The sequence below is a fragment of the Mesoplodon mirus genome (assembly GCF_964341445.2).
Source record: "Mesoplodon mirus genome assembly, chromosome: 7".
Classification (NCBI taxonomy): Eukaryota; Metazoa; Chordata; class Mammalia; order Artiodactyla; family Ziphiidae; genus Mesoplodon; species Mesoplodon mirus.
Genome location: NC_138983.1, coordinates 71265363 through 71409541, shown reverse-complemented (window position 1 = coordinate 71409541; position 144179 = coordinate 71265363). Strand labels below are relative to the sequence as shown.

The 144179-nt window shown below is 42.2% G+C and overlaps 3 protein-coding genes and 1 long non-coding RNA gene across 12 annotated transcripts; 2 read left to right on the top strand and 2 right to left on the bottom strand.

Moving 5' to 3' along the window:
* The first annotated feature begins 24168 nt into the window (after positions 1 to 24168).
* E2F8 (E2F transcription factor 8) lies at positions 24169 to 41870 on the top strand. Of its 7 annotated transcripts, none has more exons than XM_082627936.1 (13): positions 24169 to 24331; positions 26154 to 26281; positions 28443 to 28721; positions 29068 to 29224; positions 30932 to 31246; positions 31466 to 31627; positions 33288 to 33425; positions 34942 to 35145; positions 35450 to 35537; positions 36026 to 36557; positions 40167 to 40299; positions 40417 to 40811; positions 41180 to 41870. In XM_082627936.1, the coding sequence occupies exons 2-13, from the start codon at positions 26267 to 26269 to the stop codon at positions 41360 to 41362; spliced, it is 2601 nt and encodes an 866-aa protein (XP_082484062.1). In that variant the 5' UTR covers positions 24169 to 24331; positions 26154 to 26266; the 3' UTR covers positions 41363 to 41870. The 7 variants fall into 7 exon arrangements, with proteins under 7 accessions (XP_082484062.1, XP_082484061.1, XP_082484060.1 ...); XM_082627935.1 differs by having other exon boundaries at positions 24323 to 24399; XM_082627934.1 differs by lacking the exon at positions 24169 to 24331 and adding an exon at positions 24680 to 24950.
* LOC309807924 lies at positions 41356 to 82576 on the bottom strand. 3 transcript variants are annotated; one of them, XR_014294698.1, is made up of 4 exons: positions 82547 to 82576; positions 76135 to 76513; positions 71315 to 71377; positions 55765 to 55843 (listed from the first exon to the last, which is right to left on the bottom strand). It is a non-coding gene; the product is annotated as an uncharacterized lncRNA (long non-coding RNA). The 3 variants fall into 3 exon arrangements; XR_014294699.1 differs by lacking the exons at positions 55765 to 55843; positions 82547 to 82576 and adding an exon at positions 41356 to 41452 and having other exon boundaries at positions 76135 to 76519; XR_014294700.1 differs by lacking the exon at positions 82547 to 82576 and having other exon boundaries at positions 76135 to 76519.
* On the top strand, positions 74580 to 84832 carry CSRP3 (cysteine and glycine rich protein 3; the record flags this gene model as incomplete). The annotated part of the gene is made up of 5 exons (XM_082627939.1): positions 74580 to 74706; positions 78957 to 79125; positions 80847 to 80979; positions 83080 to 83173; positions 84756 to 84832. Exons 1-5 carry the CDS (start codon positions 74595 to 74597, stop codon positions 84830 to 84832), a joined length of 585 nt encoding a protein of 194 aa, XP_082484065.1. The 5' UTR covers positions 74580 to 74594.
* Positions 84833 to 93747: 8915 nt separating this feature from the next.
* ZDHHC13 (zDHHC palmitoyltransferase 13) lies at positions 93748 to 143797 on the bottom strand. Its single transcript, XM_082626472.1, has 17 exons — positions 143702 to 143797; positions 128531 to 128676; positions 125552 to 125674; positions 123138 to 123215; positions 121749 to 121893; positions 119977 to 120041; positions 118383 to 118545; positions 118011 to 118136; positions 115289 to 115422; positions 112084 to 112184; positions 106734 to 106858; positions 105968 to 106030; positions 105176 to 105269; positions 103448 to 103531; positions 99277 to 99434; positions 96907 to 97004; positions 93748 to 94370 (listed from the first exon to the last, which is right to left on the bottom strand). The coding sequence occupies exons 1-17, from the start codon at positions 143726 to 143728 to the stop codon at positions 94232 to 94234; spliced, it is 1869 nt and encodes a 622-aa protein (XP_082482598.1). The 5' UTR covers positions 143729 to 143797; the 3' UTR covers positions 93748 to 94231.
* Positions 143798 to 144179: the final 382 nt, after the last annotated feature.

The window sequence follows — 144179 nt, the reverse complement described above, 5'->3', positions numbered from 1 at the left end:
AGTCACAGGAAAGGCAGCAGAAGCCAAGTTTTCTTAAACCTTCAGTTGTCCTGGAACCATCCTCATGAGCTTTGCCCCATATAACCCTTCCACCTTCAATTCACTTATTTTTATTTAACAGTTACTTATACAGTGTTTAGTATGAGCTGGTAAATGTTCTAAGCGCTTTATAAGTATTAACTCATGTAACCATCCAAACACCCTTATGAAATGGCTCCTATTTTACAGATAAGGAAGCTGTCGCAGAGTGAAGTCTCCGCCCATTGCTCCACAGCCAATAAGGGTGGAACCGGGAATCCCACCCAGGAAATCTGGCTTCAGAGTTCACGCTCTTAACTATTATAGTATGCTGCTTCTCTAAATAGTTTTTTAAACCAATTCATCTTTATGTCAACCTTCTTTTTTAAAAACTTTGTATCGTGGCCATCAACTGAAAACCTATATGACTTGCCATAAATAGAAGAGACACATTAAACTGCATGGCTAGGGCTTCTCTGGTGGCGCAGTGGTTGAGAGTCCGCCTGCCAATGCAGGGGACACGGGTTCGTGCCCCAGTCCGGGAAGATCCCACATGCCACGAAGCGGCTAGGCCCGTGAGCCATGGCCGCTGAGCCTGCGCGTCCGGAGCCTGTGCTCCGCAACGGGAGAGGCCACAACAGTGAGAGGCCCGCGTACCGCAAAAAAAAAAAAAAAAAAAGCATGGCTATTACATTTAAAACTCAGTATTTCCCCCAATGAGGTATCACCTCACAGCAGTCAGAATGCCCATCATTAAAAAGTCTACAACTAATAAATGCTGGAGAGGGTGTGGAGAAAACGGAACCCTCTTGCACTGTTGGTGGGAAGGTAAATTGATACAGCCACTTTACAGACAGTATGGAGGTTCCTTAAAAAACTAAAAATAGAGCTACCATATGATCCTGCAATCCCACTGCTGGGCATATATCCAGAGAAAACTCTAACTCAAAAAGACACATGCACCCCAATGTTCATTGCAGCACTATTTATAATAGCCAAGACATGGAAGCGACGTAAACGTCCACTGACAGATGAATGGATAAAGAAGAATGTGGTATATAAATCTATATATATGTACATACAATGGAATGTTGCTCAACCATAAAAAAGAATGAAATAATGCCATGTGTAGCGACATGGATGGACCTAGAAATTATCATTCTAAGTGAAGTAAGTCAAACAGAGAAAGAAAAATATCATATGATATCACTTATATATGGAATCTAAAATATGATACAAATGAACTTATTTACAAAACAGAAACAAACTCACAGACATAGAAAACCAACTTATGGTTACCAAGGGGGAAAGTGGGAGGTGTGATGGGAGGGATAAATTAGGAGTTCGGGATTGGCAGACACAGTATACAAGCTACTGTGTATAAAATAAACAACAAGGGCCTACTGTGTAGAACAGGGAACTATATTCAATATCTTGTAATAAACTATAATGGAAAAGAATATGAAAAATAATATATATACATGTATATATATGTGTATAACTGAATCACTTTGCTGTACACCAGAAACTAACACAACATTGTAAATTAACTCTATTTAAATTTTTTAAAACTCAATATTTCTCCATGTGACTCCTAAGATCATCTCACAGACCACCAGAGGACACCCAGGGACTCCTAGGGGGGATGTGCTAACGGCCTCTCCAGCGCCATTACACAGTGATCTTCTGTCACTTCCAGGCACCTGCAGGCTTCCTGGGGAGAAGCTTAGAGGCAGATGGCCCTTCCTCTCTGGCCCCCCTCTCCCGCCCACAGGATGCCACTCAGCCACGCACACTCTGAGGACTTCCAGGGGATTCGAGGCTTTGATGACTCACCTGCCTCCTCCCCCGCGCGTGAAGCACCCACTCAGGGGCTGGTGATGCCCCAGCCCGAGGCTCCCTTTGCATGCTGCTTTCTCAAAAGACAACCCACTGGAGGTGTGTCCAACCTCCTGCCAGAGTAATGGACAATTCGCCATTGTCCACGCTCCACGGAGACTCTTCAGGAAATGCCAGCCCCAAGTGCAGGTGCAGGGGTAGGCGAGGGTGGGTCCTGCCATTGCTACCTGGGCCCCTGCCAGAGAGGAATTCTCAGGATAATGGGCGTTAACCACACTTCTGCAGCTGCACCAATTTGCAGACCGGCGTTTGTCCCACCACTCATCCCCCTGCCCTGTGCCAGGCTCTTTATTATAAAACAAGGATGTCTTGTACTGACAGTGGAAGGGAAGAAAAGTGGGGAATGGCATGGGACGAAACTGTCCCCCATTGAACAGTTTTCTTTAACTTGGAGTACAAATTCATGCGGGGAAGATATAAAGGTTTGGGGAACCAAATTCTGTGAATGCCAGTGAGCCGGGGGCTAGCAGCTTGTGGTGCCCCACTGCTCCTTGATCACAGGATGTGGCTGAATCACAGAGGTGAGAGAAGCTGACCTGAAGCCCCCAAAATTAAGTGAGTGTGTGAACTTGGGCAAGGCATTTATTCTCTTTTGGCCTCCGTTTCTTCATCTTCAAAACAGGGATCGTATCTCGGGCCTGCCCAGCTCAAGGGGCCATTGTTGGGACTGAATGAAATGGTGGCTCAGCACGTGTCCCGGGAGAAACAACACTCCGTGTGGATGTGGGAGGCTGAAAGGACGAGGCGCTAACCACCAGCACCAGCTGACATCTGGTGTCAGGGGCAAAGATGGTCGGTTTCAGGTTCACCTTCTGAATATGAAGGCATGGTCCTGCCCACCTCAGTCTGTAATAATTTGTCAAATGGGGCATCGTTTGACCTCTAAGATAACCAGACTTCTCAGGAGGGCAGGATGCCAATGAAATGAAGTCTTGACTTAAGCAGAGTTGAAAATAGTTTCCAACTCCTTGTTTTGTTCTGGAATGAAAGAGAGGTTTGATTCCCATTATAACTAGTTTATCAAGTGAGATTTGACTTGTCAGGGAAGATGGGGGCATGGAGACAACTTTAAATCAGTTCAGATTCCAATAAATGGCAGACACTTGGGTTAAGTTAAGCTTCCAAGCAGGAGGATTGTTTGCCCTGGTTTAGGTTTAGGGTGTGTTACATTTGGGGTTCCCTGGCCTTTTGTAATGGGGTTTGGCTGAGCAAGTGACATTCGTCACACTGTGCTTTTCCAGTATGTTTGCAAGTCAGTATCCATTTGGTAGATGACATTCAGATTTGGCTATGACTACTAAGGGAATAAGCTACAGAACTACTTACCCAGACACACAGAGGGAGCACCCACCCACTGCTTCATTCATTCACTCACCCATTCATTCATTCACAAACATTTATTAAGCTCCCACTGTGCCAGCATTCTCCTTAATGCTAGGAAAATGAAAATAAGACTTAGTATCTGATCTCAAGAATCTCATGGTCAGGTGAGAAACAAGCCTGTAGAGAAATATGTTGCAATGTAGCATGTCAAGAGTGATGCTCAGAGACTTCCCTGGTGGCCCAGTGGTAAAGAATCCACCTTGCAGGGCTTCCCTGGTGGCGCAGTGGTTGGGAGTCCGCCTGCCGATGCAGGGGACGCGGGTTCATGCCCCAGTCCGGGAGGATCCCACATGCCGCGGAGCGGCTGGGCCCGTGAGCCATGGCCGCTGAGCCTGCGTGTCCGGAGCCTGTGCTCTGCAATGGGAGGGACCACGGCGGTGAGGGACCCGCGTACCGCAAAAAAAAAAAAAAAAAAAAAAAAAAGTTAAAAAAAAAAAAAAGAATCCGCCTTGCAATTCAGAGGACATGGGTTCGATCCCTGGCCAGGGAACTAAGATCCCACATGCCGTGGGGCAACTAAACCCACGTGCCACAACTACTGAGCTTGCGTGCCTCAACGAGAGAGCCCACATGCCGCAAACTGCAGAGCCCACACGCTCTGGAACCCACACGCCACAACTACACAGCCCACGCGCCCTGGAGCCTGTGCGCCACAACTAGAGAGAAGCCGGCGCACCACAACAAAGAGTCCGCACGACACAATGAAAGCTCCCACATGCTTCAACAAAGATCCCACATGCTGCAACTAAGACCCAATGCAGCCAAAAATAAAATAAATAAATAAATAAATAATAAATCTTAAAAAAAAAAAAGAGTGATGTCTAGGCCTATGCATGGAGCAGGACAAAGAATCTTAGCAGCGGTGCAGTCCAGAAAGTCTTCATGGAGGAGGTGGCCTCTCGTCTGTACTTTGAAAGATGAGTAGAGGTTCACCAGCTAAAGACACTTACTGCATTCTGATTCTTACATATTTACCAGTGGAAGTGTTTATTTCTACACAAGCATGTGTGTGCGAGTAAGCACACATGCAGCACTAGAATATCCACACAATGAAGTGGGACTTGGTCCGTTCACTGCTACATCCCCAGAACCTAGAATGATGAATGGCAGGTATTTGTCAAATGAATGATAGAAGGACATATTCCAGTCAAAGAGCACAGCATGTTCAAAGTGCGGAATCAAGTTAAAAAGGACAAAGAAGACGGTTTCCATTGATGGTGGAAGAGAAATCCTGTAGGCTGGCTCAGGAATGGGTAGCGCTCAAACCAGCAGGCAGAAGGTTTACAAAGGAAGAAGTTACCTGACAAGGAATGTAGGGGACGTAGCTGAGGCTTTCAAAGGGCCATATTTTTAAGAAGGGTTCAGATACCTCACCCCACCCTACCCCCACACATACTCGATTTTTGCACTAAATTTGCCTGGAAATTGGCAGGCAGAGAAGGCTGGCACCAGCCATAGGGCAAGTGCATTAACCAGACAGTGAGGAAAACAAAGCAGAAAAAGGACTGTTGATACCACACATAATCCTTCCCCCCGACAAGCCAAGGCCCACGGACGGACTAAGGTGACAGCTACAGAGCCGAGGAGGCCATTCTCACAGAGCTGCCACTTGGAAGGTAGCGATATGAGCAAATAACGTTCATTTCAGATTCTAGGGACTTAAGATGGGGAGTCTTGAGACAGCCAAACAGCCATGACTTGAAAGTAAGACATCTACACCTTAATACCACATTTATCAATTATTCCTGAGCCAGAGGGGTAATCAGGGCATTTGGTCTGCAAGTATCAAACAGCAAAGTAATGTCTGACCTTGCCAAAGGGTACGGACTATGTCATGAGAATGTGTTAGCCGTGGTGAGCCTGGCTTGCAAAGGATCAGAGTGGGAGCCAAGGAGGGAACTTAATTCTCCAAGGGAAGAGAGGCTAGTGCAGGCAGCATGCTCAGCAGTCAGTCGCCCATGTGGCTGCAAATAAAAAGATGGGACTTGCCTAAGTGTTCAAAGTATAGAACAACTCCTGAGGAAGACGCATTTATCACAGCTTCAGGAAAGATGCCAGAAAGAGGAGCAGACAGAAGAGGGAAGCTCATTGATTCTGCTCACAAAGTCAGGCTGAAGAGCCTCCAACTGGAGAACAATCTTGTGCAGAGATAGTGGCTGCAAGTCACTTACTGGGTGGAAACAAAGAGAGAGGTGACATTTAGAAGAGGTAAAGCATTAAGCGACAGCATCATCAAGATGAATTTGTAGGTTTAACAGACGGTGAAGATGCACCTATTAAGTAAAGTAGGTCCCCTAACCCACACCTCTTCCTTTTAAATGGTCACCGACTTCTAGCTGGCAGGGGCTGGACAGCACTCCAAACAAAACCCAACCCCCATCTTCCACAAGAAACACGGTGATGTGGCAGGATGAGTGCTGGGCTGGGAGTCACAAGTTCTTCCTCTCACTAACTACTAGTCCCCTCAGCCTCTAAGCTGCAATTTCCTCATCAGTGATATGGGAACAGTGAGGCTGATGTCACGTGACTGTCGCAAAGATTCAATCAGAGACGTGAAACTGCATTGGAAAGGTTAGGCGTTTGCCTATTTTTTTTTAACAGGTGAGGTCACTGAGGTTCTGAGAAGTGAAGTGATTTAAGCCCAAGAAATCAGCAAAAGGGAAACAGAATCGGAATTCCCGACCCCTCCCTCAGTGCTGTCTCAGTGCCCACAAACATGTAAAGAGCTTGGATTTTTCCCTGGGCGCACATCTTATCTCTTCAGCAAGTTTCTCTGGGACAAGGATTACGTGCTCTCCACTGTTCTGAATATTTAACAACAAAGCCAACATGTGTGGAGCTGTTACAGGGTGCTGGGTTTTGTCCTAAGTGATTTTCCTGCACTGACTCATTTGTCCACCTGTGAAATCTATGAGGTAAAGTGTTATTATTATCATCTCCATTACTACCGATGAGGCAGCTGAGGCACAAGTTAAGAAACCGGCCCAAGGTCACCCAGCCAATAGGTTGGTGGTATTTCTTTATTGAGGCATCTGAATGGAAATCTCTGTTCTAGCCACCTGAGCAGAAGTGCTGTGTCACACACAGCTGGCTGTGTTACCCCAGGGAAGTTTGGCACAAGGCTTGTTCATGCCAGGGACACAATCGACTGTGGTTTCCCTTGACCTGAAGAAAATCCTGTGATAAAAAAAATTCACCATGAAATAATGCCATTTGCAGCAACATGGAGGGACCTAGAGATTGTCATCCTGAGTGAAGTCAGACAAAGACAAATATATGATATTGCTTATATGTGGAATCTAAAAAAAGGAAACAAATGAACTTCTTTACAAAACAGAAATAGAGTCATAGATGTAGAAAACAAACTTATGGTTACCAGGGGGTAAGGGAGGGGGAGGGATAAATTGGGAGATTGGGATTGACATATACACGCTACTATATATAAAATAGATAATAAGGACCTACTGTATAGCATAGGGAACTCTACCCAATACCCTGTAATGGCCTATATGGGAAAAGAATCCAAAAAAGAGTGGATATATGTATATGTATAACTGATTCACTTTGCTGTACACCCAAAATTAACACAACATTGTAAATCAACTATACTCCAATAAAAATTAAAAACAAAAAAATAAATTTTAAAAAATTAAAAAATAATTTTCTTTTCTCTGCCAAAGGAAATATGAGGAAAAAGAAAATTCACCACCTGCAGCCCTGGTCTGGCTTCCTGCTCTTGGGAAGCACTTCCATCCTTCCCTCCTCTCACAAAAGACTCAAGGAAATGTGTCCTAAAATGTGATGAACAGTCACAAAGGGACGTTAACAAACTAGGAGAAATTTTCACCCTTGCCGGGAGTTGAAAAGCACAAATTAGAATTAGATAGTCTTTTCACCTGTCAAATTAGAAAAGATTTTTTTTTAATGATAATATCTAATGCTGGCAGGTATGGAGTAAAACAGGCATTTTTACATCCTGCTGGTAACAGTGCACATTGATTGTACTTCTCTGGAAAACAGTTTGGCCATATCCAGTCAATTCTTGTTATTCCCTGCAGTTACGTTTTATAAAGTCACCACGAACACAGAATTACAGTGAATACTGAACCATAGTTTCTAGGGGAATACAGGGTTAGGTTACTGGGAGCCAGCCTCTGGTCACAACACTTTTGTCAACCAGTCAATACGTACCTTGTTTTACATGTGTCTCTATTTAAAGACACCACTTCAATATACTATATATTGTTGATTCGTTAATATTGAACTCACAGCCAACAGCACTATAAGCCAGGCCTGAATGAGGCTCACCAAACACACGTATTCTCTGTGTAAAGCACATCACAGCCTTCCTGTGCTTACAAACACTAGACAGCACTCTAGCACAACACGTGGGGGACATTTTAAACAGCAAAATCACCAACAGAAAGCACAGAAAATGCAAAGAGCATGGCCCTGAGTAGACCACGTGAAGGACACTATAGTGTAAGGGAAATGAGGAGGCAGAATGTCTCAGCTGGAAACGTGCATGACGGAGACTCAAATTTTTCCACTCTGCGCATGTCAGCAAATGACTGTAAAAGCCCAGCGAGCATTGATTTCGAAGTTACAAATCAATCTTAGCAAGTAGGTGAATTTGCAAATCCGTGAAAAATAAGTATCCACAGTATCTGTTAAGAACCTAAAAAGCTCAGCTACCTTGAAAGGGACAGGTGACACAAATACAGACTTGATTTCACAAGTGCCTTCTGACCTGATCCTATTTCAGCTGAAAAAGATCCCCCTGAAACAGACTCGGGGCCTGACTGGTAAGAACTACTGTGCATTTCAGGCTGAGAACTGCAGTAAGGAGAATTAAAGGCCCCCCACTTGGATTTGGGGATGGGGAGCATCACAAAGCCAGGCACAGGCTCCTCTGCCTCCTCACAGACTCTAGGCTCTGTCCTCAGGAAAAAGTTCCCACTAAGGACCAAGCCCTTCTCAAGTCTGTGCCAAACCCATGGTCCTTGTAATGGCCTGGAGGTCAAGGCCCTTTCTCCCATTCTGACTTATCTCCTGCCCCCTCTCGCTTTGACTTGTTTCTGTCCCACTGGTCTCCTTGCTGTTCACTTGAACGCACCAGGCAGGGTATGGTCCCACCTCAGGGCCTTTGCACTTGCTGTCTGCCCCACCTAGAACTCTTCCTCCCGAGAGTCAATTGGGTCTTTCCCTCACCTCTTTCCTCTCTGCTCGGTGGGGCTTTCTCCGCCTGCCCCCACCCATCTCTCCACTCTCTCTCCCCTGTTTTATTTGTCTTCATAGCTGTTATCATCTGACTTATTCATTTCACTTGTTCATTTATTGTTATCTCTCCCCACAAAAGCTGAGAAAAGGGGGTTTTTATCTTTATTTTTAACCCCATATTCCTAAAAGAAGGCCTAGCACATACTAGGCACTCAATAAATATTTGTTGATCAAATGAATGAAATGAATGTCAGATACCAGTAGTATAGTAATAAGAATTAACATTTTTGCACCACTCACTGTACTTGGGTGCTTTACACGTTTCTTCATTGGTGTCTCAAAGCTTTAACAGGTGAGCACTCTTTTGCCCATTTTATAAGTGGAAGCACCAAGGCACAGGGAGATAATACACTTTAATTAAGATCAACCAGTTATTGAGATTGGGCTGCAATAAAGGCCAGATTTTTCTAATTCTACAGCTTCTACACCAATGTTTTTCAAACTATCTGTGGTGAAGGACCAGTTGGGTGTTTTTTTTCCTCAGCCCATCCCAGACTGATAATAGAAAAATAAAGTGGAAAAAAGAATAAGATACCCTCTGCACTTGGATGTCACAGCAATATTAAAGTTTTAAACACTTGCAGTGTTTGTACTTATCTCACCACAGACTGGTAGAAACAGTTCCACCCAGACGGTACTGAGCAGCTCTGCACGTACACCTAAAGAACCAAATAGTCCTGAGTTTCCAGGTGGCCTGGGGACTGGGGCTGAGACTCCATGAGAAAAGTTCGTAATCCCTTTCCCATGTAGGGAACCTGAAAATTTCACAAATCAACCTTCCTTCATTTGACCCCTGCAGTTCTGTGAGGTGGGAAGTAGCTTTTCTCATCCTCAAGATTCAGGTAAGAAAATCTGCTTTTCTCTCTGCCCAGAAGGCCCCTTCCCTGGGCTCTTCCCTCATCAGCCTTGGGGTCTCGGCTCAGCATCACTTCCTTAGAGCGCCCCCTGCCCAGCCACACCCCCCCCAAAACCACCTCTGACCCGCTCTGTTAACACACCCTATTTATTTCCAGTACGGCACTCATCACTACCAGAAATTGTCTTTCTTTTTCCTACGTGTTTACTTGTCTACTTTCCCTCTTCCCTCTTCATGAAACAAACTCCAGGAGGGCAGAAACCTCCTCGGTTCATCGGTCTCTCCCTAGTACCTGGCACAGAGTCAGGCTCCCTGAAACATGTGTTGAAGGAACGCAGTTAAAAAAAAAAAAAAAAAAGAGTGGTTAACTAGCTTACCTAAGGTCAAAATCAAGCAAGTGCAGGAGCTGGAAAGCAAATCCATTCAGTCGTTCAACAGATAACGCTTCCGTGTTTCCTCCTGAGTCAGCCATCGGGCTGGGCGCTGGGGTCGCGGTGGTGGGCAAGAGACGCAAGGTCTCTGTCCTACGGGGGCTCACAGGGCTCAATTACCAAACGCGGTGCTCCTCCTGCCCGCCTTTCTGGCCCTCTCTAGTTTCTTTCACCTGTACGTGCTTTTCTGCCTGCAAACACTTCATCACAAACAATTGTGTTATCGTGTAAGCTGGGAACTTTTTACACCTGTTTTTGCCAGAAAAAATACATTTGAATTGGAAATAAACAGTGATTAATTCTTTAGGATAGTATGCCCCATGCAAGAAAGGCATACTTATTCTAAGAAATTATTCATTGTTTATCTGATATTCAAATGTAACCGGATGTTCTGGGGTTTTCCTTCTTTTCTTCCTCTAAATCTGGTAACATGACACATTTTACAGATGAGGAAACTGAGGCTCGGTGAGAACAACTGACGTAAGTGGCCACAAGGGCACACAGCCAGTGGGAGAACCAGAACTCGCCTTATCTGCTGTCCAACAATTAGCTACGTCCTCACCCTCTCTCAGAGACCCTGTGCTTCTGCGCCCAAGCCAATCCCTGCATAGCTGTCTAAACCCACGCACTGTGAAGGTGATCTTGCAGTTGAGATGTCTCCTTGGCCTCCAGCAAGTTTCTATGTCTATATGTAATCATTTTTAGTAAATCTTTTTCTGATTATAAAAATACAGACAGGCAACATATTCACACAATACTGCACACCAATGAAAAAGAACTGACTTCTGCTACACAAAACAACAGAACAGATTGGTGAGTTTTTATGTATTTATACACATCAGCTTAAAGAAATAATATTGAACAAGAATCCAGACACAGAAGACATCCTGTATGATTCCATATATATATAAAGTAAAAAATTAGGCAAAACTAATCCATGGTGATAGAAGAGTCGTTCCTAGCAGGAGAGGGGTTACTGGGAAGGGACCCAAAGGAATGTGGGGGGCTTGGGTAATGTATATCTTGATCTGGGTGGAGATTACTTATGTATATAAATAGGTAAATCCAAGCTGTTTGCTTAAAATTTACATATTTTCCCTTTGTAGGTTATACTTCAATGAAAAACTAAATACAAACAAGAAAGTTAAAAGATGCCCATTGTAAAAAAAGAATAAAGTACAAACAAGTATGAAAAAAACAAAACAAAACCATCTGTATTCCCACCACTGGGAGAGATCACCACTAACATCTTAGAGCGTATCCTACCAGATCTTTTCCCAGTAGCATTTCCTAAGAAAGGAATTTGAGACCTAAAACCAGTCACTGGAGGCGCTAATTTATTTAGGAGTCTGAATTTCCTGGACATGTCTTTCACTTACCCAGAAAGCCGTGAAACGAGTAGATCTAATTTGACCATTTTAGAAGAGCGTGGAACAATTAACAGCAAATAAATGGAATTAAAATCAAATTGAATACAGCCTTTCAATGATATGACTTAGAATCTGATTTTAAGTACAGTAATGAATATAAAATGAAAGCTTAGCGTGTGGAAGGCTAAAGGGCTCTTGAGCGTCCTGTGACCCAGAATGTCACCTACTGGTCACAGTCTGTAATAACATCCCGCCACCCCATTATCTGAATGTATGGCCTTCCTACTGAGAAGCCTCAAAATAATACCTCTTTTTTTTTTGTATGAGTTTATATATCTCTCCCAAGAGCTTCCCAGACACCTTTGCTTCCATAGTGAATTGCACAGTTCCTAGCACATAACAGTTTGTTGAATGAATGAATGAAAGGATGGATAGACGGTTGGATGGACAGATGGATAAACAAACAGATGGACATTATTGTGTGTTGTGAAATGAGGAAATAATCTCTGCCCTACCCAGCTCACAGGATTTTTTTGGTTTATTTTGTTTTTAATAAAAATGATGATTTGATACACATAGTGAAACGATTACCATAGTCAAGCTAATTAACATATCATCTCCTCACAGTTACCTGTTTGTGATGAGAACACCTGAATTCTATTCTCAGCATATTTCCAGTATTCAACATAGCACTGTTAGACTAGCCATTGTGGTCTCTAGATTTATTCATCCCACGTAACTGCAACCTTGTACCCTTTGACCAGTGTCTCCCGATTCCCCCCACGTCCGCACCCCCAGTAACCACCGTTCTACTCTCTCTGTGTTCAACTCTTTAGATTCCACATATAAGTAAGAGAATGCAATTTGTTTCTTTCCTCAGAGGCTTTTTTGGGAGAGTGAATAAGACAGCCCTTGGGGGAGGCCAGATGAATGTGAGGGATTTTTATGACAACCCAACGCCAGGGGGTGGAGGAGTCCAGTGGTGACCAGAGTGAGCAGTGAGGCTGCAGAGATAGGTACTGCGTGAAAAACAGGAAGCTCAAAGAAATGTCTCGAACCAGATACTCCATAGGCACCTGACAGCTGTTAGCTATTTTCCCTTTCCTCCTCCTCCTTGCAGCCCAGTTCACAAATCCCTGCACAGGACCTGAGGAGCTAAGAGCAGAGATTTGCTCTTTTTTGGGCTCACTCAGAGGGTAGGTAATGTTCAATGTTTGTCTGCTGTCAGTTTTTGAAACAGACCAGGGTCACTGTGCTTGCGGGTGTGAGCTGGCCCGTCAAAGCCCTTCCTGAGTTAAGAAAAGTGGTTTCTGAGCCATCACTGTCAGGCTGCCTGATGGCAAGGTGCCCATCTGAGCGTGTCCCCTGTGACAGCGCTTGACAAGCATCACGCCGGCCTTGCTTTTAGATGCCGCCCAGCAGGGGCTCTGGTCTGCAGAAAGGCAGCCTGATGCAATTGAAAGAGTACGGACAAGAGGTCAGAAGACTGGGCTCAGCCACCTACTAGCTAGGTGACCTTGAGCAACTCTGCTTGCCCTTGCTGGTATATAAAAAGTCTCATTAGGACAGTGTAACAAGATAATGCCTGGGAAAACACTGTAATCTAAAGCACTGGACCCAGGTTAAGGTGTGGCTATTAATAAAACCCTAGATGAACACCATGCCTGAGTGACCTGCATGAGCTCAAACTACAGGGAGTGTCACCTGCATTGATCTGGGCCTGGCTGCTTCTTATGGAATCCAATCCTGTTTCAGCGGCTACATCACAATTATGGCCCACTAACACCTACCCCCTATTGGCTTTTTTTATATGGGCTGCACCCCTTGGAGCACCATCCACTCCTTATATGGGTGATTTTTTGAAACTAAGTGTAAACTTTGTGTTACACATACACTAGGTAAATTTAATCTTATTGCTCTGGTCTATCTATATAAGCTATTAAAATATTTTTAATACTACTTTGGCTATCTCCCTCCCTGCTGACTTGGTGAGAGCCATTCATTTCAACAGTGTACAATCCATGCATTTGTTCATTCAATATACATTTACTGAGCACCTACTATTCTCTAGACACTGTGTTAGGAACCAGGAGATTCAGAGGGTATATCTGATGGAGGGTAGCAAATGCCATAGTAGAGGCTAAGAGAGTAGGGCATTCCTATTGCTGTCAGCAGCATGGGAAGTTTTCTCAGTTCAGGAGATGTGGCGGAGACCGCTAGCCACTCGCCTCTTCTTTCTGAGCAAACCACTGGACTATATTTTCCAGCCCTGACAATTTGTGGTGCTTCTGCATTAATGACCATATCTTCCTAGGCAGATGAAGAGATGAAGTCCACTGTGACAGGCTTCTAATGGTTTCTTAGAAACTGCAGGTGGCAACAGCTAGCCTGCTTTTATCTGTCTAACCTCTTCACCCCATCCTCATCCCCTCGTCACACACACATTCATTCCACAAATATCGGTAGAGTTGCTACAATGGGCCAGCACTGCGTTGGGCACTGCTGCATTCTCTTAAATCCTCTCTGAGTTCAAAAATCTCCACTTTGGGGAGCAGGTGCCTTCTCCATGTGGGTGGGTCCCCTTCCTTAGCCCTTTCATCCCAGCCAAAATCAAGGTCTGAGCCTCTGCATCCTCACACCCCCAGCTTGGTACGGCCAGGCTCTGTGTAAATGTGCCAAGAAAGGAAGGAAGGAAGGGAGGGAGGGAGGAAGGGAGGGGAGTCAAGGCACATCTTGTCTTCTTGGTCTCTTCATTAGCAGAGCACTGTAGTGAGTAAAACTTGGATGCAGATCCAGATCCAGACTTGAGTCCCAGATCTGCGACCAACAAACTTTGTGACTTTAGCAATGGCCTGTAAAACAAGCTGAATAACCCAGAAGACCTTTGAGTTCCCACTCAACTCTAATATTCTGATTCTTTCTATGCTAATCCCGAATTCCTGGATGAACGCTCCTCTCTCTTCTAATCTAGCTTTACAGAGGAATAAAAAAATTCCCCCAAAGAGGCAGAAGGGAGGGAAGAGTTTCGCCAACTTTCCTTATAATGAAACATCTGCTGGCAATAAGCAGTCCGAAGCTAAAAAACAAATGCTAAGTATTATAACTTCAGAATATCCTAAAATTCTTCCTTGCCCGTAACCTGATTTCTTTTAGGCTCAGCCTAATTTTGTCCAGACTCAGGCTCCATGTTAATTATCAAGACCGGCTTGAATTATTCATGGAATTTCTACACGGGAATGGTTTGGGAGATGTTCTTTGCAGATGTGTTCATCCTTTCACGGCTGCAGGAACTCAATAATGAGCTGTTTGGATTGGGGAGTCCCTTCACTCTCTTGGGCCTCTGTTTCTTCACCTGTAAACTAGGGAGGCAGTTCCCCCCAGCTCGAGAACGTCTTTGGTTCTGTGGTTGCAGGTGCCTCGGCCAGAGATTCCACATGCAGCTCACAAGCAGCAGTAAACCACGGAGACAGAAAAAAAAAAAAGAAGGTTGCCATCTGACGATTAAATGCAAAAGGATTATGCAATTAGCAAAGGACATTGATCACACAACATGGGAGTCTAATTGCAGCACATGCAAATGTTTGCTAAGTTCGATAAATATGGGTTTGCAGTCACTCTGGTGCACAGATTGAGTAGTAAAGTTAAGGAAAATATAAAAGTTAATTATGAGATGGGAGTGATAAACATAGTGTATGTGCACTAGGCCGATTAGGATTATTAACCAAGTAATCATAGCACACGAAAAGTGTTATAGGAGGGCCTCCCTGGTGGTGCAGTGGTTGAGAGTCCGCCTGCCGATGCAGCGGACACGGGTTGGTGCCCCGGTCCGGGAAGATCCCACATGCCACGGAGCGGCTGGGCCCGTGAGCCATGGCCGCTGAGCCTGCGTGTCCGGAGCCTGTGCTCCGCACCGGGAGAGGCCACAACAGTGAGAGGCCCGCGTACCGCAAAAAAAAAAAAAAAAAAAAAAAAAAAAAAAAAAAAGTTATAGGAGTCCCAGGCCCATAGTTGGACTACCATGTACTGGTTACCACGTGTCACAGGACATGGAAAACACGATTCATTTTTACATAGCACCTGTCACCTAGGGAACCCCAGCACTCAGGGCTCGTTCCATTGGCTTGTCAATATGCCCAATGCACATTGCCAAGGTGGGCCAGGCTTCGTGTGCTGGCTCAAAGAAAAGCTGCATCCTAATGGTTCTCAGACTCTCCTGAACCTGCTGTCAAGTCATAAATCTATAAGCCCATGAAGTAGCTCTCACAAGATGTGCCTATCAGCCTGCTGGGACCTTTCAGGGATGGGTAAAGAGTCCTGAAGAGGCAGCCACAGTGAGAGCCCAGGTTCTAGAGGCAGACAGCTTGGCTTTGAATCCTGGGTCCCTCACTAATTCTTCGACAAGCTGGCTCAGTTCGCTGTGTCCTGGTTTCCTCATGTCTGTCATGGGGACAATAATATCACCTACCTCTTGGGGTAGCTGCAAGGATTAGAGGAGTTATGACCGATAACAGAACGCTGTCTGGCACATAATAGACACTCAATAAGTGCCTTGTTTCTTACCCTCTGGTTTCCCCTAATCATTAGATCATTCATTCAACCAAGTAAGGGCCCTGTGGGTGAGGCAGTATGCTAATGATAATGACCATGGGGGTGGAGGTGGGGTGGGGGACATACACACACGGGCTCCACCCTCACATCGGGATTAGGGAAGAAATGTTGGCACACAGATAACTACAATGAAGCCACACGTGAGGTGCACTGCTGAAGTGTTATGAAATGCTCGAGGGTGCATCATTCCTGCAAGGCAGCTGGAGAAAGCTTCACTGAAGACAGGCCACTTTGAGGTAGGCTGTGATGAGATTTTAACAGCTGGTAGGCTGGGTGGAAAAATGTGTAACATTCTAGGCAGAGGATACGTCATGGGCAAAGATGCCGAAGTCAGGAAGCTCAAGGCAACATCAAGTCATTGCAGGAAGTGATGGGTAAGGCTGCGAAGGAGCTCTGAGGTCAATCGTGGCGGGGTGGGGTGGGGTGGGGAGGTCTTGATATCAAGCCCTGAGTATCACCTTCATCCTGTGAGCCATAAAGAGTCCTTGGGACATTTTAAATAAAACATTTTAGGACAAAGCAGTGTTAAAGGAAGATGAACCTGGCAGGGGGAGCAGAAAGGATGGAAAAGGGAAAGGTTGGTGACAATGGGAGCTGGGAGGCTACTGCAATAGTCCAAGTGCACAGTAATGATGATACGTATGAAAAGAAATGCAAGGGAAGGACAAATTGACAGGATTCAGTGACCAAGAGGATGTGCAAAGCACAGATAGAAAGGAGGAGATAAGGGAAGGTTTTGAACTTGGGGAGCATGGACAGAAAAGGAGGCTTGCTAGTCAAGCCAGGATTCTGATTCCTAGTTCCCCAGCATATTATCCCAGTGAAGCTCTACCAGTGGGAAGCAGCATAGAGTAGAAGTTCTGAACATGGTCTTGAGAGCCCACATCCCTGCCCTGCTGCTTGCTAGCTGTGTTACCCTCAGCCAACCTTAACCTCCCAGAGCTTTCCTCACTTGCAAAATAGGGATAAGAGCAACCTACCTCTCAGGTACATGGTGAAGATTAAATGAGATAATGTGCCGATAACATGAAGCACCTAGAAAGTGTCTGCCCCCCTGGGGACCTCTCAGTAAATGCTGAAAAAAACAAAACCAAGGCCTCAAAGTAGAGACTATCCAAAACAAAACAAAAAAAGCCCTAAGTAACTCTGCACTAAAATTCCCCTGAACATGGTTTGTCCACGCTTTGAGGATTCAGAAGCTCTTTACAGATCTTGCAGAAACACCAGTACACTATCACCTTGCTATAGTCCCACAGAAGCACTGGTTGGTACATATTCGGGTCAGAATAAAGATAAACCTAGCTCACTGTACTGATTTGGAGGCGGAAAGAGAGAAAGCAGTGAGCAACAATCCCAGGTCCTGCTGATGGAATCAGACCATGAATTTGGGTAACTTTCTCCCGTTTTCACCAAGGACCTCACCATTTCGTTCTCTTGCCTCTCAGGCAATGCCAGCTTTGACCGCTGTTCCTGATGTCCTGTGACAAAGGTTATGTAGATGATCCCAGGGGCTGCTGACCAGTCAGTGGGTATGTGTGGACTTCCAAAGCCTGCTGAGACACAGCTGCAGGCACACCCCTGGGTGGGGGGCCAGTGGTGGGAGGAAGCCCTGTCTGAAATGCTTGGTCACACCTGGAGAGTCGCAGAACCAAAGGCAAGGGCACCAGTAAACCATCCCAGCTCTTGGGGCACTGGTATTCATTCAACAAAAATTCAACATGCAAAAGCAAACTGGTTCTACCAAATGGGCCGCTGGAGTTTGGAAATTCTAGACCTGAATCTTGGCCTGATCCGTTTCATCACAGAGCTGTGAGCTCTGCTCACAGCTAACGCCTTCATGCAAGCAAAACTGCTCTTCAGCCAAACTGCGGTTCGTTTTCCAAAATACCTGGAACCCTCTGAGACAACCTTTCAGGGTCCAGAAAGACAAAAAGACAGCAAGCTGTGAAGTGGGGGATTGACCCCAGTCTGTCAGACTTCATAGCCTGTGCTTTTTCCAATTTCCAAGGGAAGCCTAACACCAGCATAAAATTATATAATGTTGGGAGATTTAAGTAATTAAGTCTGCTCTCCCTGTATCACAGGGGAGATAACTACAGTTCAGAGGAGTTGAGTGACTTATTGAAGATCACACAGCACATAGCAGTTCCTACTGTGGAAATCAATAAGCTAGCAAGAGATCTGATCATATTAATAAGACTATTTCCTTATAATCAAATCACAATTCATGTTTTCAAACATTATTATTTTTACTTATATTGCTTTGGTTGGTCTCACACAATCAGTGAAATATTTATGCTGCAAATATTACCAACCCCTTTCAGAGAAGGAAACTGAGGCTTGAAGAGGTAAGTGGTCTACGCTAGAGCACAGAGGTAGAAGGCACCCCAGCCAGGGCTAGAGCCGAGTCCTTGTATTCTAAGCCAGTTGGCAAATTCTATGCCCAGGCCTAGGATTAGAGCCTTTAAGGTGTCTGTGTGCTGGGAGCAGAGAGAAGGGAGAACAAAGAGCAGGAGAGGCAATATGTACTAATAGAGCCCATAAACTAGACAGAAAACCTTCAATTATGAGATACTTATTAATTCTAATAAGAGATAAGAGTATGTTATGTTCGAGCATTTTTTTCCTCTTCAAAGTATCTTTCTCAAGCATTTCTGTAAATTATGTCCTCAAAAAAGGCCTCAAGTTGTTATGCTTGCAGGACACTGGACATGTCCCCCTGCAGTTGTGCACTGAGCCAGCTGCACCTCCTGCAGGGGGCGGCAGGAGGAAGGGGAAGGTGGGAAGATGCAGACGCTGTTGGTCAAAAGGCATTTCCTGGCCAAACCACCTGGTTACCGGGAATCTTTTTCCCCAGTGATTAAACCCCACAAAAAAACAAAAACAAAAATGAATATGGCTTTGTCTGGATTCGTGTGGGTTACAATAACATGTAATAATAACTGTTATCGAGTACTTACTGTAACGTGCTAAACACTGTGCTAAGCAGGTTACAGTAAGTACTCGGTAACAGCTATTACCTCATCTAATCCTCACAACAACCCTTCAAGGTGGGTATTTTGATCCCCATTTTAGTGAGGAGGGGAAAGTGAGGCTCACAGAGGTTAAGTAATGTGCCTAAGGTTACACAGCTGTAATGATGAGGTAGGCTTTGAACCAAGCTCTATTTCACTCCAAAGTCCTAACTTGTATCCATATCCTATCCTCTCAAGGAAGACGACTGACTAGAAGATGCCTCTCCATTCTCCAGACCCTGAGTTTCTCTAAGAGGCAGCCACAGATGCTATGACACAGATAGGACATTATTATCACAATGATACCAAGATAACCAGTATCTAAAAATTTTGGTTAGCAAATACCTTTCCCTTTTTTAATAAAAAAGTAATGTTTCATATTATTCAAACTAACCTTAAAACGATTATACATTTTTATTCCAAAGACTGAATTTGTAATAAAGCTTAGCTCTATGTTTGTTTATTTATTTATTTATTTATTTTCTGAAAGAGTTAAACTTTAAAGCTTAGCTCTATTTTAAACGCATATGTAGAACTAACTATCCGTTTTGTGGGCAGATTCATATGCAATTACTCCAACCAATTTCCATACTGAAAAATACTGTGAGCTTTTATTGAGCATTTGCAATTAAAACTGAGAGGACAGTTATGCACTTCTTTCAGAAGACCCTAAGTATTTTGTCAACAAAATTAACTATGTACGTCCTATCCAATCTCTGTACTATATGATGAGGCAGTGTAGTAAGCCATTAAACTCTACCATAATATATCTGGGTATCATGGGTATATTAGATCAAGTCAGATCCTGAAAACCATGACTTGAAGGAGAATTCACATGAGCCAGTGAATTAGAAGAAACGTGTAAGGGGAAGAAGTGGATTCTTAGAGCGCTTGGTGACTGCCTGTAACCCAGTGGGGGAGATGCCCCCAGCCCAACTTGGCTGATTAAGAGCCTGTTCTGTCTTCCTGGCTCCTGTCTCCAAGACTTGGCAACTGAGAGCTGGCAGAGGTTTAACTAACCCACTTAATCTGACTTCAATGATCATTCCAGGAGAAACCGGGTTGCCTCCAGGGACTCTGAAGCAGCAGTCTGAAAGCCTCAGAGAAGCAGACAACCTGTCCAAATGAAGTCCATGTCCCTGGAAAAGAAAAAGAGAGAGAGAGAGAGAGAGAGAGAGAGAGAGAGAGAGGGAGAGAGAGAGAGAAAGAAAGAAGGGTGGTGAGTAAGTGAAAGGTTGGTTTTGTCACTGTGATGCGAGGGCAGCCGCCAGGTCCTATAGCAGGTGCCCAGCACAGTCCCTAGGCTCAGAGCAAGTGACCCATACATATGAGCTGAAAGAAGGAAAGACCAGAACTTGGGTTCCTAAGGAAGAAAAATACCTACAGAAAACTTAAAAAAAAAAAAAGTACTATAGAGGTAGGACATAGAAAAAAAGACATTTGCTAAACTGAGGGGTGGCAGAGAAGTCTCACATTATCAGGAAAAAAATAAGATGACGATAGTAATAATAATAGCAGTTACCACTTTGTGCCAGACACTGTTCTACTCCTTGACTGTAAATTCCAGTAGGGCAAGGTCTTTTCCTCTTTCACTCACCTGTACACACGAAGCACCTAATTCAGGGCTTGGGGCCATAGTAGGCATTCAGGATACTATGTTTTAGTGAATGAATAGATAAAACAGAAGTCATGGATCGGGGAGGGGGGTGGAAATAGTATTTAGCTAAGTTAAAAAAAATTTAAAGGATGGTAATTATGAGCTCATTTTTTCTAACATTATTGAGCACCAAGTATGTGCAAGGCATTGAACTTGGCCCTGAAGATAGAGATTAAACGACAAGGTATATTCTGGGCTTGGTGAGATGGCAATTATTTAATCAACCAATACTTATCAAGCCCCTGCTCTGGGCCAGGCATCCAGTTGAGCACTGCAGGGAGAGAGATATAAGGGAGTTCCTTTCCCTGCCATCCAGGAGCTCACAGTGGTGTGGGTGGGGTGTGTATAACAAGAGATGCATACACAGGATTATGATCAGGACAGGGTGTGAGGAACCTGCCTGAAGGGGCCAGCACTGTTACCCTTCCCTACCAGACTTCAAGCAAAGGGTAGCCATCGCTGATCAGGGAGGTTATGGGATTCCTGAATTGACTGAGACTTTCTCAGGTACTAAATTCCTGCCCCCACTCCCAATCTGTATATATTTTCAGTACTCTAGAACCTGGAAAATGGGCTCTTCCAATCCAAGATAAGCGCTAAGCCTACATGATCCTCAGCTCTATGACAATTCTAAGATCAGGTGATGCGGTAACGCAATGAGGACAGAACTCAGACTCCAATTCTATAAAAAGGGTCCTCAGTATTTTGTGTTCTGTTATTCCCAAAGCATTTTAAAAACTTAGATGCAATAATTGCTCAATAAATGGCAGCAACTGTTGCCGCGGCAGCTGAGTTCAGGGCTGCAAATATCCGCTCAGGGCTCGGAGTCGAGTGGCGTTCCCCACAGGAAGTCACAGGAGAGTTGGAGCAAACCTCACACACAGCCCAGCAGGCTCTGACCAATTCTGGCTCCACTGTCAGCACAAGCCACCTCCAGGCTCTCCTACCCTCCTGCACCCCTTGCCGTATCTACCCTCTTTAAACCTTGTCCAAAGTGGACTCAGCATGCTTCATTTTCAGGAAGAGTAACCAACTAGTTAAAAAGCCCAGGGAGGGCTGAGATCTGGTTGGGAGCAGCTGCAACCTAACCCAGCACTTGGGGATTTGTGCAACTGAAAGCTGTAGACGACTCTTTTGTAGTGGTCGTGCCAATGTGTGCTGCAGAAGAAGCACAAGCCAGCACTGCCCCCACTGGGTCAGGAAGTAGAGCGGGTGATAGAAGCACGTGGTGGGTGGAGGCAGTGAGAGAGCAAGAGGGAAAGGTCTAGGAACCCACTGGCTAGAGCAACTTTTTTCTTAGTTCCTTGACCTGTCCTGGTCAGCAGGGAAGAGCCTGCTTTTTTCACACCCCTGTGTGTGAGGCTCTGGTGATAATGAAAAGGGCCGTGATTCCAAAATCCTGAATGTTACCTTTGAATCTAGATACCTCAGGTGACCCTCATCTTTCCCCATTACCTCTGATATCTTTTTACATTGTTTAATGCTGAACTTGTTACCCAACATCTCACCCTCCAAGTTGTGCTAGCATAAGGGTATCAGCAGAGAGTCGAAAGACTGGCCTACTTCAATGAGACACAGATTATACAACATGGTGAACAAAGGACCAGCAACAAATGCACGAATATTCCCTTGGATTATATAACTGGAAAACATGTCTGATAGCAATACAAGAAAAAAAGATTTCAAATCTGCTCCTTCATCCTTCCTTCTTGGTTGTGCAGTAAACATAAAAGTTTTCAGTAGTCTTGTGTCATTCCTTTCCACTCATGCTGAATTTCAAATCAGACACACCATACAGTGTTGAGTAGAATTGTTTTAGCTTGCTTTCTTTTTTCATTTCCTTTACATGAAAGGGTTGTTAAGACTTTAAAACTATATCATTTCCCTCTTAATAGGGCCACTTTTCATCCCAGTCAGTAAGCTGGATTATAATTTGCATGTTTCAATAAGACATGACAATTGTCATTAAAACAAGAATTACAGATCCCACTTTTTCTATATTTTGTTATGTTGGGGGAGGGGTTATGTAGTTCAGAGTGGTCTGATGTGTCACCAACATTGCTTTTACAGGGACTTTCAGAAGCAGTGGAATGGGATATATGAACTGGGAGCAGGTAGACCTGGATTATAATCCTGACTCTATAGCTAACTTGGCTATCACTTAAACCTTTTTGTGACTCAGTTTTCTTCTCTATAAAATGGGGCACAACTATCCTGTGAAGGAAGTACGGACTGGCCCAAGCACAGTGGAGAACATGGCTTTCAGTGGAAAGCCCTCAGGAGTAAAGAGACTTGGCTTCAAATCCCAGACCAGCCACTTACCCCGAGACCTGGGGTTTGTTAATTAAAAATGTTCTACTTCACTTTCTGGATGGTAACTCACAGTTAACACCTGTGCTGAGTACTGAATGAGATGACATCTGTGCAGCCTCACCAGAGGCGGCTGCTCCTTGCATTATTTGCCTTACAGGTACTTGGCACTCAGACCCCTGGGGCATGAATGCCCCCGTAGACCACAGATGTGAATGCATCATCACCGGTTCTGAATACAGTGGCATCAGACCTTCCCTTTAAAGAGGATTCCCGGGTTGTAAAAACTTAAGGTAGATTGAGCAGAGCTGGACAGGCACACTCCTATAAATGCTGGTGGGAGAGGGGGAACAATCCGTGAAACAGTGGCTAAAGCAGAAGCACCAACTGCCCACCTTTCCTTGATGTATATATAAACACACCTTTCTCCGGAAAAGGTGTACCGGGGCTCAGTAAGAACGAGCTGCTCAGTGCTGTCGGGGGTGGGGCCCTGCCCAGTGACCTCACTTTATTTTAAATCTGAGAGCTCTAGGTGGCCGCTGCCTTCTGCACAGCACCGCGCCCAAGGTCGGCTTTCAGGTGGAAGCGAGTTCTTGAGCGACACTTATCTGAAGCCGGGTAGGACCCGCTCCCCGGGTAGCGGAGAGGGAAGGACTGAGACACCACGGCGCTAACCGTTCGGGGCAGCCACCCTGCGCGCCCTGAGGTCGCGTTCAGCGGCAGAAAGAGCCACCGCTCGCCACCGGGACCCCTGGTCCTTCGGCCTGTCGCTATAGCACGGCGACCTTAGCCTCAGTATCACTGTATCCCCGCCCTTATATCGCGTCCGGGAATATAAGAATATCCCGCGCTGCAAGTCTGCACTGGGTGATTCGTTGACAAATATAAATAAGTTACACGCTAGGGGATTGTGGCCCCGAGCTTTGCTGGAGCTTAAGAGATGAGAAATTACAAAAGAGGAGGAAGAGTTCAAACCAGTCGATAGATGGGCGCCCTGATCTAGGCGCTGTTGGGCAATAAATGCGGTCCCGCAACTCCAGCACAGGGGTCCCCAGAAAAGGGAAACGCTTTAAAGCAGAGAACAGCGGAGCAAGACAACGCGGGCGCAAACAATCCAGGCACAGGCAAAGGCAGCGCTGCAGCCCCGGGCCTCGGTTTCCCCGTCTGCAAAACAGGGCGCTCGACTAGAGTGTCTCCCAAACCTCCTATTAATCTAGAACTCTACAATATTACATGCTGAAGCTGCCCGAGGCTCGGAAACCGGAAAAAGAGGGAAAAGCGAGGGAAGACGACAGGGAGGGGAAAGGGAGGAGCCGGGAGGAGGAGACCTGGAGAGGGAAGACAGGGGACGCCTGGAACAGGCTTGGCGGGTTTTCAACCTTAGTCCTCCTCCTCCCACACCTGCGTTCTCAAGTCTGGGCCGAGACCCCGCGCCCATCAAATCTGATCACCGGTTGGCAAGCTTCTCCCTCCACACCCCAGTTTCTAGTGGCCATGAGCAGATGGTGGGCAACACAATAATGCATGCCATGGGTGGAAGGGGTAATGGTCCAGGCTGGGATCCCCAGGGCAGGTGAGCGGATCTGGGGCTGGGCAGCGGGTGGGATGGACCCAGGCTGGGGATTGCAGAGCGCCCGCGTCCCAACCCGCGTGCCCCGGGCGGACTAAACTTCATTCCCCAACTTTGAGCTAGGGGAGGGGGTGTTTGCCAAAAAAAAAAAAAGTTGCTTAACTTTTCCCCCAACTCTGTCGTGGAGGCAGGACCGGAGGGCGGTGCCTGCACCCTGATTCGCCGCCGGCTCCAGTCTGGAGGCTCGGATTGGCGCGCGAGGTCCGGGGCCGGGAAGAGCGGGCGTGGGGGAGGGGAGCGGCCCTCCCTGCCCGCGGGATCGGCTCGCGCCGGGAGCGGGTTAATTTCAAATCGGGGGCTTGACTGCTCCTGGACGGTCACGTCCCCTCTGCCCGCCCGCCGGCCCGCCAGTCCCGGTCCCGGCGTTTCCCTCCGGCACCCACCTCAGCGCAGCGTAAGGACCGACTGACTGCCCGACACGCGGGCTCCCGGGCCTGAGCGGGGAAGGGGTGCCGAGGAGTCCCCGCTCAGCCCCCGTCGGCTCCAACCGTGAGGTGAACTGACAGGTCAGCGGGGCGCAGAGGGACGCGGCGCTCGGCCAGCCTGGCACCGGGAGAGGGCTCGGGAAGGCAGCGGCGGCCGTTTCCCGCCTCTCGCTCCTCCCGGGGCCGTGGAGGGAGGAGCTGAGCTCCCGCGCAGAGGGGAGGGGGCGAGCGAGGGGGAGGGGCGGGGATGCTGTGGTTCTGGGCGCGGGTTTGCCCGCGCTCAAGCCCCGCGCTGATAAGGGGCGGCGCCGACCACGGTCCGGCTTTCCGCGCCAAATTTTTAAATCGAAGGCGGAAGGTCCGGACCCGCCCCTGGCGCCGCCAACCAATCGCAGGCCCGCGACCAGCACTCTAATTGGTCGGGAATCGTTGCCCTAGAAACCGCGAGGATGCTGTCCAGGAACTGCCTGGCGGGCGGCGCGCGGACTGGGACCGCGTGGGGGAGGGGCAGTTGGCCTGGCGCTAGGGGAAGTGCGCGGGGCGCGGGAGCCGGTGGCGGCAGGGGGACTGTACCTGGTTGCCTTGCTGAGCAAATGCAGCCTTCCATGGTAGGGTCCAGCATTGTGGCGTGAACTAGCCGCCTGAATAGCAAGTACATAGTGCTTTAAGGAAGCCGCATCTGTAAGGAAGTCTCTTTTTAAAAAAGTCTTAATCATAAGGCGCTCTTTAAATGCCCAGACTACGTTTGGAGCTTAAGGACTGAATTTGTAAGTTATCTATCAAGCTATTTCCCAAGACTTTACTGCTGAGCCTATCTATGCACGTGTGTGTCAAGGGAGAAATTCAGACATCTAGATGCAGACTTTTATCCAGATACTTAGGGTTGTGGCTGCTTAGCCGGAACCTGGGCTCATGCTCTGAGTCCCGAGCTCTGATCTGTGAACAGGTGGGTGCTTGTGCTTGCTAGAGTCCATTCGGTGGGGTCTGGAGAATGGTTTGCCTTCTCTAAAGGTGGGAGAGGGCTGTCACTGGAAATTCTGTGGGTTGCTTGAAGTCTCATGACAGCAGATCGGTTAGCTGAAGAAATTTACAGGCGTTTAATGGAGTTCTCTGCCCCGTGGGGCTGTCTGTGCTCGGGAATAAAATGTAAATGTAGTTTGTCAGTTTTCTTTAGCCTTTGTTTCAGTAGCCTGTGGCGTCCATGAAGTTATTTTCAACAGATCTACGGCTTTTATTTTTCTTTAACTTTTTCTATTTCCTTTTTTCTTTAAGGATATTAAAATTTTTAATTGGACTACCTGGACTACTTGAACCATCAGGATATTGGGAGGAAATCCAGATTTTTCATTTTTAAAGAAACTCTAAATGTATGAGAAATTTACAGAATGGAGAACGAAAAGGTACCTTTTTAGCTTCAATACTCATCCTTGCAGTTTTAAATGCAACATCATCCTGATTTAGCTCCATGATTTTTCAATATCCAATATCTTACTAATGCCGCATCCTTTTTTGGTTATCCTTTTTTGGTTAGCCCCTATAAAAACCCAGAAGGAAGGGAAATTTAATTTTTGAAGAGGGGAAAATTACCTAGGATTACTCTTTCTAGTTTTTTATGATTTGGTGGAAATTTCAAAGAGATAAGTAGAGAGAAAAGGTATTTTTAAGAATCATAAAATTTGTTAGTTGCTTTATGATATTTCTGAGAATTCTTGAACAATAGGAATTCAGAAAGGGCATTTGACATGATTTGAGATTGGATTTCCTGTTAAGATCATTTTCTAGGGCTTCCCTGGTGGCGCAGTGGTTGAGAGTCCGCCTGCCGATGCAGGCGACACAGGTTCGTGCCCCGGTCCGGGAAGATCCCACATGCCGTGGAGCGGCTGGGCCCGTGAGCCGTGGCCGCTGAGCCTGTGCGTCCGGAGCCTGTGCTCCGCAACGCGAGAGGCCACAACAGTGAGAAGCCCGCGTATCGGAAAAAAAAAAAAAAAAAAATCATTTTCTACCAAACCACCTGTTTCTTTTAACTATAGGGGACACTGTCAGTGGGGGGTATCTTGATTGATGTCCAAATACTGATAGGTTAAAAAAAACGAAATATGCAAATTTCCTAAAAGTTTTAGATAGTAGTCAAATAAGAGAATTGCTATTGCTTCTGATGGTCAGAGGCAAAGGACAGCAGCCCTGAGAAAAATCCCCTTCTTGGATCAGCACCTCTCAAGTGCACCATCAGGGGAGGGTCCCCCCCTTGGGTCCATCACACTGACTTCCATGTAAGGGCACCATAGTTGGATGGAGGAGATTCAGATTCAAGTCCTGGGTGACCTCGCTCAGCCTGGGTGTCCTCTTCTGTAGAAGAGGACTACAGGATTGGATGGAAAAGCACTTGATAAATCCTAAAGAGTTACAGACATATAAAACAGTCCCATTAATCTCTGTTCCTAAAGTCACTGAAGAATTAGTGAGTCTCTATTTTTTCGCTTATTGCCATCCTAAGCATTTTCTTATAGATATAGATGTATTCTCAGTGTTTCCATTAAAACAGAACAGTTCATGCATAGCAATGCAAGAGCGGGATTGACTGCTCATTGTACATTGTAAATTGTAGACAAACATCTTTTGTTGTTATTAATAAAAACATGATAATAAACATCCTAATCACATTTTTGAAAAATAAAAATAAAATAGATACAGGTGGTAGGAACATGTGAAGTCACCAGTGGCCAAAAGTAGAAGAAACATAGTCTCCATCAGTCTTAAGTATGAACTGCTATTAATGTACCCCCTTGTTTCTCAGTGGCAGTCCAGCCTCTGCCAGGAACCAGCTTTGTGGTCTTGGGTAACTAATTTTACTTCTCTGGGTTCCATTTTCTCCATCTGTAAAGTGAAAAGGTTAAATATTCAAAGAGCAGACTTTTCTGGTCGGAAATGCTGCTCGTAGGCACTCTGGATTTTGCTCCCCAGTGGATTTTGCCAACAAGTCTGACCATATGCCAGCCCTCACCCTTGTTTCCTTGGCTCTCTGACTTTTCTGCATCAGTGGTATTTTATTGAGTAGCCACTGCATGCAGTCATTGTGCTAGATACACAGATGAATGGGACATGGTTTCTGCCGTGGAGATGTTTACTTATTACAGTGTCATAAGTCAAAGTCACTCCGAGGAGTTTGGGATCACTTAAAATAATCAGTCCTATTAAGGGAAGCTAAGTGAAAGGCATATGGGAATGCTCAATCTTTGCAACTCTTCTCTAAATCTAAAGTTATTTCAAAATCAAATTTTTTTAAATTGTAAGTCTTAAAGTTTCCTTTTTAAATTCTTGGAACATAAGATGAAAAGTTTAAGTCCATGCTTTGTTGAAAAGTAAAAAATGGGAAATTTAGCTATTAGAATGGACAAGTGTCAAAGGGATCATTGGAATATAGTCACTAATTTAATCAACTCGACAACCTCACTAGGCATTCTTTCCTTAGCCCTATTCTATTTATACAGATTCTAGAGTCAAAAGCTATCTGATAAATCCTTTTTTTACAATGGATTTAATAATTTACTTGTTTTGAACCAGGAAAATCTCTTTTTCGAGCCACATAAAAGGGGACTGGTGAAAACACCTCTGAAAGAATCCACCGCAGCAAATATAGTGTTGGCGGAGATCCAACCTGACTTTGGCCCTTTAACCACACCCACCAAGCCCAAGGAGATCTCCCAGGGAGAACCGTGGACACCAACAGCCAACCTAAAAATGCTAATCAGTGCCGTGAGCCCAGAGATCCGCTACAGAGATCAGAACAGGGGTTTGTTTGACGACGGAAGTGGATTACCTGAGGCCAGAGATTGTTTACATGTAGGTTTTCAGAGGCCTGGGTGGAGACGGGGGGATTTGGGGAGCGGGGGTCGGGGGAGCAGCGTGAAGCTGTTGCAGAAGTACTAGCAGTGTAAAGCATCACCCCCCTCAGAGCCCTGGAGGGGTTTGGACCCCATCAAATACAGCCCTGGGAATTCTGAACCTGCGACTTACCTATGAACTTCTTCCCTTTCAGATCTGTCAAGCAATTTATCCTGGCTCCACACCTTTTCTTTCCAATTTTGTAGCTATCGAAGCAAACCATGTGTATAAGTGTTAGTCACTGAGCGCAGATGCCCCCAATGAATCTTTACGAATAAGACATTATTTACATCTTTCTTTGTAGGAACACTTATCTGGAGACGAATATGAGAAATCCCAACCCAGTCGAAAAGAGAAAAGTTTAGGACTGTTGTGTCATAAATTCTTAGCTCGATATCCCAACTATCCCAACCCTGCTGTGAATAACGACATCTGTCTTGATGAAGTAGCCGAGGAACTTAGTAAGTATGCAAAGAGCTCACCGAAATGGTTAATCATTAAAGGGACTTCATAGACTTACTCCTTCAGACCCACGCTCATCTAGCCAGTGTTTGTAATGACACAAGGCCACACAGAAGTTATCGATCTGTAAAGCCCTATTAATTTAAGAATAACCGCATACAGTTTCCAGTCTCAGTTAAGTCTTAAAACAGAAGCAGAAAATCACAATGGAGGTTGCTCTGACTGCATTTCGAAAGCTCTGAAGCTTTAAAGGGAGGCACCATTGTTCTATGACTTGTTTCATAAACAGCTACAACTCTGAACTTGGGTCTTGTTTCTCACTGTGGAGCCAGGCTGTGGAATGGTTTCTTCACAGTTTACAATGAGGATCGGCCTCTGGGCATGGGAGCAGGGCTTTAGCCCTCCCTGCCATTCAGCACTACTCTGAGAACCAGTGCATTTTCTGAATGTTTTGTGTTTGCCAAAAGTTACTGTGTTCCCCTGCCCCCTTTCGCTCCTCTCTTCACGGACTCAGATCTAGTTACAGCTAAAAAGGAGTCTGTGGCAAACTTGGTATACCTTTGGAGTCATGAAAATACTATAATCTGGATCTGTGAAGAGATATACAGGATATTTTAATATATAGCTATCACCCCGGGAAGAAAGTTTTGTCCTTCTCATACATGTTTATACATATCAACTTTATTTCATATTTTAAGAATATGCCATTTAGATTCATCTCTTCACATACACTTCATTGTAGCTATGGAGGATGTACCCTTTCATTCAGCAGGTATCTACTGATCACCTATTATGTGCCAGGCAATGTTGTAGCAGCTGGGATGACATTGGTGAACAGAAAGACAAAATCCCTGCTCCTGTGGAACCTGCTTTCTAGTGGGGGCAATAGATAATATGCAAAGGACATAATAAGTAAGTAATTATGATATATGTTAGAAGGTAATATGTGCTGTGGAAAAAAAGAAAATGTAGACCAAGGTAGAGGGGGATCGGAGCGCTAGGGGTGTGCTTTGCAATTTGAAATTTAATTTTAAATGAAGTGGTCGGGTCAGTCCTTGTTAAGAGGGTGACATCTGAGCAAGGACTCAAAAGAATCAAGGTGGGGAGCGATGAGGACGTCTGGGAGAGGGATTCCAGCCAGAAGGAGCAGCCCAGCACAAAGGCCTCAGGCAAGGGCATATCTGCCAAGTTCTAGGAACAGCAAGGAATCTCAGCACCTTGTACCTATCATATGACAGCTGTGTGTGTGTGTGTGTGCGTGTGCATGTGTGTGTGTGTGTGTGTGTTGGGGACTAATATAAGAAATAGAGTGTAGAGTGTGGGATTTAGAGCACTGAAGACTTGATTTTGCCACTTACTGGCTCTGAGCCTTGAGGTGAACAGCTTAGCCAGCCTGAGCCTCTATCTTCTCATCATTAAAGTGTGGATAATAATGCCTACCTCACAAGTTTAGGGTAAAAATGTCCTAAACCTGTATGGCGCAGCGGAAGCCCTCAATAAATGTCACCTTTCTCATTCATATTAACTATTTGTGCCCTTGGAGAGCAGGGACGTGCCTTTCTCATCTTCACACTCTTTGTTGAGCATAAATAAAGTTATATAATCCAGAACCTACTGACTAGTAATCCCTGGAAGGAAAAGGTATTCAATTCTATCCACATTACAAAATCTGATCCTAGTAAGGTACAACTGCCCGTTCTTTGCAGATGTCGAGCGCCGACGCATTTACGATATCGTCAACGTCCTAGAGAGTCTGCACATGGTGAGCCGGCTTGCCAAAAACAGGTACACTTGGCACGGCCGACACAACCTCAACCAAACCCTTGGGACTTTGAAGAGCGTCGGGGAAGAGAACAAGTACGCCGAGCAGATTATGATGATCAAGAAGAAAGAGTATGAACAAGAGTTTGACTTTAGTAAGAGTTACCGTATAGAGGATCCGATCATCAAATCAAACACTGGCCAGAACGGACACCCAGACATGTGTTTTGTCGAACTTCCTGGAGTGGAATTTCGGGCAGGTGAGAGCTGCTGTTGAGAAGCTCAGGCGGCAGAACACCTCTGGGAGGTCTAAAGAAGCGGTCCCTTAGGGAACCATGCTCAAAGCCACTGCTGCTTTTAATGTGACAATGCTGCACATCGACCGTGGGGTCAGGTTGTGGTATTTTTAGCCTGGTTACTTTAGAAAGCACTTGTCCCTTCATAAATTTTAATTCTCTAATCCTCTTCCTTCTCCAAAGCCTCTGTAAACAGCCGCAAAGACAAGTCTTTAAGAGTCATGAGCCAGAAATTTGTGATGTTATTTTTGGTGTCAACGCCTCAGACAGTAAGCCTGGAAACTGCTGCCAAGATTTTAATTGGGGAGGACCATGTGGAAGATTTGGATAAAAGCAAGTTTAAAAGTAAGTGGCACGACTGCCATGGACTTTTGGACCTACTCTTAAATAATAAAATCTCGGTTATTAACTGATTTCCAAATACATTTGTCATATAAGCAGATCATATCTAGTTAGGCTTTTGTATCTTCACTTCTCCCCAGAAGCCATGATGATACTGCTTTAGCTGACTTGTAGGATTCAAAGATACGTATATAATTACTCTCATCTGACACTTTGGCTTATACAGTTCCTTAACTGTTACCTCCTTTGTTACTGTAACGTTGTCTCCATTTTACACATGTAGAATCTGTACTGTCTGAAATCTAAATGAGCAGTAAATTGTAAAGTGGGACTGGAACCCGGGTCTCTGCTCTTTCCACTGACTCATATTTGAGGGTGAAAGTAACTTCTAACACTGTCCCCAGAAGTGACCTGCGGCACAGTTGGTTCGCCATTTTGAAACTGGTTTGAGCCAGAATATCTGCTCTAAGTTGTAAAGAGACCGTAGATTGGGTCCCTAACACAGCTCTACCCTTGCCTCTAGAACAGACTTTGCAGGAACCCCCTCAAAAAGGAGTAGAGAGAGAGTGTGGAAAGGAGTGCTCAGCAGACACCTGAGGGCATTAGCAACCTCCAAGTAGGGCATGAGGCTGGCCTGAACATGGGTCATTCGGGGGACCCAGCTGACTGGTGAGGAAGAGCTGCCCCGAGCCACAGCAGAGGCTGGGGGAATGCCTGCGAGCTACCACGCAGATCCTTTCCCATCCCTGTGAAGCTGTACTGGTGAAGTATATTAAAAGTATATGAAAGTATATTCAGACATCTCCAGTGTCTCTATAAGGACAAAATGAATAGAGATTAAGGCAGTAATGCTGGCAATGGGCTTGGGAGATCTGTCATCTCAAAAAACACATCCTGATACTACCTATGGGCGGCCCGCTTTCTCTGAGCCACCAGATAGTTTTCAGCTCTCCATTTCACTGGTTAGTCACAGCCCTGGAAACTATTCCAGGAACTACAGATGTGTAATTTCCTGAATCCCCAGGGAATTCAGAACCTTCTGGCATGGCTCTGAAGAAGGGGCTCAATTCGTAACTTTGTACTGTCAAGCTGAAGCAAAGGCAGACTTTTTGCAGCAAAACTTTTCAAGATATGTAAGATTTATAGAATTAACAAATCTCTGCTTTTCATATTACATATGGACAGTATGCAAACTTATAAATTTTGATGGGCTATAGAATATTCCATGCTTATGTTACTAAATAAATCTTTTTATAAACTATCACAAGCAGGAAAGCAATACACTTATCATTGATACTGCATTTCTATTTGTTCGTAATCCTGAATCCTCACTAGGAGATGCCCAGCAGTGGTACATTTTTATTAGAAAATATGTAACATGATTCCCAATAAGATGATCTCATTGAGTCACTTTTCCTTTTCCAACATGTACTTTTGTCATTTCAAAATTCAGTATCATCAGTAACTGCGTCTTTCCAATATTTAAAACCATTTTTTGTTGTTTTAATTAAAGCAGTGTCACTAGCATAACTTAAGAGTCACATTTTTCTCTGACACTGATGGTTAGGATAGCTCTTTGAATGTACACGAAGTCCTTATGAAGCAAAGTCCTTTGATCTTTCATTATTCCATTAAGGGATGTATACACTTTCTTTCCCCCCAGCAAAAATTAGGAGGTTGTATGATATAGCTAATGTTCTGAGTAGCCTGGATCTTATCAAGAAAGTTCACGTTACAGAGGAAAGAGGCCGAAAACCAGCTTTTAAATGGACAGGCCCGGAAATCAGTCCAAATCCCAGTGGTATGTATTTGTTTTCTTTCATTCATTGCTTCATTATTTTGAATTAATGCACATTTGGAGTTATTCTCCCTTTCCCTTCCTACCCACGCTCCCACATGTAAAGAACATATATAAGTGACTGAAATGACAATTAAAGATGAGTACCGATATGGAAAATTTAGCTCTTGGCTCCATCAGCAGTCCAAGGTCCATAACAACTGCACGCCCTGTGCAGGAGGTAGAATCTGTATGTGAAAGGATTTGAGAAAGTTGAAAGCATCACGAAGCATAAGATACTACTGCTCTCATTATTATGCTGCTCAGTGACCATAACAGTCTGTGCACATGGAGAATATGAAGCGAGTTCATTCCAGTATCAATATTCGAGTCTCCTTCTCAACTCTGGGATTCTGACATTTTGTGTTCCACCAAGATCCCCACACAGAAGTGCTGGAAAGTGGGAAGAACATGGGCTGTGGAAGCAGAGGGAGGCTTAGGTTCCAGTCCCAGCTCTGATACTTATCAGCCTTGTGGCCTTGGGCAGGTTACTTCTCCAAGACTGTTTCCTCACCCACAAGTGGGAAGAACAGTGGCACCTTCGCGAGGTTATTGTGATTTTGGATATAACTACAGAGAGAGGTCCTTTGGTACAGGGATTCAGAGTGTAGGCTCTGGGCTAGACTGATCAGGTTCATATCCCAGGCCCACATTCTACAAGCTAAGAGACTGTGAGTCAGTTAGTTAATGTATGAAATGTCTCTGAAATGGGGATGCATTTCCTGAGAACTACCTACCCAAGTTGTAGAGAGTGTCTTAGCCTGTTCAGGCTGCCATAGCAGAGTACCATCAACTGGGTGGCTTATAACCAACAGATATTTACTTCTCACAGTTCTAGAGGCTAGGAAGTCCAAAATCAAGGCACCAGCAGATCCAGTGTTTGGTGAGGACCTGCTTTCTAGACAGCCATCTTTTCATTGTAACCTCACATGGTGGAAGGGACTAGGGAGCTCTGTGAGGTCTCTTTTATAAGAGCACTAATCCTATGCAAGAAGGCTCCGCCCTCATGAGCATCTCGCAAAGGCCCCACCGCCCAATACCATCATATTGGGCATTAGGTTTCAGCATGTGAATTTGGTGGGTCGGGGAGTGGGGAGGGACACAAACATTCACTCCATAGCAGTGAGGGTCACCATATTTCATCAGATTAAGTCTCCACTGATTCTGAGATGCACAATGTTTTATATATCAATAAGAAAGAAAAATCAGTAACAGTCACACTATAGCACACCACTGGTTATAAGATACAACGGCTTTCAGAGATGTTAAAGTGTGAAATATTATCTCAGAATTTATGTAATAAGATAAACAAGGTTTTGTAGGTGAAGCCCTTAAAACGGTATCTGGCACATAGTAGGTGCTCTCTTTAAACTGTGGCCAGTTTAATTCCTAAAATCATTTTAGAATCACACTCTGACCACATACCCCAGAAGGAGGCCGAACCAACCGTGTATTAACACACTGCCCTTTCCTGTTTCAGGTCTTGGCCCAGTGCTTCCTTTCGCTCCCTCTGATTTGGAAGGGAGGCGGTCTTCTAAAGAGAACTGTGCCAAAAACCTCTTTTCCACACATGGGAAACCAAACTTCACTCGACACCCATCTCTCATCAAACTGGTAAAGAGCATAGAAAGTGATCGGAGAAAGATAAATTCTGCTCCCACTAGCCCTATCAAAACCAACAAAGGTATGTTTACAATCATGTCAGGGCTCTGCTCGGAAGAATTCCTTTTTATCTGACTTTTTAGCTTACTTGATCCTGCCGGACTTGCTAGAGAATTGTTTCAACTTCCATAGTCCCAAACCCACTTGAAGCCTAACTGTATATGAATTAAAGGATAAAAAGTGATTTGTGGGGTTTATTGTTTAATTGCTGGGTGATTTTGGGGGGCGGTGCATGTTCCTTTGACCTCAGTGATGTTTCATCTGTGTGAACATGTATTCTTTTGCTTTGACCAATCCTCTCCCCCACCTTCTTTTTATTTTACCAGCTGAGAGTTCTCAGAATTCTGTGCCTTTCCCAAGTAAAATGGCTCAGCTCGCAGCTATTTGCAAAATGCAGTTAGAAGAGCAATCAAGGTAGGCAACGCTCTTTAGTATCAGGATGCATTACTTTACTTGCATCGTTAGGATTACTTATTTTACGTAAGAATAGGCAGTAGGGCTTCCCTGGTGGCGCAGTGGTTAAGAGTCCGCCTGCCGATGCAGGGGACATAGGTTCGTTCCCTGGTCTGGGAAGATCCCACATGCCGCAGAGCGGCTGGGCCCGTGAGCCATGGCCGCTGAGCCTGCGCGTCTGGAGCCTGTGCTCCGCAACGGGAGAGGCCACAACAGTGAGAGGCCCGCGTACTGCAAAATAAATAAATAAATTAATTAATTAAAAAAAAAAAAAAAAGAATAGGCAGTAGCCTTGGCAACTGGTGAGAGAATCTTTTCTATACGGAATCATTACAGAAACTATCTGCTAGTTTCATAAAAGCATAGCTTCAATCTGGGGCAATCTGAAGTGGTAGAACATTTTAGAGAACATGTTTCCATTGTATCATGTTTTAAATCTTGTCTTTTAGTGAACCCAGAAAGAAAGTGAAAGTACAACTGGCAAGATCTGGGCACTGCAAACCAGTGGTGCCTCTGGACACTCCAGCAAATGCTGAGCTAGAGATGACAGCACCGTCCCTCATCCAGCCCCTGGGGGTGGTCCCCCTCATCCCTAGCCCACTGCCATCAGCAGTGCCCGTGATCCTACCTCAGGCCCCTTCGGGCCCATCATATGCCATCTACCTGCAGCCTGCCCAGGCCCAAACAATGACGCCGCCCCAAGGCCTGAGCCCCACGGTCTGCCCCACCCCCTCTTCTAATGCTACGAGATCCAAAGGTTCCACCGATACCACCACAGAGAATGCAGCCAATGATGCACCAAAGTCCAGTGCCTCCGCCAGGCCTGGAAGCTTGCTGCCAGGGCTAGAGCGACAAGGTACAAAGAACCGAGACAGGGAGCCTGCTGGAGAAAGAGGCTCAAAGAGGGCAAGCATGCTGGAGGACAGTGGTTCCAAAAAGAAATTTAAAGAAGACCTACAAGGGCTTGAAAATGTCTCCACAGTAAGTACAGCCTTGAACTGTGCAAAGCTTTAGGAGCTCCCCAGTTGATTAGGAGAGAATCTGGTGGCTTGTGAAATTTACCAGAGCAAAGAGCAGTCTCTCAGAAAACAGGGAACTGTTCCTTAGCATCCCATAATCCAAACAGGCCTCAGACAGCTAATCCCCTTACTGGGATGATGGCAGGGACATTTTTAACCTTTGGAGGAAGGGATTATTTGCTCTCTTTTTAAAGCACTGCGGGTGGTTGTCCTTAAGTCCATTTCTCTGGCACACACTGGAATGCAAACACCTGCCATGAAAGTCTTAAATAATTTACAAGCAGCCGTGACCCTAAATGAATGGATGGACACATAGGGTCCCTTTAACTCCTGCTTTCTGAGTCATTACTTGATGTTTGTTTGATGTCATGTAACTGGCATCTGTTGCCTAGAAGAGAGATTGTTCCCCGTTTTTACTTTCTACCTAAAATTTAAACCAAAATTTCTATTTTGTGCAAATAGAAAAATCAAACTTAGCTTGGCTAATTTTAGGTATACTTGATGTATTGGTTTCTAGGGATTTTGATGTTCTAGACAATTTTTTTCCTAGATGGAGTTTTATTCAGGAAGGAAGGAACATTTATTGGATGCCTACCCACATACCATACAGCAGAAGTATTAGGCACTTTTACATACATTATCCTGTTTTCCTCCCTTAGGACAATTATATATGAAAGACAGCATCACCAAATAAACAAACACCACTAAACGTGGAAGCAGAAGTTAATCTCTCATTTTGTCCCTGCTGTTAATTCAAGTTATTTTACTTCCCTTCATCTTGTTTTTTACATCTATAAAGAATTTGTTCTGCCAGTTTTTCCTGATCGTCTATTGGGTGTAAAGAGAATGTGCTGTGGATCAAACCAAACCCAGCACCTGCCTTTGGGGGTGGTTGCTTTTGCGCACTTGCCCCAGGGCCATATTACAGTTTTTGTGAGGTTAAGTGCATTTATTACATGATGTTTTACATAAAGGGGTTTGTGGTCCTTTTAAGGCACCGTAGAAGCTGAAGGGTATTATCTGTAACTGTTGTTATTAAGGAGGCTTTAGAGTTTGTCAAATCTTCCCTGAGGATGGCCTCATGGTAACCATTCAAAACATCCATTATCTTAGCATAGTATCATTTTGCATCTAATGTCCATGCTGGGGGGAAAATCACAAGGCTTCGGCTTGATTCGATTTTCTGGGAGGTCCATAATCTCTTTGAGCCAATGGGTATGATTTAATAATGGTCTCCTGTTGCTCACTTAGTTATTCAGGATTAGGGTTTTCACTGGATAGATTTTTCATGTCCCCTGCTTCTTTTTTCATCTCTGACTTCATTTTGACCATTTCTTTTTAGCACGGACTGAGCAGAACAAAGAAAGTGAGAGATTCGTGTGTTAATTCATTCAACAAACATTTACTGAGAATCTACACTTCTAGGGGTGGAGAGAAGACAGTATACAAATAAACATGAACATATCAGGTAGTGAACGATAAGAAATATGGTGAAAATAAAACAGGATAGTGTCATAGGAGGAGGGGTAAGAGTGGTAATGTAGGCTCAATGAGAAGATGTGCAAGTTGAAATATGTCAAATTCTTTCATCCTGCTATTTTAATAGTTCTTTTTTTTTTTAGAAAAAGGAATTGGCATTATAGGTGAAAAAATTTTGCGATGAATATAGTTTGTAGGAAATGGAAAGATAATTATTATTAGAGTATTATAGGTCTTGCTGGAAATTTGAAAAGAGTTAAACCGGCAACCAGAAAACCTTGTACCATGAGAGAGTACGATTAGAGATAGCAAAGAGCAGCTATTTGTAAAACACCTAAATCTACCCCTTAAAAATTCTTTTTTGCTGCAGTCTTTAAGGAACCTACTAGTAAAGATATTGAACAGAACTAAGCATCCAAGAAATAAAATTGAAAGTCTGTGGTACCCTTTAGCACTGTGGATTCTGACCAGACCTATTAACAGCTAGATCAAAGTATAGACTGTTGTTTTGACAATGGCGAGAAGAAAGATCCGGAGGAAGATAAAAGGAGGGCCCCTAGTTTACAAGACCTGCTTTTTTGCTTTTACCAGTCCTGCTCCTGGTTAAGACTGAGCAGACTTTTCAGGCGGCTCAGCCACCCATGTAGGCTCTCTCTGTTTGGAAAAGTACAATGATCAGCAGGCGTGGTGCAGACACACACAACCCAACGCTCTGGCCATTTTGGTTTGGAATGTAACTTTATTTCCTAAAGCTTTTGCTGCATGACAGTTGGGCATCTAATATGAATTAATTAGTTCTCTTTTTAATCTGTAATTTTTGAACCCTGATGCCCTGCCCTTTCATTTGTATATTATAAGGTGTTTGGTATCATTTGAACCTAAAGTACTAGGGAAAAAAATCTATAGTTGTATAATTCCTTTGTTCTAAATCAGGAGTCAGCAAACTTTTTCTGTAAAGGACCAGATAGTAAATGTTTTTGGCTTTGTGCGCCACATGGCCTCTGTTGCACCTATTCACTCTGCCATTGTTAAAAAAAAAAAAAAAAAAAAAGGAATGCATCTGTAGACAATACATAAATGAATGGGCATGGCTATGTTCCAATACAATTTTATTTACAAAAACAGCCAGGAGGCTGTATTTTTGGCCTATGGTTTGGCGTTCCCTTTCTGTAAATCAACATTTCTTAAAATGTTTTCCTTAAATACCAATAATACCGAAAATTTAGTTGCTGAATAACCTAGGAAATGTTACATGATGCCCCCTTGGAGAACAATGCATGCCATCATAAACGTCCCTTAGAAATTCTGTCATAAAGACCGTTTTCCTTTGTTTAATTCAGAATTTCCCAAACATATCTGACTATGATTCGCAAAGTGCCTGCTTGCATCCCATAGGACTAGAGCCCCTCAGAATATTCTTGGGAAATACCATCCCACACAATTCAAGGACAATCAGATAATAACACAGCAGTGCCTTTACGGTGTCCAGCTGCATTAAACTTGTTCTGACAGTACCACATCATACCAAGAAGTCTGGTAGCAGGACTTAGGGCGTCAGTGGTGGGGGTCAGGGGGGATGTGCTGGGTAAATCCTGCCCTTAAGCAGGTTCAGTGCTAGCTTTAGGACACTTCCTAAGACCACAGATGGCATTTAAGAAACACATGGTTTGGGGCTTCCCTGGTGGCGCAGTGGTGGAGAGTCCGCCTGCCGACGCAGGGAACACGGGTTCGTGCCCTGGTCCGGGAGGATCCCACATGCCGCGGAGCGGCTGGGCCCGTGAGCCATGGCCGCTGAGCCTGCGCGTCCGGAGCCTGTGCTCCACAATGGGAGAGGCCACAACAGTGAGAGGCCCGCGTACCACAAAAAAAAAAAAAGAAACACATGGTTTGTATTATTCAGGACAAGCGTTGGAATGGGAAGGAGGGCTATTGTCTTCAAGGAGCCATTATAGCTGGCCTGCCCGTGGCCCATACCATTGGAGGCTTTAGTCTGATGAGAGAACCACCAAGGGATACTAGTCCCAGAAGAGGCGCTTGGCCATTTTTCTTCCGTATTTGTGTGTAAAATAAACGCTTCCTCCTTGTTTTCTAGACCTTGTTCCCATCAGGATACCTAATCCCTCTCACCCAGTGCTCAACCCTGGGGGCAGAGTCCATTTTGTCTAGTAAAGAAAGCTCAGGTACACTTTCCCCAAACCACAGGATCTACAGCTCCCCGATTGCAGGTGAGTGTACGTAAAACACCGCTCAAATGTGGGTCATTCTCAAGTTCACTCAAGCCTTGTATGCTCCTCGGACAAATGCCTGTGCTTTTAAGATATTCTCCCCCCTTTTCTTTCCAGGTGTTATTCCAGTGACATCATCTGAACTCACTGCTGTTAATTTTCCCTCTTTTCATGTAACACCTTTGAAGCTAATGGTCTCACCAACTTCCGTGGCAGCCGTCCCTGTCGGGAACAGCTCGGCTCTCACTTCGAGCCACCCCGTTCCCATCCAGAACCCGAGCTCAGCCGTTGTAAACTTCACTCTGCAGCACTTGGGCCTCATCTCCCCTGGTATGCAGGTGTCCGCCAGCCCCGGGCCCGGAACCGTTCCTGTGTCTCCAAGAATAGAGGCTGTTAGTGTCACACCAGAAAATGCAGGCACTCATCAAGGAAGGGCCACCAAGTACGACGTATCAGTCCTGGGCCAGAACCAAACAAATGGACAATCAGTTGCAGTGACCGGGGCACAACAGGTATTTCCATTTATTTTTTTTCCTTAGGTTATTAAGTCCCCAAAATCAACATCATGGGAGACTCACATTTGCTTTTCTCCTTTGGGAAAAGGAAAGGATGGGAGAGCGAGGAGATTAAAGGCCTGCCTTCCTTCCAAACCCAGGAAGAGTGCCCAAGGAGTCCATTTTATGGGGTTATCATGAGCTTTTTGTCTCACCTTAGCAAAAATAATTGAGAACACGAAACTCATTCAGGCTCAGCTGGCAGATCTTCAGGGCATGCGAGGTTCCCATCATGTGACGTGTCCCTCCAGTCCAGTTTTCTAAGGTTGCCAGGTGTACCTGTCTGCGTGGGTTTGACTTTCCTCCATTCTTCTCTTTCCAATCAGCCTGTTCCTGTGACACCCAAAGGGTCCCAATTAGTGGCTGAAAGCTTCTTCCGTACCCCAGGTGGACCAACGAAGCCGACAGGCTCCTCCTGCGTGGATTTCGACGGTGCTAATAACACCTCCATAGGAACTCTCTTTGTCCCACAGCGAAAACTGGAAGTCTCAACGGAGGATGTCCATTAATTGACAGATTTGGCCTCGTTTAATCTTCTAGAGTTGTTTAACAGAGATGATGTCCTCAGACTGATATGGAGAACACATTCTCTGAAAATGCTGTAAATACGTTGGGAGTTTACTTAATTTCAAATCAGACACTTGTTTTCATACTTATATATATCCATACACACATATAAATATATATTTGTATTAAGCTAAGTTCAGCCATCAGTCCTACAAAATAAAAGAACTGAGGTATATTAACTTCCAGGGGGAAAGAGTTCGTTGTTCCAGCTGTGCCTATTACTATTATGCCTAGTAACTGTGTTAAAGTTTACTTCCCTTTGAGTGAATCTGTGACAGGCCTAATGCAGTGCTCTCTTCAACTTTGCACAAAGAAAACGCTGTGATGTACAATGTTGTATTTTTAAACAGGAGGGCTGTAGCTATATTTTTTGTAATTTCTTTCAGCTGTTGTTGCAGTATGTCTTTTTGTAAAGTTCGCAACAATCCTTAATCAAATCTATGGAAAAATTATTTATAAAATGTATTTTTAATCATAAATTGTTAAAATTAAAACTTTTCTAAAACATACTTAACTTTTCATTTGGCCTGTTGGAAGAAAAGGAAAATTTCTCGAACCTCTGAGGCAAATTCTTAGTACGGAGAATACATCCTGGGTTTCCTTAGATATGCCAAGTTTATTGCCTACGTTCTTCCCCTCTTTTGATCTTCCATATGGCTCCACTTTTACAGAGTGAAAATGGCTTCAGGGAAGCTGTTGCTTGGCCAAGGACGGCCAGCTTAGTCCCCTGGGCTTTCCACCACACCCTGGGAGGTTGGAAATGAGAGGTGTGAGTTGGGGTGCACCTGCCCTGGCATGGCATGGCATGGCCAGCATCCACCCTCTTCTGTCCCGCTGTCGACAGAAGAGGGGCTGCAGCTACAGTCTTCTTTCCATACTTTCCAAATGGCCCAGCTCCAGGGGTAGGCAAGTAGCAGTAAGGATTCTAATTTCGTCCACACTCAAGGAACTACCACATCAAACCCTCCATGAGCTCCAAGAGAAGGAACGAGCTATAATGTGTTAAGTGTGCATCTCCCTGATCCCCTGGTTATGCAACAAATTGTACCTTAAGAATTAACACATGCCTTCCCTTGTCAGAGTCTTAAAGGATCATTGTAATATCTATTTCCTGCTTGTTTCCTATGTGCCAGGCACTGTTACACATTTTAAAGGCATTATCTCTACAAGCTAGGGCGATGAGGTCACAGGCTCCCAGAAATTCAAGCAGCAAGTCCAGGGTCACACTGCCAGTGTATGCAAGGACTTAACACATGTCTTTATCTCTTTATCTGTTCATTACCCATCTGCCTCCAGATGCATGCCCAGCAGCTCTAGCAGGAACCAAGCATATTGTTTCAGGGTAATCTGAGCATTTACAAGCTCAAAGCTTTCAAATATACATGTTTTGTTTGCACAACCAAGTATAGCTAAGAGGCAGATTTTCACGCTGACCTAGAGACCCCTCTTCCTCAACACCACTAGAGAGCCAATATGAACTATTTCCCCCAAAGTTCCTCTGCCTTGTCTTTTATAAACCTACTTGGAGGGCATGTGGATGGTTCCTGATTTAAGAAATGGCTCCTGCCTTTGCTTATAGTATCATTGAGGAAGACAGTATGTACACACAGATAAATGAAAGAAAGCAAGTCCATTCAATACAGAGAAGGTAAGTTGCCAGTAGTAGATATAGACTAAAGATACAGTTCAGGGCTTCCCTGGTGGCGCAGTGGTTGAGAGTCCGCCTGCCGATGCAGGGGACACAGGTTCGTGCCCCGGTCCAGGAAGATCCCACATGCCGCGGAGTGGCTAGGCCCGTGAGCCATGGCCGCTGAGCCTGTGTGTCCGGAGCCTGTGCTCCGCAATGGGAGAGGCCACAACAGTGAGAGGCCTGCGTACCGCAAAAAAAAAAAAAAAAAGATACAGTTCAGCGGAGGCTACTACATAATTGCACAGAGAACTGAGAGAAACACCAACCCAGACAGACAGTCACTGTAGCTCCAAGGAGGTGAATCTCCTGACATCTGCTCCCCGATAGCCGAGCTAGAGAGACTGCAGGCCAGGTTTTGTTCTGCCCCCCTTCTCAGGTCTACACATGGAGAAGTACCTCCCTAGGACGGAGGTTTGGGGAAATAAGATGCACAGAAAGAAAGGAGATGTGTCAGGTTTTGAGACAGCTCTGGGGTTGTCCTACCCAGCTCTGCCACTGGCAGATTCGTAAAGTTGCCCCATAACCCCCACCTCCTGGTGTTCACACCCTTGTGGATTCCCTTCCCTTGAGTGTGGGTGGGACCTGTGACTTTCTTCTAACCAACAGGACACAGTGAAGGTGATGGGGTGTGTGTGAGTGTGTGTGTACATGATTAAGAGCCTGCCTTTCCCGCTTGGAGGAGTCAGAGTGACCATGTTTGGGGAGCCCAACAAAGGACCTGTGAGCAGCTGCTGCAGCTGAGGGTGGCCTGCCACCAACAGCCAGCAAGAAACTGAAACACTGAATATGGTGCCAACAGTCTGAGTGAGCTTGCAAGCAGATCTTTCCCCACTTGGACCTCAGATGAGCCCGCAGCCATGACACCTTGACTGTAGCCTTATGAGATCCTAAGCAGAAAACCCAACTAAGCCACTCCCAGACTCCTGACCCACAGAAACTGTGACATAATAAATTTGAGTTGTTTGAAGATGCTAAGTTTGTAGTGATATTGCCATGCGGCAGTAGGTAACTAATACAGCTACATAACCCACTAGTGTTCATAAACGTCTTCTTCCAGTTTGTCTTATTATAGGCATTCATAGAAACAAGCATCACTGGCACATGGTAACCCCAAAGGCTTTCATGGGAGAGTGTCCATTTTTAAAGCTGGAAACAACTTTAAAGATGCCAGGTTGTAGCACAGTAGTGGACAAAGTTATCTGCCCAGCACGAAATTTCTTTCCTCAAACTGCCTCCTGAATTTCCTCTTAAGGAATTACTGGGTGAAGCCCAGTGGACTATAACTGGAGGTCCCAACACATATCTATCAAGAGTGGGGTTGACATCCAGTCTAAGCCAACCTCCCTGGAATTTGATGTTCATTTCATCCTCGCAGTGGCCTTCTTACCATTCTGTCCCCACTGCAAGACTGTTGCTGGCGGTCCTGCTTCCCAGCCTCTGGAAAAGCTATGGCACCTGCCCAAGTTCAAGCCTGATTTTTAGTCACCTGATTCTGTGCACCTCTGCTATCCTTCCAAGAAATTTCCTTTGCTTCAAGTTGCCAATCATACCTGTGGCTGGTAACCAAAGGACTCTTTTTTGTTTGTTTGTTTTGTTTTGTTTTTGTTTTTTGTTTTTGGTTTTTGTTTTTGTTTTTGCCAAAGGACTCTTAACAAATCACAGAGTGAAACTCAGAGCCAAGGCTTCCCAGTTCGCAGACCAGTTAATTCCCTGTTCCCTGGACCTGGTGAAATCCAGCCAATGACTGAATAGAAGAGGCCTTAAGAAATGCTTTTCTCACCAGAAAATGCAAGCAACTCACATATGTTCAAGTGAATGCAACATGCCATTTAAAATACCTAAAAGAGTTATAGCATGGAGAAGAGATGCAAGTAACCCACGGAACTAGAGCAATAGAATTTGCTGCAGGAAAAAAAAATTTGTTTAAACCCAGCTTTAAAACAAGTTTCCTCAGCCTTTTCCTTTTCAAGCGATTAGTGTTTCTGCAGATAAAGAGATTTTCAGAATTTAAGCAGATAAGCTGTCTGAGCAATCCTATTAATTATATAGAAGAGTGTGGGTTGACTGCTGATTCTTTACTATATTTACCACCAACTGGTAGTTTTCAAATCTTGAGAGTCTGAAATAAGAGGTAAGCTGGAAAGAAAAGTGTCATTATTTTAGGTTGAAAAAAAAAGTATCAACCTTTTAATCAACTTTACAGAAGTGATTTTATATCTCAATGTTCTATTGAGGGCATTCAGGTCAATTACTTGCTCAGTTGGATCAGTAACTATTTGGACTTGTTGCGATTGTCAACAATTTGTAGAAAAATAGGTAGGGAATATATTATCAATGTCCTTCAACAGTCAAGTAATTAACTACATTTCTGAAAGTTTGCAAGAGAATCTTCCATATTCCATGAGTTAAGCTCAGAGTCTGATTTGCCCTTTATATATTGAATTCTTTTAAAAAAGTATTTATTCTGTAAAATATCTAGGAATAAACCTACCTAAGGAGACAAAAGACCTGTATGCAGAAAATTATAAGACACTGATGAAAGAAATTAAAGATGATACAAATAGATGGAGAGATATACCATGTTCTTGGGTTGGAAGAATCAACATTGTGAAAATGACTCTACTACCCAAAGCAATCTACAGATTCAATGCAATCCCTATCAAACTACCAATGGCATTTTTCACAGAACTAGAACAAAAAATTTCACAATTTGTATGGAAACACAAAAGACCCCGAATAGCCAAAGCAATCTTGAGGAAAAAAACGGAGCTGGAGGAATCAGGCTCCCAGACTTCAGACTATACTACAAAGCTACAGTAATCGAGACAGTATGGTACTGGCACAAAAACAGAAATATAGATCAATGGAACAGGATAGAAAGCCCAGAGATAAACCCACACACATATGGTCACCTTATCTTTGATAAAGGAGGCAAGAATATAAAATGGAGAAAAGACAGCCTCTTCAATAAGTGGTGCTGGGAAAACTGGACAGCTACATGTAAAAGAATGAAATTAGAACACTCTCTAACACCATACACAAAAATAAGCTCAAAATGGATTAAAGACCTAAATGTAAGGCCAGAAACTATCAAACTCTTAGAGGAAAACAGAGGCACAACACTCTATGACATAAATCACAGCAACATCCTTTTTGACCCACCTCCTGGAGAAATGGAAATAAAAACAAAAATAAACAAATGGGACCTAATGAAACCTAAAAGCTTTTGCACAGCAAAGGAAACCATAAACAAGACCAAAAGACAACCCTCAGAATGGGAGAAAATATTTGCAAATGAAGCAACTAACAAAGGATTAATCTCCAAAATTTACAAGCAGCTCATGCAGCTCAATAACAAAAAAACAAACAACCCAATCCAAAAATGGGCAGAAGACCTAAACAGACATTTCTCCAAAGAAGATATACAGATTGCCAACAGACACATGAAAGAATGCTCAACATCACTAATCATTAGAGAAATGCAAATCAAAACTACAATGAGATATCATCTCACACCAGTCAGAACGGCCATCATCAAAAAATGCACAAACAATAAGTGCTGGAGAGGGTGTGGAGAAAAGGGAACACTTTTGCACTGTTGGTGGGAGTGTAAATTCATACGGCCACTATGGAAAACAGTATGGAGGTTCCTTAAAAAACTAAAAATAAAATTACCATATGATCCAGCAATTGCACTACTGGGCATATACCCAGAGAAAACCATAATTCAAAAAGAGTCATGTACCAAAATGTTCATTGCAGCTCTATTTACAATAGTCAGGACATGGAAGCAACCGAAGTGTCCATGAACAGATGAATGGATAAAGAAGATGTGGCACATATATACAATGGAATATTACTCAGCCATAAAAAGAACGAAACTGAGCTATTTGTAGTGAGGTGGATGGACCTAGGGACTGTCTTACAGAGTGAAGTAAGTCAGAAAGAGAAAAACAAATACCATATGCTAACACATATATATGGAATCTAAAAAAAAAAATGGTCATGAAGAACCTAGGGGCAAGATGGGAATAAAGATGCAGACTTACTAGAGAATGGACTTGAGGATATGGGGAGGAGGAAGGGTAAGCTGGGACGAAGTGAGAGAGTGGCACGGATATATATACACTACCAAATGTAAAATAGATAGCTAGTGGGAAGCAGCCACATAGCACAGGCAGATCAGCTCAGTGCTTTGTGACCACCTAGAGGGGTGGGATAGGGAGGGTTGGAGGGAGGGAGATGCAAGAGGGAAGAGATATGGGGACATATGTATATGTATAACTGATTCACTTTGTCATAAAGCAGAAACTAACACACCGTTGTAAAGCAATTATACTCCAATAAACATGTTAAAAAAAGTATTTATTCTGGTTCAATCCCAGGTTTTGTCACCAAAAAAAAAAGTATTTATTCAATTTTTACTATATGCTTAGAACTGTTATGCAAAACAATGCCACTTTTGATAATAAAATATCCTGTGTATGAATCTTCTAAAAGTTTATCCTGAATAAAATTTTTTTCTTTTAGTTACTACTAATTAAAAGCTTTCTAAAATGATAATATATCCTTCCAGTTCCTAAACAGAGTACTCTGAATATAATTTAAACTTTTCTTCATATTTCAGAAACTCATGAGCACTATTTTATTAAATTCAAATTCAACAAACAATTTAGACCATCTATGATACAGTAACGCCCTCAAGGGCTATTAAATATGTAGGTCTGTATCCTCCTAAAATTACTGGCTCCAGAATATTATGCTTTTCAAGTTCTGTTTTTAATGGTTTTCTGTCTCCAACTTTTTTTTTTTTTTTTAATAATTTATTTTATTTTTGCTGTGTTGGGTCTTCGCTTCTGTGCGAGGGCTTCCCCTAGTTGTGGCAAGCGGGGACCACTCTTCATCGCGGTGCGCGGACCTCTCACTATCGCGGCCTCTCTTGTTGCGGAGCACAAGCTCCAGACGCGCAGGCTCAGCAGTTGTGGCTCACGGGCCTAGTTGCTCCGCGGCATGTGGGATCCTCCCAGACCAGGGCTCGAACCCGTGTCCCCTGCATTGGCAGGCAGATTCTCAACCACTGTGCCACCAGGGAAGCCCTGTCTCCAACTTTGATATCAGCTTCAACTTGCTTCTTCCCTCTAACCTCATGATGAATCTCTCTTCTAACCCAGGAAAACTGAAGGATTCCAGGGGAGCTGATGTCACCACACTCACTTTTATGAACCATTCAACAAATTTCTAATTATTTAAAGGGGGCTCTGTTTCTCTCTTGGGGGATAAAGGCCATGAGCTTCACCTCAGGTGTTCCCCTTGCCAAACAGTGGTCTTTCTCACTGTCCCCACAAATCCAAAATTGTTGATACTGGAAATCTGGGGCATGACAGAGTGCCAGGAATGATGCATTTAAATTATAGCTCTAGGGCTTCCTTGGTGGCGCAGTGGTTGAGAGTCCACCTGCCGATGCAGGGGACATGGGTTTGTGCCCCGGTCCGGGAAGATCCCACATGCCGCGGAGTGGCTGGGCCCGTGAGCCGTGGCCGCTGAGCCTGTGCGTCCGGAACCTGTGCTCCGCAACGGGAGAGGCCACAACAGTGAGAGACCCGCGTACCGCAAAAAAAAAAAAAAAAATTATAGCTCTATATTCATGATCAAAATCCAACTTAGCCAATAAGGGCATTTCTACACGGAGACATTTTGAGAAATACTACACGTCCTAGATATACTAGGGGGAAGGGTGGGACTGGAGAGATAAAAGGAGTCATTTTTATTGAGCATCTACTACTATACCTACTCTAAAACAGTATTATGAGGTGGTTACTATTGGTGCCACTTACAAAAGAGGAAGCAAATATGTAGCTTTTCGGAAAGTGTAAGGAGCATGTCCCAATCCCACAGTATGTGTGCAAAGGCAGCACACACGTGTGGATCAGCCTGGTGACAAAGCTGTTCTGATTCCAGGGCACCACGCCCCACTGCTGCATCACACTAAAGCTATCACACGTTTTCAGACCATGGTGAAACAGGTTGATTCCAGATTGTTCATGACAGATGAGAACAGAGCTTCAGGAACATTACTCTCAAGGTATGACAGCTGTTTCTATTTAAGGCTCTCTACCTACAGTGATTAACGCTGTATCAAGTTGCCTAAGCCAGAACACCATTTCACAAAAACCCCTTCGTGTTATGGTTGTGCTTTTGAGATTGCCAAAAGAGGAATGCTTGGCTCCTTGAATTGACTGGTTGGTGCCAGCTCTGGTTCTCCACCTCACCCTTTCAAACCTTCACTATTCCAGCTCCTCCTACAATGGTGTGAGGTCTAATTCCTGTAAAAAAAAATCCCTGACTTCATAACTCATCGCAGTTCTGCTTCCCTGATTTAACACTGACTATACAATACCGTGCAGCACATTTGAAAGTAAATGGGGCTTGGGGAGCTCCAGAGGTGGCCAGGGGCTGTCTAGTTCCCAGTGCACAGGGAATAGGATGTGCCAGTAAACTGTGGGTCACTTTATAAGCTGTGGGTCATTCTGGTTGCCAATATTTTAGTAACTGCAAATCCAGGAGCTAAAGCATGTTTAGGTCAAAATGCCCTTTACAAATGCACTGCATGGAACTCAGCCACGGCCCACTCACTGCAGCATCTGACCCAGCTCAGTTACTGAGTTACTCAGTTACTGGAGACTCCCAGGGGCTCCAGGAGACTCCGCATCCAAGATCTCACCTGCCTCAGCTCAGTCAGATAGAAAATGTGTTTCTTAGGAGCCAATATCTGGCTTCTGGCCCCGGCTCTGATGCCCTAAATAAGGCACATAACCTCTCAGGCCTGGTTTCCTCTTCTATCATTAGAGAAGTGAGCTCAAGGAAATGATTTCTGAAGTCCCTTAGAAATAAATTTTTATGAAAAGCAAATTTAAAGTCACTAGCGATTCCTAGCACATAAGCAGAAACTGCACTCAACCAAAAGAAGTCTGTCAAATATATGGGAAAGGGATAATTCTAGGGAGAAAAGGAGATGCTTAATGAAACCACTAATCCTCAGACCTGAGCATACATGGTCTCCCTTCTGGCTGACACCACATAAAGCAGATTTAGAATTTATTGCTGCTTTTAGTGCAAAAATTTGTCAATTCCATGAAACTAATCTTATAGGTTAGGAGTCCATTCGTTCTTCTGTTGGCTTTAATATCTTGACTTTGCCTATCAGTTCTATATATTTTTTGGTCAGCTCTGTGGCAGCTATGTGGCATCACATAGATGACCTATGTGATCTAGAGCTTCAGTTAAACATTTGAGGGAAGTGGCTAGGCACCTCACTTAACAAGCAGCTTTCTGAACGGGATATTCTGAATAATATAGAGCCTGAGGATCTCAGGGTTGGAAAGGACCTTGGAGATCATCTCATCCAGGGCTTCTCACACTTCCAGCTTGGACCCTATCTCCGGGCCCCCCCAAAACCGGTGCCAGGTTGGCTATATCAGAAACTCAGAAACATCTTCTATAGATTCTTGGGTTCCCATCCTCAGAAATCAGTCTAGGGTAGGGTCCTGGAATTTATGTTTTTTTAAGTTTCCCAGTTCATTCAAATTTGTTGCTAGGTTTGAGAATAATGATCTGCAAGAGTGGACATCCAGTATTTAAATTGTCATTACAAAACTTCTGGTGCTAATCAAGACAGAGTGAACCCATGATAGCCTATCTCTCCCATCGATTATAACTAAAACCTCCAGAGAGAATACAAAAGCTACTAGCTGAGGACTCTGAAAAGTAAACGGTAGCAAATAGACAGAAGGGAAGTCAAAACCTGAAGCACAACTGGTATAGCAGTGAGATTACTCAGTTTTTCTTACCTTTATCTCTTGGCTTTGATCCAAGGGTGGGCTGAGTCCTGGAACTGTGCTACAGGTAGAGACAGCAAAAAATCTGAAAGAAACCCCCTTTTCTAGCCAGAGGATTGGGAAAGGGGGCCCTTAAAGCTGAAGAGTATGGGGAGAATCCCTTTAATTTTTCTTTCTTTTTTTTTTTTCCCTCCCAGGCCTCAATGCCAGTCCTAGTCCTAAAGCTTCACTGTCACAATGGCAGCAGCAGTGGTGTGCGTACCTAAAACTCAAACAACCATCTCTCGGTTTGCACAGATTGGGAAAAAGAGTCCCAATGGCCTGAAGAGAATGGGAGGGATTCCTATTATTTTTCTCTCTTCTTTCTCTTCATGTTGCCTAGAAGGCACCCCATGTTCTAAGAAAGTGCATGGGTTAAAATTCTGGGAGAAACAATAGCTTTCTAGCCAGAAGACTGCGAAAAAGGACCCCTGGGAGCCACAGAGAGTCAGGGCAAGTCTAAGGATGAGAAAGCTGGAGAAGCAAATCCCTTAATTCTTTTTATTTTCCTTTTTTTTTGGAAATCCCTTCATTCTGACTATGAACAAGCACCAATCTCACTCACTCCTGAGTTATGCATGTACAACACAGACCCAAAGAAGAAGAGAAAAAGTTTTGAGAACTAAACTATGATATAAATCAGATAAACAACTGAATGGCGTGTGTGTTGGGCAGATACACAGAGCACGGCAAAAGCTTTGAACTGACATTGCACCCACCACTCTCAGAAGGTAAGACACAACTTGGAATATGAACATAACCAGGCATATTGCCTGCTAAAATAAGCAAGCAAATAAAAATTAATGCTCTCCAGAAGATTTTAATAAGGCCCAGAGCCTCACAGCATAATATTCAAAATTCCAGAATACAATTCAAAATTATTTGACTTACAAAAAAGCAAAAAACGCAGAAAAGATAAAATCTGCCCAATTCTCAAAGGAAAAGAGCACCAACAGATGCCAAACCCAAGACAATCCACATGTTGGAATTAGAGAGTGGCATGGACATATATACCTACCAAATGTAAAATAGATAGCTAGTGGGAAGCAGCCACATAGCCCAGGGAGATCAGCTCGGTGCTTTGTGACCACCTAGAGGGGTGGGATAGGGAGGGTGGGAGGGAGGGAGACGCAAGAGGAAGGGGATATGGGGATATATGTATATGTATAGCTGATTCACTTTGTTATAAAGCAGAAACTAACACACAACTGTAAAGCAATTATACTCCAATAAAGATGTTTTAAAAAAAAAAGTGACTATTATAACCATGATCCATGAAGTAAAGGTGGACACTCTTGAAATGAATGGAAATATAGATGTTCTCACCAGAAAAATAGAAACTATAAAGAACAAAGTGGAAATTTTAGACCCGAAAAATACAGTTTCTGAAATAAAGAAAATTCACTGGACTGGCTTAATAGCACAAACAAAAATTAACATTCTCCAGAGATTTTAGTAGTGCCCAGAATCAATAGAGAGACCAGAAATAGACCCATGTAAATATGGTCAATTGATCTGATACAATTTTTTGACAAACGTGCAAAAGAACTTTAATGGAGAAAGAATAGTCATTTCAGCAAGTAGTGACAGAACAGTTAGACAACCATATACACAAAAGAGTGAACCTCAACATACACCTTATGGCTTATACAAAAATAAACTCAATGTGGATAATATGCCTAAATATAAAACGTAAACCTATCAAACATTTATTTTAAAGGAACCATAGGAGAAAATCTTTGTTACTTTGGGTTAGGAAAAGTTTTTAAATACAACCCCAAAAGCTTGCATAATCCGTGGAAGACATAATTATTAACTTGGACTCCATCAAAATGAAAATCGTGGAGTCATAAAAGGCTTGAAAAATGTTTAAAAAATGAAAAGAACATCAAAGACTGGGCAAAAATATTTGAAAAATCACATAACTGATAAAGAACTTGTATCCAGAATATATAAAGAACTCTCAAAATTCAACAATAAGAAAAAAATCTAATTTTTAATAGGCAAAAGATTTGAACAGTCAGTTTACTAAAGAAGATATACTGATGGCACATGAAAAGATTCTCAACATCATTATTCACTGAGGGAATGCAAATTTAAAACACTTATTAGAACTAATTAAAATACCATTATTAGAATGACTAAAATTTTTAAATCAAGAGATTGACTATACCAAATGCTGGTAGATATAGAATCTGGAATTCTCATTTACTGCTGATGAGAATGCAAAATGGTACAGATACTTTGGAAAACAATTTGGCAGTTTCTTAAAAAATTAAACATGAACTTACTCTATGACCCAGAAATTCTCCTCTGGTGTATTTACTTCAAAAAATGAAGAGTTATGTTCACACAAAAACCTGTATGCTACTGTTTGTAGAATTAGTAGTTTATTCCTATTCACTCCAAACTGGAAACAACCCAAATATTCTTGGAATTTATCCTTCTTGGTGTTCTCTAAGATTCCTAGATCTGTGGTTTGCTGTCTGACATTAATTTTGGGAAGTTCTCAGTCATTATTGCTTCAAAAATTTTTTTTGTTGCTCCTTTCTCTCTTCTGGTATGTTATACCTTTCATAGTTGTCACACAGTTCTTGGATATTCTGTTCCATTTTTTTTTTTTTTTTTTAATACTTTTTATTGATTTTTTTTTGCCATTCATTTTTTTTTTTAAATTTATTTATTTATTTATTTTTGGCTGTGTTGGGTCTTCGTTTCCGTGCGAGGGCTTTCTCTAGTTGTGGCAAGTGGGGGCCACTCTTCATCGCGATGCGCGGGCCTCTCACTGTCGTGGCCTCTCTTGTTGCAGAGCACAGGCTCTGGATGCACAGGCTCTGGATGCGCAGGCTCAGTAGTTGTGGCTCACGGGCCCAGTTGCTCCGTGGCATGTGGGATCTTCCCAGACCAGGGCTCGAACCCGTATCCCCTGCATTGGCAGGCAGATTCTCAACCACTGCGCCACCAGGGAAGCCCCTCTGTTCCATTTTTTAAGTCTGTTTTCTCTTTGCTTTAGTTTTGGAAATTTCTGTTAATATGCCCTCATGCTCACTGATTCTTTCCTCAGTTGCGTCCAGTCTACTAATGATACCATCAAAGGCATTCTTCATTTCTATTTTGGTATCTTTGATTCCTAGCATTTCTTCTTGATTTTTTCTTGGGATTTCCATCTCTCTGCTTACATTACCTGTCTGTTCTTCCATGTTGTTTACTTTTTTCATTAAAACTCTTAGCATATTAACCATAGTTGTTTTAAATTCCTGGACTGACAATTCCAACATTCTTGTCATATCTAAATCTGGCTCTGTCTCTTCAAACTCTGTTTTTTGCCTAATAATATGCCTTGTAATTTTTTGTTGAAAGCTAGATATGAGGTACTGAGTAAAAGAAACCCAGTAATTGTTCCCTTGAAGGTCTCTACTTGTGGGTTTCTGCTCCAGTAAATTGTGATTCTCTGTATCCACCTATCTGTCTCTCCAATTTGGGGGGCAGTAGTTTTTCCTGTGACCTCAATTCTCTGATGGGTATAAGAAGAGTTGTTAATTTTCAGTTTGTTCAGCTTTTAACTTGTTGTTAGAATGGAGTCGTGACTTCCAACTCCTAACATGCCATACTGGAAACCAGAAGTCACTTATATATTCTTCCACTGGTTGACGGATGGACATTGTGGTAGATCTATACAATGGAATACTACTCAGCAATAAAAAGAAACAAACCTTGGATGAGTCAACAATATGGATGAATTTCAAATACACTATGCTGAGTGAAACAAACATGATTCAAAAGGCTGGATACTGTATGATTTCATTTATATGACATTCTGGAAAAGGCAAAACTTTAGGGGTAGAGAACAGGTCAGCAATTACCAGTGGTTAGGGATGGTGGTGGATTTGACTACAAAGGGGAAGTACAAAATAATTTTGGAGGATGGTAATTATTGTGTATCTTTTTTTTTTTTTTTTTTTTGCTGTACGCGGGCCTCTCACTGCTGTGGCCTCTCCCGTTGCGGAGCACAGGCTCCGGACACACAGGCTCCGCGGCCATGGCCCGCGGGCCCAGCCGCTCCGCGGCATGTGGGATCTTCCGGGATCGGGGCATGAACCTGTGTCCCCTGCATCGGCAGGCGGACTCTCAACCACTGCGCCACCAGGGAAGCCCCATATTGTGTATCTTGATTGTTGTGGTAGTTATGTGAGACTACGTATTTGTCAGAATTCATAAAACTATACAATAAAAAGTTCATAAATTTTAAAGAATTTTTAAAAATTGCCATTATAGCACCTCATCTGGGTTGTTTCTAAACTCTGCTTGAAAATTCCCTATGATGGGGAATTTATTCTTTTCAGAGACCACTGATCCTATTATTACAGAGCCTCCCTATCACTGTGCTGTGAATGGATTACAGGTTGCCAAGATATTAAACATCTCAGCCCTCAGGCAGGTGGGAGTCATTGGACTACTCTTTTCCACAGTGGGCTGTAAAAATTCTTTCATTTTCTATAATTATCATAAAGTGAAAAAGGATGCACTGTGTTATTAGATGGATTAAAGTTTTTTAATACATTGAAACAATATCAGCCTATCTACAATGTCTATTCTTATTGGTCCTTGTTTTTTCTTGAAACACATTTATTCCCTCCTTATATATATGGCAGTTCATCAGGTATTTGAAGATTTGTTATATGTTTTCCTACTCCCACCATCACCAGTTCTTCTCTGAGTAAATGTGTCTGGTTCCTTGGGCTGTTCCTCACATGGCATATTTTTAAGATTCTTTACTGCTCCCTGGAACATGGTCTTTATTTGCAGTATTTCTTCCCAATCTCCAGAACATGATATTCAATTTTCAGGTAGCATAGGATCTACAAGGAAAACATTTTTATTGAAGCTGGTCTATGATATCTGCCTTCACACATCCAGCAGAGAATGAATAATACAATCTTTTTTTTGCAGACTGAAACTATTACAGGGTCTCATGATCTTCAAGTTTTGTCATCTAACCGTACTGGCTCTAAAGCCTCTAAGAGTTCGTGGAGCACTTTCAAATTCTAGCATTTGGAGACGGCTCACTAGAAGGAATTTACAGAATCAAAATATCACCAAGCAAGTCACCAATAACTATAACACAACCACCAGCACCATATCTCAGCGTCTATAAAAGGCTCCACATCTATAAAACAGATCCACAGTTGTCACCCCGTATACTTGGCCTCCCTCCAGTACTATGTCGTTCTGTAACTAGAGCTCCTATTGCCCTGACCCTCTTCTTTCCAATACTCATGAGGCAAAATCTTCCTATCTTCCAGGAAATGGGAGACCTTTCTTAGGTTCCAGCTAATCTCAGGAAATTGTTCCTCACTCACAAAACATCTCACCATCTACTTAGCCCACATTCCAGCTGACAGACATTGCCATAACAATATGTATACTCAGCGAGAAATAAATTTTATCTCCTGTGGGTTTATGGAAACTTAGTTGAAATCCCTTGGTCTATGACTTCAGATATAGCAAAGTGGATTTAAGAAATTGGGTTGAAATCTCCCAACCCCAAGATAGCCCCTCAATGGATATTTGAAACACACATTGCAAGTTATAACTCAAATTTGATGACAGATGATTTTTCTAACTTCTGTTTATAACTCCTAAATCAAGGGAATACAAATAAAACAAAGCCTATTTCTATAGGCTAGAAAGAAATTTCTGGATAAGTGAGATTTCTGCTAAACAATTTAAAAGTAGAATTTTGCTTGAATGTATCTATTAAAAATGAGAACAGCTCTGCAGAAGATGCTGAAAAGAGAATAAGGATACAAGCCGCATTTGCAAAAGACATATCTGATAAAGGACTGTTATCCAAAATATACAAAGAACTCTTAAAACTCAACAATAAGAAAATGAACAACCCAAGTAAAAGATGGGCAAAAGACCTCAACAGACACCTCACCACCAAAGATACAAAGATGGCAAATAAACATATGAAAAGATGCTCAACATCTTATGTCGTTAGGGAACTGAAAATCAGAACAATAAGATATCACTATACACCTTTTAGAATGGCCAAAATCCAGAAGACTGACAACACCAAATGCTGACAAGGATGTGGAGCAACAAGAACTCTCATTCATTGCTGGTGGGACTATAATACAGCCAATTTGGAAGATGGTTTGGCAGTTTCTTATAAAATTAAACATATTCTTACCATATGCTCCAGCAACTGCACTCCTTAGTATCTACCCAAGGGAACTGATAACTTTTAAAACCTGCACATGGATGTTTATAGCAGTTTTATTCATAATTGATAAAACTTGGAAGCAACTGAGATGTCCTTCAGTAGATGAATGGCTAAATAAACTGTGGTCCATCCATATTCAGCACTAAAAAGAAATGAGCTATCAAGCCATGAAAAAATATGGAGGAAGCTTAAATGCATATTACAAAGTGAAAGAAGCCAATCAGAAAAAGCTATGTGCTATGTGATTCCAACCATATGACATTCCAGGAAAGGCAAAACTATGGAGGAAATAAAAAGTTTCAGAGGTTAGCGGGGAAAGAGGTTAGCACAGAGGATTTATAGGGCACTGAAACTACTCTGTATGATAATATGATGATGGGCACATGTCATTATACATTTGTCAAAACTCATAGAATGTAAAACACCTAGAGTGAACCCTAATGTAAACTATGGAATTTGGATGATAATGATGTGTAGTGTAGGTTCATCGATTCCAAAAACTGTACCACTCTATGCAGGACACTGACATTGGAAGAGGCTGTGCGTGTATATGGAAATTCTCTGTACCTTCCGCTCAACTCTACTGTGAACCTAAAATTGCTCTAAAAAATAAAGCCTAGTTTTTAAAAAAAATGGGTAGAATAGCATTTCAGAATATTGGAGGGCTTTCAAGTTTCCTGTTACACAAAAGGAAATTGTCACAGCATCTAACAGGTGCCAGGGATACAGCTGCACTCACAACATTGAGGATTTCCGATTCCCTTTGTACCTGTGACATATTGTAGAATGCCTTCCCTAAAGACCTGAATTTAAAACTCCACCTCCAAGCATCTTCTCCTTCCTCTCCAAACCATCTTCATGTATGACCTGACCACTTTATTCTCTCCTCCATCTTTGTGAACCCATCAGATCAACTAATCTTTCTGAGGTCTTTTTCTTAGCTTTATGCGTGGCCTTTCAACTTTAAAGGGCCAGACACCTAATGTTTTGGCAGTAAGGAATTTTTTGTTAGTTGTTTTGCTTTTGTTTTTGTTTTTTACTCTGTATCAGGAACTCTCACTTCATAAAATATTTAGTGCTTTCTCTAATACCTAAATTTTTTTTTTTTTTTTTTTTTTGTGGTACGCAGGCCTCTCACTGTTGTGGCACGCAGGCCTCTCACTGTTGTGGCCTCTTCCGTTGCGGAGCACAGGCTCTGGACACGCAGGCTCAGCGGCCATGGCTCACGGGCCTAGCCGCTCCGCGGCATGTGGGATCTTCCCGGACCGGGGCACGAACCCATGTCCCCTGCATCGGCAGGTGGACTCTGAACCGCTGCGCCACCAGGGAAGCCCTCTAATACCTAAATTTTATGTAATGGGGCCACAGTAGGAGAAAGTGTTTTTATGACAATGTGGAATGTCTGCTCTTGTTACTAAGGGACCATCACACTCAAAGGGAAATAAAGACTTAGTCTTCCTAACTAGAAAATAAGAACCTGCAAATTTTAGAGTTAGAAGGCACCTTTAAAGTCATTTTGTCAAGCATTTTTGTAAAGAAAAAAATCAAAAAGGGGGACCGACTTGCCAAAGGGCACACAGCTCAGTCCATTGCAGAGGAAGGACGAGAAACCCAATCTGTTTGTTCCAACCTGGTGCTATTTCCATTTTAGGCATGGCATGAACTTTTTGGTAAAGCCAGTAAAAGGCTTCCAACTATTCAAAAAGTACACCCAATCCTTATTTTAACATTTTAGATGGAGTATGCTTAAATAAGTAATTTCTTCATGCTGATATTGTGCTTTCTCTTTTGCTCCTTATCTCAGATCTGGTAGGAATTTAGCCCTTTCAAGACCTCTCAAAACCACTCAGTTAGGGACTTCTCTGGTGGTCCAGTGGGTGAGACTCCAGGCTCCCAGTGCAGGGTGCCCCGGTTCCATACCTGGTTGGGGAACTAGATCCTGCATGCATGCCACAACTAAGAAGCCTGCATGCCACAACAAAGATCCTGTGTGCCGCAACTAAGACCCAATGCAGCCAAATAAATAAATATGATTATTAAAAAGACCCCACTCAGTTAGATGAATAAATTCAACCAAAAAATTTCAAATGCCTATAGGTACCATCACAGAGGACACAAAGATGAAAAAGATGCTCTCTGTTCCCCTAAGGAGTTCACCATCTCATGAGCCAAAATGACATGTGAAAAACCAGCCAAAATTCCTTAAAATGAGGAGTGTGAAAGGAGTGTTTGGGGGCCGGGCAGAGAGTGGTGAGTCCCACCTGGAAAGGGGTGGGTGAGGAGGCCTGCACTGAAGAGGCAGCATCTGAGCAGCTAATGGAAGGCCAAGGAAGATTCCATCGAGGGGGTAGGTTAAGGAGGGGGAGGACATTCCAGGCAGAGGATGGAGCATGAGCAAAGCAGAGAGGCATGAGAGGGCTGGCTATTTTTAGAGAACAGTGATTAGACTGGAGAGACTGGAAGATAGAATAAAGGAAAGTGGGCCGGTGGGAGGAAAAGTTGGAAAGTTAATTTGGGGTAAGAAGAAGAAACTTGAATGCCATGTCAAAAGTTTTTAGTAAGATCACATAGTAAGGGGGCGCTAATGGGGGTCTTTAAGCTGGAAGCTGCCATCATAAGATCTGTGTTTCGAAAGACGGCTCTGGTAGCAGTGTGAGAGATGGAAGACAGGTGGGGAAAACTCAGTGGGAAGCTTCTGAAAAAGTCTAGGCAAGACATCTGAGCCAGGGCAATCAGAGGAGCAGGGATAAAAAGGACTGATTCAAAAGAATTTCTGTTGTTGACACAGGTGAACAGTGATAGATGCTAGTCAACCCATGGAAACAGCTCCTAAGATGATCGCATTGATCCACTTTAGAACCTCCGTGAGTGGATTTGCATTTGTCAATTTGCTGGCCCTGTGATACCGGCTTAAGGGGTTTGCACTGCTTCAGGCTCCTCCTAGAGGCTTTGTCTTGGCTGAATAGCGAATGTAGAAACAGCCTCTACTGAACCCAAGGGACCATTGATGTAAATAAAGCCCTGCTAATCTCTCAGGGCAAGATGAAGTTGAGTTGGTACTTTGGCTGCAGAGGCACTCTGACCTGTAGTGATTCTCAGACCTAGTGTCCTCTCTCCCAACTACATAATGCCGACCAGATCAGTTGAAACCTCCCTCAGGGCATTGGCTCTGGAGCAAAGAACCTGGTTCAAGTTCTGACTTCACCATTTACTGGCTGTGTGACCTCAACTCTCAAGCCAGGTTCTTCATCTGTAAAAAGGGAATAACACCTATATCCCCCCACTGCTTGACAGAAACAGAGAGAAAGGGACAGAGAGAGGAGAGAGATCACATCTGAGAGAGAATCAAACACTTGGTAATGCTTTTAAGCTGAAAGCATTATGTAAGGATTGCTGTCATCACTGTAATCAGCAAGTGATGTACGGCCATAAGAACAAAGAGGCCAATACAAAAATCTGAATGACGCAAGTACATCAATTTGTTTCTCCAAGTCTCACTCCATTTCAGTGAGGACAAATACATATATATATATATATATATATATATATATATATATTTTTTTTTTAATCTCTTGGGGAAAAGGAACCATCTTGGTTCACCTAAGTGTTGCTTTGCTCATTTCTCTGCCTTTCATGGATGGGCCGCATGGCCAGGAGCAACCTTTGAATGGTAGTCTTAAATTAATTCTCTCTTTGAAATAACAGCCAATGACAAATGTCAGACTACGGGTGCATAGAAATAGTGAAAAGCCCTAGTTACTCCAAGAATGTGGCTGACGTTGAATACATTATACTCCAATTATGTTTCTTTTCAGAGGGGTTTGGATGAGCAGATGAAAGCTGAGATTCCCAGGCCTGTAAATTCTTCTACAGCATATACCCTCTTAGTATGGCATGGTTTAGAGCAGTGGTTTCCAAAGTGGAAGGGGGGACCAGCATCCTAGAGAGCATGTGAAATAATACGAGAGCATGAGAAAAAGAATTAGAACTTTTATTACATTTATTTTTATCTTTTTAGTGCGTAGCATGGAGTGTGTTTTATAGTGTATATTACAGTAATATGTTTATAATTTACATATATATGTACATACATATGTGTGCTCTGTGTGTATGTGTAAACAAAAATGTTTACTGAGGGGACAGTGATCAAATGAATTTGGGAATCAATGTTGTAGAAGGGATTTGAAGTTCAATCTGGGTTTGAATTTCCCTGTCTCCTTAGTGATCTGTGTTTCCCAATGACTCTCCAGTTTTTAGTTATCCTAGGAGAATGGAGCGGGTGAAGCAGCGTATTCTAGTCCTGACATTGCCACCGACTCACTGTTGACTTAAGTATGTGGCCTTGGGGTAATTACTTAGCTTTCAAGAGCTGTATTTATTTCAGTCCTCACTCATACAATGGGTATGATAGTATCTTCTTTACAAAGTCATTGAGAGAATTAAATAGAATAAAGTTTATTCTGATTTGGGTATAAAGACAGTGTTTTAAGGCATGTGTTTAAGATCATCGTCCCTTCTTACTCTCTTGCCTGATGTTCTTTGTGTCCTATGTTTCACAACAGCTGACCCATTTATGGCTATTCTTGGGGAACAATGGGGCAGAAACAGTGGGTTCTAGTCCTAATATTACCATTCACTCACTGTCGAGTGAATACTCAACTAGTATTGATTGAACACCCTGCCATGTGTCCAACACATGCTTAATATTACCTATTCCTCATAGAATCCAAAAGGCATGTGCATCATTTTTCAGATGAAGCCACTCTATAGCAGTGCTAGTCAACAGAACTTCTGCAATGATGGAAACACGCTATAGCTACGCTGTTCAAGGTGGATGCATGAGCCACAGTGGGTGGTAAGCACTTGGAATATGGCTGCTGTGACTGAGGAACCGAATTTTTCATTTCATTTAATTTCAAATAATTTCATTTTTTTTTTTAATTTCATTTTAAATAGCCATATGTGACTATTGGCTACTGTATTGGACAGTACAACTGTAGAGATTGCTGAGCTAGCATTCATGTGTAAGGCAAAATTGAGACTGTTATGGGCTGAATTGTCTTCCCCAAATCATATGTCGAAGTCCTAACCCCTGGTACCTCAGAATGAGACTGTATTTGAAAATAGGGCCTTTAAAAGTAAAATGAGGTCATATGACTGGGCCCTAATCCAATATGACTGGTATCCTTATAAAAAGAGGAGATTAGAACACAGACACACAAGGCAAAAGACCATCTGAAAACATGTGAAGAAGATGGCCATCTACAAGCCAAGGAGAGAGGCCTCAGAAGATACCAACCCTGCTGACACCTTGATCTTAGACTGCTAGCTCCAGAATTGTGAGAAAATAAATGTCTGTTGTTTAAGCCACCCAGTGTATGGTATTTGTTACGGCAGTTCTAGCAAACTAATACAAAGACCTTTTCACTTCTAGTTCACTTACAACAGACTTTCTCAATAAATTCATCAAGGATACATTCTATCTCTCACACAAACAATACAACACACAGAGTTAAAAAAGTAAGATACAAAAAATATATAAGTAACAGTAGTTGAATGAAGAAAGCAGTAAATTTATAATTACATTTTTTTGTTATTTTTTAATAGATCTTTATTGGAGTATAATTGTTTCACAATACTGTGTTAGTTTCTGTTGTACACCAAAGTGAATCAGCCATATGCATACACATGTCCCCATATCCCCTCCCTCTTTTTTTTTTTTTTTGCGGTACGCGGGCCTCTCACTGCTGTGGCCTCTCCCGTTGCGGAGCACAGGCTCCGGACGCGCAGGCTGAGTGGCCATGGCTCACGGGCCCAGCCGCTCCGCGGCATGTGGGATCTTCCCAGACCGGGGCACGAACCCGTGTCCCCTGCATCGGCAGGCGGACTCTCAACCACTGCGCCACCAGGGAAGCCCCTCCCCTCCCTCTTGATCCTCCCTCCCACCCTCCCTATCCCACCCCTCTAGGTCACCACAAAGCACCGAGCTGATCTCCCTGTGCTATGCTGGCTGCTTCCCACTAGCTATTTTACATTTGCTAGTGTATATATGTTGATGCTACTCTCATTTAGCCCCAACTTCCCCCTCCCACCCCATGTCCTCAAGTCCATTCTCTACGTCTACATCTTTATTCCCGTCCTGCAACTAGGTTCATCAGTACCTTTTTCTTTTTTTTAGATTCCATAAATATACGTTAGCATATGGTATTTGTTTTTCTCTTTCTGACTTACTTCACTCTGTATGACAAACTCTAGGTCCATCCACCTCACTAAATATAACTCAATTTCATTTTTTTTTAAAGCAATTCTTTATTTACTTATTTATTTGGCTTAGCTGCTCTGCAGCATGTGGGATCTTCCCAGACCAGGGCTCAAACCCATGTCCCCTGCATTGGCAGGTGGATTCTTAACCACTGCTCCACCAGGGAAGTCCCTTGTTTCTTTTTATGGCTGAGTAATATTCCATTGTATATATGTGCCACTTAGTTTCTCACCTCATAGAAGAAATAAAATATGGCTACCAGTTAAATCTATATCTATCTATCTATCTGTGCATAGCTTTTAAATTAGAGGAAGAGGATCATTTCTAAGTCATAAAAGAAAACATGAAAAGGAAAACTATTAAACCTAATAAAAGTCCAGAAAAGAAAAAAGAAACTTTAAAAAAAAATAAGAAGGAATAACCCATATATATCAAAAATCACAATAAATGTGACTAAAGTATCCTTTTAAAAGGGATGACTCAAGTTATGTAAAACCCAAAACATTGTCATGTGTTAACTCTGGGAAAGAAAGTAAGATTGTGGGAGGGCACTTTTACAATTTACTGTAAATACATCTTTATCATTTAGTCTTTCATGATAAAAATGCATTCCTGTATTACTTGTATAATCAGAAAACATTTTTTTATAGGTCAGAAACACTAGAGTCAAACCCAGATTTTCTGGCTCCAGAAACAATTCTATTATACACATTGCATTTCCCCTTAAGGGAAATAAACCCCTTCTTTGGGACTTAACATCTGTACTATAAAATGAAAGTTGTGGGCTACATTTGTGACTTTCAAATTTTGTCTCAAAAAAGTATTTTAGAAGCCACTTTGGGGGTTCCGAGAAAGGCTATGTGAGTAGACCACCTATTCATTATACTAGACCACCTATTTATTTCAAGCGGTGAATTTCCTCTTTTATTTGCTTTATACATCGATGTTCCATTTAAGACTATTTATAGAAAATAGTATTATCATTCTAAAAAAAAGCACATGAAAGTTTGAAAGATGCTATCCTGGAAGACTTCTAAAGTACCTTCTAACTTTAACATTCCAGAGTACTCGCCATTTCCCCATTTCTACAACAAATACACTTCTGCATGAAAACATAGACTAGGAAAATCTCATATTAGGTTTTTGCTGTGTTCATATTCGTGAAATTAGCACAACCTTCTTTACAGTTATTTCCATCACTCAACCAACTGCTTTGTGGTTATGTAATGAACAGGCTAATATGGCTGATTTGAAGGGCTGGATTTCATACCCCTCTCGGTTGGGTATTACCTACACCTAACCTCAACAGCTAGGTCAACACTAGTGGAAAGTGCCTTCCCCTAAGAGACAGATAACCTGGATTTTCATCTGGGACCTACCAAGACTCATTGTTTGGCCTTTAGCAAGTTATGTACCTCAGTTTCCTCAGCCATAACATGAAGAATTGGTCTATTAAATCTCTGAACTTCTTGCCAGCTATCAAATTTTATAATTTATATGAATCCTTGATGCTTGATCAAAATATATGCGCATTTCAGGCAAAGAGAAATGAGACCTCCAAAAAAGATGTGGGTTCAGAGAGACTTATCAAGACTTGTAAATAGGATGCACAGCCATGTTAAATTCTTAAGTAGAAAAAGATAACAAAGTAACTCAAACCTTTGGAAAGAAAGCTTTTCTTCATAGGATAGCGGGCCACGAAGTGACAGGACCCTAATGATTAGCTGACCTTTTTTTCCCAAGCTACTTTGAAGAGATTATCTAACTATCATTTCAGACAACCATGACTCTTATTTTTAGCTCTGAGTTTTCTTCATGAGCACAGTGACCTGCATCTCAGAGTTACAAAGGGCTCCCAGATATGGTTCATGATTCATATGCAGGTACCTTGCATTGACTTCCAGGAAGGTCAGGGGGGTAGGAGCCCGGAAAAATGATTTTAGGTGTAAAATCTTTCTTTGCTCTTGTTCCTGTTCCCACCACTTGATCAAAAACGCACACTCCAAAAATTGATCCCTTGGCGCCACAGGCGATTGGCAATTAAAACAGAACCCAAGAGATACTGTTCTCCAAGGGCCTCGCAGCTGGTGTGGGCGGGACGACACTCAGGGCTTTGGTCACCGGCTATTTCCAGCCTCTGATAGCAGTTGTGTTACTCATGTCTCATTCACCCTCTCCCCTAGGCCTCCCTCCCCTCCCCTCCGCAGGCCAAGGCTGGTGACAGCCCCCGTATATTTAAAGAGGACGTGAGCCCCCTCAGGCAGTTGAGCCGACAGAGACCGCACAGGCCGGTGAGTGGGGCGAAGGGCCTCAGGGCTGGGGGTGGGCTGGCCTGGTGGCCCGCTGGGACCAGGGAGGGTCCCGTAGAGCAAGGGTGTGGTTCATGTCCCAAGTACCAGCATCCACTCGGGTTCTGTGTGAGGAGGCTCAAATTATGCTTGATTCTGGGGGGACCTAGTTGTCTAGAACATTCCTAAAAGGGTGATTAGCATTTGGGGGCTCAAGGAAAATCCACAGAGAATGAGGAAGGGATTATTTTTGGTCTAAAACTATTTCCAGTATTCATGGAATAATGTTTCTTATCGTCTTAGTCAAAAGACCTGCATTCTAGTCCTAGGACCACGTAAATGAAAGGATGTGTGACTCTGAGAAAGTTCCTGCCCTCAGGGTCTTGGTCTCCTCTGCAATGATGGATGTGGACGTGGTGACAGTTTTCTAAACTGTAAAGCACTGCACAGTTACAAAGTGGTTGCAATAGATACGATACAGCAGAAGCCAGCTTTCCAATGCGCAAAATACAAGGATTTGTTCTTTTCAAAAGGTGTGGGTGCATGACTCAGGTGTCTATATTTCACCTTACCCTGTCTCTCACATAGGTAATACTCAATGGAGTTGTTGATTTAAAATTGACTTTATATCCCAAGGTTGTTCAGCAACTGGCTTGCTTTTAATAATTTGAAACTAATCAAAGCAAGACCCAAAATAGACATTGCTGTACTGAAAACCCATTAAAAGCTCTGTTTACTGGGAAGATAATTCCCAGCTGGGGCTGAGGGGTGATTCCCAGTGTTTCCTCTAGGTTTCAGTAAAGGACTTTTTTTTTTTTTTTTTTTTTTTACATCCCAGTGAATGACAGGCACGAGTGTGACTGAGAATAAGAAGTGGTTTTAAACAATAGTCTGAGTGGAGCTGCTGCCTTCAGATCAAAGCCACTGACTCTAATTTCTGTTCCCTTCACTGAGCTGGGGAACAGCTCAAGAACAAGGGGTTGGGGAACAGGTCTGAGGAACCTTGTCTCTCTGCAGTACAACTCAATGAAATTCAATGAGCTTGTACTGACCATCTCATATGTCGGAACTGGTGTGAAGTAGAGGCATCACTAATGCAGGGAAGGTTGCGCTTCGACATGGACAGGACAAGAAAATAGGGAAGAGCCTGTGTTCTCAGTTGACTTTGGGGACTGAATCTCAATGCTGGGTACATCCAATTCATCACAATTTATGTAAAACTGCTTTCTGACCCAGAAAATGTCCAGGATTCTTGTGGCTTGGCTTTGGTTCCATTCTGAACAACTCAGTCATTAAAATGAGCCCGGGGGACTTCCCTGTGAGTCCAGTGGTTAAGATGCTGCGCTTCCACTGCAGGGGGCGTGGGTTCAATCCCTGGTCAGGGAACTAAGATCCCTCATGCCAAACGGCATGGTCAAAAAACATAAAAAAATAAAAAATAAAATGAGCCCTGGCTGTTGGCAGAGCGTACAGCCGACCCTCAGGCTCTGCCCCCTCTCAGCGGGCAGACAGGTGCTCTGCAGCCATCCACTGGAGATGGAGGGGGCAGGCCAGGGGGCAGGGGGAGAGAGAAGGAAAGAGCGAACAGGATCCTTCAACAGGCAAATTGCCACGGACTTCTTGGAAGAAGTGGAGACAGACTCTCAGTAGAATACAAATTCAGAAATGCTGGGAACTTGAAGAAGGAAATAGAAGAAAACAAAGAGCATCAGTCATAGAGGCAGTTCAAATTCTAGCTCTGAACATCACTTCTCTGAGTTTCCATTTCTGAACAGTAGAATTAAAGTAAGGCCACCTATCCCAAAGGGATTTGTTAGAATCAAATGGGATAAAGTATAAGAAAGTACTTTGTAAGTCTAATAAAACTGTACAAATATTCAAGGCCTTGGAGAAAAGGCACAGGGCCAAACCTGATGGGCTGCAGGAGGATTTCCTGCTAAGTACAAATGTGATGATAAAAGTCCAAAGGTCAGAGCAAATAACAAGCTGACCAGGAGTTAGATGATTGATTTGTTTTACAAGAGGAAGGACACAGACAAGGAATATAACACACAGGGAATATAACTCCTGAGGCAGGCAAACCTCCAATCATAAGTGTGCCACTCAGATGTCTGGGAATACTATATCCAGAGTTGGCCTTCATGGCCAAAGAGAAATGTGATGCCTTCAAATGTGAAAAACTGCAGTTATTCATCACGATGAAGGAATTCAGGAGAAGAGACAATAATTGTCTTATTACTGGGACCAAGGAAGATGGAAGCTTTTCGGAGCCTCATCACGGACCTCATCATGGGAAAGCGTAGATCGTGATTTGTTGGTCGTTTACTGCCCTGTGCAGGCGCAGAACAAAATTAGCCTATTTAACTGTCACCAAAAGTCCTGCAAGAAGTCATTCTTCAGAGGAAGTAACGAAAGTTCAAAGAAGCAAAGTAATTACTCAGGATCACACGGCTAGGAAGTGGCAGAGCCAGGATGTAAACCAGGGCGCAACGTGGTCTTAAAAACCATTTATAAAGGCCAGGAGAGAACAAAGTGAGTTTCTGAGAGTAAAAGTCAGCCACACCTCAGAGACAATTTCAGGAAAGATATAATATGACCTGTGCATTACAGCCTTAGTTTAAGGGGCAGGTGTGTCTACTCTGAATTTTAAAGGGATGAGAGCTGGGTTTATTTCTGTGCTGGGATTAAGCAACCTATCTCCCCAGGCTTTGTGAAAGGGCCTCTGAAAGGGGGACTTCATATATCTGTTCAGAAGGTTAGGAGGAAGCCGCTGACCTTGAATGTCCTACACCGGGGAGCTGAAGGCCATGGTCTCCCTGGGCCACAGTGACTCTGTCTGGGTTCACTGCTTCCCTTCAAAGTCCAGAGCACCAGAGAGGTCAGCTGGTGGTAGGCACCAGAGCTGCCAAAGTGAGCAAGCGGGTGTCCCGGGGCACAGGCTCAGGACCCTGCCTGATGGGCTGTCCCTGGTGCCAGGTACCCTGATCCCCCCAAGGAGGCTGACTCTCTCCCTGGCCTGGCTGCATCTGTTCTTGGGTACAGCACACTCTCAAGGCTGAGAAACAGAGTTGGTTCACAGTCTGAAGAGAAGGGCCATGGAGAAAGAGTTGGAAAGATTTACTTGTTTTAAGAAAATGGATTTTAAAACCATTTTGGAGATAAAATAATAACAGTAATAATGAAAGCAACTAAAATTATTAAACACCTGCTATGTATAAGCATTGATGTATAACATCTTAGCTATTATTATTATCTTATTTAACTGAAAATAACCTTCTAAGACAAGTCTTCTCATTCTCTCTTTATGTGCATGACGACACTGGGCTCAAAGATTTTGAGTAATTTGCCCAAGGTTGAACAGATAGTGCTTTTTGAAACCTGGCTTGGTTCTTTCCAAAGCCCATGCTTCCCCACACCATCTGTTTTACCTGGATTAAGAGACTAGAGAAGAGGCAGTGTTTGAGAGGAGACACTACTGGGCAGCTTTTCTGCAAGGTGAGGCTCCAGTCACCGATCAAATCCCTAAACCTGTCTCAGGGCTTGAAGGACCCTTGAAGGGGGCTTCACTACTTTACAGCCACTTGGACACCCATCCCCTGCCAAGCTAATTCAATAGTGAGAAAGAACTCTCCAGCCCCAAAGGAGCCCTTTCCATGTGTGAAGAGCACTGACTCTTAGAAAGTCTTTTATTTTACTGAACTGAATTCCATCTCCCTCTTTTACTCCCACCTATGAGTATTCTCTCTGTCCCATGGAGAGACAATGGGTCAATCCGATCCCAATTCCCATAAGCTGGGAAGGTTGGTTAATGGAGGTGCTGACCCTTGTCCCCTCTCGAGTGTGTTGTAAGCAGGAACATGGGACACAGAGCCAGCTTAAACTGGGGTTTGAATTGTGGTTCTGCCGCTTACTGGTGGTGGGACCTCAGACAAGTCACTTAAGCCCTCTGAGCCTCATTTTTCTCATCTGCAAAATGGGGATCACAAAATTTGCTACGCAGGGCTGTTGTATTTAAGGATAGTATATGTATAGCAACTGTCACATAGTAAACAATAAATAGAAGCTAATGTTAACATAAGGACACAGCTTTGGAGTCAGAGCGACCTAAATTCCAACCTAGCCATGTGACACATACTAGCCATGTGACCTTGGGCAATGTAATTTCCCTGAGATTTCATGTCTCCATCTCTAAAGTGAATTTTGTAAAAGCACCTACCTTGAAGAGTTCCTGTGAAGCTTAAATGAGATTTACCATAGGGCCTGGCCCAAAGGCTGGGCATCAGACGCTATGGTTTTAATAACAATATTATTATATTAGTAATAATTGTGATTATCACTTAGATTCCAGATATGTGTTTCTATGATCCAAAATCTTTGCCTCAGTCAGTGTAGACAATTTAACTCACTATGTGGAATCAGGCACCTAATAGGACAACCAAATAAACCAACACTGAGATGAAAACAGCATTGTCGCTGGAGGTCTCTGCTCAAAGCCATAGCCTAAGGTTCCCTCCCTGGTTCTTTAATGGACCCCTAACAAAGAAAGAACAGAATCACTGAGCACCCATTTTATCTACACCATCCACTTTTGCCCTAAGGTATCACCTTTCAGCTCCACAGTTGGTAGTTTAAAAAAAGAAAAACAGAGTGTTGGATTAGGAAGAATGTGCCCAAGTTACACAGTACAGTTATACTTTTAAAAATTCAGACTGATACGTGACAACTTAGAGTTGTGGCAGAACTCATTAGCTCTTACATTTTATAACACTCTGCAGTTTACAAAGTGATTTTACTCACTCGAACAGCTACCGTCCTCCCAGCAATAGTGAAATAGATGGGACAATTATGCCTGTTTTATAGAGAGGATATTGAAGTTCAGAGAGCCTGCATGGTTTTCTCAGATCACACGGCTTTGAAGAGGCAAGACAGAACTAGAACTCTGGCCTCCTGCATCTGGTTTACAGCCTCCTCCAGCCCCTACTATAGCACATTCCCAGTATAATCTCTTCCACAGCATTATTCGTTATGAAATCCACCCAGGTAAGTCTCTCACTGGGATCTGGTATCTAAAAGTCTGGAGTCCACCCTCTCCCTAGTTGACATCACAGGGTCCTGCACTCTGTTTCATCCTCCTAAATTCAACTGTCTCCCATTTCAGTCCTGACACACGACTTTCTGACAACACAGCCATCTCTGGGACTGGCCCAGGGAGTAGTGCCAGGTGATGTGATGGAGACTGTGATCCAGGTGACAAATGGGGCTGAGTGACGGGCAAGCCTATATTTGGCGTCCCACCTTCAATGACCCTTGCCTGTGCCAGGCAACGCTGATAAACAAATGGCCCACCCCTTGGTATCTTGCCAGCGTAAACTCGCATTCCAGGCCTGGCTAGGGGAGTGTTGAGACACAGGAATTCCAAAGCAATGCAGGAGGCTGAGAAGGTTAGATACGTAAGCCAGGACCTACATGTGCTTTCAAATCATATAGTGAGTTAATTAGCAGATCGGCACTATTTGAGTAAACTGAAATAAAGTGAATAACAATGACTTACCTTTGAACAGCTTCTCAGTGCTGCTTTAAATTCCATCATCTTTCCATGACCTTCACAGTGATCCTGTGAGGAAAGTGCAGGACATAATATTATCATCATTTCTGACCCACATTAAGGCCGCAAGGTCAAGATTAGAACCTGTGTCTTCCAATTCAGGATGCTTTACAACACACGCTGCCTTTTGGCCTTTGAGCATCTGAAGAAGAAATCAGAGACGTCGTCTGTGTTAGGCCCCCATAGCTACATTACCATCTTTAGAAGTGGAACTGAGCACCTGTTTAATTGAATGCTTATGGATTTCTATTTTGAGTTTCAAGTCCTGATAAATGTATGTCAGATATTTATGATCACTTAATAACAACCTGTGCCAGGCTCCATTACCTTGTGAAAAAGCTATTATCTGTAATCTTATACGCACTTTGGAAAGTATCATGTGTGGACGATTGCTGAATACACACACACACACACACACACACACACACACACGACCCTAAGAAGCATATCTCTTTCCATTAACTTGCAGGACATGCCAATGAAATCTCCATTGAAGATTTGAAATGAGAAATTTGACCTGGGGTTGTTTTCATTGAAAATTTTCACATCATTAATTTCACAAGTGTCACTGTCACATTCCTGGATATATATTGCATTTCTCCTTTATTTTATATTATGTTGAAACTCAGGACCAAAATGAACACGAAGAAAATTATGATTCTACCCTTTTCCAAAAAAACATACCATCTTTAGTCAGAGAAGGGTGGATCTTTGAAAAAGAAGTTGGGTAAAAAATTACCCCCAAATGTCTACTTTTTATGCCTCATCTTGTTTGTACATGAGATGGAAATCTTGAAAATCTATTCTGCCCCTGAAAGTAAAAAATAAACAATTTGGGCTCTTTTAGGGCATATTAAGTTCTCCATGCCTTTCTGTGTGCTCTTTTCTCTGCCTGAAATGTCCTTTTCCCTTTTCTCTATCTGGTGAACTCTTATTCACCCTTCAAAACCCCATTTAGATGTGATGTTTTCTGTGATCCTCCAACAACTCACTGCTTTCCTCCCTAATCTAAATGTCGGTAGCCATGCCCTCCTTTGAGTTTTCATAGCACTTCTCATAAGCCTCTTTTCTGGTACAGAGTATTCTGGTTCCTGCCTATCTTTCTCACTAGAATGTAGGCTTCTCAAGGCTAGGGGACAGGACACAAATTACCCATTTTTATAAGCTTTCCCCTCCTTCATTCCTCACCGAGTAATTAGTGCAGTGTCTGACACATGACAGGTAGGTAGTAAATGCATGGTGATTAAATGAATAAATGAATGAATGAATGCAGACTTGATCCCAAGCCTTTCAATTCAAAATCCATTACTCTTCCTATTAAACTAAACAATCTGAACTCTAGAAATAGTAGCACTAAATGTTTCCTTTTAAAAAACTTATTTTCTAAGATTTTACTGAATGAAAAGAAGAATCTGCTTCTCTGAGAAGGGTAGGATGTTCCTGGCTAACCTAACCTGCTTTTGGAAGCAGGAAAATCTCCTTGCAGGACATTTAGGTGGAAAGTTTCCCTTTGGTCCTAGTATTGGTTTCTATGGTCTGTTTGCTATTTACCTTCTGTTTCTTAGCAAAACCTGTCTTTCTTACGAGGCTGGGAGACACAATCCAGACCAGGTGACCCAGGAGGCTTAGTGTTAATTGCCAACTTATAATAAGAAGGTGACTAGCTTCCCAGAAGGGAAAGAGAAGGTCAGAGGCAGCCACTTGGAATTGTCTGATAGTGCTTGGTGTCAATGACAAGATGACACACCAGTCTTCTTAGAAACCAAAGGATCCCAGAGAAAATTCAGCCCCCCTGGGACTGGCAGGATTTCAGATTTCACTGAGTACTGATGGCTTATTTTAGTTCCACTCTGGGGAAACTGAAAACTGGATTCATACTTACAGACAGACACAGACGGAAAGAGAAAAAAGTTTCTTGATGTCCCTCCTTGCCTAGTATCTCTCAAACATAATTCTCTAGTGGGGAGACAAGGATGGCCTGGGGCTGGCTAGCAGCAGCTTCTGACAGCAGAGGGTGCTTGAAGGGTGTGGAAGGGCCTGCAGGGGCATCACCTGGCTCCTGTGATCACACCTGTCCCTGTGAGCTCTGACAAGTACCTTCCTGCACATCCTCTAAACACCACTGTGAAGCAACAAGGAAAAGAATGACCCTCTTCATATCATAGGTGGGAAAACAGAGGTAAATAGAAGCTATGAAGTTCATCTTGATGCACATGGCAAGTTGCTGGTAGCCCTGAAAGCAGGAGGAGGTTTCCAAACCACTGATCTAGTACAGTGCCAACATAGCTCATTGCCTGGGCAATGATATTTCTTAAAAAGGAATTAATGGATAGATGAAATACATCTGAATAGAGTTTTTATATATTATGTATTTTTATCAGCAAGATTAGCCAAGGCTTTGCTAACCAAAGGGTGGTGCCCTCCTAGCAGCATCAGCCCTGCTTGGAGTCTTAGAAGTGCAGAATTTCCTGCCTCTCCCCAGATCTACCAAACCAGAATTTGCATCTTAACAAGATCCAAGGTGACTCAAGAAGAACTGAGCTAGATAAGAATACCATTTTCACAGGTTATTCCCACTTCTGATGGAATAATTTTTAAAACCCTAGGTGGAAGAAAATAACCATACTGAATATTTGCATACAATTTCAGATACACAGAACTAGCTTATCCATTCCTTCTAAGGACCCTGTGAGGTACATAGGAGCAGGGGCTATTGAAATTTAACAAAAGAGGAAACTGAGTCCCACAGTGGTAAAGTGACTTGCTCAGAGCTTGCTCTGAGTGTCTGAGCTTATCCAATGACTTACACACAATAACCATTTGCTGAAGGAATGAATGAACCACCAACAAACTGGGGCTGGATCCTGGTCTTCAGACCAGAGCACTACTAGGGATTGGTTCACTCTTTTTATTTATTTATTTATTTTTTAATTTTTATTGGAGTATAGTTGACTTACAGTGTTGTCTTAGTTTCAGGTGTACAGCAAAGGGAATCAGTTACACATATACATATATCCACTCTTCTTTAGATTCTTTTCCCATATAGGCCATTACAGCATACTGAGTACAGTTCCCTGTGCTATACAGTAGGTCCTTATTAGTTACCTATTTTATACATATTAGTGTGTATATGTCGATTGGGATTGGCTCACTGTGGAGGTTGCCAAAATTTAGGGTATTTGCTTTATGTCCTGTTAGACTTGACCTTGACCAGAGAGTCTTCAAGATGCCAAACTGGGGCGGAGGAGCGAAATGCGGAGCCTGTGAAAAGACCGTCTACCATGCGGAAGAAATCCAGTGCAATGGAAGGAGTTTCCACAAGACCTGTTTCCACTGCAGTGAGTTGGGTGAACGCCATGACGGCCCCTCAGCACTTCGAAGTTCACACTTAGTCACAGATACTGTGTATCAGTAGTTCTCAGAGTATGGTCTGGGGACCAGCAGCATCAGCATCCCCTGGGAACTTGTTAGGAATATCACTTTGGGGCCCCACCTAAAGAAGGGATGGTGCTCTCCTGAGCACCCCCTCTCCAACCACTTGTCCGGCTCAGAGGCCGTTTCCCTGAAGCTCAAAGTCAGAACAAGCTCCCAGTGGTGAAAACTTGACCCAGTGGCGACATTTACAAAGTGTGACCTGGCAGAGAAAGAAAGCCATCACTTATCTGCAGCCAGGATGGACTTGGCTTGTTGTGCTGTCCCCACAGGCCAGCGGTCACCGAAGCCAGCTGCAACTGGTCTTTCCTAAGAAAGAACCTGTGTCAGGCTGGGGGTGGGCAACAGATGACAATTCTGGAAGCGTCGGAAAGGGAAGCATTTGGGGCACCCTCAACTTGACGAGGGGAATCTTTACCGTCCCCTGCTGGACATAGTTTCACAAATGTCAAAACTAGGGGGACATTTAAAACCCCATGGTCCACCTGGGAGTCAGGCTCTACCCAACTCATGTGACTTTGGACAAGTCATTTCTCATCTCTACGCCTGGGTCACTGGCATCTGCAACAGAGCCAGGAGCAGAGTCTGTACCTTCAGATTCCCAGTCCAGTCTCTTCAACACGACTGCATTCTAGAGTTTCCTAGCAGCTTAATCCTATTTTAGGAGAGCAGTTCTGTCTTGGCCACTTGCCTTCTTTGCTCCCCTCCAGTAGGTCTGGCTTACGGGTTAGCTTTACTGGACATTTCGCAGAAGCGCGCTCCCCAACCCTTCGTGACCCATCCGCCCTCATGTCTCAGCCCAGCAGCCGCAAGGCATCACGTTGCCTCAAGCTGTTTCAAACAGAACTTCAAGGGTTGAGCTCCATCTGTTAGGGCATGGAGACACTTCATCCTCCAGAAATAGTAGCACTTTCTCTGCTGCAGGCGTTTCCACTATCCCTTACCTCCCACAACAAACATAATTCTCACCAAGGAATAGGGGGAAACTGCTGTGAGTGATTGGGTGTGTGGATTTACTAATGTTTTAGGTTTTAATGATGCGTAATTCTTTTTAAGCCATCATACACATTCATCAGATGCACCATTATCATCACAATGATCCAGAAGTCATTGCTCGAGAGAGTTCGTTCCATAACCCTCTGGCTTTTGTCCAAATACAGCTAGTGTTCTTTAAAAAGAGTGGGGGAAAGGAATATTGGAAAGAACACTGGAGTTGGAGTGAAAATGACTAGGGTTTGAGTATGGGCTCTACCATGCACTTTAACTGTGTGACCTTGGGTAAGTCACCATTGTGAGCCTCAATTTCCCCATTTATAAAACAGAGATGGTTATACCTGCCACACAAGTTGTTGTAAGAAGAAAGCTGGGTTTCTTCATCTGAGATCCAGTTTTCTAGGCCTTTATTCTCCTTTCATCAACTTGGATGTCTGAGTGGGAACAGGCAACGGTGGGGATGCTTTCCATGGTGAGGGGTGTCTTGTTTTCCCAGGCAGCAGGAGGATGCCCTGTTTATCGGAGCCATGGAAGAACGATGTGAGCATTTGCTGGTGCATCCCTTTCAACCCCTGGATATTCTCCTTAGAGCCTGTGGGTGGGATGGGGGTCTGAGCAGTACAGGTTTCTGCAGTGGTGGACAGAAGGATCCTGGAGAGGAGCGTGATTTTCTGTAGCATCGTCACAACAGTGGTCTGTCCACAGGTCAACCTGTAGTTGCTGGAAATAGAGTTCAGAGAGGCAGAGTCTACCTTAGTTTGTCTCCTGGCCAGTGTTCTCCAAACTTCTAGACAAATCTTAACCCCCCTACCAGTGCTGTCCAAAAGATATATAATGCAAGTCACATATGGAAACGTAAATTTTCTAGTAAACTTATTTTTAAAAAGGTGAAAAGGAGCAGGTGAAATTAATTTTAAAACATTTAACCCAATATATCAAAAAATTATAATTTCAACATGTCACCAATATACACATAATAACATCATGTGGTGGATGAGTGGCTACGGTATTACACAGCACAGCTCTGCTGTGCCTGTGTGTGTGAAAGCTAGTCAGAAGCCAGGGAGTGGCCATAGCATTGGCCAGGACAAGACAAGGTATAGGCAGTCCTGGAATGATGGGAATGAGCACTGGAGTAGGAGTCAAAGGACCTGAGGCCAGTCATGGCTCTGCAATTTACCACTGTATAATCGTGGACAAGTCACTGATCTTCATTCACACATGCATGCATGCGTTCATTCATTCATTCATTCACTCAACAAATGTTTATGGAGGACTAACTCTGGGCTAGGCTCTGTGCTACCTTCTGGGGATATTAAAACTGTTTTGCCCTCAAAGAACTCAGAGTATAGAACATAAATGAACAGTCAACAAGTTGTTCTGAAAACCCCCCCCCCCCCAAAAAAAAAACACCAAGTTGTTCTGGAGATTAGTAACTGACAGCTACAGGAAGGGCAGAGACAGGTATATACCTTACACGCCCAAATATAAGGCGAATTCCCCCCAAAATTATTCCTCATAAAAAGGGTTTGCCTTGGCTTCAGAGTCTTATAAAGTCTCTCATGCTACAGGACAGTCTCTCAATTACTCCATTTATTTAAACTGTTTTTTAATAGAAATTCTTACAAACAATATTGACATAATTATTTAATGAACTCCCATACGCCTGTTTCCCCAGCCACATAACCACCAACCTCTGGCCAATCCCACCTCATCTACAACCTTATCTTCTTCTCCCACTCTTGTATTCAATAACACTTTTTTTTAAAAAAAATAAATAACCACTTGAGAAAGGCATATTAGCCTGAAACAACTTCATTCAAAGCTGGATTGCTTATAGGGGTCACTTGATGGAACTGTTTTTTTAAAAAGGAGGCAAATAAATGGAATGCCCATATATTATTATTCCTGGGGATATGACCTCACTATTACAAGCACTAAGTATCACCCTAAACAATCTTTAAGGATCATCATTACAAAGCGATATAGCAAGGTATTAGGCTGTGGAGATCCTACATACTTTTTAATGCTGCCCTAATATTATTGCTAATAGGTACTTCTTGCTGAGATACAATTTCCAGGTGACAGCCTCCTTCTCAGGTAAACAGGGCTGCCTCTAAAAGACACAGACGGAAGTGGGGATGAGCTGCTCTGGAGAGCTGGGTCAGCTGCCTCAGAAAGACACTGTTGAGAAGGGAGATGCTGATGTTGAAGATGCAGAGGAATAATTTGGATACAATTGTTTCCTGAATTTGTGTCAGATTAGAAAAAAGTTAACATCTCCAAATCTATATATTGTTGATTTATATTATTAAATTAAATGTTACAAGCAGGTATTTGACACTTTCATTTACATCCTTAAACGTTTACTTATTCAAGCTGGCAAAAAATTTTTCTATTAATAGAAAAATCTAATTAATAGAAGATTTTCTATTAATCTTCTCTTTGGAAAAATAGGGGATTGTCTTACATACTATGTATAACGTATATACACAATATGTGTATAATAACTATACTAGGGTAAAGTATGGGGGATACTTTACATTAGGTGATATACAGTAACCAAGGGGCTTGAGCCAATATAAGCCTAACAGCAGGTCTTCATTGCGTCCCCTGCTTCCAGAAGTGGATCAAAAGAAGTCTCAGCCGTAATTATCTCCTTATATATCAAAGTGCTTTTCAAAATCCATTTTAAGTAGAGAAACTGCTCAATGCTGATTCTGATATGATTAAGAAAAAAATAAGTTCCTCCCCTGCCTCAGCCCCTCACCCCCTACTCACCCACACACATATACACTCACACTTCCTGATGTCATTTGTGGTGAGACACTCAGGAGTGCAGGTTGTCCCCATTCAGGAACAATATTCCTAGCTGGTCCAAACTCACACACCAGGTTCCAGTCCTGGCCTCCACCTCTTTCTAGCTGGGTACCACTGAAAACATTACTTCCCTTCTCTGTGCTCCAATTTCCACATCTGTGAAACAGGACTGCCTTGGAATCTACGACTCAGGACAGATGCTCTGGTCAGGAATCAAAGTGTTCTTGGCTAGGGGGCGGGGGGTCCTTGTGCTGAGTCCCTTGGCCCCAGTCAGGGTATTGGGGGTGCAGGGAAGGGGGGAGGAATCTCAACGCTAACCCCCTGACCATCCTTTCCTCAACAGTGGCCTGCAGGAAGGCTCTGGACAGCACCACAGTGGCAGCTCACGAGTCGGAGATCTACTGTAAGGTCTGCTACGGGCGCAGGTACGGCCCCAAGGGGATCGGGTATGGACAAGGCGCCGGCTGCCTCAGCACGGACACGGGTGAACACCTGGGCCTCCAGTTCCAACAGTGAGTTACTGCCCCGCTTCTCCCAGCCCGTAGAGCCCCAGCTATCAGGACAGTTCATTCTGTTCCCATGGCAACGTTTTCTAGAAGTGGGAGAATGGACTCTATTGCTGACTTGCCAACAATAGGAATACTCAGTCTGACCAAGTTCTAACAATGTGTCATCTCTCCGAAGACTCTCTTTAAATTATCTGCCTTTCAAAAGGGCAATTACTTTTACACCATGGCTCTTGGTTTGCATGTCAAGAGAAAACCCAGGATGTACAGATGTTCTATTGTTTGACCTTTGCAAAACTGCATGGAGTCTCTTTTCTTCCTCATTGAGCATTTTTGTGTAAATCACATAAATATGGCAGGGACGCAATGGCCATCCTCTGTGCGCTTGTCACTGAAAGATTTCTTCCCTTGGGTTGTAAGATGACTAACGTCTGCATCGCAGTGGGGAGTGACTCTGTGGGGATGGGCTGTGCCTCAGGAGTAGCAATTATAACTTTCTGTAGGTCTCCCTTGCTGCCTATTGCCAATACAATGTTGAGGTTTCCCCAACATTATCCTAGGGAAGCCAGGATTTCACACTGTGCCACCTCCATCTACCAGTCTGCTCTACTTGATGATCATGCTGACCTCCAGCCCAAAACAGAGTATATAGACTGACAGTCACTGGCCTGCAGCTGCTGTCTGGCCAGCTGGTACCCGGGCTCAGCTCTGTGGCGGGACTGGCAGAAAGGCCCAGCCCAACTGAGGCAGTGTCCCCCAGAGAATAGTGAGAGCATCTGAAGAGTCATCTGGTCCCTTCCAAAGAGAGTAGCCCATGGTAGAGCCTGGAAAACTGCAGGGATGTGTGATTAGTCATATAAATTTTTCTCACTACTCAATCCCAACCGGAGATGCTATTTTAAAAAGAAAGATGATACCAGCTGCATTCTCTGTCTCACATTACCCAAAGCTCACTCTTCTACGTTAGGGCTTTCCTGTGGTGCTGCACAGCCAGGAAGAGTCTGGAGACCTGGGTTTCATCCCAGCTCCACCAGTTATGAGCTGCTAACCTTGGGCACTTACCCCTCTGGCCCATGCTCTCCTCCAGCTAGCCCTGCCTACTCTAGAGGGTTATGGTGAGGCTCAAACGATAAACGTACAAGGAAACGCCAAAAGATATGGAATCACAGGGTTATTATTGTGCCTCTTTCTTAGACTTTGCTCTCAAGAGGACAGGGGACCTTTGGATGCAGGGTGACAATTTGAATTGTGATAAGTATCAGCTCATTGGACTATGGTTTGTTTAGTATCAACTGTCAAGATCCCATCTTGCCCTGTAATATTTTTACTCATTTTGGAAAGCAGACCCGTGGGTTTCAAGATGGTATAGAAAACCCTAAACGAACAATCACAGCAATATAACAACGAGACAAGGGTAATTATACAAGCTAACATACGTGGAACACTTGTGAAGTGCTTTACAACAGAAAGGAAAGAGGTAAGTAAATTCTGGCTAACATTCCTTAGCCCTTACAACAGGCCAGGCAGGCACCGTTCTAAGTGCTTTACTCATGTGGCCTCATTTAACCTTCTCAACAACCCTGTGAGGAAGGTACTATGACTATCCCCACTTTCCAGATGAGGCGTCTAAGGCACAGAGAAGTTAAGTAACTTGCTCAAAGTCATACAGCTAGTACTGTTTGCCAAGGGAAGTCTATAGGTTTCATTCATTCGTCAATTTCCACCAGGTCCCCAAAGCCGGCACGCTCTGCCACCACCAGCAACCCTTCCAAGTTCACTTCGAAGTTCGGAGAGTCAGAGAAGTGCCCTCGATGCAGAAAGTCAGTCTATGCTGCTGAGAAGGTGATGGGAGGTGGCAAGGTAAGGACTTCTATATGAGTCAGATGGGATGCTGGGAGGAATGAGAGAAGAAAGTAGGAACTGAGGGCAGGTGGAGGCCAGACCCTCCTTAGCTCCCAGGAACCACTTAGGAGCCACCTATCCTTACCCACTTTCCCGGGCTGTGACTGTCACCCTGCAGTGCCCTAGGAAACTGGAACTGGTGGATGGAATTTGATGCAATAAGCGTTAACCCACTAGGGGAGGCACCCAGCTAGGAGCTCTGGAGAAACAAAGGCACACAGGCTCCCCTATCCTGTGTCCACAATCCTTCCAGAAAAGTGTCAGCCCTGGGAGCTGTCACCACTGCATAACTCAGCCTGCTATTGGCATCACACTGAGGCACAGAGCAAACACCCCACAGCAGTGAGAAGCATCCTCGCTCACAAATGTCCTGGCAATCGGGAAAGTCATCTGATGTCTGAGACAGTAACACACACTTGTCTACAAGCTCCAGTTTCAGGCCTGAAGCCAGGGTGTTCACCAAAGGATCTGATCCTGAAGAAAGACAAAAATCCTGTTTATACTAAGTAGGGGGAGGAAGGCCACGGAGAGTGTCTGACTCCAAATATAGGGGCGGTCTCCACCCCAGGACTGGCCATTTAAATACAGGTGAGGACCCTGGGCTGTGCCTAGAAGACATGCAGATATGAAGAAGGCAGACAGTCTTCTGGATGATCCAAGCCACGCAACTCTCTTCCATCAGAAATACAGGGAGAGTATCAAAAAGGCTACAAATAATAAACGCTGGAGAGGGTGCGGAGAAAAGGGATCCCTCCTACACTGTTGGTAGGAATGTAAACTGGTGCAGCCACTATGGAGAACAGTACGGAGGTTCCTTAAAAAACTAAAAATAGAGTTACCAAATGATCCAGCAATCCCATTCCTGAGTATGTATCTGGAAAAGATGAAGATTCTAAGTCGAAAAGATACATGCACCCCAATGTTCATAGCAGCACTATTTACAATAGCCAAGACATGGAAGCAACCTAAATGTTCATCAACAGAGAAATGGATAAAGAATGTGGTGTATAGGGACTTCCCTGGTAGTCCGGTGGTTAGGACTCCATGCTTTCACTGCAGGGGGTGCAGGTTCGAGCCCTGGTCAGGGAACTAAGATCCCACATGCCACACAGTGTGGCCAAAAAAAATTTAAAAAAAGAATGTGGTGTATATATATGTGTGTGTGCTATATATATGTGTGTGATATATATACCACACACACACACACACACACACACACACAATGGAATATTACTCAGCCATAAAAAAGAATGAAATAATGCCATTTAAAGCAACATGGATGAACCTAGAGATGATCATACTAAGTGAAGTAAGTCAGACAAAGACAAATATCATATGATATCACTTATAGTGGAATCTAAAAAAATGATACAAATGAAATTATTTACAAAACAGAAATAGAGTCACAGATATAGAAAACAAACTTATGGTTACCAAAGGGGAAGTGGGGGGTGGATAAATTAGGAGTTGGGGGTTAATGCATACACACTATTATATATAAAGTAGATAAACATCAAGGACCTACCTCCTATATATCACAGGGAACTATATTCAGTATCTTGTAATAACCTATAATGAAAAAGTATATATATATATCACTTTGCTGTACACCCAAAACTACTACATTGTAAATCAACTATACTTCAATTAAAAAGAATACACAAAGAGTTAAAATGAAGTTGAATTCCCTGGATGATTGCCCATTTCTTCACCTTTTTTCTTTTTTCATTTTATATTCAATATGTTACCCACTGCCTCAAGTCCCAGTTCCCCTCTCTTCAGTATTTTGGATCTTCTAGAAATGGGAAGCCCTATTCTATTTAGTCTGTTCTGAAGGAATACATATGGAAATCACCTTGATCTACTCATTTTTAGGGGTCCTAAGAATCGCTGGCCAAGCCCATAGCCAGAATAATTATTCCGGGGGCCAATTAGGTGGGTGAACGGTTAAGACAAGGGCACGCCTTTACATGTTGCTGGTAAGGGGACTTAACACGGAAATAAATGCCCTGCCTGCCCTATTAAATATCTACCTGCCTGTTCTCCTGTGCCCTGCAGCCTTGGCACAAGACCTGTTTTCGCTGTGCTATCTGTGGGAAGAGTCTAGAGTCCACGAACGTTACTGACAAAGATGGGGAACTTTATTGCAAAGGTGAGTGGTTCCAGAGACTCTCTTGAGATGTTTTCCCAGGGAGGGTTCTTGGCAGGGGAAGTTGTGTTCCTGCCGAGAGGCTTGTGTCTGCCCGGAGGCATGGCTTCTCAGCCTGAGCCAGGTTTGAGCTCGCAGGATGGGGAGCAAAGCCACCTAAGGGAAAGTAACCTCCTGCCTGACCCAGCTCTGGTCCTCTCCATAGGGACATCTGGGGGGACCTGATACTTATAGATGCCCAGTGGTTCCTGAGCACCTGAGGGGAGAGAGGACAAGGAGGAAGCAGTGTCCTGACTGGCCTTGGAAGAGGCCTTAGGTCTGGACAAAAACATCACATTCCCTTTCAAAGACCTTAACACTGTTCACTTGACTGGCAGATAAGGGTGACAGCGTTGCGGGGTGTGCGGATGAACTGTGTGCTGCCTCTCCTGAATTTATCAAGACACATCTATCTCCTTCCTCCCTCCCTCCCTTCCTTCTTTCCCAGCCCCCTTCCCTCCCTCCCTTGCTCTCTCCCTCCTTCCTTTCTGACATTTCTGTTTCTGAGGTTGCGTGTCACTTCGTGATCACAGAAAGCGAACTGACAAGCTGGCTTCCCTTCTGGTCCTCACAGCCCTGCCCCTAACTGCCTCCATCATTCCTCTGTCTTGCAGAGAGTCAATAGAGGCTTAGCTCCTTCCTGATGCTATGAAGAAGAAGGGATGCTTTAGGGCCAGGGCAATGTGTCCTCACCCTCAGAGCCTCTCCTAGGCCTCTTCTGTTTCTCAGCGGGGCCCTCCCGCCCTTTCACTCAATGATGGTGTCTCAGGATCTCCAAATGTGTGTGTTAAGAGTTGGGGAGAGGCAAGGGGGAGGATGCTACTAGTTAAGACTGTAGGTGGCCCAGCTTCTCCCAGGATGAGACAGGATGGAAACTGATGCACTGTCTGACAGGGGCTGCCTTCTTCTGGCAGTAGAGGGTACAGAGGGTTCTCAGCATTCACAGGCCATAAAATTCTACAGTGTTGCCACGGCCAGTGGGGAGATCAAATATAGAGAAGTAACTGCATTCCCAAGTGCTACAAGCTCTAGTAGAGGATGCTACACAATGCAGGGCGCAAAAAGGGGCAAGTGATTGGCTGGGGGTGTCGGGAAAGCTTCTTAGAAGAGAAGCTTCCTCTGGGCCTTGAAGGGTGAACGTGGGTTTGGGAGGGGGCGTTCCAGGAACAAGGAGCAGTGCAAAGGCACCAAGGCCAGGTCATCATGGCTCGTTCCAGGAACTGCAAGCAGTTGTGTGTATCTGAAGGGCAGGCAGGGAGGCGGAAGCGGGAGGGGATGAGGCTGGGCAGGCAGCCGGCAGCCAGATTATGTCAACTCCAATGAGAAAATGTCTCTGAACACACCTAGGGAAGTGCAAAGGAGTATGAACAGTTTTATTAGCAGATCTAAAATAAATACAGTTCGATGTGTTTAAAAGTTAACTTACAAACACATTTGTCAAAAGGATGCCTCTCCCAGGTAAAAGACTGAGCTCAGACAGAGGGAACTGAAATGATGGTGCTGACCAACCCCTTCTCTCCCCTGTCCTCTTCTCTCTCGTTCACAGTTTGCTATGCCAAAAATTTTGGCCCTACAGGTATTGGGTTTGGGGGCCTTACACATCAAGTGGAAAAGAAAGAGTGAAAAGTGCATCTTTTCTCAGCTCTCATCGGCCTAAAGCACTTGCCAAGTATCCTACCCAGATGGAAACCCCTCCCCAAACATCCTTTTGTTGGTAGTTGGACAGTATTTCTCTTCAGAAGTGATCACAGTCTTTACCTGAAGTTAGAAGAGATCTTTGGAAGAAAATTATTAGAAGCCTAACCCATAACAAATGTTTTATTATTTACGATACTTGTGGTGGGAGAGGCCATAAATAAAAGTTTAAGTGGTAACTTGTACGTCTCTGGATCTTTTCTTTCAAATAGGGGGAAATTTTCAAAAAAAACAGAGAGATAGTTTAAAAAAAATTGTGCAGAGGATGTAACGAATTTTGGTGTCAGCTGTGGAAAGAGTGAGGAGGAGGAGGAAGCAACGGGCAAAGGGAAGGAGTCTTCTAGAATCTGTTGGCTAAGCTTCTTTCTAGTTAGCGCTAATGGAGAAGAAAACAGGGGGTCCCGGAGGAAACAGACAACATGGTAGCAAATTCTAAAAGGAAAATCAAACTAATAAAACTGTTGAAGAGCTGATCCTTCTGTCCTTATCATGGGCTTTGCAATATTACACATTTCGTGAAAACTCAGAAATGGCAACAAAATGTGGACTTTGCTTCTGTGTTATAAACAACGTGAGGATGATCTTCTTTTATTCTGGGACAATTCCCTAAGGTTTAGCAATTGTCTTAAGACTTCTCCTCCATCAGATTGCCAGCCTCACGAATGAAACGCAGCCAATTAAAAATGTCTTCCTCTGCCTCCTCGGCGAGATCTCAACGGCTCAAGCGTGTGTATTTTCTCGCCTCTGCTTTTAACAACCACGGCATTTCTCCCACCACCATGCACTTCTCAATTATTTGCAGAAAATGAGAGCAAATGAATATCTACTGACAAAAATTATGAAACACTAGACTAAACCGTGGGTTTCTCTATGCTCCAAGTCCCAAAAAGGTGTTCTTTAAAATGAGCGTTTATTCAGGGTTGCTTACTTGCTGTCATGGACAAGGCCTTGCACTGACTTCATTATTTATCTATCTATTTTTTGATGCTCAAAATGCAATTACATTTAATCATTTTCTCTCTCTGATTGGCATTAATAGAATGGTTCAGAAAAAAAAACAACAACAGAAAAACAGCTGGCAGAGGTTGTGTCCCATCCCACTTTCAAAGAGATAATATACAAATATGCTTTACTTGCCTAGAGACTCTTGCTGGGGTAATTCAGCCACTGAGTTCCACTCAAACGGTCTGAGGATGGAAATATTGTACATTCCACATTCTCTGGGAAAGGAAGCCTAGGACAATGTACTTTTAATTCGTAAACCTTTTCCCAGAGCTATATAAGAGATCCCATCTTTGTCGATCGAACAATTAATAATACCAGGGATGAAATGAATTAACTAAACCAAATCCCCTTTAACCTGCACTGACGCTAAAAGCAATATGCTACCTTGGCCCTTCACTAGGAAGTCCCCCACGCTAGGCACTTCCAGCTTGCTGAGGGGTAAGATACATGTGAAATGACTACCAGACAATGCAACCTATTCCTCCACTGCAGTTCAGTTACCAGCCCCACTAACCACACACCCAGGAGACAAGCAAAAAACCTCAGTCACCCTTAGCTCTGCCCTCTCCCACATCCCTCCTTGCCTCATTCCCCAAGCCTCCCTGATTCTGACTCCAAAATGTCCCTAGAATACACCCCCTCCATGCCCACTCTTTGGTATGTGTATCAATTGGCTAGGGCTGCCATAACAGAGTACCATGGAATAGGTGGCTTAAACAACAGAAATTGTTTTTTCACAGTTCCAGAGCCTAGAAGTCTGAGATTAAGGTGTCAGCAGGGTTGCTGTCTTCTGAAGTCTCTCCTTGGCTGGTAGATGGCTGCCTTCTCCCTGTGTCTTCACATGGTCTTCCCTTTGTGTATGTGTGTGTGTTGTAATTACCTCTTCTTATAAGGACACAAGTCACCCTGGATTAGGGACCACCTGAATCACCTCATTTTAACTTAATTATCTCTGTAATACCCTATCTCCAATTACAGTCACATTCTGAGATACCGGGGGTTAGGACTTCGACATAGGAGTTTGGGGGTGTAGGGGGGCACAGTTCTGCCCGTAACAGTATGTCATATAAGGACTTTCACAAATTGGTCTTGGACTTAACCCATTCAACTTAGCTTTAGACAATCTCTTCCGTACGCTCGAGCCCCAGCTACACTCAAAGACCTGAAGCTTTCCAAACACAAGTACCCTCACCCTATCATGCTTTTTTTTTTTTTGCGGTACATGGGCCTCTCACTGTTGTGGCCTCTCCCGTTGCAGAGCACAGGCTCCAGACGCGGAGGCTCAGCGGCCATGGCTCACGGGCCCAGCCGCTCTGCGGCATGTGGGATCTTCCCAGACCGGGGCACGAACCCGCGTCCCCTGCATCGGCAGGTGGACTCTCAACCACTGTGCCACCAGGGGAGCCCCCATCATGCTTTTGTGAATGCTATTTTTTTGCCTGGAATGTCAGGACGATGGAACCTCCTCCCAACTCCTTAGCCTGGTGAACCCCTAGTAATCAAGTCACAGGTCAAATGCCATCTCCTCTGCAAAATCTATTCCTGAACTACCTGAGCAGAATTAATCTACCTCTGTATTCTCATAGCCAGTACATAATTAACACAGCACTTGTCTCATTGCATTGAATTTTTAAACTCCCATCTGCCTCCTTGTTAGAATGTGACACACTTGTATTCACAGTGCTCGAAAAATAGTAGGCACTTAATAAACATTTGTGGAGTGAGTGAAGTGGGAGAGACCGCAGGCTAGACTAAAAGCAAATTCTACTAGAATATAAAAGAAAAGATTATTATACACTGGAGTGGAGGGGCTTGGAAATGAAAAAACAAAACAAAGAACCTTACTGTGGTTCAGCAGTGTCTGTGTTTCTCCTCTGCTTCCTGGGCACACTCTTCTACTGCATTTCTCAGGCTCCCTACCAGTGACCAGGACACATGCTGAGTTGGCCAATGGAGGCCCAGCCCCCAAGACCCCCAGAAAAGTCTCCACTCTCTTTTTGCACATCTGTGGATACAGAAGGTCCAGTGGACACTGAGGCCCTAGGAAATGGTGGAGCCATTAATTGGGAAGTAGCGTGGGTCCCTGCATGGAAGAACACCTGCTAATTCTAAATGGACTGTGACAAGAAGAAGAAATAAGTCTGATGTTGTGTTAGGTCACCGAGATTTGGGGAATGTTTACTATCGTGTTAACTTCCTTGACTAACATGCACCTGAAATAGTGGATGTGCTGCATCCAAGATAGTTGCTATCAGTGTCCATCCCGTTGATTTAAGTCGCAGGGAACATCATCAGGATTTTGCCTACTATTTGTGAAATAAATTCAAATGTGTCCTCTCCAATGTGACTATACAGGCATTTGGGAAAAGGAATGAAGTTGTGGCATGGTGGTATGAGTCACAGGATTGGGCTTGCTTTGACTTTAAAACAAAACAGAAACAAAGCCCTGCTATTACTTCCAAGCTACTGCCTTCTCCCCTCTCCTTTCAGAGCCAAACTGTAAGACTAGGTCCCATTTATTCCCTAGCATCTCGGCATCTGGCTTCCGATCCCCCCATGCCGCCACACCGCCGCACCTCCTGAGCACAAACTCTTGGGTCTCTGCTCAGTTGCTCTTCTCAGCCCTGCCTTCACTCCTAACCACTGCTTTCTCTCTGAAATTAGTTACTCTCCTTGAATTCTATGACTCCGTCTCCCGACTGCCCTCATACCCGACCTCCTCCCAGCTCCCTCCCCTTCCTCTCCAGCTCCCTAGATCCATGTTCCGTAAGGTCACATTCCTGCCCTTCTCCTCTCTCACTTTTTTTTTGTTTGCATTGGTTTTCACCTTTGGTCTTTTTTTAGAATTGATCTTCCCATTTTGGGAGGGCAACTCCCTTTTCATTTTCATCTCATTTTTCTACGTCTCTCCTGTGACAATCTCATCCATCTGTGCAGGTGACTCCCATCCATGCCCTGGCCTCTTTCCAGCTGTCTTAACTGTTCCACTGGATAGCTTTAAGTATCTCAAACAGGCCCCAACTACCAAACTCACCACCCAGTCTCTCCACACTGTTTCCTTTACTTCTCAAAACAGCACCACCGCCCCCTCATTCACTGGGTTCAACACTGCAAAGCCATCTTTGACTCCTCTTCTGCCTCAGTCAGTAACGGGGCCTGCCCATCTCCCCTGTGCCTTCACTACTGGTTGCCTAGACCACAACTAAAAGTTTACCTCTAACATTTTTTATCTGTCAGGGTCCAGTCAGAAAAACAGAAATCACACTAGTTTTGTTTTTTAAGAGAGAAAATAATAAAGGAAATTGGCTAAACAGGTGCTAAAATTTTTGAAAAAGTAACAAGGGACACACTGACTTAATACAGAGATACAAACTGCAGCAAGTAGCTACACCACCCCTGGGGCTGGGGAAATAAAGAGAAGAGATGGGGGTATCTTCATTTACATGCCTCAAGGAGAGCTCTCCGGGGGGGCTAGGAGTCAGACCTCTGAGGAGAGCGCCCTGCCTGCTAACTGCTGGTGCTTCTAAGGGGCACCATGGAGCTGATCCAGGGAAATAGTTGGACACTGATTCCAACTGTCATTGTCGGGGTGAAGGGCCATTGTTTGAAGAGCACTGAGAGGAACAGCTGACAAGCAGGATGGAGTAAGTCCCTTCTCCCCTCCTGCTTCCAGTCTACTGGCAGAACTTAACAGAAAGTCGGCTGCCAAGGAGACTGTAATTTTCAGAGTCCTAGCCCAGACACACAACACAGAGTAGAAGGGGAAGATGGGGCACATTTCCCTACCGCTAGCTTCTCTCTCTCCAGTCAATTTTCCAAAGATTTCTGAATAGCCAGCATTTACTGAGCCCTTACTATATGCCAATTACAATTCTAAGCACTTTAAATGTATGAACTCATCTAATCCTCTTAACAGCACTTGGAGGTGTATACAATTATTACCCACAATACAAATAAGGAAACTGAGGCACTAGAAAGCTAACTCATGTGCCCAAAGAGATGAAAGTAGCTTATAATTGACATATCCAGGATGCATACCCAGGGTGCCTAGTATAAAACAGATTCCCAAACTTTTTTGTAATTTTCACACCTACATATACCCAAGGGAAAAGCCAAAATACAATAATGGGAGTGCAATTCCCAAAATAAATGATTCTCAAACTGTAGCATGTACATGTAAGAGCCATCTGAGGAACCTGACAAAAATTCAGACTCCAGGACTCTCTTCTCAGAGACTGATTTAAAAGGTCTGAGATGAGAAATTTGAATTTCAAACACATTATCCCTGGACACTACCCTCCGCGCCCACCCCCCAGCCCCTGATTCTGATGTGAACGGTCTGTGGACCACCATTTGAGAACACTAACTTGGCAGGGGTTGGTGAGAAAATAAGAGAGGATATAACTTGAGAAAGTCCACTTGCCCCAGATTGAGAATCAGCCTTCAACACAACTCTGATCACATCATATTCTGCTTAAAATCCCTCAATTCCACTCAACAGACTTATTCAGCAGATTCATGCAAATATTTATTGAACACATACTATGTGATAGACAGTATTTTAGGTGCTTGGGATACATCAGTGAACAGAACAAAGATCCCTCATGGACCTTATAATCTGACAGGATGGAGAGAGAGACAGTATGCAGTAGACACAATAAATAAATCACACAGTATGTTAGAAGGTGGTAAGTGCTATGGGGGAAAAGGTAGCGTAGGGTAAAGAGGAGGAAAAGGGCAAGAAAAGGATGTTACGGGCTTCCCTGGTGGCGCAGTGGTTGACAGTCCGCCTGCTGATGCAGGGGACACGGGTTCGTGCCCTGGTCCGGGAGGATCCCACATGCCGCGGAGCGGCTGAGCCCGTGAGCCATGGCTGCTGAGCCGGCGCGTCCGGAGCCTGTGCTCCGCAACGGGAGAGGCCACAACAGTGAGAGGCCCGCGTACCGCAAAAAAAAAAAAAAAAGAAAAAGAAAAAGAAAACGATGTTACAACTTTCAAAATGTGGATGAGGGTAGGCCTCATTGAGAAACCGACATTTCAAAGAAAGCTGTGAGGAAAGGCACTATGGATTTCTGGGGTTACAGTGGTCTAGGCAGAGAGAATAGGCAGGGAAAGGTCTGAGGCAGAAGTGTGCCTGGGAGGTATGTGGGATCAGCAAGGCGAAAAGCAGGAGAAGCGGTCAGATCCTATAGGGCCCTGAAGGCTACTGTCAGGGCTTCGGCTCTTCCTCTGGTGAAATGAAGAGCCACTGGAGGGTTCCTGAGCCCAGGAGTGATATGATTCAATCTGCTTTGTATGAGGATCACCCCACTGCTTGTAACAGGGTGAGGGTAGAAACCAGGAGACCAAATAAGAGGGCTGTAGTAATCCAGGCAAGAAGTGATGGTAACTCAGGACTACAGCAGCAATGGTGGCCAAAAGGATTCAATTCTGGATACATTTTGAAGATAGAGCCAGTAGGATTTCTCAAAGAAATGAATCTGTGGTATTATGAGAAAAAGTGAGTTATCAAGGAAAGATTCTAAGGTTTTGGCCTGAGTAAAGGAAAGGATGGAGTTTCTAATCAACTGATATGGGGAACACTGAGGGTAGGGAACAGGGTTGTTTACTTTTTATTCATTTACTTTAAAATGTATTGTATGTTTTATTTTTAATCGATTTTTTAAATCTACGTTTTATTTGTGCACATGGGGCCAGGGTAGAAATCAGAAGTTCAGTTTCAATTTGGACAAGTTAAATTTAATATGTCTATAGATGTTTAAGTGGATATGTCAAGTACACAGTCTAGAGTTTGAGAAGGAAGTCTGAACTGGAGTTAACAACCTGGGGCGTTTGGGCACATAGATGGTATACGTCACTACGCAATCCGATGAGATTATAAAGGAAGAGGAAGTGAGTTTAGATAAAGAGCAAGAAGATCAAGGAGTCGCCTCTGGGACATTCCAACATTAAAAGGTAGGGGCATAAAAACAGCAAAGGAGATGTTAGGCTCTCAAGAGCAACCGACAAGAGGGGGAGGAAACTCAGGGGTGCTCTCCTGGAGGCCAGGTGAGGAAAGTGTGTTAAGGAAGCAGGAGTGACCGCCTGTCAGATGCTGCTGGTAGGTTCTGTACGATGGACTTGGAGCTGACACGCAATTTAGCAACACGGAGGACACCGGTGTACTTGACAAGAACAGTTTCCATGAGGTGCTGGAGGTAAACGCCTGACTGCAGACGGGTTAGAAGGAGGATGGGAGAGAGGACTTGTAGATACTGACAAGGTTTTCAAGAACTTTTACTTACAAGAGTAAAGAAATAGTTCCTTATTGCTCACTTTAATCTTACAGCTCCTTCGCTTAACGTTCAATGCCCCTGGTGATCTAGCCCCCGTCCACCTTTCCAACTTATTAACCAAGCTCCCGGCTTCCAACATCCTATAGACCCAGGCTGTCATTGTTCTGACTGTACTTTAGACTTTCCCGTTGTCTTTACTCATAGAGTTCTCTCCATCTGAATGCCTTTCACTTCCAACTCCCTATTTCCAAACTCAGTATCACTGAAAACCCTTTCTAATGCCCTATCACCCATAAACACTTCCTTGATTACACCCACTGAGGCTCTCCCCAACCTCTAAACTCTAACCATATTTAATTTGCACCCATCTTATAGCTTTTAGTATTTTCTACATTATACTATAGTTTCATGTATCTTAGCTTCCCCTCTAGACTGTAAATGCCATGATTAGTATGCCCAATTAAATGTTTTATGGCCTGCAACACCTAGCAGGATGCTCCATAAATATTTGTGGAATAATTTAAAAATGAATGAAATGTGCTTTCCATGTTACATATCAATTAGGTGTGCTGGAATACAGTGGCTCTGGGAATTTGAATTTTAAACAAGTGAGCCCCAGGCCCCTGCCCTGTCCCTGTGATTCTGATCTAACTGGTCCATGGACCACAGTTTGAGAATATTTACTTGGCGGGTGTTGGTGGGAAAGGAAGGTAGAGAGAAAAAGTCCTTTTGTCCCTTAAATGAGAATCAGTCTTCAAGCCACAATTCTGATCACATCATGTCCTGCTTTAAAACCCTGCATTCATTCAACAAATTCATTCAAATATTTATTGAACACATACGTGTCAGGTGGTATTCTAGGAGGCTGGGACCTCAGAGTGGGTAGCCCACTTGGTATCCATTTGACCTTGAAGAAAATACAAACTTCTTTAGGCTTTAGTTTCCTTATCTCAAAGCCTCTGTAGAGAAAAGGAGAACAGGTCTTTGAGGAACTGTAAGGTCTATGCCATTAGAGTACAAACTGTGGTCCAAAGCAAGATGGTAAACAAAATAAGGCTCTATCATTCAGGGCCAGTTGGACATGATAAGAATTTTAGCTTTTACCCCAAGAGCAATGGGAACCTAAGGAAGGGTTTTCAGCCAGAAGGTGCCATGCATGTCCAGGGGCGCGCGCGCGTGCGCGCGCGTGCACACACACACACACACACACACACACACACACACCAGGCCCTGTTCTAGGTGCACACACACACACACACACACACACACACACACACACACTACCAAGAGTTCAAGTTGAATTAGCATTTCTTCCAGAACAAAGAAAATGAGCAATTACAATCACACCAGTCTAATATTTTAAGGGTACTAAGTAAAAATTGTAATTAATCTTTAAGATTTCCCGTTCAATTTTCTAAGCAAAACGGAAAACAAAATTAAATCTTGCTATTGCTATTAACAGTGATCTCAACTCATTCCTGGAATTTGGGAATTTTTCTTCACATCCTATATATACCTTTTCTCAATTTAAGATTCAAGAAGTGTCAAGTGTCAGACACTAAGTCTCAACTACAAAAAAAAAAATTTATTAAGTGAGAAAGCAAAACAGGTACATCTATTTAAATATTTTTTACATATTTATAGATAAAACAAAGACAAATAATTTATCAAAAATTACAAGTTTAAAGAATAATACTATTTTGAAACAGCCAATAAAAGTATCTGAAAATACCACATTTTCTCCATAATTGGTGAATATTATCTCCAAAAAAAAAAAAAAAAAAAAAGGAACTTGCATTTTCTTGTGAAAAATATAGAAGTTTATTTTTTTAGATGTCTGCCAAGATTGTTCAGTAACAGTCCATCTTACTAAGTCTGAAAACGTGTCAGCCTTTCTCAAGAACTTCTGTTTTTACCAAATGCTTTAAAAACCACCTGTGTTTTCCTTTGGGCTTAGGTGAACTCTAAGTCTTCACTTCACTTGCAGACCACAAGGCATCAACATAAATACAAACAAATCAGAGTGAGAGTTGTGGGTTGCTTTTCTTCACACTGAGCGAAGAACTTTCTCCTTAGCTGGGTGAAAGACCATGGTGTACTGTGACGTCCAGTCTACTGCACAGGGCTTGACCAAGCCAAAGCAGCCACACTGAAAGAAATCTGCGAGGTTCTGTGTGAACCCAAGGCTGCCAAGAAAGAAAGAGAACACGTCTTACTACATTTCCTGTTAGCATTTGACAAACATTCATTCAAACCATAAACGTTCACTGAGAATTTACAGTATATATCCTTCCAAGATCCTGCAGGAATCCAGAGGTGAATCAGACAGTTCTTGAATTTATGGCCCTTAAAACTGAAGCCCAGTTCCATTTCTGGACCTGAATCCCTATTTTGAGATTCCCTGGCTGTGCCTAGCAACTCAAGTTCATTTTGGGTCCCCACTCACTAGAACAGTCACTGCCACCATTGAGTTTCTTTCTTTCCATTCCCACTGCTCTAATTCAGACTTGGACTATATCAAAGGCCAGACAGGCCAGAAAAACTATGATCAACAAGGTGGGATTCTTCGAATTCTAAGAAACTCTAAATGGTGTCTCTGTCTCAATTCCTTCTGATTCATCCTACATACTGGAGACTGGTCCTCCAAACACCTGATATATTCATAGCCCCTAACCTCCCAGTCAAAACCCTTTAACGACATTCCTCTGCCCAGAGGCTCAAAGCCAAATCCCTCATCTTTGTACTCACAGCCCTATACAATAAAGCCCAGGACTCCTCGGGTATTGATGCTCCAAACTCATCTTTTGTTAAAGCCACTCTGGCTTTATTCTTCCCATGATCACAACTGCATGGGCCATTCTTCTACCCTGGAACCCACACTCCCCTACTCTTCCATCAGGTAACACCCTTATCCTTTTAAGCCCTACCAGTTCTCAAAGCCTAGGTCAAGGCCCACTTCCCCTTTGGAGCCTTCCTGACTACATATCTTCAGCATCATTTTTTCCTCCATTAAATTCCTGAATGCTACTGTCTGTTCCAGTTATCACGAATATTCATTTTTAGGCATACGCCTCATCTTTCAAGTGCCTAACCCAACGTCTTAAACACATCGGAACACATCTGTGTGTGAGGATGCGTGTGCCACTGCTGCTGGTTACTGAGAGTGGTCAAGAAATTTCCAAGGCTGCCAAGAAGGCAGCTTCCCAGGCAGGGGGTTGCCCACATGGAAATGATGGGGTGGAAGCAGGGAGGCATGCTGGGGTCCGACAGGGCCCAGTTCAAGAGCTGGCTAGTGAGTAAAAGTAACTTAGGGGAAGACAGTAAGACAAATCTTTGGAAGCTAGATTCAAAGTGGCTCCAAGGCTTTACCTTTAGTTTCTCCAGGAATGCTGCCATGTCTTAGCAATTCCCCAAAACGCCCCAACTCTCTCACCTCTGGCCCTTTATTCAGACGCTTCTCCAGGGCTCGGGACGCCCTTCCTTCCTGCTCCCCACCCCACACCTCTCAAGGCTCAGCTTAAAATTCCGCCTCTATCACAAAGAGGTCCATACTTCGGTGGAGTAAATACTCCTCTGGTTAAGTCACTGAGAAAGGGATTTTATTATCACTGCCAGTCTGAAACAATCATCACGAGCTTAACACGACTCTCTACACTCCATCACTTTGGCCGTCTCTTCCCAATTAAGTCAATTTCTCTCCTCTAAACACACATCATAGTCATATCCCAGGCTCTGATTTCCTTGTCTAACAGCCTAACAGTTTCATCTTGTACCACGAGTGTGCTTTAAAATAGACTGCTCCTGAGATATGCAGTGAGCGGGCAAATCCCTAGAGGGCCCTGGGTCACCTCTGCAGCGCTCCCAGCCTCCAAGATCCTGACATATCTGACAGGAAGATAAGCTTCAAACCCTGATCTCTCATCTCATAAGATGACGGCCATCCTACAGACACTCTCATTTTCAGCTGAGGACAGGTTTTACACAACCAGTGCCCTGGGGAAAACATACCCCAAACCTGAAAAAGTGACTTTTCCCTGACACAGGTGGACACTTTAAACATCAGGCTACAAGAATTACTGGTGAGGGCCTCCCTGGTGGCGCAGTGGTTGAGAGTCCGCCTGCCGATGCAGGGGATACGGGTTCGTGCCCCGGTCTGGGAGGATCCCATATGCCGCGGAGCGGCTGGGCCCGTGAGCCACGGCTGCTGGGCCTGCGCATCCGGAGCCTGTGCTCCGCAACGGGGGAGGCCACAGCAGTGAGAGGCCCGCGTACCGCAAAAAGAAAAAAAAAAAAAAAAAAAAGAATTACTGGTGATAGAAAGCCAGGTTGAAAATCCTGGCAAAGCTCGCAATCTAACGCTTTCTACAGAGAGCCTTGTGGCTGGCTTTCTCAGCCACGTGCTTAGTTATCTCACGCTGACTTCATGCCAGCAATATGCAACCTTGTGACCATGTGGCTTGACTGAAGAGATCTCCCATCTTGGCAAGACTTCAAAGTCACTTACTGTTTGTGCTGAGGCCAGTAGACTAAATCTTACCACCTTGGGGCTCATGACCTTACCACTCATCTCCTGTCACTGAGGCTTCCAAGAAAGAAGAGGTTCAACTCTGTCAGCCAGTTAGAGGATGGCAGCAGGGCTGTGGGTGGTGACACTAGGTCGGGAAACCAATGGCGAGGCCAGCACCTTCCACCGGCTCAGTGGGCAGGATAGGTCTCACTTACTTGTATGGGGTCCTCCTGAGGGACAACGTCTGTTTCATGTGCCTGCTCTGCTTCAGCAGGCTGGTTCTCTCATGAGAGGTCAGGCCCAGAAAAGCAATCTGAAAATGAAGGTGGGAAGGTACATGAAAAACACCACCACATCGAGCCTCACCACTCTTGGCAACGCACCACAGGACACTGGCAAACATTCGGTTCTCCCCCAAAGACCACATCACCTGGACTGCTAACCAATGATCACAGTGAGGGCAAGGACAGGGCAGCTCAAAACAAGACTCCCATGTAAATCTAGTAGCTGGGCATTTTATTTTTTTGACTGACTTTTATTAACCTTCAAGAAAGCAGAGTGCATTGACTCAAGAGTCGTGAAATGATTGCTTTAGTAATCCAAGCTGTGGCTTACGGCCATGTTTAGAGTCTCAACACATTCAGCATTCAACTTCCAGGTGAATCAAACAACGTAAGGTCAGTATTAATGCAATTATCTCAACCTCTATACGCTTCTTAGTCTCTCTTTGAAAAGGGCCAAATAAAAAAGTTAATCTGAAGTGAAGAACATTTAAATCCATAAAGTTGGGGGAGGGTAAGAATTAAGGTAACTTTAAAAACTCTCAAATCATTAAAACCAATATTATTCACTAAGATATCTCACCTAATCCTCAAAATAATTCAAACATCAAGTTCCTTATCTGTAAGACAGAGATTATCACAGCATCCTCATCGGGTTCTCTAAGGATTGGCGATAAGAAATTTAACATGATCCAGTGCAGAGGCTGATAAGAGATGAAGTAACTGGTCCAAGGCCACACGGCTTAGAGAGTGGCAGAACTGGGGCAGACACCTCAGTCAGTGTGAGAATAAAGCCCACGGTCCTTGCCAGCCGTCCATATGCTCAGTTTGACTCCCTACGGTCAAAACCATGACTCACCTGAGCACTCAGGAAACGAAAGGCTTTAAATAACTGGATTGTTTTGTTTATTAAGAAAACAACTTTACTCTGAATTCCTGTTTTTGAAAACTATCCAAAACTTTGAGTCCACTTTCCTGCCTTAGAGAGTATAAACAAACTTTCTTTTAAAAAGTAAAGATATTATAGCCTCAAATGTACTTATTCTAAGAGTCCAGGAAAGAAGAAAGAGAATTAGAACTGATGTCCCAAATCTTAGGTTCTGCTTCTAACTCCACCTCCTCTGACTGAGCCCTATGGCCATAAGCAAGGCACTCAACACCTCTTAGGTTTAGTTTTCTCAACCATAAAATGGAAACACGACTTTGGCACAGACTCCATCTCAAATGTCTGTGAGGCCATTGACGGGAAAGTGCTTTGGAATACGTAAAGCATATATAAATATTAGGTATTATAAATGATTATAATATTAATAATCATTGATGCTAATATCCATTCTTAATATCCTTACATCTTACAGATGTCAGATAGGAGATTAGGACGGGTATTCAGAAACCTCAGTTCAGTCAGTATTACTAGCTTAGTTCCTTTCCTTAGCATTTTCCCCCCTTTTTCTTACTTTATTTTTTATTATTATTGCAGAACTGGTTATTCCCCCATAAAAATGGAATACATCTTGCTTTTGTTGAGCAATGCTCTAATTATCTGAGGTCTGGCAATAATTGGCTCAGACTGCTCATGGCTGTCCATTCCACGGGGGCAGGCCCTAGCAACAGTGAGAATTAGGTTATGCTCATAAAGGAAGGCAGGCAGCAGGGAGGGGACAGAAGCTTCACAGAAAGCTGAAGGTGGTGGCTACCGCCCTGGAGCATGAGCGTTCTAACTGTCATGACCTACTCTGCAAGTGTAATTACCATGTTGGTTAGTGATGCATCTTTCATTTCTTCCCCACTTCCATCCACTTAAGTGCTGCATATTAATAACAAACAGGGCTGGGAAAAGTGAGGGAACGTAATCATCTCACATTTGCACAATGCTTTACAGTTTATACCATGCTTTCATACGCCACGTAATTTAATTATATGATGGAAAAACCCCTTGAAACGAACTGTCAGAAGACCTAAGTTTCCAGTTCTGATTTTTGCCACTCACTGGGTGACCTTGAGCAATTCAATTCACCTCTGTACCTCTCTATCTGTAAAAGAGGTCAGATTAGATAAATCCTAGGGCTACACTAACACCTTATCACTCTAACCTTTAAACCATCCTGCGAGAGTAGACAGGCATTATTATCCCCATTTTACAGACAAGGAAACTGAAATTCGGGAGTCAAATGACATGCCCAGACCCACAGAGTAAGTGACAGAAGTGGAACTCAAATCTAAGTCTTCTGATTTGAAATTCAAGTCTTTCTATCTCACTATGGGGTATTGGAAATTTTACCAAAGGCATTATAAGATAAATACCTGAAAGAGCTGATTAAGTAATAAAAATGTTGACCATGAGAAATGGAAACTTGCTAACGTGAAGATATATACGACCCAAGGGGAACAGGCCACAATCTGATTGAGGTAGGTCCACAGTCCATCTGCTTTGAATGTTGTGACACAATGATTTGACCAATCTGTGAATTCACAAAAAAGGAACCCATTATTTAAAAAGGCAACAAACTAGTGATCATTCTTCAAGAAGATAAAAATCACTGCAGTTCTGTTTAGGGAGAAGAGAAAGTAAGACATGATGGCACAGATCAGAACTCAACTTTAAGATTTTATCTTCCAAATAAATGCCAGCTCAACAAAGATTAAAAAAAAAAAAGATACCTCACTGTTAAGGCTATGATAATACTGCATGGGTAGTTGGCAGTGAGGGAATAAAAGCAAAAAAGGTCTATAAAATCATGACTAAAATTAGCATATTCAGCATAAAATACACTGGCCAGAAGTTAATTGTTCAAGGACTTGATAACTGAGAATGATTATATATTTAATAAATATTTGTCCTAGAAAATTCTCTATCTTATCCATGTTACAGCAAGATAAGGGTCTATTACAGAACAGAATATAAACTCTTATTAAGGGTTCAGATCAACAGGCCATTCCCGTGGGCACAAGAAATCCTATAAGCACCTAGATACCACTGGACCACAGCCTACAGCTTGCAGTTACTGGGTGTACTTCTGCACTGGGACCATAATTAATCCTGCAGGGGGAGAAAAGCCAGGTGAGAGATCTCATGAGCCAGACACCCCTAGGAAAAGAACAGAGAACAAGATTCATATGGTCGCAGCTCAGTTTTTCCCCAGGAACATCTATCTACGTGCCAATCAAAAGTGAGGCCTGGGGCTTCCCTGGTGGCGCAGTGGTTGAGAGTCCGCCTGCCGATGCAGGGGACACGGGTTCGTGCCCCGATCCCGGAAGATCCCACATGCCGCGGAGCGGCTGGGCCCGCGAGCCATGGTCGCGGAGCCTGTGTGTCCGGAGCCTGTGCTCCGCAACGGGAGAGGCCACAGCAGTGAGAGGCCCGCGTACAGCAAAAAAAAAAAAAAAAAAAAAAAAAAAAAAGTGAGGCCTTCACTATGGTCTTCATGATATTGACCCCCTAACCCACACAGCCAAGAGCAGCAGTAAGAACACAAGTAGGAAGCAGCAGAAACAAGGGAACAGATCTTCAAGGTTATGTAAAACCAATGACTTTAAACAGGCATCATGAGCATTCATAAACGACAAGGAAATAAGAATTGTGTAGATTTGCACCTTGAGGTTTCATAAATGCCTCTGACAATTTGATAAGTAGTTTCAGACATTTTCCCAAAGCAGCACTTAAGAGCTCCTGGGACAGGAAGAAAATGAGTCCATGACTTAACTATCAACTGTCTGTCCATTTTTTCTTTTTGAGTCTCATTTGATTTCCAACCATCTTTCATGAATATATGCCAGAAGAATTCTAAGGGCAATCATCATAGAGTAACAATCAAGGTAAAAAACTTAAGGTAAATTACACTTTCTTTAGAGCTTCTCATTAGGACTGCAAAGAAAGATGCATTCCATGTACCTGATATAACAAAAAAAAGAATATAATTTCCAACAGCAGGCAGAGGAAACAGCTGCTGAGTGGGAAAGAGTATCTACTTTCTTTCAGCTTATGGATTTCTACTGCTCCCTTCTGGGAATTTTTTGATAACACAGCATGACTTTGAATGGAAATCTTCATAGGACTGATCTCAGATTTATCAAAGATATGGCTGCAAATGGCCACATACATTATGTTATGCGACGTAACACTTTAATATGTACTAATAATACATTCTTATCAGGTGGTCACTGGCTAATGATAGGGAACGCATATCGCTCCAGGTCAGTCATTTTCATCTTCAAACAACTCCGACAGTTACTATGTTCTTTCTAACAATGATCTAAAATCTTTCTCCCTGTAACTTGCGGGATGCTGACACTTTGAGTGACTTACTGTCCATCCTGAAAACAGACCTCACAAAAGGGGAAATGCATGGAGGCTGCACAGAGTCAGAGTAGCTGGAACCAGATCCCATGAGGAGGATGAGGGTGCACAGCAGCGTTCTGGCACCAGGAGCGTTAATGATAAACAAAGAAGGTGGGATGACAATGAGGCCTCATTAGAAAAATGGACCAAAAGTTCGTTTTTGCTGTCTGTGAAATAACGATAAATGACAGGAAGCGTGCATTCGGTGTAAAGAAATACTGTCAGAATATAAATGGGATAAAAGTAACAAAATACGTTCAGCTAGTCTATATAGCTGTTAGTAAATGTAAGGTGGGACTGTTCCTAAGAAACAAAAAACATGATACAAAAATTGGTTCAGAGCCAGAGAATAAAGACAAAGAGGAGGGAAGAACCAAACGCATGTAATAAGGAAGCAACTTGGAAAGAATGAACGTGATGGAAAATTACTTCTGTCCTTATCAATACAGTTGTATGCTGGACATAGCCACCACACAAAGATGACTATTTTTAGTGAAGAGGGAGAATGGGGAGAGACAAGAGTGGTGTAAAATCTGGCTCCTCTCCCTGAGGATCAAGTCCAAGGGACAAGCTGGTCCATGGGCCAGCTTAAAAAGGTTTCCCAGGAACATGCTTTATTGTCAGGCCTTAAAAAGGCAGCTCTCTCGACAGAAGGAAGCACCGTCAAAAAAATCTTTTATTTCTTACACCACAGGACATAATCTAAGAGGTTTTAAATTTTCAATGCTTAGGATTTCTGATGGCCTTTGACAAGAACTGAGATCAGGGATCACAACCTTCTGACTTAGGTCCATTTGAGATGGTGGCAGTTACACTGAGCTACAAAAGCATTCCCTAGTGATCAGAGACACCGAAGGTGTCTGGTAGGGAGAAGGGCTGACGAGGTAACTGAGGCCCCCTCCATGCCTACGGCAAGGCTAAAAATAGATCATTTCATAGATTTTAATTAACAATCTCTAAAAATGAAACCCTAAACGAAACTTGTAATACTGGATGTTTCTGGAGAAGAGATCTGGGAGGCTGGGGGCAGCACAGGAGGAACTGTCTTTCAAAAACTAAACAAAATTTAAACTAGAGAAAGCCAGTGGGTGAGTGGGGTGGGGAGTGTAAGGTGTGGTGGGACTTGGGATGCTAAGGGGAAAAGAAAAAATGTAGGAAAAAACTTTCCACGTCTTCCTGAATCATTTCAGATTTTAGCTCAAGCAACAAACTAGTACTCTACTGGCAAAATCTAAGACTAAAGCATGAATATAACAGGAGGATGGATGGAAACAGATCAGTAGCGAAGCCTCTGCCTCTAGATCCAAATTCTCCTAAAACCTTCAGAATAAATGAATAATAAACAGTTAAACAAATAAAGTCAAAATAAACTACAAGCACAGTACATTGTTTCTGGTTAGGTAACCTATTCCAAGGTCTGAAAAGCATAGTCATGCAATTCTTAAGAGCTAACCAAAATCCTCCCTGCTTCAATTTAAACCCTGTTCTTAGTCGCTCACCTTGGAGCAGCTCAACGTCACTCCCTACATGAGACCCCCTCAACGCCCTTCTGCACTGCTGTTGAAAAGTTATTTGCCTTTCTCAGGGATGCAGAGTAAGTGACCTAATGTTTTCTTCCAAGTTATTATTTCCGACCTTCTGATCACTGTTACTGTTTTCCCATCAGTTCTAAGTTGTGACTTGACATCTGTCAAATGGCATGAGCTTTCAGTTTTGTTCCTTAATTACTGTGACCACCTCCACCTCCCTTCCACAACCTCTCTAGCACCAATCTTTTTTTTTTTCCTAGTTTATTTACTTATCACTTCCCTTGCTTTGAACTTGAACACCTGATTTTTACTCATTTCACTGGGGGATAAATCTGCACTTACCTTAAGTGAATCTCTATTTCTGACCACTTCTCAAGCTTATCAAGGTCACTTTAGAGCAGAATCTCTTCCAAACTACTGACAACTAACCTCTTCTAGCACTTCTTGCAGCTTCCCAGTGCTGAGAGAGTCTTAGAAACATTTGTTTCATTTTTATTAAGGTATGGCTTATAGTCATCCAGCCGGAATGTGACATACAAGAGTTTACAAGAAAAAGTATATGTGAGTGAGGGTGCATAAGTTTGCTGTAAGAAAAATTTATACTTACAGATGAAAGATTCATATATAATCCAGTCACACACAATGGAAAGGAAAAATAAGAAGAATATGTAATAATGATGGTTGCCAAAACCTACATCAAAAAGAAAAACACGTTTAATACTTTCTTCCAATGATTTTCCAGATGAAGACCTTATTAAACCACTTCCCTGTCAAAAGCCTTCACCAAAGTAAAAAAGAAAGAAGCTGCTGTTTTGCTTTTAAATACCATTAAACCCAAACCAAACAGCTCTGATATGTCATGTTCAACTGTCCATGTTAACTAAACTAATATTTATTCATTACTTACCTCAAAGAGGACACTTCTTTTTTGGATAGAACAAATACAGCTCTGGGATGGCCTATACAGCATTGGAGGGAGGGGAGGAGGCAGGATTTGGGGCAAGTCATACCCTGTCTCTTCCTTCCTTCCGTGTAATAAATTTATATAAGTACAACTTCTGGACATCAAGTACTGACTTAATCAGGGGGACAGAGAAAACAAATCTGAAGGGCAATAGATATATTGCAGGAGACTGACATAGCTAAAGAGGGGCAACCTGCGGCCTGAGAAAGGCCTACAGAAGCAAAGAAGGGGTGAGGGGGCCATGCAACCAAGCCCCACTGTTGCATGTGCTGCCCCCTTGATACTGGAGATGGCAGCATTTTGATGCTAATGACACAGAAAAGCTCCTTAGCCACCATCACATTCCCACCTCCTCCTGAGGTACCAAAGCCCAGCAGAAGGAGCAACACCCACTGGAATCAGGAGACCCAGATTTACGAATGACAAGCTGTGTGACTATAGGTACATCATTTAACTTCTCTGATTCAGTGTTCTTACTTTCAATATGGGGAAAATATCTCTTCTGTCTACTTCACAGGCCGGTGGCAACCAAACAGGATGATATATATGAAAACACTATGTAAACGCAGTGTGGTAAAAATATGTGGGCTCACACTATTGTTTTCCCACTGCCATTCAAAGCTGCCTGTTATAATGCCAATCATCTCATCTCTGTGGTGGGATGGGGTACACGAAGCCTGGAAGCCCAGGAATTCTCTCTTCACTTGTTCTCTAGGAATAGTGGAGAACATCAAAATGCACCAAGGAAAGCTGCCTGAGCTGAGGCAGCCTTTTTTGTTCGTCAAGATTATACATGCAGAGCCTCCCCTGAAGACCCATGACCATAGTTCCTCTGAAGTTCCTCGTAATAAAGCCCTGGCTTTTACTGTGACGGCTCGGAGGAAACCCAGGGCTTCAGATCAGAACACTCCCTGGGTGGAAGGCAATCCCCAGACCCCTGCCGTCTGTGGTTCTAGCACCTACCTGAGCCTCAGAGGCAAGTAGAGAAGGTGAATAAAAGGGACAAGACACAAAATATGGAAAAGACATGGTATCTGGAGTGGAAGACTGACACTACTCAAGTGATCTCAAGCAAATAATTTGACCTTTAATATTTTTTCAACTCTAAAATGGAGGTAATAATACCAACCTCTGATGTTCAAATAGGATACTATATATGAAGGTACTTTATACATGTTAAAATATTATACAAAGGACATTAATTATTATTATTAACATCAAGAGTCAGTGTTCCAAAAGTGTTAGACCACAAAGCTGATTCTCTGACAAGCAAGAATGGACCCCTTACATGCTTTTCACTTTTTCTGAGTCGCACACATAACTAAAGAGAGCTGAACTTCAAAATGGTAAATGGAAACTTGACCCTCTCACCGATGCACCGTCCAGTCCACAGGCAATGTTGATCATACCGAGCCACACAGGAGTTGCACACATGGCAATGGAGTGACCTTAATGGCTTCCTTATCTAAGTGGACAATTAAGAGAGATCTAAGCAAAAATCAGAGTCTCAAAGGGGTAACAAATCAAAAGCAAAATCTTATTCCTAAATTATAACGACATCGGCACAAATAATCCTAAATCGATCAATTCACTTAGAGGCTCTGGAATGCCTTATTACTATTTACTTCCACAGGTCTAATTAGGCCATCACTAGAAGGGATTTGAATTCCAGAGCTTACTGACACTGACTAAGGGGAAAACAGGTGGCATCACACAGCAGAATGAGCCCTGGACTAAGAAAAAGGGAACCGAGTTACACTTCTGCTTCTGCCAATAATTTAGGGAAAGTTACTTCCTCCCTTTAGGCTATGAATCTTCAGTTGCTAAATCAGATGTTTCACTAAGTGGTTTCTAGGGTCATCATGAGCCTCTGACTCCAAGTTAGTTCTAACATATGCTTCATGGCAGGAAAAAGCAAAGAAAACACACAAAGAGATTTAACCACAGGCAACTTCAAGAGATTACAAACATCATTCTCCCACACGTTCAAGGCAGAAGCCTGTTCTGACAGTAATGCAAAATTTAAAAAAACAAATTTTACACCTGGTAGAAAAAAAGGTGTATAAATATACCATGAAGATTTGAAAAATGCTTACATGAGCAATGTAACCAAGAATTTGCTCTTACGATGGGAAAAAAATTATAAAGAAAAGACTCACTCACAAGACACGATGTACAAAATGTTCTGAAATCCAGACAGCCGGTCTCTGCAAGGGTGATGATATTCTGAAAGACATCAAGTTTGACCTTACGTTTGCGTTTTGTTGGGGAATGGATGATGCATGGTTATATACCATTCTCACAGCTCTCTCTTCAAACTGAGGTAGCTAGAAAAACAACTTAGAAGACTTGCCACCATATCATTCTGTGCTTGAAATATGTGACTTTTCAAGGCTGCATTTTCAAACGTAGCCAATAAATTAGAATGCACAAAAATTACACCCCCCCTTTTCTCCATGAATGGCAATGATTTCTCAGTTATAATATGCTACAGAAAAATAAATACACACATTATACACTCATAAAAAAGGAACAAAAACACCTACACATCAGAACTGATGGCTATAAGCACCAAAGGCAGTCTTTCAGGAACACTGGCTTTAGGTAACAAAGAAGACAACAGCCTCCCCAACTTCTAAACATTACTATAAAGAAGTAGGCACTCATATCTACTGACAGAAATTATACCTGAAAAAGTCCCGGTGGGATATTACTGTAATAAAAAATAAAAATATTTTTTAAACTTTCATATAAATAAATGACAGTGGAGAAACCTGTTTGTTGATTTTAATCATCCCACATTTACACTGCATCTATTAGGTCCCAGGCACTAGAGACGTAGGCACGACAAAAACCAACATGGTCGTCACCCTCTATAGTTTCCATACCCTCCTATAAAAAAATCAGTAACATTACAGAGAAAGCTCACCATCTTCCTTTCTTCTTCAGAAGCCTTAGTGAAGCCTGGATCAGTCGCCCAAGTCTTGTAGAAAAAGTAGAGGAAGGCTACTATGCTGAGAATGAAAACGAAAAAGAAAGTGGTGCCTGCTAAATGTTAAAGCAAAGTTAAGGAACATATCAGACTTCCAGTAAGAACAGCCTAATTATGATGAAAGAAAATTTCATCACTGGTGCCTAGGAGTCTCTTTTCTCTGCATTCTAGCCTCACCTTCCCTTACAGACACATATCCCTACCCTCAAACCTGGCCCCATTCTATGCTCTAATCCTGTAGGAATTTGCTCATAGTTGGCTAATAATTAATCTCTTCTCACTAGTTGAAACTCATATAAAATATTGATAGGAATAGTTATAATATATGAAGAACCTCCTAAAAATTGAAAAACCTTCCAGATCCAAATAAATTAATATCTAAACGGTGTAACTGTGGCTCTCCTGTGCACATCTAAAACAGTATTTTCTGATCATTTTAACAAAATTAGTCAAAGAAACAAACCACTGAATTCAGAGAGGCCAACTAAAAATATTTCCCTATATATTAAATTAATGCTAGCAAAGATTTCCTACTGGAAAGTTTTCATAACTTAATCCTTGTAACTGTATTAGGCTGAGTTAATTCAGAAACAAATTGCTCTCCTTGCAAAGTGATTACAAATCAGATACTATTTGGAAAGGCAGATATTATGGATAAATTAAGATAAAGTGTTTCAAGGATAAACATTACCCACTTTGAAGTGTTTTTGAAATGGTACAAATTCTTTGTATAAAAAAGTAAAATTCTCCCCCAGGGAAAGAAAAATAAATGTGCAATAATAAACCAATATGCCAGTAGTAAACCAGTTCTCCTTGCCCAATTAAAATCACTATATTGACATAGTAACTGTATCTGCCTTCCAAGGTGTTGCCAAGATGTTCTTGTGCTAAACTTCAGAGTGGAAAAGGTGGCCATAGAATAAAATTCTGAATGCTTGCTATTCAAAGTGTGGTCCATGGGTCCCACAGTAATGGCTTTACCTGGAAGCTTGCTACAAGGGCAGAATTCCAGACCTCACCCCAGACCTGCAGAAGCAGACTCTGGATTTTAACAAGATCCCTAGAGGATGCACATGCACATTATAGTTTGAGAAGCACTGCTCTAGCCCACAAAAACCAACACAACCACATCTGGTTCAGGTAGGCAGGAACGAATCTCGTTGGTTTGGTTTATCTGTTTATCTGCAGATGGGCCTGGCTTTAAGAAAGAGGATCCAAAAAAGTTGTGTGAAACTGAAATTTAATTCCCATAAAATCCTGATCAACACACGTGACACAGTCTCAAAAACACATTCAGTTTAATCACATGATAATCTCATGTGTATTGACTGGACCAAATTTTGGGCTCTTATTCTGAATAACTTTCAAAACCAATCCCAGGAGAATCAATGGATTTTTCTCCTTCCAAGTAACCTGAATCGCACTACATTCCCTCACATAAAAGCCAAACATTCCTTGCTTCCATGTCCTTGCTTTGTGTGGTTCATTGCCCTCAAGTGCTCCCCAATTCACCCCATCTATTTCTAAAACCACGTTTTTGGGACGTCCAAGTCCTAACTGCCTTCAAGACCTAACTTAAAATCCTCCTTCCCCCTTTAGGTCTTTCCTGATTCCCTATGGGAAAGGATCCTCTCCCTTCCCTGAACCTAAGAATGCTTATTCTACAGCACTTAGCCCTTAGGTCATAGTTGTTTGTAGACATCGCAGCCTCCCCAGTTAGCTTGTGACCCTTTTGCAGTTAAAAAGTTTCTCAACGTGGCTCTAAAATCTGCCTTTTTATAACTTGGACTAACTGGTTTTCATTCTTTAGCTCCTTTATTTCTACACTGTAGATCTACACTATAGGTGTCCTATAGATAGACCCTACAGAAGCTGCTTCCCCATTTGCTCAATAATTATTGAGTGCTCATTCTATACAGAGCACTGGCTTCCAAATGACAGACTTCCCAACACCTGAAATTGGAAGGCAGAGCTCACACCTCCAGGATAAGCAGCAACAGCATTCCTCCTACAACACGCTCTCCTGGGTATGTTCCTGCTTTGTTCCTGCTCTCCTTTAAAAGAACACATCTCAGGTGTGTCCTGACCAGGGCAGAAGACAGTGAGATTGCTCATGTCTTTTCCTTGGACACTCACATCGTCCTTATATACTGGCTTCCTTGAAAGCTGCATCACTACCCCATGCTGGGTTTTTAGTCAAAGCTCCTGGTTCTTTTTCACGTGACCGGAACCTACGTCATTCCCACAACCATACGCACTTGTACACGTTGATCCTCTGAAACCCAGTATTAGGGCTTCACATATTTATCCTTCTTAAACTTAACTCAGCTAGAGACGGAATCACAAATCTAACGTTCAGTGGTCCGCCATCTCTTTCCTGAATCTTCATCTTACTTTCAAACTCACCAGTTAGGTCCTCTCTCCTCTCAAACCTGCCTCGTAAAAGATAAACACATTATTTGCTGAACATATAAAAGGCACCAGAAGAAACTGTTCATCTGAGGAGCTAACCTAGAGCTGCTCTTAAAATTAATCCCAACATGTAGCCTTCCACACAGATTTTATTCATAAGAGCAATTAATAATAATAATAAAATAGGTATTCTTTTTTTTTTTTTCTGTGGTACGCGGGCCTCTCACTGTTGCGGCCTCTCCCGTTGCGGAGCACAGGCTCCGGACGCGCAGGCTCAGCGGCCATGGCTCACAGGCCCAGCCGCTCCACGGCATGTGGGATCTTCCCAGACCGGGGCACGAACCCGTATCCCTTGCATCGACAGGCGGACGCTCAACCACTGCGCCACCAGGGAAGCCCATAATAGGTATTCTTTACAGAATGGGGACTATGGTCAGCACTTTACAGACATCCTAGCATAGTAGTCCTTGCAGCTGCCCCATGAACTTGGTACTGTTATCCCCAATTTACAGAAAAACTGAGACTCAGTGAAATTATTTGCCTAATGGTACATAACTAGTAAGAAAAAAAAAAAGCCTAAACTCCAATTCATTCTGATTCCAAAGACCATACTCTTTCCACAGTTTCCCAGACCCTCTTCCCACGATGGGCAAGGTGGCTGTGGGAGTGGAAGCCCCATGCAATCCACACTTGGCAACACGGCTAGTCTACACTCTCAGGCTGGGTCTTTCCAGGGCAGCACCTCAGTGCACACCCAAGACAGTTCAAACAGCATTTAGCATTCAGCCTGAAAAATACTGATCTGATGGCGCCACCTACTGACCGACCTGCCCTCACCAGCAGTGGCCTCACATGGGTGCTTAGATCAAAGGGCTTCATGCTGTACGTGCGAGTAAAATACCTTCCTGTCAACTCTAACATCTTAAGATTCTGTCCAGCTATGGAAATCAAAACAGTTCTTCTGATATAATGACATCTTCACAAATACTGAACAGCAGTAAACTCAGCTGAATACTAAGCTGAATACTAACTAAATACCTCTGTAATTGAGGTTTTCAAACTACAGTGGAGTAACATGTTTGTTAATACTAATGCTGCAAATTTGAAATAACTCAATGTAAAAACTACCGCATTTTAGGTGCAAAATTTGAAATAGTGTGAGTTTCTCACATTTTAAAAATTCATCAAGAAACACAATTTTTAAACTGTGTTTACTCCACTGCATGTGAGTTGGTAAATAAAAGTATCAGCCAGCCCTTTCAGTACCATGTCAACTACCATAGGATTTACCAGCCTTGGGACTTCTACAAGTGATAAAGTATTTTTGTATCACATTATGATATCATCCAAGCCTTTATTAAGTGGTGGTGGTAAGGCTAGTGCTTAAAAAGCTGCCCTCAAATCAATAATTATGAGACAAAGGTTAGATGTAATAAAATCTTTTGAAAAAAGTCAAATGCCCTCCATAGTATGCTGTGCCATTCATTTAGATTAAAGGAATCTGAAAAATATTAGAGATAATGCTCAGAAATAAAAAGCATCCTTAAAGTAAAAACATGCTATACAGTGAAGGGAGATGTATGCACTCTGAGAACTCATATGCCTCTCTCACTTTACATTTATTCCTATGAAAAAATATTCTTGAACTGAGTGTATGCATCTCTCTCATAAACAGTATTCTTTCTTTTCAAGTGTGTCATTACCAGAAATAAAAATAATATAGAGCTAAAGGAATACGCTTAAAGGTACATGTCTATCTACCATACCCCTTCTTCTCTTACCCTGTAAGGAAAGCAAGACTTTAATGTCTTCCAAGGGTCCTTTGAAGGGGAGAAAGGAGCCTGGAAAGAGGTGGGAACATCAAAAATTGGAGAAAATGCCTCCTTCTCAATGGGGGCTATAAGTAACTATAAACCAAGAAGTAACCCCTATCCCCACTTCTAGGTGACTAGACTTGGCCTGGGCCCTGCTCCTCGAGTGATATAGATGAGTTTTTTTTTAAGCTACAGGCTGCCATCCATTAGTAGGTCATGAAAGAAATAAATGGGCTATGACCCATTTATTAAAAAGGAAATAGAATAGGATAAAACAACAAAATATCAGAGTAAAGCACATATTCGGATTATTGTTTTCTGAAACTTTTTTTCACATATGTTTTGGGTGGCAATGCAATTTATTTTTACTGTGTACTGAAAATCACTGCCTTGGATAGTAACATTGCACTGACCATTGCTGAGGAGGACACATTTCCTCCAGTATTCTTCCCATGCAGGAGACCTTGGTACCCAGAAGAATTATTCATCACCTATAACTGCTGACCAAGTTAAAAGAACCATCGGGGGCCTCCCTGGTGGCGCAGTGGTTGGGAGTCCGCCTGCCGATGCAGGGGATACGGGTTCGTGCCCCGGTCTGGGAGGATCCCATATGCCGCGGAGCGGCTGGGCCCGTGAGCCATGGCCGCTGGGCCTGCGCATCCGGAACCTGTGCTCCGCAACGGGGGAGGCCACAACAGTGAGAGGCCCGCATACCGCAAAAAGAAAAAAAAAAAAAAAAAAAAGAACCATCGGACCTTGAAGAGAATCTCAAGGCAATACAACCAATTCTTATGGATCTAAACAAAACAGTAATTCATTATATTGTTTCCTTCCTATGAGTAATCAATACTAGACACCTGCTGTTTCCATAGTGTACTCTGAGATCATTTCCAGAATTCAGTAATTTCCAACATTAAACATCTTCAACCAGGACCATTAAATGAATATAAATTTGACTTACTTTCCCTGGATCTCTTCTAGTAGCTAAATTTCTAACAATGGCATTAGTAATTTTTAAAAGCAAAATGAGATATGCATTTAAATGTAACCTGGAAGGATATCAGGAACAAATAAGATGAACCAAGTCACAAATATCCAAAAAACGGAACTCAGCAGAAAGACTGTTGGGAAGTACATAAGGCTCTTATACCCGACCAAGAACCTAAAAGAAAAAAAGGATAAACATAAGGTATTAGTGAAAATAAGCTCGAATCATATTAATTTTAGCTCTAAATACCCTTAAGTAATAATAATGATGCCCTCACATAACAACAGCTTTCACTGAGTGCTATGCGCCACTTTCCATGTGGTAACAGAGTTACACACCATCACCACCCCATTTTACATGTGAGAAAACTGAAGCACCGCGACCTCATAAGATGAATGTTCTAGTTCCCATAATTAACTTATACATTATTCCATTCCCAATAACTTTATACTTTCAAATCTTTTTTACTTCTATTGCAATACATATGTGTATTTCTTTCTTTTTTGGCATATCATATTTTCAAATACTCCAAAATGCAAAAACATAAATCCTTGGAGATTCACCTTCGCATTTAACAAGCTTTCTTCTAGAGTGTATTTTTGAAACATACAGATGCACACAACCTTGAGCACTTTCATCCTACAAACAGCTTGCAGAGCAGACCCTCGATGTAAAAAGACACATAAAGGCTAACAGTGACACTAGTCATCAAACACCAACCATCTCGCTTGGGTCAAAAGCAACTTGGAAGTCCACATATAACTTACTCAAACGTTTAACATTGTTGTTTCAAATGAAAAAAAATCTGTCTTTTACAATAAATACTCAATATAGTAAATCGGTGCATGAATAGAGTTTACCTGGATCTACTTTAAAATTTATACCAGAAAAAAAAGGGTGATGATAGATATTAAAGGGTTTTTAAGAAGCTATCAAGATCATAAACACAATTATGATAAAATAATATTTGACAACAACTAAAGATCCCAAACCTCAGGTCCCCAATATGCTGCCAGAATAGGCCAAATAGAGCCCATGTAATCTCCATGGCATGGCTTGTCTGAGATTTTGCAGCAGAATATGTTTGACCTAATTAAGTGGTGCAGTGAACTACCTAGTTTGTAACAGCCTGCTACTACGACCTGTCTACTTCTAACAGGTATCTCATAGCAGCCTGGATCAATAAGCAACCTCCCGTGGAGCCTAATAATAGTGGAAGTTTACAGCTGCTTACCTCCATGAAATTGGGACTCTATAGAGTGGGAGAAATAAAAGCAGTTGCCATATGAATTTGTCTCCTATTTGAATAGCGTACATATGCTAAGCCTAGCATATGAAGCCCTCAACTCGCAAAGAAAAGTTTCCATATAAATTTTTTGTGATGTGAGTTTCTATTAAAACAAACAAAATCTCAAATGCCCCTATCCTAGGTGAGTAGATATTGCCAGCCTTTGCTTTCTCTCTGGAAAAAAGAAAAAAGTGATGATTGTAATTTGGCTTAAAATTTATCTGAAGACCAAGTCAACCCAATTAGTGGAAAATAAATGAATATCTCTAACTTATAAGTCTTCTGAATAGCAGACAATTTTAGGCATTTTGCTATTTTTCAGAAATTTGAACTTTTATTTAACATTTAAATTCATTTCCAGCCTACTGTCTGCTCTTGAGTGATTAAGAGGTAAAATTCCTCTAATGCTTTGTTTTTTGTTATAGCAAAAGCAACTCATGCTTATTCTACAAAATGCTGGTAATCAAAAGAAGGACACAGAAACACTCATAATCACACCCCGAAGAGAGCAACACAGCACTTCCTTTCAGATTCTCTTTTATGGATCATCATCGTTACATTTTCCTTTCAGTGACTGAAAATGTTCAATGGGAGAGACAAGTGTCCTGCTTGTATGAGCCTTACATTCCAGGAAACAGTGATTAAGTGCCATGAAGAAAATACAATGGGGTGATGCAGTACAGTCAGTCAGGCATGGCCTCGCTGAGGAGGGGACGCTGGAACTGAGGCCTGACTGACGTCTCCCGCTATGCAACAATATGGTATCAGGACCCTTCAGACAGAGACACAAGCAAGAGCCAAGGCCCCAGGTGGGAATGAGCTTGACGTGTTTTAGAAACAGAAAGAAGGATGGAGGGCAGTGAAGGGAAGAGATGATGTCAGAGGGGAGGGAATGAATTACATAATACCTCACAGGCAAGAAGTTTGGATGTCATTCTGAGAACAAGGAAAAGCCACTTGAGGGCTCTACACAAGGAGAAAAGACAGAAACTGGTTTGCCTTTTTAAAAGACCATCCTGATTGCCACGTGAGGAGGAACTACAGGGGGGTAAGAGATGGAATCAGGAGACCAGCTGGGAGGCTTGGTCTAGGGTGCCAGCTAAGGAGAGAGAGAGGGAGCAGACCAGCTGGGGCAGAGCAGGAAGGACTTGGTAATGTGCTGAGTGGGGGAAGTGAGGAGAAAGGAAGAACAGAGGAGGACAGTAATCCAAGGATGCTACCCCTGATTCATGGGAGGAACTGGGTGCCACTCTACTGGGAAAGGGAGGTGAGAAGAAGAGACTGGGGTGTGACATGATTATTGAGTACTGTGTGTCAGCCACTGTTCTAACCATTGTATTTGTATTAACGATGAGGCAGGCATTGTCACAATTTTCATCCTCGTTTTATAGATGAAGAAATCGAGGCACAGAGAGGTCAACCAACTGGCTCAAGGTCAGACTGTTATGTGGTAAAGCTTGACTTGAACCCAGGCAATCTTTATATATATCATGTATGAATATTCTCCTAAAAATAGAACCATACCATAGTTACTATTTTATAACTTCCTGTGATTTAATTAGGTTGTTTCAACTAAAAAACATTAAGAGCAAAAATAACTAGTTGACTAGTTTAGATTTAGATTTAGAATCTAGATTTAGAATTTAGAATAGGAAAACACAAAATTTCTGAAAAATGGGCAAAAATGCTTCAAGATGCAAAACAGTTACAAAAATCTCCCCATTATTCACTGAGATTAACAATTCAAAAAGTGAGCTAGGATATTTATTTTCCACCAATTGTCAATGCAGTTTAATTACTGGATTGACCAATTTGCTTTCAGTCAAATCATATGCCATCAAAGCTCTTCCCTCCCACCCTGAGGATGTTTCTACATGATAAGTAACATTCATAGTTCAATAAAAATCTGCAACTCCAGCTAATCAGCAATAGAAATAAGCACTCAAATTGGAAATGCTATAACCAACCTTGCAAAGATTAATATACACACCTTGAAAACAAAGATGTCAGAAAAAACAATACTATTAGAAGAAATCCTTTTAAAAGCCAAGAATCTGAACTGAAGTCCAATATGTATCCAACAGCCCACATGGTAATCACAGAAAGCATCAGCAGCAGGGAGAGCTATTAAGAGATTCAGAATTTTAGTACTTTATGGATTTTACCTCCTAAGTATCTAATAATAATTAGTTCAATAGAAAAACTACTTCCTAAATATACAGTAACAATTAATACAACAGCAGAACACAGAATTTTTCTTCAAAATTGCAGATAGATAAATCTGAAGTTTGAGAAATTACAAATCTTGGAAACAATCTTTGAAAAGCCTTATATTAATAAAATGTTGCTTAAACATGTTTTGTTTTGCTTTCTTCCACTCCAAGAAATGGTGATCTTTTAAGAAAAGTGTTAATGATAGCTGACATTTAAAAAAATAATTTCTTTCAAACTGTATTATATGTCAGAAAGCATAAAACAAGACAAAAAGACCACACAAAAATCAATACACCCAAGATTCAACGAAGAGAGTATAAGAGTTCCAACCTGGGCGCCAATGGTGCCATCCCCTAATAAAGAAGGTTAGAAGGAACAAGTTTGAATTTTGTTTAGGGCACATGGAATTGTAGATGCCTATGGACGTCTAGGAGATAGCCAGGAGTCAGTCAGAAAAGCAGGCCTACCACACAGGAGAAAACCTGGTGTTCATCAGTATACAGGTGGGAAAGCCAGGAATGAAGAGCATCCTGAGGACTGTGTGCAGGTAGAAAGGGGCAGAATCTTGGCCATCGGAAACACTCAAGGGTAAAAAAGGTAAGTCCCCAGAGGTAAGTAAGTAAGAGTGATCAGTATGACCAGAAAGGAAGGATGAGAACCAGAAGAAAGGTTCCAGTAAAGCCAGGGGAGAGAGCTTCAAGAAGGGAGTAATTCTCAGTGTCAAATGTCACATGGAGGCCAAAGACTTAAACATATCCTCAGGATGCTAATAATTCGGGTTTATTCTGCAAAGTTAAAAGAATGAAGCATCTACAAACCAACAGTGTGGCTATCTGCATTGAAGCCAGGCACCACATCTGTACAATGCAATCCCTTAAGTGCAATATACATGACCTTGGAAGTAAGCAGGGCTCGTGCAACAGCAAAGGGAGAAAATACATACTGCCCTATCTTCTTCAATCTTTACTTCCCTGAGCCACGTTCTGAGGATGGATAATTTCAAATGATATGAAATCTTTAATATACTTCCAATTCTAACTTGCATGATAACACAAAATGAGCAAGTCTAGATTTTTTTTTAAAAAAAGGTAAACTTGGAATCTACAAGCAACATAATCTCAGAACAGAAATAACAATTAAATGTGGATCTCAAAATTTTAATCCCAGATACAGCACTCACAGATGAGCCACACTATTTCCTCATTGAACAAATATCCCAGTGTGTACCATATGCTAGGCACTGTTCCAGGCACTTAGGGGCACATCGATGAATTTAAGGTCTTTCTCTCACGGGGCCTAAATTCTAGCAGGGGAAGACAGACAAATGTACTAACTGAATTTTATAGCATATAAAAAGCTGGATGGAAACCATTGTAAGGACTTTGGCTTTTATTCTGGGAGAAAGTGGGAGACCATAGGATTCTGAGCAGATGAATGACAGTATCTGACTTACATTTTAAGATTCACCTGGCTGCTCTGTTGAGAAGAGACTAGAGGTGAGTTAGAGGCAGGGAGATGTCAGACAGCTGCAGAAATCCACATGAAAGATAACGGTGGCTGGACCAAAATGCCATGGTAAAATGGTGAGAAGGGTCAGATTCTGGATATATACTGAGGGCAGACTAGCCAATATGTTTTCCTGACGGACTGGATACGTGATATGACAGAGAAAAGGCAAAGATAACTGGAGAGTGGGAGTTGCCACCTACTGAGATGGGGAAAGCTGTAGATGGAACAGTTAGGGACAGTGGGGAGGAGAGATCAGGAGCTCAGTTTTGGATGTTATGTTGATGATGCCTATTGGACGGTGAACTGGACAAATCAAGGTAGCTGGATATACAAGTATGGAAAGGTCTCAACTAGAGATAACTTTGGGAGTTGTCAACATAGAGACGGCATTTAAAGCCATGGAAGTGCATGAAATCACCAAGGGAATGACTAGACAGAAACGAGTTCCAAGGACAAAACCCTGGGGCACTCTACCAATAAAGGGGGGGAGAGAGTAGAGGAGATGGCAAAGGAGACTGAGGAGTAACCGTTACTTCTTTTTCTCTCCCTTCACATACCTAAATGCAAAATTGGTGTAGTATTCATGATGACCCTCTGCATAGAAATCCCATGCCTATTAATCTAGAATCATCCTGAAGGTATAATTATTAATTATTATTTGATAAGACGATGCTATCATATATGAAAACGTTAAACAGTGAAATCAATTCAATACCCCATTTTAATAATTTTAATTATATTCTCTATTACAACTTAGATTTTGCTGGCCATTCGTGGAGCTTTAGAGCCATCTAGATAAGGACCAACAACAAATTGCCAATAAAAGTGCCAAATTTCCAACTGTGGGTTATGGGATGTGTGGGAAAGATATAATCAGCAGATAAAATGCAGCACTAGGCCAACGCCCTGGTTTCCCCTGATGCCTTAAAAAACAAAAACAAATGAAAACAATTCTTATAGCCCACAGAATAGGCCCCGAATGAAAGTACCTCGCATTTCTGCAGCCACCTCCAAAGTCTGAAATTTTTGTTGGCTCGCATTTTGGCCTCTGCTTTTAGCATATGAATAACGAGCCGATTTTTGTTTTGCACAGCCATATCAAGAGGGGTTTCTCCCTTAAAAAAAAAAAGAAAAGTAAAAGTTCAATTATATTTTTGATATATCAATACCATAGATGCTAAACATTTTTAAAAACTCACCAGAATCACAGATTCACTGTATTTATTCCAAGGGTAGCCAACTATTATTGTTTATACTCATCTCGTGGTAAATGAAAACATGTATAGCTTATCTTTATGTTAATTTATCGGTCTTCTAACTCAAGATATAATAAATTAAGGGAGATAAACACCTGGCCATACCTTAACATTTCGGATATCCAGGCTAGCACCAGCTTCCAAGAGTTTATCAATGGCATTAACATTTCCTGCTGCAACTGCCCAGTGAAGTGGAGTGTTTTGGTGTATTTTATCAACTACATTGAGAGAGGGATTAAACTTTAAGAGAAATCCAGTTGGTTCTGGCCTGTCTCAAAACAATAAAATACCAAGAGATATTAGATAGTTGAATGATTTGAAGGGTAAATGTAAACAATGAAACTGTTTGCTAACATATCAATGAACCAATCAGTAAGTATTCTGAAAACTGAGGAACTTCTCTGTGCAGAGTTCCATTCTAGGTGCTAGTACTGGAGAGTTCCCACCCCAAGAGACATCTATTAAGTGATAGTCTGCTATATAATGTAATTTTAACATCAGTACTGTGGAATAACTGCTTTTGTTTTTCAAATTTTTACTTTCATGTTGCTGTTCTATTGGTTAACATTTTTTTTAAACTTAACTTCGGCCAACATTTAATACTATGTTATTCATCCAATTAAAAAATTAATTATATTTGAGGAGATAAACCAAAAGCTAACTTCACATTCTCCCTCCAACCAATTATTGCATAAAGCGGTATAAATAATGTCCTAAAATATTTGTTTACCACAGAAAGTTATGGACTTGAAAGCAGAATTCAATAAAATATTTTTACTTCATCGTCAACACCTTCCCTTCTTTTAGGACTACTCAAAAGATTCCTTTAATAAAACAATATTCTACTTTACTTATTCTATCAAGATTTTTAAACATTATACCTGACTTTACAAAGTCAGGTATATACCTGTCATTTACAATGTCATTATACCTGTCATTTACAATGACAAAATGCTTTCTGACAAAATTCCACCCCAGCCCCACCTCTACATGAGCTAAAAGGAAATGGCATCAGAACTAACTCAGTTCCTAGGGGAGACATCTTAAGTAAAAGCAGAATCAGAAATTAAGTACAACGTTGGAAACAAAACTGATACAGGGCAAACTGTAGCATGTATTTGAATAGAAGAATAACAGAAGTTGGACGATACGGTGATCGATAATCACAAGCGATGATCAATAATCACAATATGGTGATCAATAATCACAAAAACTTAGATATGTAAATAACTGATATGAACATATAAACATACTATTTTCATAGATCAGTTAAAATTAATATTTTCAGAGCAGTCAACAATGTCAGAGAACCTCAAAATTTATTGTTTTCTGGAAAGTATATTTCTCATCTACATTTCAAATTATGAGAGCATTTAAACCTGTAGCCATTCTTGAAAAATGTAAACTAAGAAATGTACGTCATGTTAATAAGTATATGCTGTGGAATCTCTACCTGTTCTGTAAGGAAATTTTTTTTCTTATTAGTAGCTTTCAAACTTTTCCCCAAAGCTACAAGAAAACAGAAAATTTACTTCAATGGTGCTTTTCTAACTACAACTACATTAAAAGTCCATATCACAGTCACAAGATGGAAAATCTTACTTTCTTCCTCAGAATGTTGTGTCATCTCACAAAGACTAAGATACTTAAATTGCTGGATCAAGAGTCAGAATAAGGCAATTCAGTTAAACTCACTTACCCAAGTACTTTGTGAGCTGATAACATGAGAGGTGTCTGCCCATTTACATCTGTCATATTCACACTCTGTTCAAAAAGAAGAGTCAATCAGCCTAATTGTAAACACAGTCAAGATTCTGTCTCCTCTCTTAGAAGTATCTCTTTAATACATTCAACACCACTAGTGTGCCTATAAGAAGGATTCAAATATCATTTGAATAAAAGAATGTTCTGCTTCACATCCATAGGGTTAAAATCCATTGATTCCTACAAAACATTTTTAAAGGGAAAATCTGAATATATGATTTTAAATGTTGTATGCTGTGAGTGGAAGAGAGCTAAGGGAAAGAGAAAAATGCTGATAAACACCATCAAATATGAGACAGTAGAGACCTTAGAAGTCACTTAGTTTAGACTTTAACCGACACATTAATTCATACTACCCCCTCTTACACAAAGTCATCCAGTCTCTACTTAAACACTTCCAGTAATAGTGAACTCTTGATCTTCTGAGGCAGCTTGCAATTCTGAACTTATGTTTCAAAGAGTAAAATATGAAAAGTTCTTTTTTATTTTCTAGAATATAGAAAAAAAGGGAAATCATACCTCCAAGAGGATATGCTTCTTTTAATAAAATGGACCCAGATTTGAGGTATATGATACCTCAACCAAGCCAAAAAAAAAAAAAAAGAGTCAGTTACTGAATATTTTTATGGGCCTTGGAGGAATAAGCCCAAAGAGAAGCAGAAAAGATGACTCGTCATACAGCTTTCCAAAATGAGACCCAGGAAGTTATAATTATTCTACTTGAGTTGACTAAGTCTAAGAGAAAGTGCTTATTTAAAGAGAACACAGGGCTTCCCTGGTGGCGCAGTGGTTGGGAGTCTGCCTGCTAATGCAGGGGACACGGGTTCGAGCCCTGGTCTGGGAAGATCCCACATGCCGCGGAGCAGCTAGGCCCGTGAGCCACAACTACTGAGCCTGCGCGTCTGGAGCCTGTGCTCCACAACAAAAGAGGCCGAGATAATGAGAGGCCTGCGCACTGCAATGAAGAGTGGGCCCTGCTCGCCGCAACTAGAGAAAGCCCTCACACAGAAACGAAGACCCAACACAGTCAAATAAATAAACTTAAAAAAAAAAAAAAGAGAACACAATCATCCCAACAGCATTTGTGCAAACATGTTTCCACGCCTGTTACAGACGAGACTACTGATATATAAACTACTTGCTACCAGAAAGCATATCTCAGGCAAGTAGAGCTGACAGTGAAACTCCCACCACCAGCAACCTATAATTTAACCAGTGCCATAAATGGATGCCTCTTAAGGCAAGTCATTTTTCATGGAATTACTTTAGGGAACAATAAGAAACATACATTCAAATTGGTCTCCACTTGGACTTAAATAATGCAAGCAAATGATGGGTTAATTTAGTGATCTGACTACCATTTCCACATTCAATCAGAAGAAAAATACAGGCTTTGAAGTCATGTTTATGAAAAACTCTGCAAATTACTGGGATCATAAGGAAAACTATTACAGGCTTACAAGCTTCAGAAACATCTATTATATGTTACTGAGCTAAATGACCTATCCTTTTTGCTCCAATGAACCTGGAAAAGCAGTATTCAATAGCTAGACTTACTGAGGCTAGTATTTGAATATCTGGATATCTGTAACTTCTACTTTAAAAATGAGGGCAGAAAAAAAAAATGAGGACAGACTACTAGTAATCATCCTCTGAATCCCTTCAGATTTACAATAGCTGGAGTACAAGAAACGTTTCAAAACATACCTGTCCTTTTGAGATGAGATATGCTATAATGGGCATGTGTTGAAATAACACTGCCAGGTGGATGCTGCTGAATCCCTCTCCATCGATAAGAGTGGGGTCTGCACCATACTGCAGTAATAATATGACCATAGGTAAATGCCCTTGTCTGGAAAGAAAGGACAAAAATTATACCGTATTCTGTCGCGCAAAAAAGAAAAATTCAGGGAGAAACCAATGTTCCTAAGACATGAAGGATTTTGGTTAGATTTAAAGAGTACTGCCGAACAATACACAGATTTTTAAAACACTGGAGATTCTCTAAATGTCTTTTACATAGATGCTCCAAGCTTCGAACTATCTGGACGGTCCTTCTTGAGTGCAGGTAATAAACTTAATAACTTCCCAATCTACCTTAAATCTTATGTGTAAGATTACTACCATGTGTAAATAATTTTACATAACTAATGATAAAAATGGAAATTAAAAACCACTTAGACTTTATTGCTGCTATTTTAAAAACAAAAAATAATCATGAAGCAGATATGCCACAGCGTAACATTCACAGACTGCAGGTATACTGTGATCATCTTTTTCTTAGGAACTACATATTTTTCTTTGAATATGGCTCATTTCTCTGTAAAGCACTGTACCTCAGTAGCTTAACAGGGGGATGAGCTAATCCCAGCTTCCTCAGAATTCTTGGCTATGGAGAAAAGATTCAATTCCTTGCCTTAAATGAACAATTATTCACTTCACTTTCAGGTTCATATCAATCCCACCAACCACAGAGAGATGGAGTTAAAATGAAAGATGAAGAAGTTGTTAAGTATCCACACAGACACTTACTAACTTCAGCTTCAGATGCCAACACATACAAGAGAAAAGAACTGATTGAGTTTACACTCACTGAACTACCACTTTTATCCATGTGATCAAATATTAAACATATTTATTTTGATTATAAAATATAATACACATATTTGAGGTTGAGCATCATAGTGGAGCCTCAAATTAAAATAAAAACATCATCTCTGGAAACTCTTTAAAACAGTTAGTTAGTTAGTTGTTTGTTTGTTTGTTTGTTTGTTTGTTTATGAAGGGGTAAAAAGGAAAGAAAGCCTTGCAAATGGTCTGTAACTGCAATTTCCAATATGGAATACTAGTCATATACAGCTATTTAAATTCTAATTAGTTAAAATTCATTAAAATTAAAAATTCCATTCCTTAATTGCATTAACCACATTTTGCATTTCATGTATGGCTAGTGGCTACCTTACTGGACAGCACAGAATAGAACATTTCCATCATCACAGAAAATTCTACTGGAAAGTGCTGGTCTGTAATATTCAGAAAATGAGTAAGTCACTTTTGATTTTGAACAGCAATTTCAGTATTTAAAGAAACCTTTACCTGATGGCCCAGTGAAGAGGAGTTGAATTTAAATCTCCGCCCAACTGATCTACCACAGCACCTTTCGAAATATAAAACCTGTTGAAAAGCAGACATAAATGAAAATAAGATTTAAAACTTAAAGTTCACACTAAGAAAGAAAACATCAATTTTTCTTAGTAATAAATGTATTAGAAAACAGAAATTATAATAATACCCCTCCCTAAAAACACTCAGATCTACAGAGGTCTGAAAGATTCACACAACTGCAACAAACAGATCCCTGGTGAAATATTCTCATCATGTTAAGTAATTACTCCTGCTGTCATGAGCATTCCATGACAACTATACACCAAACACATAGTAACTACTCTCTGCATATTCTAACCACCACAACACTCTTGAAATGGTTTATATTCAAAAGGTTTCTATTACAGATATTCTACTTAACTGGCAAGAAGAAAGGTGAAACTATGTCACTGCTAACAGTTTAAAATTAGAATTACTATGTGGGAATGAATTCTAAAAGTAGGTAGCAAAAAATTAATTCAAAATCCTTTTGGAGAAGTTAGACATTTTGAGCATTTCACTCTCTATTTTGGGGGCACAGATGGGATACACTGTATAAAGTGAAACTACAAGGTAAAGAGACTTATTTTCTTCAGCAGTTTACAGGAATTAGTCTCGTTATTTCAAAGTTGTGCTTCATGTATCATATTATCTAAACAATACACCAGTTTATTTCCAAAGAAAAGGAGTTTGCAAGTATATCTGTTTATTCTAAACTTTAGTATATTTCTACTTTTTTAAACCTCAAGGATTTTAAGTAAGTATAATGCAAAACATATATACATTCACATACATACACATTTTACACGCTAAGGTATAAAACAAAGAAAAAACAAAAACAATGGGTAGGCAGTAGGGCTTTATGAAGGGGAACTATTTTATACAATCCTACACAGGCCTACTTTAAAATGTATTCCAGGGCTTCCCTGGTGGCGCAGTGGTTGAGAGTCCGCCTGCCGATGCAGGGGACACGGGTTCGTGCCCCGGTCCGGGAAGATCCCACATACCGCGGAGCGGCTGGGCCGTGAGCCGTGGCCGCTGAGCCTGCGCGTCCGGAGCCTGTGCTCCGCAACAGGAGAGGCCACAACAGTGAGAGGCCCGCGTACCGCTAAAAAAAAAAAAAAAGTGTTTCATATTTAATTTTTTTTTTTTTTTTTTTTTTCCTTTTTGCGGTATGCGGGCCTCTCACTGCTGTGGCCTCTCCCGTTGCGGAGCACAGGCTCCGGACGCGCAGGCCCAGCGGCCATGGCTCACGGGCCCAGCCGCTCCGCGGCATATGGGATCCTCCCAGACCGGGGCACGAACCCGTATCCCCTGCATCGGCAGGCGGACTCTCAACCACTGCGCCACCAGGGAGGCCCTAATTTTGTTTTTAAAGTTAAATTATTCCCCTACCTAACCATTCCTCCTGGCGTTATTTCAACATAAAATATTTCAGTGATTCTTCTAAACTAGATGAAACTATCTGTCCTATCCTGGAAAATGTGTTATGCTTTCCCTTTTCAAAAAATGTTCAATTTCACTGCCTGAACTCTATCTTTTTTTGTGTGTGTGGTACATGGGCCTCTCACTGTTGTGGCCTCTCCTGCTGCAGAACACAGGCTCCGGACGCACAGGCCCAGCGGCCATGGCTCATGGGCCCAGCCGCTCCGCGGCATGTGGGATCCTCCCGGACCGGGGCACGAACCCGTGTCCCCTGAATCAGCAGGCAGACTCTCAACCACTGCGCCACCAGGGAAGCCCTGAACTCTATCTTTATGATGGGTCTCTGTGGCGCTCTCTCTCTCTCTCTCTCTGTCTGGTTGCATTGGGTCTTCGTTGCTGCACGTGGGCTTTTCTCTAGTTGTGGCGAGCGGGGGCTACTCTTCGTTGCGGTGTATAGGCTTCTCATTGCAGTGGCTTCTCTTGTTGTGGAGCAAGGGCTCTAGGCACACAGGATTCAGTAGCTGTGGCACGTGGGCTCAGTAGTTATGGCTCGCGGGCTCTAGAGCACAGGCTCAGTAGTTGTGGCTCACGGGCTTAGCTGCTCCGCAGCATGTGGGATCTTCCCGGACCAGGACTCAAACCCGTGTCCCCTGCATTGGCAGGTGGATTCTTAACCACTGCGCCACCAGGGAAGTCCCCTGTGGCTTTATTTTTAATTTTCCTTTTTGGGCCAGTGAGAGTCCTGCTCCAGACGATCTCTGAGGTCCTTTTCAATACTATGATAACCAGTGTGCATGGCACAAAGTTTCAAGTATTCATTTACAGTAAAGGATTAGAGATGGTTCAACATATATACTTGCACTTGAAGGAAAAAGACAAATGAAGGAAAGATCTAAAATTATAAATACATTCTTAATTAACACACATATATCCCATCTTACTTTACAAGGTCCAGCCTGTTGTTAATAGCAGCCCAATGAAGAAGCGACACATTTTCTTTGTCTGGTTGCCTGACATCATATCCTGCTTCCACCAACTCTTTACATCGTTCAAAAATCCCGTATCTGAAATAAGAAAATGCATAATTGATACCATTAAAATAATTTCAAATATCAAAATTTCTTCCTTTTACCATGTCTTTATCCCATCTGTCTTTCAGCCAACATAGAAATACAATAATTAACAAAAATATTCACAAAGAGGACAGATTATAAAGCCAAACAACAGAAGGCTATTGAATGATCAGATAAATCCATTTGGAGCTGAACTTGATTTTCTTAAATAAACTTTAACATTCACATTTGCCCTCTTTCAATACATTTCATTTGATTTTCCACCAGGAATGCACCAGGAATACATGGTGTTGATTCTGTATGACAATCTTATCCCTGAATCAAACAAAGCCCAAGCAATGACCTCACAATAAGGGAGAGAGACTAAAAGCAAACTTGGAATGGGATAAATTCAACAATAAAATATGCACACAGTATAGGTATAGAAAAGGAAGGAATGATTAGCCCTTCCTGAAGGAGATGGAACCTGATATACAAGCTATGTTTTATAGGTTGAAGGGAAGACATTTCAGGCAGAAGGAATAGCATGTACGAAAACCAGAGATATAAAACTGCGTGGATGTTTGGAGAAATATAAGCAATTTAGCACCACAGAAGCATTAGCATAAGAAAGGCAATGGCAAGAGATGAGGCTAGGAGAGGTAGGCAAAGACTGCATGAACCTTCTCTGCCATGCTTTGAAATTCAGACTTTATAGTGCACGGGGAAGCCACTGAAGGTTTTAAAGAGGAAAGCACTCAGACTTTGGGCTGTAAGAAAGATCACATTAGTGGCAGTATGGAAGCTAATTCAAGGCCAAGACTGAGAGACCAGTTTAGAGGATCTTACAACAGAGACAGGAGAGCAGCAATGGGAGCCTAAAGAAAAAGAGGCAACAGGAATGTATAAGGAGGGACAGACTGAAGGGATATTTAAGAGAGTTATTTAACTGACTCACTCTCAGAATGAAAAACAGGAGAGAAATACCTCTTTTTAATGCTAAAATGATTTTTAAAATCATTCATTAGCACTATTTCTTTTCAACAGAAACTATTAAGACCCACCAGACCGTTTAGCACTTGCTCTGAAACTTATTTCTATTTAGAGGGACCTGAAAGTTTCGATATGTCTTCAAGGGTCAAAATCAAACAAAATGGCAGAATTGTCTCTATTTCCTACACTGTTAAATAACCTCTGCCTCACCAAAACGTGTGTGTGCGCCTGTCTGTCTGTCTTTACGGCATTTTTTAAAAGATGGAGGTACCCATTTGACAATGCTAAGTGAAAATATTAGTAAGAGAATGAATTGTTGATAACGATACATATGTATTGGGGTGGCCAAAAAGTTTGTAAGATGTTACAGAAAAACCCGAATGAACTTTTTGACCCAATATTTATATTCTCCATCTTTTAAATATCAACCTTAACATTTTAATGTTACAGAAAAACCCGAATGAACTTTTTAACCCAATATTTATATTCTCCATCTTTTAAATATCAACTTTAACATTTTACTGGAAAAGAAATACTCCCTTTACACGAGAAATATAAAGAGTACACAATAATTAGGGTTTTGGTGGTTTAGAAAATACAAAAACACCTATCCTAGCTAGCTCTTTTTCACCCTTCCCAAATACTACCTAAATATATTCTCACAACCACTTAAAGTCCAAGACCTGAAGAAAATTTGGGGAAATATACATAATGTGAGTTTTTATTGATATTCCCTGTGAATATAGACTAATTTCTCACACTTATCATTACAGAGCTTTATTAGTAGCAGAGAAACATTTAAATGTTTCCATTCTAATTAAAGCAAATATCTATCTACCTTAAGACCACTCTCATATTCATATAAATATAATAATACAAACAATATCAAACAATATTCACCTAAAATAGTGGTTCCCAGAGCCTCCAGAGTTCATATAAATTAGTAATTAGAATATTCAAATAATTGTCAATAACTTTTTAACTAACATAAACAATACATGAGTCTACATTAAAGCCAAACAGGTTAACTAGTCACCAAACATCGTTGCTTTTGACAGAAATTATATCAAGTTAGTACAGTAACATTAGTTTCTTTCATGCAGATTAGAAGCTCTGATGGGCAGGCTTATATTTGATTACTAGGAAAATGGATTACTAATTAATATCTGACAGATAAAATATTTCAAAATATATTCAATGGCAAGGGGTGGGGTAGATGTTAACAATCAATGAGATCCACAAGGGTGAAAATGTTGGAAATGGTTTAATGCAAAAACCCACAAATGGAGATCTTAAAGGGAAACTTTCAAAACATATTTCATTTTCAGTGCAAGCAAAATAACCGACTATAGTTTCAAGTGGTCAGAAAACCTACTTCTACTTTACTGACTTTTTTCTAGTGCACCCAGAACAATAGGTACATAGAGAGTACTCAATAAATAAATGTTTATACTACACACCAATGTGTGAGTTGATATTTTTCTATCCCATCTTCATATTTAGGTTGTAGTACATTTTAAAAGATTCAGATTTGTGTTTCAAACTCACAGTCTAGTTTTAGTGTCATTTAAAACCATCCATTCACTCAACAAACATTTACTGGGCACTTAATACAAGACAGAAACTGTGTAAAAGTATTGGGGTTACAAAGACGAAAAAGACATGCTTTTGCTCAGAAGTTGCTCACAATCTAATGGGAGAGACTAATAATAAACAACTAAGGTGTATTAAATGCTCTGATGGTGGTATGACAAACATACTATCACTGGAGAATGAAGGGAGGAAGGTGTACACTGGAGTGCCATGAACCACACATGCGTTATTATAATAATTCAACAGAACCTAAGGATAAAACAAAGCATTGGGAAGACTTACTGAGTAGCTTTTACAATGTCACAGTTACTAGAATCCTCTATAAGAGGAAGAGCTTCTCTCGCCTTGGCAAGTTCTTTGTTTTCATGTGCACAGACTTCGTGTCGACCAAATCCTGGAGGGTGGGGGCTGTGGCTGTGATTCTTGCACTGAAGAGTAAGAATAATTTGACAAGGCTCAGTAAGAGAATTAATGTCACATTCAATTACATCATGAAGCACTTGGTACTATCAACAATATCTATTAATTAAATGATTATTTTTTCAGTCTTAGAGGTATATCTTACAGAAGATTTTCATTTTAATTCTATCCACTAGGATTAGATGCTTAATAACAGAAAATTCCAAATTATATATTTTGTCATAAAACAAAGGTCATCTGCAAAGGCACCAAAGGATTTTGCTACTTGTAGTAGGTGGAGGGTCATGGGTATTGACAGTAGGCCTCTGCTTCAGGGAGTTGTGGTAGACACACCCTAAGGATACCTCCCAATGAATCAAGTTCTTGAGTACGTATAACTGGAGTCCCAGAAGAGGAAGAGGAAATAGTTTTAAATATCTGACTAAACAACAGACAAAAATCTTCCAAATTTGGTGAAAATTATAAACACACAGCTCCTACAAGCTCAACAAACCCAAGCAGAACCAACCTCATAATATTACACCAAGGCATATAATAATCAAATCACTTGAAACCGATGATAAAAAGAGCAGCCGAAGGAAAAAGACATATTATGTTGAAAAAAAACAAAGATAAGAATGAATTCAGACTTCTTATCAGTAAGTACCAGCTAGAAGACAAAAGCAAAACAGTTTAAAAAAGCTGAAAGAAAAAACTAAACCTGGAAACACCAACAAAAATACTCTCGAAAAACAGGGGTGAAATATACACTTTTTTCAAAAAAAAACAAAAGCTAAGAAAACTGCCAACAGACCTAATGCTACAAGAAATGATACAGGATGTTCTTCAGGCTAAAGGAAAATAATACCAGATGGAAACACAAAGGAATAAAGAGTGATAGAACTACATGGGTAAATACGTATAATTATGTGGGTAAACATAACACACTTTTTTACATTTTTTAATTCCTTGATGATAATAGAGAAACAGAAATATACTGTTATAAGAGATGTTATAATAGTATTTGCAGATAGACAGTGATAAGTTAACGTGTATAATGTTAACCCAAGAGCAATCTGTAAACAAATAAAACAAAGTCATATAATAAGCCAATAGCAGAGATAAAATAAAACACTTAAAAGACACTCAATTAATATTTTTTAAATGCAGGAAAAGTAGGGAAAAAATGAACAAAAACAGAGAAGGAAAAAACATACAAGAGAATATATTTATACTTAACTATATTGATAATCACATTAAATACAAGTGGTCTAAAGAAAACCAAATGAAAGACAGAGTTTGTTAGACTGGATTTTTAAAAAAAAAACAACAAAAAACTACATATTGTCTACAAGAAACCTACTTTAAATATAAAAACATACATAAGTTAAAAGTAAAAGGACAGAAAAATATATACCATGCATAAAGGAATACTAAGCATAAGAAATGTAGTGGTTATATTAGTATAAGACAAAGTAGACATCCGCACAAGAAATATTACCAGAGATGAGGAGGGATACTGCAAAATATTAAAGAAGCCAATTTATTAAGAAGTATAACAGGGACTTCCTGGTGGTCCAGTGGCAAAGAATCTGCCTTCCAATTAAGGGGACATGGGTTCGATCCCTGGTCAGGAAACTAAAATCCCACATGCCACGGGGCAACTAAGCCCACGCACCACAACTACTGAGCTCACGCATCTCAAAGAGAGAGCCCATATGCCACGAACTACAGAGCCCACGTGCTCTGGAGCCACAACTAAAGAGAAAACCTGCACGCCACAACTAGAGAGAAGCCCACATGCCGCAATGAAGATCCCGCATGCCACAACTAAGACCCGATGCAGCCAGAAAAATAAAGAAAATAAATAAATAATTGTTAAGTGACTTAAGGAAAAAAAGACATAACAATCTTAAATACATATACACCCAAAAGGAACTTTAAAATTAATGAAGCAAAAAAGAAAAAAAGAAAGATTCACAATTAAAGTTGAATATTTTAATACTTCTTTCAGCAACTAATGGAATGAGTTAACAGAAAACCATACTGTATAGAGAAGAGGAGAGAAATCAGAAAAGGATAGAGAACACTTAACACTATCCACCAACTGGATCCAGCTGACATTTTCATAAAATTACATCCAACAACAGAAAAGATATTTGTTTCAAGTACACATTTAACACTCAGCAAGACAGATAATACACTGGGCCATAAAACAACTCTCAACAAACTTAAATGGGTTGAATTCATACAGAGTATGTTCTCTGACCACAATTAGAATTAAATTAAAAATCAAGAGATTACTACAGTCAACTATATGCCAATAAAATGGACCACCTGGAAGAAATGGACAAATTCTTAGAAAAGTAAAACCCTCCAAGACTGAACCAGGAAAAAAATAGAAAATATGAACAGGCCAATCACAAGCACTGAAATTGAAACTGTGAATAGATATCTTCCAACAAACAAAAGCCCAGGACCAGATGGCTTCACAGGTGAATTCTATCAAAGAGCAGAGCTAACACCTACCCTTCTCAAACTCTTCCAAAATGTAGTGGAGGGAGGAACACTCCCAAACTCATTCTACGAGGCCACCATCACCCTGAGACCAAAACCAGACAAATATGTCACAAAAAAAGAAAACTACAGGCCAACATTACTGATGAACATAGACGTAAATATCCTCAACAAAATACTAGCAAACAGAATCCAGCAGCACATTAAGAGCATCATACACCATGATCAAGTGGGGTTTAACCCAGCAATGCAAGGATTCTTCAATATACACAAATTAATCAATGTGATACACCATATTAACAAACTGAAGGAGAAAAACCATATGATCATCTCAATAGATGCAGAAAAAGGTTTTGACAAAATTCAACACCCATTTATGATAAAAACTCTCCAGAAAGTAGGTGTAGAGGGAACCTACATCAACCTAATAAAGGCCACATATGACAAACCCACAGCCAACATCATTCTCAATGGTGAAAAACTGAAACCATTTCCTCTAAGATCAGGAACAAGTCAAAGTTGCCCACTCTCACCACTAGTATTCAAAATAGTTTTTGCAAGTTTTAGCAATGGCAATCAGAGAAGAAAAAGAAATAAAAGTAAACCAAATTGGAAAGAAGTAAAACTGTCACTGTTTGCAGATGACATGATACTATACATAGAGAATCCTAAAGATGCTATCAGAAAACTACTAGAGCTATTCAATGAACCTGGTAAAGTAGCAGGATACAAAAGTAATGCACAGAAATCTCTTGCATTCCTATACACTAAGGACAAAAAATCTGAAAGAGAAATTAAAGAAACACTCCCATTTACCATTGCAACAAAAAGAATAAAATAGCTAGGAATAAACCTACCTAGGGAGACAAAAGACCTGTCTGCAGGAAACTATGAGACACTGATGAAAGAAATTAAATATGATACCAACAGATGGAGAGATATACCATGTTCTTGGATTGGAAGAATCAACATTGTGAAAATGACTATACTACCCAAAGAAATCTACAGATTCAATGCAATCCCTATCAAACTACCACTGGCATTTTTCACAGAACTAGAACAAAAAATTTCACAATTTGTATGGAATCACAAAGGACCCCAAATAGCCAAAGCAGTCTTGAGAAAGAAAAACGGAGCTGGAGGAATGAGGCTCCCTGACTTCAGACTATACTACAAAGCTACAGTAACCAAGACAGTATGGTACTGGCACAAAAATAGAAATATAGATCAATGGAACAGGATAGAAAGCCCAGAGATAAACCCACACACATATGGTCACCTTATCTTTGATAAAGGAGGCAAGAATATAAAATGGAGAAAAGACAGCCTCTTCAATAAGTGGTGCTGGGAAAACTGGACAGCTACATGTAAAAGAATGAAATTAGAACACTTCCTAACACCATACACAAAAATAAACTCAAAATGGATTAAAGACCTAAATGTAAGGCCAGACACTATAAATCTCTTAGAGGAAAACATAGGCAGAACACTCTATGACATAAATCACAGCAAGATCCTTTTTGACCCATCTCCTAGAGAAATGGAAGTAAAAACAAAAATTAAAAAATGGGACCTAATGAAACAAAAAAGCTTTTGCATAGCAAAGGAGACCATAAACAAGATGAAAAGACAACCCTCAGAATGGGAGAAAATATCTGCAAACAAAGCAACTGACAAAGGATTAATCTCCAAAATATACAAGCAGCTCATGCAGCTCAATATCAAAAAAACAAAAAACCCAATCCAAAAATGGGCAGATCTAAATAGACATTTCTCCAAAGAAGACAGACAGATTGCCAACAAACACACGAAAGGATGCTCAACATTACAAATCATTAGAGAAATGCAAAGCAAAACCACAATGAGGTATCACCTCACACTGGTCAGAATGGCCATCATCAAAAAATCTACAAACAATAAATGCTGAAGACGGTGTGGAGCAAAGGGAACCCTCTTGCACTGTTGGTGGGAATGTAAATTGTCCTCCCTATGGAGAACAATATGGAGGTTCCTTAAAAAACTAAAAATAGAACTACCGTACGACCCAGCAATCCCACTACTGGGCATATACCCTGAGAAAACCATAATTCAAAAAGAGTCACGTACCACAATGTTCACTGCAGCTCTATTTACAATAGCCAGGACATGGATGCAACCTAAGTGTCCATCGACAGATGAATGGATAAAGAAGATGTGGCACATATATACAATGGAATATTACTCAGCCATAAAAAGAAATGAAACTGAGTTATTTGTAGTGAGGCAGATGGACCTAGCGTCTCTCATACAGAGTGAAGTCAGAAAGAGAAAAATAAATACTGTATGCTAACGTATATATATGGAATCTAAAAAAAAAAAAAAAAAGGTTCTGATGAACCTAGGGGCAGGACAGGAATAAAGACGCAGACGTAGAGAATGGACTTGAGGACACGGGGAGGGGGAAGGGAAAGCTAGGACGAAGTGAAAGAGTAGCATTGACATATATACACTGCCTAATGTAAAATAGATAGCTAGTGGGAAGCAGCTGCATCGAACAGGGAGATCAGCTCGGTGGTTTGTGACCACCTAGAGGGGTGGGATAGGGAGGGTGGGAGGGTGGTGCAAGAGCAAAGGGATATGGGGATAAATGTATAAATATAGCTGATTCACTTTGTTATACAGCAGAAACTAATACAACATTGTAAAGCAATTATACTCCAATAAAGATGTTTTAAAAAAAATCAATAACCAAAGGATATGTGGAATATTCTCAAATATTTGGAAACAAAACAACATTTTTCTAAATAGAGTGAATTTTTAGCTTTAAATGCTTATAATAGGAAAAAAGAAGAAACTAAAATAAATGATCTAAGCTTTCATCTTAAGGATCTAGAGAAAAAAAAATTAAATCCCAAGTAGATAGAATGAAGGAAACAATAAAGATAGGGAAATCCATGAAATATAAAAAAGAAAAAAAATGCAGAAAATCACTGAAACCAAAAGCTGGTTCTTTGGAAAGAATAAATCAGTAAAATTGATAAAGCCTAGTCAGACTGATGAAGAAAAAAGATGTCAATGACAAATAGCAAGTTTAAAAAAGGGGACATCATTATAAGATTCTGCAAACATTAAAAGGGTAATAAGGGGCTTCTGTGAACATCTTTATGCCACTAAATTCAACAACCTAGGTGAAATGCATAAAATATCTCGAAAGACACAAGTTATCAAAATGGACTTAAAAAGAAATAAGTAGCACTCTATCTATTAAAGAAATTGAGTTCATAATTTTAAAACTTCCCATTATACAAAACAAAACAACTCCAGGCCCACATGACTTTTAACTGGCAAAGTCTATGAAAACACTCAAGGAAGAAATGATACCAACTCCTTCAGAATACAGAGGGACTGCTTCACAGCTCATTTTAGGAGGCAGCATTATCCTGATACTAAAACCAACAGACACAAGCAGTAAAGAAAACTATAGACTCAGTATCCTTCATGAACACAGATGAAAAGATCCTAAATGAAATATTAGCAAAACTGTATTCAGTAATATATAAAAAGGATAATATACATTACAACCAAGCAAAACATTTCAAAAGAAATCAGTGCTATTCACCATATTAACAAAATAAATATACTCAATTCAGTAGAATAAGCATTTGACAGAATTCAACACCCATGCATGATAAAAACTCTTAGCACACTAGGGAAAGAAGGGAACTTCCTCAACCTAACAGGAGCATTTTTAAAAAATCTACAGCTACCATACAGTCAACGGTAAAAGACTGAATGCTTTAACTCTAAAGACTGAAACAAAGCAAGGATGCCCACTATCACCACTCCTAATCAACAATGTACTGAAGTCCTAGACACAATAATAGAGTAAGGGAAAGAAAAATGCATACAGATTAGAAAAGCAAAAAAATCCACCTTTATTTGCAGACAGCATGATCCTATACACAGAAAATCCTCAAGAATCTTTTTTAAAATTTACAGTAGCATCAAAAATATAAAACACTTAAGATTTTATACTGTATCCAGCATTTTTAATTGCATTTAAGGTGGAGGTTCACATCAAATATCTAGCAAATCATTCCTAGAGATCAAAACTGGCTTACTACTTTATAATCCCATCTTGTTCTTTACCATAAAGTTGTTACCTGGCTTTTATCCACCTTATTCAGCACAACTGTCTCTCTGACCAACTTTTCATTGTTTAAAAAAAATTCTCAGAGGATGAATACACATTAAGAATAGAAAATTGAAGATACTTGAAATGATGTGCCTACATCAATTCTCCAGGAATTCCAAAAAAGATTTAACAAATAATAGTTTTACTGAAGTAAGTCCATAATCCCTCAACAGGTTACTCTGAAGGAGCAAATCCCTTTGTTCTAAGTTACCTTACAGTTAAATTTACTTTTTGGTATATAGTTCTGTGAATTGTAACCACTACCAAAATCAGGATCCAGAACAGTTCCAACACCTCAAAAAACTCCCTCAGGATATTCCTTTTTAGCCACACCCTCCCCCTACCTCAACTCCCGGCAACCACAGACATGTCCTTCATCACTAGTTTTATCTTTCCCAGAATGCCATACAATGGAATTAGACAGAATATAATCTTCTAAGACTGGCCTCTTTCACTCAGCATAATGCTGTATGTTATTAATAGTTCCTTCCTTGCTATAAAGTATTCCACTATATGAATGTATCACCGTTTATTCATTCAAACAACTCACGTGGGTTGTTTCCAGCTTTTGGCAATTATAAATGGAGCTGTATAAACATTCATTTTGTGTGAACATATGTTCTTGCTTCTCTAAGAGTGAGATTGCTTGGCCCTCTGGTAAGGAGATGTTAAGTTTATAAGAAATTGCTAAACTGTTTTCCAGAGTAGCTGTACCACTTTGCATTGCCATTAGCAACGTACGAGAGCTCCAATTGCTCTGCATCCTCTCTGGTACTTCATACTGTCAGTATAATAGATGTGTAGTAGTGTCTCATCATGGTCTCAATTTGCATATCCCTAATGGCTAATGGGGCTGAGTGTCATTTCATGTGCTGTTTGCTATCTGTATATCTTCTTTGGTGAGTTGTCTAAGTCTTTTTACTCATTTTTAATTGGGCTATTTATTTTCTTACTGCTAAGTTTTGAGAGTTCCTTATATTACACATGCTAGACGTAAGTCCTTTGTCAGATATGTGATTTGTAAATATGTTCTCCCAGTCTGTAGCTTATCCTCCCATTTCTTACGTCTCTTTCATAGAACAAAAATTTTTAATTTTGATGAAGTATAATGTATCGATTTTTTTCTTTTATGGATCATGCTTCAGGTGTCACTTCTAAGAACAACTGTCTTGGGACTACAACTCCTCTGTTCAGAGAGGAAGTCCTCCTGCCTCAGAGTTTCAGTGCCTGTGCTGCCAGGAGACCGCTTTCCTGCTCCTTGAACCTGAACTAGAGGGCTTCTCCAGAAGTACTCTCCCTCTGCAGGGATGCTCACTTCCAGGGTTCAAGTCCAGGGAGAGGGTGGTGGAAGAGAGGAAGGGACCCAGATGGGAAAAAGGTAAATTAGTTCCTGGATCAGTGGTTTTTTGAATTCTGGTCTTTTCCCCCACCCTACCTGCTAAAATTTTCTTTTGGGAATCCTTAAATAGCTTTCTATCTAGTGCATTCGGTGGGACAGACAGGGTGGAGTGTGCTTTACTCCATCTTACCCAGAGCTAGAACCACAATGCTTTTTTGAATACATAAGTTCCGATTTATCTGGCAAATTCAACCTCACTGCATGAGACTCTTATTTTACACACACACACACACACACACACACAGCTAAATAATAAACATATAGGTAGTTAGATTAAAACATAAATAAGAACATTACTTTTCACCATATCACAGTAATTATAATTACATCTAACTGGAAGAAGACAAGGGGTCAAGGAAAGAGCTGAATATACTATACTCAGAATTTCTGCAGCATCAATAAACAGCAGATATAGCTAAAATTGACAGAGGAATCAGTCTGCTTTTCATATAAAACTTGGACTTTTTAAATTATAAAATTTTAAAACTTTCAGTGTAAAACACCAGCAATACCAAAGTGAATAAAGAGTTGATAATCTGGACCCTTTCCCTTCCAGTCTTGTACCAACAGAGATACTATTATTAACAGTTTGGTGTATCCTTCCTCACTATGTGTATATACTTTAACATATATAACATTATACAGGATACATAGGTTTTTATCATTTTCTTCTTATATTAAAAAAAATTTATTTCCAAACATGGGATCCAATTATATAATTATTCATCAACTTGCCTGTCTCACCTAACAATATATCATGTACAGCGCTGCAGGTCAGTAACAAGTAATAGTTGAATATTATTCCACTGTATAGATCTAGCATAATTTATTCAACCATTTCCCTATTGTTAGACATGCAGGTTGATTTCAGCATTCACTCTCTGAACAACCCTATAATTAACATCCTGTACATTCTATAACACTGATTCCCCAACATAGGACTGCTGGGTTAAAAAATATGTGTATTTTAAACATAAACAGACACTGACCTTCCCTAATTCACACTCCCAACAGGCAAGTGTTTTTCCCTACAAACCTCCTAACTGAATATTATCAATCTTTTTACAATCTTGCCAATCTGATGGCTAAAAAAATGGCATATTGTTTTGCATTTGCATGCCCCTAGTTGCTAATGAATCTGAGTTTGACTGTTTGTTCTTTATTGGCTCTCATACTTTCTCTTTTGTGGGTTGCCTTTTCATAGTCTACTGTTTTTCTAGTGGATTGTGTATCAGTTTCCATTTATGTATTAGGAAGATCAAGCCTTTGTTTATATACAGATTTTTCATCACAAATAAATGTCACATATTATACAGATACAAATTTATTGCTTCTCATTATGCCTTAAGGCATTAAGGACATCAGCTTCATTTTTCATGCAGAAAGTTGAGGTGGATTACACACTTCAATGTAAAGAGCATTTATTTATTAAAAGCATTTATTTATTCAGCAATTAATTACTGTGTATTTATGATGTGCAAAGCATTATGCTAGGAACACAGAAGATGTGGGTACGCATCCTCCAGGAGTTTAAGTCTAACTGGGCAGCTAAGTCAGAGACAAAAAGAGTAAAGTGATAATGGAAGCAATATGCGATTAAATGGCAAAAATGGGTGACAAAGACTAGAGAACAAGAGGTACCTTCTGTTCACGTCATCATTTTTTGTCCAAATCCAGATCAGAGTAAAACCTAAAAATTGTTATATAAACTCAAAGCCTGTTTTCAAAGTCACTGGTCTCCAAAGTGAGGCAAGTGCACTCAAGGCCAAACACTCAGTGACTCATTAGGTAACGGAAGGAAATGTTAAAGCTGTTATAATGACTTTTTCTTTTTTTTTAAAAAAAAAGAGGAGGGGAACCCACAAAAATTTATACATTTGGCTTCTTTAAGATTTATGAATTCTGGGGGCTTCCCTGGTGTCGCAGTGGTTAAGAATCCGCCTGCCAACGCAGGGGACACAGGTTAGAGTCCTGCTCCGGGAAGATCCCACATGCCGCAGAGCAACTAAGCCCGTGCGCCACAACTACTGGGCCTGCACTCTAGAGCCCGCGAGCCACAACTACTGAGCCCCCGTGCCACAACTACTGAAGCCCACGCACCTAGAGCCCGAGCTCCGCAACAAGAGAAGCCACCGCAATGAGAAGCCCACGCACCGCAACGAAGAGTAGCCCCTGCTCGCCGCAACTAGAGAAAAGACCACGCAGCAACAAAGATCCAACACAGCCAAAAATAAATAAATTAAATAAATGAATTTATTTAAAAAAAAAAGATTTATGAATTCTTAGCCCTGGCAGCCTCAATTAATCTGTATATCAAATAGGTCACTCCTCATGGTCTGTTTACAAGGTAACTTGGGGACAGAGTAAAAGTCCACACCCTGAGGGGTTATAGTAGGACCTTCAACATTTTGCAGTATACATCAGGCTAAGTAATTTTCAAGGTATATTATCTCATTTTAACTACTTACTAATTTTAAAGTTACCCCTCCCAAAATGAGCAAGTGGCTTAAACTGATTACTACTACAAAGAAGGCACAAACTGAAATAATAACGATAGTAAAAGTACAAGAAAACAAGAAAACGGCAGAGCTGACACTTCTCATAGCAGGTGCTCTTTACTGGCCACATAAAGTAGGAACAAAGACAATCTAAGCTGATCTAACAAAAAACCAGCCTCCCTCCAAAAAAAATTCCAGATGATCAAAAAGGCTGATTTGAAGCAGACTTATATTTACTATCTTTAATTCAAAACCTTACCATGAGTATATACTGAGTTATTCACTCATGAATACAATTTAGAAACACATTGTTAAATCCTACAATAACATGCCCCATGACAATATGAATTTAGAGACTGGCTCCTTTCCCCAGCCCCCAGGTACATCAAACAGAGGGGAGCTGAACTTTTTAAGTCCCAGCCAACCACATGACATGGAATCATCCCCATTAACACATAAGTTACGAGTGATCAATGGCCAACCATGGACGACAAACTGCAGTCAGTGGTACCTGGATGATCTGGACTGTGCAGCTGGAGGCCTGAGCTCCTGGCCAGCTTGCAGTGCACGTGCCACTCATCATTCCCTTAATCTCACAATACATGACATTTTACACAAATGAACATTTTAAATCCTACTTGTTACACTGAGGTTCTACTCTAGGGGTGCAAGCTCAAAACTGCTTTACTGATAGGAGTACATGATCAAAAAAGCTTAGCGGCCACAGCTCTAAGCGATGTGCTTTGCTCTAGATATCACTCCCTCCCAGAATTCTGCCATAAGAGCTACAGATGAGAAAGGAGATGACCTGCTTTGGGGGAGGTTAACTTCAGAGACAATCGCATAAAAATGTTTAAGGAAAACAACCATACATTCCCATCACAAAGATTAAAGCAAAGTTTGTCATGATACTATATCCTTCTTAGAAATTACTCTCTGGTTATCAAGAAAATGTTTTTCTAAGTACTCTCTAGTTGTTTCATTTTACCATGGTGAAAGGTAAACTCCTTGAGAACAAGGCCCAAGTCTCAGATTTCAGGCGGCTGTATGATGGTGGCTAATCATCTACCCGATTTTTGGCTTCAGTTTCTACATTTGTAAAATGAAAGGAGCAGGTCAATATAGCTATAAAGTTCTTTCCAAATCCATGTTGTATGGTTCTAAGAGGAGCTGTTACAGTAGTCATTATTGACATGTGTACTGGTAAAGGCATCACCGCATAAACAAACACCCTTTGTGGCAGTGGAAGCGTAACTGATGTATGGCTGCCTACAATGTTAAGGTAACAGAATAGACCAAGCAAATTCTTAAGACACTAGCAAACTCATAAAGAGTTTTATTAGTGCTTGCTTCACTAATAAAATACCACAGAAGTGATGCTCTGCCAGTTTGCAGGTTCAGGCCTCAGAAACTGGCAGCTTCCTCTTTCTGTCTCTTGAAATGCTCACTCTTGGAACCCAGCTACCATGCTGTCCAGAGGCCCAGACCACATGTAGGTGTCCCTGCTCAAAGTCAGCATCAACCACCAGACATGTGAGTGAGGGAACCATCAGATGATACCAGCCCTAGCTAGCAAGTCATCCCAGGTGACAAGTCTTTCCAGCAGAGGCTCCGGACATGGTGGAGCAGAAACAAACCATCCCTGCTTTGCCCTGGCCAAAGTCCTGACGCACAGTCCATGAGCATGACAATGGCTGGTTTACACCACTATGATTTGGGATGGTTTGTTACACAGCAATAGATGACTGGAACATACTTAAGATATAAGAGATACTTCTCACGTGGAGATATCTTAAATCCAATTATATTTTCTAAATAGTAAATACGTACTGTTAAAGTTAATTAATTTAAGAGAAAACCAAGATCTAGAAAACCATATTTAAACTCTGATGAGGGTCAAAATCCTGACAGATTATCAAATAAAACAAAGAGAGAGGGCTTCCCTGGTGGCGCAGTGGTTGAGAGTCCGCCTGCCGATGCAGGGGATACAGGTCCGTGCCCCGCTCCGGGAGGATCCCACGTGCCGCGGGGCGGCTGGGCCCGTGAGCCATGGCCGCTGAGCCTGCGCGTCCGGAGCCTGTGCTCCGCCACGGGAGAGGCCACAACAGTGAGAGGCCCGCATACCGCAAAAAAAAAAACCAAACAAAAAAAACAACAACAAAGAGAGAAACAGAGATCTGACAGATAGCCATTAAAATTTCTCATGGCACTAACAGAAGCATTCTGTACTAACAGAGTTAAGTATCCAAGTTCATTCTCTGGACAATTATTTACAGAGTATGTTAATGGTATTAAATGCCGAGAAGAAATATAAAGGAAGGAAGGAGGTTACGGAATGTTGCTGGTAGTGGTGATGATGGGGAGGGCCTACCACATTGAGGTGACGATTGTGTCAAGACCTTACAAAGGTGGGGGGGGGAAGCCATGTGGTTATATGAAGAAAGAGTTCTCCAGATAGAGAAAATACTAAGTGCAAAGGCCTTGGGGCCAGCATAGCTGTGGTTGATTGAGCAAACAAGTAGTAAAAAATGAGGTCATAGAGGAAACTGGGGGCCAGAGAGTACAGGCAAATTTTGGCAAAAACCTATCAGCTGGAATCAGGGGAACCATATTCAACCAGAGCAGGAATGTTTTTATCTGTTTTGTTCATTGATTTATCTCCAGCACCTATAACGGTGCTTAACACCTGGTAGAACGAATGAAGTCTTGGCTCTCTCAGCAGCTATTTGACTTTTAACAACTGACTCCAATTTTTTTTTTTTTTTTTTTTTTTTTAATGGCCACATCACACAGCTTGCAGGATCTTAGTTCCCCGACCAGGGATTGAACCCGGGCCACAGCAGTGAAAGCACTGAGTCCTAACCACTGGACCACCAGGGAACTCCATGACTCCAATTTTTTGAACCTCAATTCTAATCTCTAAAACTGGAATAATAATCCCTCCCCACCTCACAGGGTCACAGTGAGGAATAACAATAGGGAAGTATTTTGCAAACTGTAGAGCATCTTATATAGGTAAAATCTTTTGCTATTATTGAAAAAGTTAATACCAATAATTATTAACAAAAACAATGATCTCTCTACCTTGGCCCATTTAATTGCAACCCCTGAATCATTCTCTTCCTCCATCTGGCAGGGAATTCGGGCAGGGCAATCTGCCCTGCAGAACAAGGTAATGAACTTTAAGCACTTGAAGGCTTTTGTAAATGAGTGGCAGTAATTAAGGTATGATCATTACTGCTATCAACTATTCCCTGAAACTCTGAGGGGAAAAAAACAAACAACAAATGAGACAGAGTTTCCATGTGAAGATTCTACACCCTTTCGTAATATATGGTCTGCTTGCAAACCTTTTTTATTCTATCAAAATGCAAGAACACCTGACAGCTTCCCCACCTGTCTTGTTCCTCACTTAAACCTACATCAGATTGCTGAAAGCAGGAAGGGAAAGGGGGAGCATGAGGAACACTCTCAAGATGCGAAAGACTTTTTTTTAGAGGCCAACTAACCCAATCATCTCAAACTGCTTGAATCCCACTAGGGACAGAAAATCTACTACCTAATTCACTCCAGCTGCTGGAGAGAGCTTCAGTTTTCTCATCTGTAAATGGGGATTATATCACCTTCTTAAGGATGCTTCAATTCTGGAATTAAATAATGCATATAAAAGCACTTGGCATATGCTAAGAACTCACTAAACATTGGCTGAATCTGAATATTTTTCATGTATTCAACAAAAATTAAGTAAACAGCTATAATATGCCAGTCAGGACCATAAGCAAAAAGGACAAAAATCTAGTTTTCTTGGAGCTAACATATATCTCCTGTAACTTTCCCCACTGGCCCCTTCTGTTTTCTGAAACTACATCTGGCTTCTAGTACGACCTCCTCCACAGAACAGAGTCCTTTGGGATTTTGCAGATAGCTATCACGTACCTCCCTTTCCAGCACACCCCGCCTTTCTCCAGCCTAAACAAACAGCCTCAAATCTTTTAAAGAGTAAGCAAGGATGTGGGAACGAGAGCTAAAACATGGCTGGGAGGAGCGAAGGCGGGTTCCCAGACGCCCTGGCCGAAAAAGAAATGAATAGAACCTCACAGACTCCAGACCAATGTCAAAACGGGCTGGTCCAACTCAGGTGTGTCACCTGACACCTCTCCCAGGAACGCCACCCTCCCCTCCCAGGGCCCGCAGCGGTCCCTGCCGGGCACGGGGCGCCCCGGACCGCAGGTGGATGCTGGAGGGCCGGTATGGCACTCATCCCTGTCCTCGCCTTTTCTTCCCGGTCGCCTCGGAGAGAATTCCCTGCATCATTCTCGGTGTTTCCAGGCTTCCTCCTCCCCGGCCCCAGCCCCTCTGCCCCCGGAGGCCCCTCTGGGAGCTACCTAACACCCATGCCCTCCCTCTCTCCACAGCCGCGGCCGCCCTCCGAGCCCCCGGGACAGCCTGCGCCCAACCGCACTCACCTGCGAGCCCAGGCCCGGCCCCTCCATCTCCGCAGTGGCGGTAGCGACTCGGCAAAGTGGCGGCAGTTGCCCGCTGGCCAGCCTGTCTCGAGCCGCCTCCACTCTCACTTCCTGCTCATGGCCCCGCCTCCACCGCGGCTGCCGCTCGAGCCCTGAGCCGTCAATCGGCATCGAGAGAACCAATCCCTGCCTTCTCCTCGGCTGGGGGCGGGACTTTCGCGCCCCCAGGGAGGCTAGCGGGGAGTAGCCAGTCGGAGGCTCAGTTCCCGACCCACCCACGCCGGGCGCTAACAGTCCCTGGCCGAGACTGTGCACTGCTCGCCCAGGTGGGTGTCCACCGGTCCGCATGGTTCATCCTGCCCCTCGTACAGGTCCAGGATCGGGCTGTTATTCCAACATCAACCACCATCTACCGAGTGCAAATCCGGACTTGGCTGCGTAATAGCTAGATGACCTTGTGAAAGTCTCTTACTTTACC

Excerpts from the sequence above, each read along its gene's own strand:
- E2F8 (XM_082627936.1), top strand. Across the intron at positions 29,225-30,931 it reads TGAAGTAGCCGAGGAACTTA|ATGTCGAGCGCCGACGCATT; the intron begins GTAAGTATGCAA and ends CGTTCTTTGCAG. Across the intron at positions 36,558-40,166 it reads GGCTTGAAAATGTCTCCACA|ACCTTGTTCCCATCAGGATA; the intron begins GTAAGTACAGCC and ends CTTGTTTTCTAG.
- ZDHHC13 (XM_082626472.1), bottom strand. The coding sequence starts at position 143,728 with ATGGAGGGGCCGGGCCTGGGCTCGCAG. Across the intron at positions 112,185-115,288 it reads CTGACATCTTTGTTTTCAAG|GTTCTTGGTCGGGTATAAGA; the intron begins GTGTGTATATTA and ends TTTTTCTTTTAG. Across the intron at positions 106,031-106,733 it reads CTGAAGAAGAAAGGAAGATG|AATATCATCACCCTTGCAGA; the intron begins GTGAGCTTTCTC and ends GATGTCTTTCAG.